The 123615-nt window shown below is 49.8% G+C and overlaps 1 protein-coding gene across 1 annotated transcript; it reads left to right on the forward strand.

Annotated features, from left to right (window-relative positions):
* The first annotated feature begins 46529 nt into the window (after positions 1-46529).
* On the forward strand, positions 46530-95752 carry LOC142262028 (uncharacterized). Its single transcript, XM_075332151.1, has 7 exons — positions 46530-46554; positions 56394-56475; positions 87177-87353; positions 87436-87559; positions 87641-87708; positions 87910-88012; positions 93559-95752. Exons 2-7 carry the CDS (start codon positions 56398-56400, stop codon positions 94491-94493), a joined length of 1485 nt encoding a protein of 494 aa, XP_075188266.1. The 5' UTR covers positions 46530-46554; positions 56394-56397; the 3' UTR covers positions 94494-95752.
* Positions 95753-123615: the final 27863 nt, after the last annotated feature.

The following is a 123615-nucleotide window of genomic DNA, read 5'->3' on the forward strand; positions in this document are numbered from 1 at the left end:
TGTGTAGTGCGGGGTCTGTCGCTCTCTCTCCCTCATGTGTAGTGCGGGATCTGTCGCTCTCTCTCCCCCATGTGTAGTGCGGGGTCTGTCGCTCTCTCTCCCCCATGTGTAGTGCGGGGTCTGTCGCTCTCTCTCCCCATGTGTAGTGCGGGGTCTGTCGCTCTCTCTCCCTCATGTGTAGTGCGGGGTCTGTCGCTCTCTCTCCCTCATGTGTAGTGCGGGGTCTGTCGCTCTCTCTCCCTCATGTGTAGTGCGGGGTCTGTCGCTCTCTCCCTCATGTGTAGTGCGGGGTCTGTCGCTTCTCTCCCTCATGTGTAGTGCGGGGTCTGTCGCTCTCTCTCCCTCATGTGTAGTGCGGGGTCTGTCGCTCTCTCTCCCTCATGTGTAGTGCGGGGTCTGTCGCTCTCTCTCCCCCATGTGTAGTGCGGGGCCTGTCGCTCTCTCTCCCCATGTGTAGTGCGGGGTCTGTCGCTCTCTCTCCCCCATGTGTAGTGCGGGGTCTGTCGCTCTCTCTCCCCCATGTGTAGTGCGGGATCTGTCGCTCTCTCTCCCCCATGTGTAGTGCGGGGTCTGTCGCTCTCTCTCCCCCATGTGTAGTGCGGGGTCTGTCGCTCTCTCTCCCTCATGTGTAGTGCGGGGTCTGTCGCTCTCTCTCCCCATGTGTAGTGTGGCGTCTGTCGCTCTCTCCCCCACATGTGTAGTGCGGGGTCTGTCGCTCTCTCTCTCCCCATGTGTAGTGCGGGGTCTGTCGCTCTCTCTCCCTCATGTGTAGTGCGGGGTCTGTCGCTCTCTCTCCCTCATGTGTAGTGCGGGGTCTGTCGCTCTCTCCCCCCATGTGTAGTGCGGGGTCTGTCGCTCTCTCTCCCTCATGTGTAGTGCGGGGTCTGTCGCTCTCTCTCTCCCTCATGTGTAGTGCGGGGTCTGTCGCTCTCTCTCCCTCATGTGTAGTGCGGGGTCTGTCGCTCTCTCTCCCCATGGGCGGGTCTGTGCCTCTCTCCCCCACCCCATGTGTAGTGCGGGGTCTGTCGCTCTCTCTCCCCATGGGCTCTCTCCCATGTGTAGTGCGGGGTCTGTCGCTCTCTCTCCCCATGTGTAGTGCGGGGTCTGTCGCTCTCTCTCCCCTCATGTGTAGTGCGGGGTCTGTCGCTCTCTCTCCCCCATGTGTAGTGCGGGGTCTGTCGCTCTCTCTCCCCTCATGTGTAGTGCGGGGTCTGTCGCTCTCTCTCCCCTCATGTGTAGTGCGGGGTCTGTCGCTCTCTCTCCCCTCATGTGTAGTGCGGGGTCTGTCGCTCTCTCTCCCCTCATGTGTAGTGCGGGGTCTGTCGCTCTCTCTCCCCCATGTGTAGTGCGGGGTCTGTCGCTCTCTCTCCCCTCATGTGTAGTGCGGGGTCTGTCGCTCTCTCTCCCTCATGTGTAGTGCGGGGTCTGTCGCTCTCTCTCCCTCATGTGTAGTGCGGGGTCTGTCGCTCTCTCTCCCCCATGTGTAGTGCGGGGTCTGTCGCTCTCTCTCCCCTCATGTGTAGTGCGGGGTCTGTCGCTCTCTCTCCCTCATGTGTAGTGCGGGGTCTGTCGGTCTCTCTCCTCCATGTGTAGTGCGGGGTCTGTCGCTCTCTCCCTCATGTGTAGTGCGGGGTCTGTCGCTCTCTCTCCCCTCATGTGTAGTGCGGGGTCTGTCACTCTCTCTCCCTCATGTGTAGTGCGGGGTCTGTCGGTCTCTCTCCTCCATGTGTAGTGCGGGGTCTGTCGCTCTCTCTCCCCCATGTGTAGTGCGGGGTCTGTCGCTCTCTCTCCCCTCATGTGTAGTGCGGGGTCTGTCGCTCTCTCTCCCCCATGTGTAGTGCGGGGTCTGTCGCTCTCTCTCCCCTCATGTGTAGTGCGGGGTCTGTCGCTCTCTCTCCCCCTCATGTGTAGTGCGGGGTCTGTCGCTCTCTCTCCCTCATGTGTAGTGCGGGGGTCTGTCGCTCTCTCTCTCCCCCATGTGTAGTGCAGGGTCTGTCGCTCTCTCTCCCTCATGTGTAGTGCGGGGTCTGTCGCTCTCTCTCCCCCATGTGTAGTGCGGGGTCTGTCGCTCTCTCTCCCCCATGTGTAGTGCGGGGTCTGTCGCTCTCTCTCCCCTCATGTGTAGTGCGGGGTCTGTCGCTCTCTCTCCCCCTCATGTGTAGTGCGGGGTCTGTCGCTCTCTCTCCCCCATGTGTAGTGCGGGGTCTGTCGCTCTCTCTCCCCTCATGTGTAGTGCGGGGTCTGTCGCTCTCTCTCCCCCTCATGTGTAGTGCGGGGTCTGTCGCTCTCTCTCCCCTCATGTGTAGTGCGGGGTCTGTCGCTCTCTCTCCCCTCATGTGTAGTGCGGGGTCTGTCGCTCTCTCTCCCCATGTGTAGTGCGGGGTCTGTCGCTCTCTCTCCCTCATGTGTAGTGCGGGGTCTGTCGCTCTCTCTCCCTCATGTGTAGTGCGGGGTCTGTCGCTCTCTCTCCTCCATGTGTAGTGCGGGGTCTGTCGCTCTCTCTCTCCCTCATGTGTAGTGCAGGGTCTGTCGCTCTCTCTCTCCCCATGTGTAGTGCGGGGTCTGTGGCTCTCTCTCCCTCATGTGTAGTGCGGGTCTGTCGCTCTCTCTCTCCCCATGTGTAGTGCGGGGTCTGTGGCTCTCTCTCCCTCATGTGTAGTGCAGGGTCTGTCGCTCTCTCTCCCCCTCATGTGTAGTGCGGGATCTGTGGCTCTCTCTCCCTCATGTGTAGTGCAGGGTCTGTCGCTCTCTCTCCCCCTCATGTGTAGTGCAGGGTCTGTCGCTCTCTCTCTCCCTCATGTGTAGTGCAGGGTCTGTCGCTCTCTCTCCCCCTCATGTGTAGTGCGGGATCTGTCGCTCTCTCTCCCCCTCATGTGTAGTGCGGGATCTGTCGCTCTCTCTCCCTTATGTGTAGTGCGGGGTCTGTCGCTCTCTCTCTCCCTCATGTGTAGTGCGGGGTCTGTCGCTCTCTCTCTCCCCCATGTGTAGTGCGGGGTCTGTGGCTCTCTCTCCCTCATGTGTAGTGCGGGGTCTGTCTCTCTCTCTCCCTCATGTGTAGTGCGAGGTCTGTCGCTCTCTCCCCCTCATGTGTAGTGCGGGGTCTGTCTCTCTCTCTCCCTCATGTGTAGTGCGGGGTCTGTCGCTCTCTCCCTCATGTGTAGTGCGGGGTCTGTCGCTCTCTCTCCCTCATGTGTAGTGTGGGTCTGTCGCTCTCTCCCTCATGTATAGTGCGGGGTCTGTCTCTCTCTCCCCCTCATGTGTAGTGCGGGGTCTGTCGCTCTCTCCCTCATGTGTAGTGCGGGGTCTGTCGCTCTCTCTCCCTCATGTGTAGTGCGGGGTCTGTCGCTCTCTCTCCCTCATGTGTAGTGCGGGGTCTGTCGCTCTCTCTCCTCATGTGTAGTGCGGGTCTGTCGCTCTCTCTCCTCATGTGTAGTGCGGGGTCTGTCGCTCTCTCCCTCATGTGTAGTGCGGGGTCTGTCGCTCTCTCCCTCATGTGTAGTGCGGGGTCTGTCTCTCTCTCTCCCTCATGTGTAGTGCGGGGTCTGTCGCTCTCTCCCTCATGTGTAGTGCGGGGTCTGTCTCTCTCTCCCCCTCATGTGTAGTGCGGGGTCTGTCGCTCTCTCCCTCATGTGTAGTGCGGGGTCTGTCGCTCTCTCTCCCTCATGTGTAGTGCGGGGGTCTGTCGCTCTCTCTCCCTCATGTGTAGTGCGGGGTCTGTCGCTCTCTCCCTCATGTGTAGTGCGGGGTCTGTCGCTTTCTCTCCCTCATGTGTAGTGCGGGGTCTGTCGCTCTCTCTCCCTCATGTGTAGTGCGGGGTCTGTCGCTCTCTCTCCCTCATGTGTAGTGCGGGGTCTGTCGCTCTCTCTCCCCCATGTGTAGTGCGGGGCCTGTCGCTCTCTCTCCCCCATGTGTAGTGCGGGGTCTGTCGCTCTCTCTCCCCCATGTGTAGTGCGGGGTCTGTCGCTCTCTCTCCCCCATGTGTAGTGCGGGGTCTGTCGCTCTCTCTCCCTCATGTGTAGTGCGGGATCTGTCGCTCTCTCTCCCCCATGTGTAGTGCGGGGTCTGTCGCTCTCTCTCCCCCATGTGTAGTGCGGGGTCTGTCGCTCTCTCTCCCTCATGTGTAGTGCGGGGTCTGTCGCTCTCTCTCCCTCATGTGTAGTGCGGGTCTGTCGCTCTCTCTCCCTCATGTGTAGTGCGGGGTCTGTCGCTCTCTCTCCCTCATGTGTAGTGCAGGGTCTGTCGCTCTCTCTCCCCCTCATGTGTAGTGCGGGATCTGTGGCTCTCTCTCCCTCATGTGTAGTGCAGGGTCTGTCGCTCTCTCTCCCCCTCATGTGTAGTGCAGGGTCTGTCGCTCTCTCTCTCCCTCATGTGTAGTGCAGGGTCTGTCGCTCTCTCTCCCCCTCATGTGTAGTGCGGGATCTGTCGCTCTCTCTCCCCCTCATGTGTAGTGCGGGATCTGTCGCTCTCTCTCCCTTATGTGTAGTGCGGGGTCTGTCGCTCTCTCTCTCCCTCATGTGTAGTGCGGGGTCTGTCGCTCTCTCTCTCCCCATGTGTAGTGCGGGGTCTGTGGCTCTCTCTCCCTCATGTGTAGTGCGGGGTCTGTCTCTCTCTCTCCCTCATGTGTAGTGCGAGGTCTGTCGCTCTCGTCCCCCTCATGTGTAGTGCGGGGTCTGTCTCTCTCTCTCCCTCATGTGTAGTGCGGGGTCTGTCGCTCTCTCCCTCATGTGTAGTGCGGGGTCTGTCGCTCTCTCTCCCTCATGTGTAGTGTGGGGTCTGTCGCTCTCTCCCTCATGTATAGTGCGGGGTCTGTCTCTCTCTCCCCCTCATGTGTAGTGCGGGGTCTGTCGCTCTCTCCCTCATGTGTAGTGCGGGGTCTGTCGCTCTCTCTCCCTCATGTGTAGTGCGGGGTCTGTCGCTCTCTCTCCCTCATGTGTAGTGCGGGGTCTGTCGCTCTCTCTCCCTCATGTGTAGTGCGGGGTCTGTCGCTCTCTCTCCCTCATGTGTAGTGCGGGGTCTGTCGCTCTCTCCCTCATGTGTAGTGCGGGGTCTGTCGCTCTCTCCCTCATGTGTAGTGCGGGGTCTGTCTCTCTCTCTCCCTCATGTGTAGTGCGGGGTCTGTCGCTCTCTCCCTCATGTGTAGTGCGGGGTCTGTCTCTCTCTCCCCCTCATGTGTAGTGCGGGGTCTGTCGCTCTCTCCCTCATGTGTAGTGCGGGGTCTGTCGCTCTCTCTCCCTCATGTGTAGTGCGGGGTCTGTCGCTCTCTCTCCTCATGTGTAGTGCGGGGTCTGTCGCTCTCTCCCTCATGTGTAGTGCGGGGTCTGTCGCTTTCTCTCCCTCATGTGTAGTGCGGGGTCTGTCGCTCTCTCTCCCTCATGTGTAGTGCGGGGTCTGTCGCTCTCTCTCCCTCATGTGTAGTGCGGGGTCTGTCGCTCTCTCTCCCCCATGTGTAGTGCGGGGCCTGTCGCTCTCTCTCCCCCATGTGTAGTGCGGGGTCTGTCGCTCTCTCTCCCCATGTGTAGTGCGGGGTCTGTCGCTCTCTCTCCCCCATGTGTAGTGCGGGGTCTGTCGCTCTCTCTCCCTCATGTGTAGTGCGGGGATCTGTCGCTCTCTCTCCCCCATGTGTAGTGCGGGGTCTGTCGCTCTCTCTCCCCCATGTGTAGTGCGGGGTCTGTCGCTCTCTCTCCCTCATGTGTAGTGCGGGGTCTGTCGCTCTCTCTCCCTCATGTGTAGTGCGGGGTCTGTCGCTCTCTCTCCCTCATGTGTAGTGCGGGGTCTGTCGCTCTCTCTCCCTCATGTGTAGTGCGGGGTCTGTCGCTCTCTCTCCCTCATGTGTAGTGCGGGGTCTGTCGCTCTCTCTCCCTCATGTGTAGTGCGGGGTCTGTCGCTCTCTCTCCCTCATGTGTAGTGCGGGGTCTGTCGCTCTCTCTCCCTCATGTGTAGTGCGGGGTCTGTCGCTCTCTCTCCCTCATGTGTAGTGCGGGGTCTGTCGCTCTCTCTCCCTCATGTGTAGTGCGGGGTCTGTCGCTCTCTCCCTCATGTGTAGTGCGGGGTCTGTCGCTTTCTCTCCCTCATGTGTAGTGCGGGGTCTGTCGCTCTCTCCCTCATGTGTAGTGCGGGGTCTGTCGCTCTCTCTCCTCATGTGTAGTGCGGGGTCTGTCGCTCTCTCTCCCCCATGTGTAGTGCGGGGCCTGTCGCTCTCTCTCCCCATGTGTAGTGCGGGGCCTGTCGCTCTCTCTCCCCCATGTGTAGTGCGGGGTCTGTCGCTCTCTCTCCCCCATGTGTAGTGCGGGGTCTGTCGCTCTCTCTCCCCCATGTGTAGTGCGGGATCTGTCGCTCTCTCTCCCCCATGTGTAGTGCGGGGTCTGTCGCTCTCTCTCCCCCATGTGTAGTGCGGGGTCTGTCGCTCTCTCTCCCTCATGTGTAGTGCGGGGTCTGTCGCTCTCTCTCCCCCATGTGTAGTGTGGCGTCTGTCGCTCTCTCCCCACATGTGTAGTGCGGGGTCTGTCGCTCTCTCTCTCCCCCATGTTTAGTGTGGGGTCTGTCGCTCTCTCTCCCTCATGTGTAGTGCGGGGTCTGTCGCTCTCTCTCCCTCATGTGTAGTGCGGGGTCTGTCGCTCTCTCCCCCCCATGTGTAGTGCGGGGTCTGTCGCTCTCTCTCCCTCATGTGTAGTGCGGGGTCTGTCGCTCTCTCTCTCCTCATGTGTAGTGCGGGGTCTGTCGCTCTCTCTCCCTCATGTGTAGTGCGGGGTCTGTCGCTCTCTCTCCCTCATGTGTAGTGCGGGGTCTGTGGCTCTCTCTCCCTCATGTGTAGTGCGGGGTCTGTGGCTCTCTCTCCTCATGTGTAGTGTGGGGTCTGTCGCTCTCTCTCTCCCTCATGTGTAGTGCGGGGTCTGTCGCTCTCTCTCCCCCATGTGTAGTGCGGGGTCTGTCGCTCTCTCTCCTCCATGTGTAGTGCGGGGTCTGTCGCTCTCTCTCCCTCATGTGTAGTGCGGGGTCTGTCGCTCTCTCCCCCATGTGTAGTGCGGGGTCTGTCGCTCTCTCTCCCTCATGTGTAGTGCGGGTCTGTGGCTCTCTCTCCCTCATGTGTAGTGCGGGGTCTGTGGCTCTCTCTCCCTCATGTGTAGTGCGGGGTCTGTCGCTCTCTCTCCCTCATGTGTAGTGCGGGGTCTGTGGCTCTCTCTCCCTCATGTGTAGTGTGGGGTCTGTCGCTCTCTCTCTCCCTCATGTGTAGTGCGGGGTCTGTCGCTCTCTCTCCCCCATGTGTAGTGCGGGGCCTGTCGCTCTCTCTCCCCCATGTGTAGTGCGGGGTCTGTCGCTCTCTCTCCCCCATGTGTAGTGCGGGGTCTGTCGCTCTCTCTCCCTCATGTGTAGTGCGGGGTCTGTCGCTCTCTCTCCCCCATGTGTAGTGCGGGGTCTGTCGCTCTCTCTCCCCCATGTGTAGTGCGGGGTCTGTCGCTCTCTCTCCCTCATGTGTAGTGCGGGGTCTGTCGCTCTCTCTCCCTCATGTGTAGTGCGGGGTCTGTCGCTCTCTCTCCCTCATGTGTAGTGCGGGGTCTGTCGCTCTCTCTCCCTCATGTGTAGTGCGGGGTCTGTCGCTCTCTCTCCCTCATGTGTAGTGCGGGGTCTGTCGCTCTCTCTCCCTCATGTGTAGTGTGGGGTCTGTCGCTCTCTCCCTCATGTGTAGTGCGGGGTCTGTCGCTTTCTCTCCCTCATGTGTAGTGCGGGGTCTGTCGCTCTCTCTCCCTCATGTGTAGTACGGGGTCTGTCGCTCTCTCTCCCTCATGTGTAGTGCGGGGTCTGTCGCTCTCTCTCCCTCATGTGTAGTGCGGGGTCTGTCGCTCTCTCTCCTCCATGTGTAGTGCGGGGTCTGTCGCTCTCTCTCCCTCATGTGTAGTGCGGGGTCTGTCGCTCTCTCTCCCCCATGTGTAGTGCGGGGTCTGTCGCTCTCTCTCCCTCATGTGTAGTGCGGGGTCTGTCGCTCTCTCTCCCTCATGTGTAGTGCGGGGTCTGTCGCTCTCTCTCCCTCATGTGTAGTGCGGGGTCTGTGGCTCTCTCTCCCTCATGTGTAGTGTGGGGTCTGTCGCTCTCTCTCTCCCCATGTGTAGTGCGGGGTCTGTCGCTCTCTCTCCCCCATGTGTAGTGCGGGGTCTGTCGCTCTCTCTCCCTCATGTGTAGTGCGGGGTCTGTCGCTCTCTCTCCTTCATGTGTAGTGCGGGGTCTGTCGCTCTCTCTCCCCCATGTGTAGTGCGGGGTCTGTCGCTCTCTCTCCCTCATGTGTAGTGCGGGGTCTGTCGCTCTCTCTCCCTCATGTGTAGTGCGGGGTCTGTCGCTCTCTCTCCTTCATGTGTAGTGCGGGGTCTGTCGCTCTCTCTCCCTCATGTGTAGTGCGGGGTCTGTCGCTCTCTCTCCCTCATGTGTAGTGCGGGGTCTGTCGCTCTCTCTCCCTCATGTGTAGTGCGGGGTCTGTCGCTCTCTCTCCTTCATGTGTAGTGCGGGGTCTGTCGCTCTCTCTCCCCCATGTGTAGTGCGGGGTCTGTCGCTCTCTCTCCCTCATGTGTAGTGCGGGGTCTGTCGCTCTCTCTCCCTCATGTGTAGTGCGGGGTCTGTCGCTCTCTCTCCCTCATGTGTAGTGCGGGGTCTGTCGCTCTCTCTCCTTCATGTGTAGTGCGGGGTCTGTCGCTCTCTCTCCCTCATGTGTAGTGCGGGGTCTGTCGCTCTCTCTCCTCCATGTGTAGTGCGGGGTCTGTCGCTCTCTCTCCCTCATGTGTAGTGCGGGGTCTGTCGCTCTCTCTCTCCCTCATGTGTAGTGCGGGGTCTGTCGCTCTCTCTCCCTCATGTGTAGTGCGGGGTCTGTCGCTCTCTCTCCCTCATGTGTAGTGCGGGGTCTGTCGCTCTCTCTCCCTCATGTGTAGTGCGGGGTCTGTCGGTCTCTCTCCTCCATGTGTAGTGCGGGGTCTGTCGCTCTCTCTCCCTCATGTGTAGTGCGGGGTCTGTCGCTCTCTCTCCCCTCATGTGTAGTGCGGGGTCTGTCGCTCTCTCTCCCTCATGTGTAGTGCGGGGTCTGTCGGTCTCTCTCCTCCATGTGTAGTGCGGGGTCTGTCGCTCTCTCTCCCCCATGTGTAGTGCGGGGTCTGTCGCTCTCTCTCCCCTCATGTGTAGTGCGGGGTCTGTCGCTCTCTCTCCCTCATGTGTAGTGCGGGGTCTGTCGGTCTCTCTCCTCCATGTGTAGTGCGGGGTCTGTCGCTCTCTCTCCCTCATGTGTAGTGCGGGGTCTGTCGCTCTCTCTCCCTCATGTGTAGTGCGGGGTCTGTCGCTCTCTCTCCCTCATGTGTAGTGCGGGGTCTGTCGCTCTCTCTCCCCCATGTGTAGTGCGGGGTCTGTCGCTCTCTCTCCCCTCATGTGTAGTGCGGGGTCTGTCGCTCTCTCTCCCTCATGTGTAGTGCGGGGTCTGTCGGTCTCTCTCCTCCATGTGTAGTGCGGGGTCTGTCGCTCTCTCCCTCATGTGTAGTGCGGGGTCTGTCGCTCTCTCTCCCCTCATGTGTAGTGCGGGGTCTGTCACTCTCTCTCCCTCATGTGTAGTGCGGGGTCTGTCGGTCTCTCTCCTCCATGTGTAGTGCGGGGTCTGTCGCTCTCTCTCCCCCATGTGTAGTGCGGGGTCTGTCGCTCTCTCTCCCCCATGTGTAGTGCGGGGTCTGTCGCTCTCTCTCCCCCATGTGTAGTGCGGGGTCTGTCGCTCTCTCTCCCCTCATGTGTAGTGCGGGGTCTGTCGCTCTCTCTCCCCCTCATGTGTAGTGCGGGGTCTGTCGCTCTCTCTCCCTCATGTGTAGTGCGGGGTCTGTCGCTCTCTCTCTCCCCCATGTGTAGTGCGGGGTCTGTCGCTCTCTCTCCCTCATGTGTAGTGCGGGATCTGTCGCTCTCTCTCCCCCATGTGTAGTGCGGGATCTGTCGCTCTCTCTCCCCCATGTGTAGTGCGGGGTCTGTCGCTCTCTCTCCCTCATGTGTAGTGCGGGGTCTGTCGCTCTCTCTCCCTCATGTGTAGTGCGGGGTCTGTCGCTCTCTCTCCCTCATGTGTAGTGCGGGGTCTGTCGCTCTCTCTCCCTCATGTGTAGTGCGGGGTCTGTCGCTCTCTCTCCCTCATGTGTAGTGCGGGGTCTGTCGCTCTCTCTCCCTCATGTGTAGTGCGGGGTCTGTCGCTCTCTCTCCCTCATGTGTAGTGCGGGGTCTGTCGCTCTCTCTCCCTCATGTGTAGTGCGGGGTCTGTCGCTCTCTCTCCCTCATGTGTAGTGCGGGGTCTGTCGCTCTCTCTCTCCCCCATGTGTAGTGCAGGGTCTGTCGCTCTCTCTCCCTCATGTGTAGTGCGGGGTCTGTCGCTCTCTCTCCCCCATGTGTAGTGCGGGGTCTGTCGCTCTCTCTCCCCCATGTGTAGTGCGGGGTCTGTCGCTCTCTCTCCCCCATGTGTAGTGCGGGGTCTGTCGCTCTCTCTCCTCCATGTGTAGTGCGGGGTCTGTCGCTCTCTCTCCTCCATGTGTAGTGCGGGGTCTGTCGCTCTCTCTCTCCCTCATGTGTAGTGCGGGGTCTGTCGCTCTCTCTCTCCCTCATGTGTAGTGCGGGGTCTGTCGCTCTCTCTCCCTCATGTGTAGTGCGGGGTCTGTCGCTCTCTCTCTCCCTCATGTGTAGTGCGGGGTCTGTCGCTCTCTCTCTCCCTCATGTGTAGTGCGGGGTCTGTCGCTCTCTCTCTCCCTCATGTGTAGTGCGGGGTCTGTCGCTCTCTCTCCTCATGTGTAGTGCAGGGTCTGTCGCTCTCTCTCCCTCATGTGTAGTGCGGGGTCTGTCGCTCTCTCTCCCTCATGTGTAGTGCGGGGTCTGTCGCTCTCTCTCCCTCATGTGTAGTGCGGGGTCTGTCGCTCTCTCTCTCCCCCATGTGTAGTGCAGGGTCTGTCGCTCTCTCTCCCTCATGTGTAGTGCGGGGTCTGTCGCTCTCTCTCCCCCATGTGTAGTGCGGGGTCTGTCGCTCTCTCTCCCCCATGTGTAGTGCGGGGTCTGTCGCTCTCTCTCCCCCATGTGTAGTGCGGGGTCTGTCGCTCTCTCTCCCTCATGTGTAGTGCGGGGTCTGTCGCTCTCTCTCCTCCATGTGTAGTACGGGGTCTGTCGCTCTCTCTCTCCCTCATGTGTAGTGCGGGGTCTGTCGCTCTCTCTCTCCCTCATGTGTAGTGCGGGGTCTGTCGCTCTCTCTCCCTCATGTGTAGTGCGGGGTCTGTCGCTCTCTCTCTCCCTCATGTGTAGTGCGGGGTCTGTCGCTCTCTCTCTCCCTCATGTGTAGTGCGGGGTCTGTCGCTCTCTCTCTCCCTCATGTGTAGTGCGGGGTCTGTCGCTCTCTCTCTCCCTCATGTGTAGTGCGGGGTTTCTTCCTCTCACCTTCTCCGAGTCCTCAGAGCATGTGTCTCCTTGTAGCGTCTGGAGCTGATTTCCTGAGGGGGATGACGTCACCGGAAGGGGCTGTGCAGAGCTGTGGGCGGGGCAGGGCTCGGGCTGTGCAGAGCTGTGGGCGGGGCAGGGCTAAGGGCGGGGCGGAGCTGTGGGCGGGGGCAGAGCTGTGGGCGGGGCGGAGCTGTGGGCGGGGCGGAGCTGTGGGCGGGGCAGAGCGGACGGATCCTGACCCTGAGGTGGAGAAGATTCAGCGGCTCCTCATTAGTTCTAGAACTTTCCTCTCAGACTGGATTTTGCCTCCGGTCATTTCTTGGGGCTGCAGCTCGTGTATATCTCACAGGGAATGGCCTGAAGCTGCAGCACGGGGCTGTGGGGGCTTCTATAAGGAGGGGGATATGGGGGCTACACAGGGCAGGGGGAGGCTGTGGGGGCTTCTATAAGGAGGGGGATATGGGGGGCTACGCAGGGGAGGGGCTGTGGGGGCTTCTATAAGGAGGGGATATGGGGGCTACACAGGGCAGAGGGAGGGGCTGTGGAGGCTTCTATAAGGAGGAGGATATGGGGGGCTACACAGGGCAGGGGGAGGGGCTGTGGAGGCTTCTATAAGGAGGGGGATATGGGGCTACACAGGGCAGGGGGAGAGGCTGTGGAGGCTTCTATAAGGAGGGGGATATGGGGGGCTACACAGGGCAGAGGGAGGGGCTGTGGAGGCTTCTATAAGGAGGGGGATATGGGGGGGCTACACAGGGGAGGGGCTGTGGGGGCTTCTTTAAGGAGGGGATATGGGGGGCTACACAGGGCAGGGGGAGAGGCTGTGGAGGCTTCTATAAGGAGGGGGATATGGGGGGCTACACAGGGCAGGGGGAGAGGCTGTGGAGGCTTCTATAAGGAGGGGGATATGGGGGGCTACACAGGGCAGGGGGAGGGGCTGTGGAGGCTTCTATAAGGAAGGGGAATATGGGGGGCTACACAGGGCAGGGGGAGGGGCTGTGGAGGCTTCTATAAGGAGGGGATATGGGGGGCTACACAGGGCAGGGGGAGAGGCTGTGGAGGCTTCTATAAGGAGGGGATATGGGGGGCTACACAGGGCAGGGGGAGGGGCTGTGGAGGCTTCTATAAGGAGGGGATATGGGGGGCTACACAGGGCAGGAGGAGGGGCTGTGGGGGCTTCTATAAGGAGGGGATATGGGGGCTACACAGGGCAGGGGGAGGCTTCTATAAGGAGGGGATATGGGGGCTACACAGGGCAGGGGGAGGGGCTGTGGAGGCTTCTATAAGGAGGGGATATGGGGGGCTACACAGGGCAGGGGGAGGGGCTGTGGAGGCTTCTATAAGGAGGGGATATGGGGGCTACACAGGGCAGGGGGAGGGGCTGTGGAGGCTTCTATAAGGAGGGGGATATGGGGGGCTACACAGGGCAGGGGAGAGGCTGTGGAGGCTTCTATAAGGAGGGGATATGGGGGCTACACAGGGGAGGGGCTGTGGAGGCTTCTATAAGGAGGGGGATATGGGGGGCTACACAGGGCAGGGGGAGGGGCTGTGGAGGCTTCTATAAGGAGGGGATATGGGGGGCTACACAGGGCAGGGGGAGGGGCTGTGGAGGCTTCTATAAGGAGGGGATATGGGGGCTACACAGGGCAGGGGGAGGGGCTGTGGAGGCTTCTATAAGGAGGGGGATATGGGGGGCTACACAGGGCAGGGGAGAGGCTGTGGAGGCTTCTATAAGGAGGGGATATGGGGGCTACACAGGGGAGGGGCTGTGGAGGCTTCTATAAGGAGGGGATATGGGGGCTACACAGGGCAGGGGGAGGGGCTGTGGAGGCTTCTATAAGGAGGGGGATATGGGGGGGCTACACAGGGCAGGGGAGAGGCTGTGGATGCTTCTATAAGGAGGGGATATGGGGGGCTACACAGGGCAGGGGGAGGGGCTGTGGGGGCTTCTATAAGGAGGGGGATATGGGGGCTACACGGCAGGGGGAGGGGCTGTGGAGGCTTCTATAAGGAGGGGGATATGGGGGGCTACACAGGGCAGGGGGAGAGGCTGTGGAGGCTTCTATAAGGAGGGGGATATGGGGGGCTACACAGGGCAGGGGGAGAGGCTGTGGAGGCTTCTATAAGGAGGGGGATATGGGGGGCTACACAGGGCAGGGGGAGAGGCTGTGGAGGCTTCTATAAGGAGGGGGATATGGGGGGGCTACACAGGGCAGGGGGAGGGGCTGTGGAGGCTACTATAAGGAGGGGGTGTATGGGGGACTACACAGGGCATTGGAGAGGCTGTGGAGGCTACTCTAAGGAGGAGGGATATGGGGGCTACACAGGGCAGGGGGAGGGGCTGTGGAGGCTTCTATAAGGAGGGGGATATGGGGGGGCTACGCAGGGGGAGGGGCTGTGGAGGCTTCTATAAGGAGAGGGATGTGGGGGGCTACACAGGGGGAGGGGCTGTAGAGGCTTCTATAAGGAGGAGGATATGGGGGGCTACACAGGACAGGGGTAGAGGCTGTGGAGGCTCCTATAAGAAGGGTGTATATGGGGGGGCTACACAGGGCAGGGGGAGAGGCTGTAGAGGCTTCTATAAGGAGGGGGATATGGGGGGCTATACAGGACAGGGGTGGAGGCTCCTATAAGGAGGGGGGATATGGGGGGCTACACAGGGCAGGGGGACGGGCTGTGATAGGCTTCTATAAGGAAGGGGGATATGGGGGGCTACACAGGACAGGGGTAGAGGCTGTGGAGGCTCCTATAAGAAGGGGGGATATGGGGGGGCTACACAGGGCAGGGGAAGAAGCTGTAGAGGCTTCTATAAGGAGGGGGATATGGGGGGCTACACAGGACAGGGGTAGAGGCTGTGGAGGCTCCTATAAGAAGGGGGGATATGGGGGGGCTACATAGGGCAGGGTGAGAGGCTGTGGAGGCTTCTATAAGGAGGGGGATATGGGGGGCTACACAGGGCAGGGGGAGAGGCTATGGAGGCTTCTATAAGGAGGGGGATATGGGGGGCTATACAGGACAGGGGGAGGGGCTGTGGAGGCTCCTATAAGGAGGGGGGATATGGGGGGCTACACAGGGCAGGGGGAGGGGCTGTGATAGGCTTCTATAAGGAAGGGGGATATGGGGGGCTACACAGGGCAGGGGGAGAGGCTGTGGAGGCTTCGATAAGGAGGGGGATATGGGGGGCTACACAGGGCAGGGGGAGGGGCTGTGGGGGCTTCTATAAGGAGGGGGATATGGGGGCTATACAGGACAGGGGGAAGGGCTGTGGAGGCTCCTATAAGGAGGGGGATATGGGGGGCTATACAGGACAGGGGGAGGGGCTGTGGAGGCTTCTATAAGGAGGGGGGATATGGGGGGCTACACAGGGCAGGGGGAGAGGCTGTGGAGGCTTCTATAAGGAGGGGGATATGGGGGGCTACACAGGGCAGGGGGAGAGGCTGTGGAGGCTTCTATAAGGAGGGGGATATGGGGGGGGATACACAGGGCGGGGGAGAGGCTGTGGAGGCTTCTATAAGGAGGGGGATATGGGGGGCTACACAGGGCAGGGGGAGAGGCTGTGATAGGCTTCTATAAGGAAGGGGGATATGGGGGGCTACACAGGGCAGGGGGAGAGGCTGTGGAGGCTTCTATAAGGAGGGGGATATGGGGGGCTACACAGGGCAGGGGGAGAGGCTGTGGAGGCTTCTATAAGGAGGGGGATATGGGGGGGGGATACACAGGGCGGGGGAGAGGCTGTGGAGGCTTCTATAAGGAGGGGGATATGGGGGGCTACACAGGGCAGGGGGAGAGGCTGTGGATGCTTCTATAAGGAGGGGGATATGGGGGGGGGATACACAGGGCGGGGGAGAGGCTGTGGAGGCTTCTATAAGGAGGGGGATATGGGGGGGGGATACACAGGGCAGGGGGAGAGGCTGTGGAGGCTTCTATAAGGAGGGGGATATGGGGGGGGGATACACAGGGCGGGGGAGAGGCTGTGGAGGCTTCTATAAGGAGGGGGATATGGGGGGCTACACAGGGCAGGGGGAGAGGCTGTGGATGCTTCTATAAGGAGGGGGATATGGGGGGGGGATACACAGGGCGGGGGAGAGGCTGTGGAGGCTTCTATAAGGAGGGGGATATGGGGGGGGGATACACAGGGCAGGGGGAGAGGCTGTGGAGGCTTCTATAAGGAGGGGGATATGGGGGGGGGATACACAGGGCGGGGGAGAGGCTGTGGAGGCTTCTATAAGGAGGGGGATATGGGGGGCTACACAGGGCAGGGGGAGAGGCTGTGGATGCTTCTATAAGGAAAGGGGATATGTGGGGCTACACAGGGCGGGGGAGAGGCTGTGGAGGCTTCTATAAGGAGGGGGATATGGGGGGCTACACAGGGCAGGGGGAGAGGCTGTGGATGCTTCTATAAGGAAAGGGGATATGTGGGGCTACACAGGGCAGGAGGAGAGGCTGTGGAGGTTTCTATAAGGAGGGGGAATATGGGGGGCTACACAGGGCAGGGGCAGCGGCGGACTGGAGTACCTGGGGCCCACCAGGAAAAATCAATCTTGGGGCCCACCAGCTCCATGCAGTTACCGCACTGTATATAGGAATAACATACGTCCATAAACTCTTTCAAAATGAATCAACTTTATTAACCAATATATCACCAATAAAATAAGTCAAAACCAGGAGTAGAACAATCGGAGTAAGTACAATAGAAACCCGGGCACCACTTCTGTATTTATCACTCACTCCTGGTTTTGGCTACAAATACCGAGGTAAAAACTCGCCAAATATGCAACCCGTGAACGTGGCCAAAGAAGCAGTAAATGAACCAAGCCTAGTACACAGATTTGGCACCAAAACCAAGCTTAGGCTATATTCATACTCAGCGTGTTCTTTTTCTCTGCAGCCAAAACCTGCTTTCTTGGCAGTAAAAATTTCCATTTTCCGGTATTTTTGTGGCATTTTTTGGGTGTGGATTACGTGTGTGCTTTTTCTACAGTACATGTGTGATAAAGGTAGTTTTATTCACCAAAACACTTCAAAAACACTGGGGAAAAAAGCTATTGCAGTTTTTTTTTACTTTTTTTTGTTGCTTTCTATGAGTGTAAAAATGCTGTAGGAAGTGATGTGCTGCAGATTTAAAAAAAAAAAAAGCTGCAATTCACAAATTCAGTGAGGAAATAACCAAAAATGTGCATGAGATTTCTGAAATCTCACAGCTTTTGCTTGTACTGTTAAAAGCATCATGGAATTTGTATTAAAAAACACTGCAAAAAATGCCGCATGTGAACAAAGCCTTAGGCTAAGTTCACATTTCCGCTATTTTCCCAATGTCACAATCCGTCTATTAAGGTTAATTGTGTACAAACACATGTAGCGTTGAACGGGTACCGTTTTTTTTCATTTTTTTCTGAAAGGTTTATTTTAACCTTTTAGGAAGAGGGGAGGGGGAGAGAGCGAGAGACAGAAACAGAGTGAGAGAGAGCGAGAGAGAGAGGTAGAGACAGACACAGTGCGTTGCTTGTGATGCACCGAAAAACGTTGCATGCAGCGTTCCTCCCCACCGGCGGTCAGTCGATCTGCCGCGCGGCGGATACAGCGCAAGGCCATCCGTCACAATCCGCCGCTCATACAAGTCTATGGGAAGCAACGGAAGCCGCCAAAGCATTTTTGGCTGTTCCAGTTGTTTCTCAAAGCGGCGGATTGTGACGCCCGGGAAATAGCGGAAATGTGAACTTACCCTTAGGGTATGTGTACATAACATCTTTTTCAGGTGGCTTCTGCCTGGAATCCAACTGAAAATGAGCAGTAAAAGAAGTTAGAAGTGATACACTCAATTTTTGCTGAAGCTACTCTCCATTAGGACAGAGTCACACTTGCGTATGACTCGCCCAAGTGCAGGGAGAAAATTTGGCATTGCACTCGGCCCCCATGTAAGACAATGCTGCAGCTCTGACCTGTGAGTTTTCCCTCAGCCCGAAACTGACTGAGGAAAAAATGGCAGCATGCTGCATTTGTCTGCGAGAGCCTTGTCACTCGCACCCATACAAGCGAAAACACATCAGCCTGCACTCGGATGTTATCAAAGTACAGTGTAATATATGCACAGGCTGACAATGGAGGAGATGGGGAGATTAACCCCTCACTGTCCTCCGCAGTGCCCGACCTCTCCTCCGCAGCTGTGACCCGATCTCAGGAACAGATCACAGTCACATGACACTCCGCTTACACTCGCAGCAGATCCTGAGCTGAGGGTCATTAGCAGATCACATCAAATGCTCTCGCATCACATGCCATACGCAAGTGTGACTCTGCCCTTATAAGAGTAAAATGAGTAAAGATGCTGGCGGATGACCCGCAGAAAACGATGGCAAAGCCACCAGTGAGGACAATGCAGGAAAAAGACCTGGTGTAAAGGTCGTCACACAAGTGCTACATTTGAAAACCACACCCATTCTGTAACCACACCCATTATGTTAGCCACACCCATTTTCACGCAATTTCCTCAACCAAAAAATACAAGTAATTTAAAGTAAAATCTCCTTCCCCTCCTATACCTTCACTCTCCTGTCCAGCACCAGTTGTTCCCGTCACTGTCAGTCATATTGTATTAAATGATTTTTCTTCAGTTTTTAAAAAATATTACTAAAGGAGCCCTGCTAAAATTGGAATGGACGACCTTCCCCATACAGATCTCATCCCATTATGGCCTCTTTTCCCTGCAGATCCCATCCCATTATGGCGTCTTTCCCCTGCAGATCCCATCCCATTATGGCCTCTTTCCCCTACAGATCCCATCCCATTATGGCCACTTTTCCCCTGCAGATCTCATCCCATTATGGCCTCTTTCCCCTGCAGATCCCATCCCATTATGGCTTCTTTTCCCCTGCAGATCACATCCCATTATAGCCTCTTTTCCCAGCAGATCACATCCCATGGGCTCCTTTTCCCATATAGCTCCCATCTTATGTGGCCCCTCTCCCCATATAACTGCCATCTTAATGCGGCTCCTCTCCCCATATAGCCACATATAGCTGCCATCTTATGTGGCCCCTCTCCCCATATAGCCACATATAGCTCCCATCTTATGTGGCCTCTCCCCATATAGTCACCTGGGGTGAACACATTTAATAAGGAGCTGAGAATGAGCTGAAAGATCCGGCTCTTTTTGGTGAACGGAGCCATAGGAACCAGATCACCAAAAAGAGCCAGACTGCCTATCACTAGCTGCCAGCAGCTGCACAGGAAGGAAGCAGTCATCATTCTGAGACTGCCTCCTCATGCAGTGTCGCTGGCTGCGCAGATGAGTCAGAGCCGCTTGCCGCTGCAGATGTAATGGGATTGTCACCAATCATATCGGCAATCTGCCGATATGATTAGTGAAATTACCGGCCGGGGGGGGCTCTCACACATATCCATAGGAGCCCAGGGGGGTAGGGGGCGGGGCCTAGGGGGTGTGGCCATCAATAGCAGGGGCCCACCAGGGGTTCTCCCGACCTCCTGGTGGGCCAGTCCGCCCCTGGGCATGGGGACATGTTGCACATTGGGGGGATCACACAGGAAACTCTGTGTATTATTAATCTTTGTTTCTCATACACAGCTTGTGACTATCGGCACTGGGTGTAATTGCTCCTCGTCGTCCCACCTTAGAGATGGAGAGAACAGTGCGGTGTAATCCACATCATCCTCCGGTGTCCTCCAATGTATTCAATGAGAGAGGAATTAATGGTAAACGCAGAAATACAATTTTTACACCAAAAACGCAGGAGACTCGGATACAAGAGATTTTACTTTTATTGTCTCCAATGTCCAACATGGCCTAATTCTACGTATTGATTTGTAAAGTTGATTGTTATATACAGTGGACCCTTGGATACGAGCATAATCTGTTCTGTGAGGAAGCGGTGACTAGGACCGGGGCAGAACGGCAGATTGTGGCCAGCCTCCTGTACCCCACTGTGGGATCCCCTGAAGAACCCCGGCGGGATTCTGAACCAGGGGGAAATGCGTCGGGTAAGCGGTGTGATGTCGCTGTGACGCCGAACATCTCTCCCACTCCAGGAAGAGGATGTTCGCCGCCCTCAGCGACATCGCACGGGAGGTAAGTACGTGTGATGGGGGGTTAACGACGACTTTGTGCGCCACGGGCAAACAATTGCCCGTGACGCACAAAAGACGGGGGCGGGTACAATCAATCGTGAAATCGCACGATCGATGCAGCCTTAAGGCCTCCTTTGATCATATAGCACTATTGCACTTTATGACCCATAACTTCTTTGGTGGACTGACTGTCCCTTAAAGGCATTATCTTTATTATAAAGATTGGATACCACATGAGCCTGTTTTTGTGTAGGGTCACACCTCTTATTGAATGTCAAAATTATCAATAGGCTATATTCCTGACATTTTTTGACTTGTATTTTTTGACTATAACTGCAGTGCAGTGACTATCATCTTTGCACCCCTATACTCCCAGACTAGCTGCACTTTAATCTAGTGCAGGGAGAGGAGGGCGAGCCGATGTTGAGCGGGGGCGCCATTGCGTTCCCCTAGGGTGCCAACCTCCGCGGCAAGGTAGGGATAAGTTGAGGGTATCTGACCAATCCCGCTCAGCACTGCAGCACTTTTTCTGTGTATTTTTGTGTGTGATTTGTTTGTATGTGGGATATCTAATTTTAATCTAAATTAAATAAAGGTATTTTAAGGTTTTTTTTCACGGTATTCTGACTCCGATACAAGAGATTTTTTCTTTCATTGTCTCCAATGTCCAACATGGCGTAATTCTATGTATTGATTTGTAAAGTTGATTGTTATATACAGTGGACCTTGGATACGAGCATAATCCGTTCTGTGGGTCCTCGTAAACAAAGTTACTCGCATAGCAAAGGAATTTTTCCCATAGGAAATAATTGTAACTCAGACAATTTGCTCCACAACTTCTAGCAATGTCCCATCCTGGTCCCCTATTGTGGCATTGTGTATACACACACACACACACACACCAAAAACAATTATTCTCACCTATCCTCCGTTTCCTCAGCGGCCACTTCCCTGGTTCTTGCAGTCCGCAGGCATGTGGACCCGGTAATGATCGCGGCTGATGTCTGGCTGCCGCTGTCAGTGGTTCAGCTGTTGACCTCATACGCATGGGCTGCTTGCCTGTGATTGGCCAGCGCGCTGCCTTTGGGAATACAGTGCAGAGAGAGCTGACACTGCTCTGAAATGAAGCAAAGACAGCAGCAGCCCCTGCATCGGCTGCGATCGTTACCGGATCCACGTGCCTGCAGGCCACAAGAAGCAGCCAGAGTGGGTCACAGCGCGGTGAATGTACGGAACCGGAAGTGTGTGAGGTGAGTATTTGCTTGTATAGCAAATCATTGCTTGTAAACCTGCAAATACTTGCAAACCGGGTTACTCGTAATCCGATGTTAGGGTGAACTCTTAACCAGAGATCACTAGTTGCCTACTGCCTGGCCGAATTGATATGGGCCAAGTGCATGCGTAAAGAACTCACACCAGACACAGTCGGATATGAAGTCTCTTCTTGACTCAGTAAAAATGGCACCGAACAGGCAGAGGAGACTCATGCGTCCTCTTGATATAGGCTAGGGGCGTACACAAGTTCAGATATGCACATTTAGTGGGACAGTTCATGAGCTAGCCAATGGGAGATCCGTGTTGCTGTTGATGGGTGCATCTGACTTCAGCGGATGAAACCATGGTCATGGGAGGGACGTCATCTGGTGCCTCCATGCTGATGGTTTGGTCCGGGATGTCTTCTAGCTTGACCACCTTATATGGTATCTTCTTACACCTGGACATTCCTTGCATTCCAGGCAAGGTGTGGAGAAACAGGCAATAACAGCCATCTTTATATCTGTGTCATGTATATGATCTGAAACCTGAATTATGTAAGGCAAATCGACATATTTCCCACAATCCCTTGTCAAGAAGTTAATTAAGTATTTCATCTTATGGCTCTCCTCAACAGTCCCCCCTAAATACTTTATTAACCTTCTGACCCTACTGTGGTCCTCTAATGCTTTAACTGCAACCTTTTTTCGTTTTGCTATCCGCTATACAAGCAATACTAAGCCTTTTCCCCCACTGGTACAGAGTGCTGATCAGAGAGTTGATCACATCCCGCTCACACAGTTCACAGAGGCACAGGTAACTAGAACAGATTTATTTAATGCCGAAGAGCTTACTCAGAATTTGAGATTAATCGATTAGAAAAAGTAAGGCAATTGTAAGAATAAGCTTCTTACTGTTATGCTGCAGCTTTTAGCATTACTGTTTCTGAAAGGCTGATTCTCAGTCAATATCCGAGTGCTGTCCGCGTTTTCGAGACTTTTTTTACCCGAATACACCTGATTGTATCACAACTCTAATGAATCTCTTCTTGTCTCGGGTCCATAATCTATCACCAGGAGGCCTTTAACAAGATTTCCCTTACGCATGGATCCGATTACTTTCAGTAAGGGTACCTTCACACTTAGCGATGCAGCAGCGATCCGACCAGCGATCTGACCTGGTCAGGATCGCTGCTGCATCGCTACATGGTCGCTGGTGAGCTGTCAAACAGGCAGATCTCACCAGCGACCAGTGAACAGCCCCCAGCCAGCAGCGACGTGCAAGCGACGCTGCGCTTGCACGGAGCCGCCGTCTGGAAGCTGCGGAGACTGGTAACTAAGGTAAACATCGGGTATGGTTACCCGATGTTTACATTAGTTACCAGTGTGAGCAGGGAGCAGGGAGCCGCGCACACTGAGCGCTGGCTCCTTGCTCTCCTAGCTACAGCACACATCGGGTTAATTAACCCGATGTGTAATGCAGCTACATGTGCAGAGAGCAGGGAGCCGCGCACACTGCTTAGCGCTGGCTCCTTGCTCTCCTAGCTGCTGTACACATCGGGTTAATTAACCCGATGTGTACAGCAGCTACATGTGCAGAGAGCCGGAGCCGGCAGCACAGCGTGAGAGCTGCAGAGGCTGGTAACTAAGGTAAATATCGGGTAACCACCTTGGTTACCCGATGTTTATCTTGGATACAGCTTACCTCAGCTGTCAGACGCCGGCTCCTGCTCCCTGCTCGCTTCATTTGTCGCTCTCTTGCTGTCACACACAGCGATCTGTGTGTCACAGCAGGAGAGCGGCTTTGAAGAAAACGAACCAGGGCTGTGTGTAACGAGCAGCGATCTCGCAGCAGGGGCCAGATCGCTGCTCAGTGTCACACACAGCGAGATCGCTAATGAGGTCACTGCTGCGTCACAAAAAGCGTGACTCAGCAGCGATCTCGGCAGCGAGCTCGCTGTGTGTGAAGCACCCCTAACACAGAGTAGCACTTTTACGGCTTCAAATACCAACAAATAAAACAATACCAGTTACCTATAAGTGTATGTTATCCTTAAGTCACTTAAACCCTTAAAATAATTGATTGGTTCAGGTCAGATAATGTTTTTCCCACCATGAGCCCTTATTTGTGTAATGTTCCTGTACCCATTGTTCCCTTATTATGGTTATTTCCCATGTATCATCCCCAATCTAGAAATTCTCCATAAGGTTCTATGTGAGATAATCCAGCACTATGTGTGTTGTGACCCTCATTCTGCTGGTATGATGACTCTTTACAGCGGCTGCTGTCTCCAGATGTGTTTTCCCTCAAGCTTCATGGAAGTTGCTGTGGTTGGGAAAAGCAGGATCAGTCCACCTGATTCTGACTCAGGGATCATTCTGACTTGTCTTTTTAGGATCACCCGGTCTCCTGGCTGGAGACCACGTGCTCCTGACACTGATTTAGGATCTGGAATTGGAGGATACACATATTTAACACACTATACAGGCAGTTGTATACGGCTCATACATCACTGGTCAGGATATCACACTGTATCTGCAGTATCTGTGAGAAATATAATCCCATTGTAGGTACTAAACCAAAAATACCTTATATAAAGATCTAATTATTAAAGGAAAACGAACATTTGTTACATAATTTGCAGCGTTCACCATTATCTTGTGGATTGTTACATGTTTATGTTATAATCATTAAAATTCCAAACAACATCCACCCATGTGAGTATAGACACAATTAGATATTCCAATAAAGGAGGGGGCAGGGATTGGGGCAATAGCCCTAAACTCTCCCTACCTCGCAGCGGAGGTCGGCACCCTATAAGGCGAATTGGCGCCCCCGCTCACCGACGGCTCGCCCTCCCTATCCCTACACTGCTAAGCTAATACGTGCTGCTAATGTCAGTGAGGGAATATAGAAACCGTGAGATACCGGGATAAAGAGGCATCAATATGCAATTATATATATCCAATTCATTCCCAAAGATTACATATTCACACACTGTATTTACATAGCTGTTTGGTAGCTTAAATCAATATGATACAGCAAATTCAAGGACCAAACCCTAAAATAAATTAAATATCTCACATGTATAACATGTACCCACTGTATAAATATAATAATAAGGCCAGGTAAAGTCATGAGGAGATCTCGTCCAATCACAGGCCCTCCACTGTACAATTCACACTCAGGCTAATAAAATAAACACATATTTGTCACACACTCAGCATGAAAGACCCAACACGTTTCTCCCCTCTTCACAATGGCAGACAGGGGTTCATCAGGGGCATCCCCAAGTACTGATCTCTATAGTGACCTCTGCTATAGAATATGTACTTTTACCGCTTTTTAGGAACTCCATCTTTACATACCACCAGCATCATGAGTTTTTCAGCAGTAACGTTTTCCATACTGGATATGTTTCAGAGCAGACCTGAAAAGAAACTCACACAACACGCACAAAACGCATATAAACCTACTCATGGTAGATGTATATGACTAATCTGCAATCACCGTAGCAGTAGAGCGGATGACGGGGGTGTTTCTACGAGGTCTTTACAGTTTTTCTACCTTAATAGGCACACGTCTTACAAAACTGGATGTGTCTGGCCACCTGGGTACTGAGCAGTGGTGCTGCCCATATCTTGTCCATCCCAACACCCTTGTCACATGGGTTACCTTGGCCATTATTGAGTAGAGCGCTCATGGCAGAGAAAGCTTACCGCCCTTTATCCACAGACCTTCCTCAGTCACTAGCTCCCTGCGTCTCACACTCCGTTCCTTGCTGAATCGCTTGTTCCTGTAGGGATTTAAAAACACAAGGAGTGACCAATGTCATGGACGACGTGACAGGAGCCACCGAGGTACTGGTCTGCATTGGTAAAGGACTCTCAACTCTAGGCCCATTCACTGCTTCTTTGTTGCCTGCTCCATCAGTCACCGGCTCTTTTGATAACAGGAGAGCGCCTCCACCTGGGCTCATATACACTCTCTACGGTCTTTATAGATTTATCACGTCAAACTCCACATTTTCCTATCTTACCCCCCTCCGCTCTACAAACCACAGTGATCGCAAATCTTCATCTCGTTCTCCTATTACGATGGGAGAGGAGTGGTTTGATTTATAATACCTCATGTTGCGTAACCTCAGCATATCCAGTGCAGAATCAACCAGCATCTTGGTATCTGGATCCATCTACGGAAAAACTCAAAATCTGCATTAGCAATGGGCTCATCTGAGACATGTTCAAAACCTGACGATTCTTGTTACATCAGAGCAATCATGAGATATGTCTGTCTGCTGTATCCTCCTTACAGATAAAAATATAAAGACAACCTAATAGAAAAACTCAATCGATGAACAAATTAAAACCTTAAATAATACGTGTGATTTTCCACACCATATTTCCCCCCTTTTTGAATCTATTATCCAAAGCATAATTAGATTCAAAAAGTGTGTGTCACCGGAGCTCTACATTTAGGCATAAAAGTCACATTGTGTAGATTGTACCTAATCGGGAACACCAGAAATATTGTTTTTATCTGTAACTTAATAATGGAAAACCCTTTCAATGGCTTTTATAACCTTTGCTTGGGCCACAGAAATCTGCACTGCAATCATTCTTTCTATAAAAAGAAAGCAGATTATTCAATACATTAAATATAAAACACAGAATTCCATAAATAATCCACATTCCTTAAATCAAATTATTGTAATTATTAATAAATATATTAATAAATGATGATATTATTATTATTATTATTAATATTATTATTATTATTATTAATAATAACTATAATAATGTAGCACAACCTTTGGATATTGGATGTAGGGGCGTTCATTTTTGAATCATTGAGGACATTAGCATCTCTGTGATACTGTCCTATAACTTGAAGGGATAAAAGAATCTAGAACAAATAAACTGGCCATGTGGGAAAACAAAATGTTGATTTGCCATAGAAAAATTATCTAACAGACTTCTATGCTTGAAAAGCTATCAATGAATCTAAACATGTCCACAGTTGACTTTTATTTCTTTGGGATAAAATTAGTAAAATAAAACTATTGTCAATGACCTTTTTCCAATATAATTTGCAATGAATTAAATGCAGGAAGCCCCCTTTTATTTTTTTTTCTTGGGCTGCTCTCACAATAGATCGAAGGTGAGATGAAAAGCCTGCCCTACAGGTTTTTTTTTTCTAAAAGTTGCTACTTCCCCCAAAAGCACACTGTTCATTTTCCCTGGACACGAAGGATTGTTGGATTTTCTTATTATTATTTATTTTCCTTTCTGCAAGACATGGATATCCCATGGATATATTTATCTATTTATTTTTTTAAAACATTCAACTCTCAGGATCATTCGCCACATTCGTAATTGGAATATGTATTATTTATCATGACATCTGCCGCAAAGGTACGTTTATTTTAAGGTTTTTCTCTTATTCTTTTATTGCTTATTAATTAATAAGATATTGCTCCTTGTGACTGTCCTGACTCAATCCAACCTGCACACTGGATCTATATTAAGTGTCTTCCACAACTACCCAATCATACAATATTCCATCTTTTAGTGCTATAAACATTTACTAACACTTCATGTTATTCAGTGGCTGAAGTTTTGTCAGCTCCACTGAGGCCTGTAGAAAATGGCCCCACAGCACGTGATTTCCTTCTCTTTGTTGGGATTGCAACATCATGTGGGGGGAGGGGAAGGTAAACTGATTTTTTTTATTCTCAACTATTTCCCCCTATATTCTATAGTCTGGATTTTATACATACACACCACACATACATTTATATATCTCATATACACACATTCAGATGTCTATAGTCCTGATCCAACTACAGTTAAAAGCACTCATGTTTCTGTCTAAGTATATAGTACTCCATCCAGTCTTTGTTCAAACATTTACAGAGCACATGGTCTTCACACATCCCCCCCTCACTTCCTGTCTTTGTTTCAATCATGCCTCAGCCATGTGCTTCGTCCACCATTTTAAAATCTGACCTAAAATGGCTGCAACCAAAAATAGCACATGGTTTCCGAATTTTTTCCGACTACAACTACACACAACTTCATCAATTTCTCCATCTTTCTCTCAAGATAAACAACACCAAACAAGCAATCTTTCTCTATGCATACCAAGATAAGAATAAGAGACAAACAAAGAGACGGGGAGATGACACAACTGAAACACTAAAGAAAGCCTAGGGTTTGCAGCATACACTTCCAAATCCTTCCTTACTCTGTCATGTGGTCCCTGTCTGATTTCTGCGTTCTGTCATTCACAAAGACACCAATGGTGTCACCCCTGGCTACAAGGTGTCTATACCGGCCGATTCACCTCTCTTGGAGGACTTATAACTAGCCTAATAAAAAACCACCTAGTATCACCCCTGACTACAAGGTGTCTATACCGGCCGATTCGCCTCTCTTGGAGGACTTACAACTAGCCTAATAAAAAACCACCTAGTATCACCCCTGACTACAAGGTGTCTATACCGGCCGATTCGCCTCTCTTGGAGGACTTACAACTAGCCTAATAAAAAAACACCTAGTATCACCCCTGACTACAAGGTGTCTATACTGGCCGATTTGCCTCTCTTGGAGGACTTACAACTAGCCTAATAAAAATCCACCTAGTATCACCCAAGGTTGCGCTAAGCCCCAATGGTATCCGTACCAGCCATTTCACGTCCAGCTTTAGGCCCCAAGACTACCACGTACCAGCCACAATGCGCAACTTAAACGCTATGCCCCAATGGTATCCGTACCAGCCATTCCACGCTACACTGCGCTAGGCCCCAAGATTACCATGTACCAGCAGTCCCACGTATTTCCTCACAGAGCCATAAACTGTACCACAGGCGACAACCGTATACTATACCACAGACAATATCCTTTACCATATCAACAAATTTGAGAGCCCGTGAAAAACATGTGCCTAACCTGACCAATTAAAACCTGCCCTATATCTCTAGGTCTTGTACCAAACCGTATTAACTACTTAAGTTTCCACTAGAACCACAAACCATATCACAGGCGACAACTAACAGAACTCATAAACCCACATGCTCTCTTCACAAATACACAACAGGCAACTGAATATGTGACGGTTCTTCCGAGATTAATATGGCCAATAGCCGTGAGACCCGTCTGCCCGTCAACAGATACCCCAACAAACCGGACACAGTCAGGCAATCAGTGCCACACACCCCACCGAGACCACGGGAAGACTACAGATTATGAAAAATCATCAGACCTACCGTACTCTCGTTCGGAAGTGATCAATTTCCTGGGGTGTCCAGCATGTCATGCCATTCCAGTTGCCGGTTCATCAGGATTTCAGGTGTCTCCGTCTATTGGCCCCACGTTGGACGCCAATAATGTTAGGGTGAACTCTTAACCAGAGATCACTAGTTGCCTACTGCCTGGCCGAATTGATATGGGCCAAGTGCATGCGTAAAGAACTCACACCAGACACAGTCGGATATGAAGTCTCTTCTTGACTCAGTAAAAATGGCACCGAACAGGCAGAGGAGACTCATGCGTCCTCTTGATATAGGCTAGGGGCGTACACAAGTTCAGATATGCACATTTAGTGGGACAGTTCATGAGCTAGCCAATGGGGAGATCCGTGTTGCTGTTGATGGGTGCGTCTGACTTCAGCGGATGAAACCATGGTGATGGGAGGGACGTCATCTGGTGCATCCATGCTGATGGTTTGGTCCGGGATGTCTTCTAGCTTGACCACCTTATATGGTATCTTCTTACACCTGGACATTCCTTGCATTCCAGGCAAGGTGTGGAGAAACAGGCAATAGCAGCCATCTTTATATCTGTGTCATGTATATGATCTGAAACCTGAATTACGTAAGGAAAATCGACATATTTCCCACAATCCCTTGTCAAGAAGTTAATTAAGTATTTCATCTTATGGCTCTCCTCAACACCGAGGTTCCACTGTATTTGTATCCCCAACCCACTGTCTCCTCCCCATTACCCTGTAGACTGTGAGCCCCCGAGGGCAGGGTCCGCTCCCCTCTGTACCCGTCTGTCAGTGTTATATATTTGCATCCCTGACCTACTGTCTCCTCCCCATTACCCTGTAGACTGTGAGCCCCCGAGGGCAGGGTCCGCTCCCCTCTGTACCCGTCTGTCAGTGTTATATATTTGTATCCCTGACCTGCTGTCTCCTCCCCATTACCCTGCAGGGTCCGCTCCCCTCTGTACCCATCTGTCAGTGTTATATATTTGTATCCCCGACCTACTGTCTCCTCCGCATTACCCTGTAGACTGTGAGCCCCCGAGGGCAGGGTCCGCTCCCCTCTGTACCCGTCTGTCAGTGTTATATATTTGTATCCCCGACCTACTGTCTCCTCCGCATTACCCTGTAGACTGTGAGCCCCCGAGGGCAGGGTCCGCTCCCCTCTGTACCCGTCTGTCAGTGTTATATATTTGTATCCCCGACCTACTGTCTCCTCCCCATTACCCTGTAGACTGTGAGCCCCCGAGGGCAGGGTCCGCTCCCCTCTGTACCCGTCTGTCAGGATTGGTTTATTCACTGTAATTTATATCTGTATTTTGTGTGTAGCTCATTCCCATGGGAATGGAATCAATGGCTCTCTGTAATAAAAAAATAATTAAAATGCAGAAATGTTTCTTCCTTTTTTTTTTTTTTTGTATTATTGATACTTGTGTTAATAAACCTGATTTAGAGGTAGGGGATGAATGTTCATTTCTATAGTTATATAGCTCGGTGTGGCATTAGTGATCAGTCACTGCCGGCTGGATCTGTATCGGGCTGCGGTCACACATTGCTGTAGGTAGTTTCCTCTACAGCTCGCACAGTCCTCACATGTAGACCCCACTATATCGTTCAGATCGCACTGATAATTTATTTTCTGTCTTCAGCAGCCCCCTGATCTTCTTTATGCCCCCCAGTTATTAGGTCTGGGGGCCCGTTCATTTGACAGCTAATATTGGCACCTGCTCTTTATGGTGGGTGCATTGGTCCCATTTAGGGATATTTCCCTCATACGCTGACCTCTTTATGCACTCAGCACTTTGCTATAGAAGATTGAGTCCAGTATATGCAGTCACTTTATATGGGACAATGGTTTTCTTTTGCTTAGCCCCTTCACGACCAATGACAGATATATCCGTCATGGATCGTGTGAGGTTAATCCCCGTCCCCTGCTGTGGGCAGGTCGCGGCGATCCCCGCACATATCAGCTGTTTTCAACAGCTAACATGTGTGCCTGCATGTTACGAGTGGAATCACATTCCACCCGCAACATTTAACATCTGCCAAAGTCTGGCAGCGAGATGTATATGCTCGCGGCCATTACTTTTACTTACCGCCGCCCCCCCCGGAAGTCACATGAGTGATCACGTGACTTTCGGTGGTTGCCATGGTAGCACAGGGTCATGTGATGACGCCTGTAGCTAACATGAGTCACTTCCTCTCAGTGCCAGCATAGTGCTAGCACGGAGAGTAAAGAAGAGTATCTGCAGATCTCGGCTCTGTAGCTGAGATCTACAGATAGGGCAGAGCGATCGGATTGTTGATCTATATAGCCCCCTAGGGGGACTGGTAAAATAAAAAAAAAAGTTTTAAATAAAAAAAAAAAATAAAAGTTCAAATCCCCCCCCTTTCGCCCCATTGAAAGTTATTGGGTTAAAAAAATAAAAAATATATACACATTTGGTATTGCCGCGTTCAGAAACGCCTGATCTATCAAACTGTAAAATCAACTAATCTGATCAGTAAACGACGTAGCGGCAAAAAAATTCCAAACACCAAAATTACGTTTTTTGGTCGCCGCAAGTTTTGCACAAAATGCAATAACAGGCGATCAAAACGTAGCATCTGTGCAAAAATGAAAAATGGTACCATTGGAAACGTCAGCTCGAGACGCAAAAGCAGCGATCAGCGCACATATCACCTGATTTATACAGCTTTCATGTGTACCTGGCAGGAATGAACGCATCGCTATCCGCCCGTTCTTTTTAACCCCTTAAATGGCGCTGTCAAGAAGTGACAGTGCCATTATAATCGCGATGGAACTTTACTCACAGCCCGATACTGGAAGTCACATGACGTGATTACGTGGATCCGTTGTTCGTCATGGTAGCACAGGGTCATGTGATGACGTCTGCACTCACATGACTAAGGTCCTGTAAGAACCAGCCGAGTACTGTCTCTAACAAGAGATGAGCATTTCTCCCGATCTGACAGCTGATCCATATAGCCCCCTAGGGGGACTAGTAAAATTAAAAAATAAACAGTTTAGAAAAATAAAAAAAAAACAAAACCAAATTTTAAATCACCACCCATTCGCCCCATTTAAAATTAAAGGGTTAAAAAAAAATAAATATATACACGTTTGGTATCGCCGCGTTCAGAAATGCCCGATCTATCAAAATATAAAATCAATTAATCTGATCGGCAAACGGCGTAGCAGCAAAAAAATTCCAAACACAATAAGTACGTTTTTTGGTCCCCACAAATTTTGCGCAAAATGCAATATTAGGCGATGAAAATGTAGCATCTGAGCAAAAATGATACCATTAAAAACGTCAAGTCGAGATGCAAGAAATAAACAGTCACTGAGCCACAGATCCCAAAAAATGAAAACGCTACGGCTCGTGGAAAATGGTGCAAAACGTACGCCACTTTTTTCGGACAAACTTCTGAAAATCTTTTAACCCCTTAGATACAAGTAAACCTATTCATGTTTGGTGTCTACAAACTCGCACCGACCTCAGGCATCACACTGATACATCAGTTTTACCATATAGTGAACACAGTGAATAACACATCCCAAAAACAATAGTGCAATTGCTCTTTTTTTGCAATTTTTACACATTTGGATTTTTTCTTTTTTGCAGTTTTTCCAGTACACTATATGGTAAAACTTATAGTTTCATTTAAAAGTACAACTCGTCCCACAAAAAACAAGCCCTCACATGACCATATTGACTGAAAAATAAAAATTTACATCTCTCGAAAAAAGAATGGTGAAAAGAAAGCGCAAAATCGGCTGGTCGTGAAGGGGTTAATATGTGATAAATTATACAGTATATATGTTTATGAGAGACAATTGTCTTAGTCATACGTGTCCATCTGTATCTCTGGGTTTGGGAATTACTCCATTATACACAATTATATATGGTGACATGTATGACTATACCCTCCATATACATCTCGTCACTGTCTTGTATCCAGTGTGCGCTGTGTCTTTTCTGGGGTCCCCCCCCCCTGTGTGGTTTACATTTGATTTTACATGTGAGTTCACCAACCCCCCCCCCCCTTTTTTTTTTTTTTTTTTTTCTTTTTCATTTGCTAAATAAAATATCAACACATTTGAGCAGCTTTTTCTCCTGTTTTCGTGTTGATAATATGGAGTTTGTGTTTGCGGTAGAGGGACCCCTTTGTGGCCTCATCTGCAATTATGGCTGATAGGGTTATATGGCGATTTGATTGTTTAGCCACATCCAATTGTTGTCTGATCCTGGTGACTTTAACCCTATGTGTATGGGAACATTCATGTCATCTGTATAAGGGCTAAGGGGTGCTTCACACACAGCGAGATCGCTACTGAGATTGCTGCTGAGTCACGGTTTTTGTGACGCAGCAGTGACCTCATTAGCGATCTGGCTGTGTGTGACACTGAGCAGCGATCTGGCCCCTGCTGTGAGATCGCTGCTCGTTACACACAGCCCTGGTTCGTTTTTTTATTGTTGCTCTCCCGCTGATAAGCACACATCGCTGTGTGTGACAGCGAGAGAGCAACAATCCTGAATGTGAAGGGAGCAGGAGCCGGCGTCTGACAGCCTGCGGTAAGCTGTAACCAAGGTAAACATCGGGTAACCAAGGTGGTTACCCGATATTTACCTTCGTTACCAGCCTCCGCAGCTCTCACGCTGCCAGTGCCGGCTCCTGCTCCCTGCACACGCTAAGCTAAGCGGTGTGCGCTGGTAACTAAGGTAAACATCGGGTAACCATACCCGATGTTTACCTTAGTTACCAGTGTCTGCAGCTTCCAGACGCCGGCTCCGTGCAAGCAAAGCGTCGCTTGCACGTCGCTGCTGGCTGGGGGCTGGTCACTGGTGAGATCTGCCTGTTTGACAGCTCACCAGCGACCATGTAGCGAAGCAGCAGCGATCCTGACCAGGTCAGATCGCTGGTGGGATCGCTGCTGCGTCGCTAAAGTGTGACAGTACCCTAAGGCCTCTTTCACACATCCGTTTTTTGGCATCAGTCCAGTCACATTCCGTTGCCTTTTGAAAAAAACAGATCCAGCGCTGGATCCGTTTTATTCTCATTGACCTGTATTGGAGACGGATTGCTACGGATGGCCTCATGTCTCATCCGTCGGTTGACGGATCCGTTGAAAAATGGTTGTCTGTCGGACGGACACGAAGTCCACAGTAACTGAAAAGAAAGGTGGTGTGTAAGAACAAGGGATACACCTGTAAAAGTGTACAAGGGGTCTTTATTAAACATCAGACAATAAAGTGGACACAAACAGGTTAAAAACACTTAGAGGCTTTTTTTGTATGCCTTTTTATGAGCTTTGTTTAACCCCTGTAAGGGATGAAACATCCCCCTGGTTATATATATGGTCACAGAAACCAGGCTATCCTTAAAGGGCTGCATACACTGTGAGAGGGATCCTAGAGGGGTAACATGGTTAATGGCATATTAAATAAGCAGCAGTGTCCATTTGCAAACAAGCATAACAATTGCCAAATCCATATAACCTCAGCACAGATATCAGATAACAATATTGGTAGCAGCAATAGTAGTATATATGGATCCCTAAGATAGCAGAGTTACCAGCCCATGCTGGATTTACCAATAACCAAGATCCATGTGGTAGCCAGGGTGGGATAAGAGGTTCCCCACGCGTATCGCTGTCACCTGGGACAGCTTCGTCAGGGGTAGGATGTGCCCCCATAGAAAGCTAGGGTTTGTATAACCCAACAATTACCTTAACAGCTGTTGCAGAACATCTTGATAGTCAAAATCGCCGCGTTTAGCATGTCCCCGGCGTCCCGGAAGTCACATGCACGCTAGCGTTCAATCAGAGAAAGGAAAGGGATTTCTGGGTATTTTTTGGGTACCGCGCATGCGCGGATCTCCAAAAAGATGGCGGCTGAAATGCAAGGAGACAAAAGAACTTATAGGTTCCGTTTTTTAAAAGAAGTAATTTATATAGAGGATACATAAAATCGGATGTACAAGGAGTGGAAACACCTTAAAGCAAGGAATATGTATGGTTTGAAATGGTGTACATATCTTTTCATTCTTTTTCTTTTCTTTCATCTGGGCCCATGTAATCCAAGAAGCATGGGTAGTACAAGGAATATCTATATATAGTAGAATATACCTATCTCTAAAGAAACGGATAAATGGGCATCCCCTATAAGGGGAAAAGAATACCCATATATACATTTAGTTTTATATGCAAAAATAAATTCTTTTAAGGCCTCGATAGAAGAAAAAACATATGGTTATGATTGTAAAAATGGGAGCACATATAAAATTTACAGACACTCCCAACACCACCCCAAAACACCCCAGAGTCCAAAAGGAGGGGACACATCACCTCTGTTTATAAAACCCCGTAAATAAAAGGTCCTCGTTTATGCCAAAAGGGGCAAGACAGTTTAGTTGGAAAATCCAGGCCGATTCACGTCTAAGAAGATCCAGGGTGGTATTACCACCTCTGATGTTGGTTTGGATTCTTTCCAGTCCAAGAATCCTAATATTGGATGTCCTCCCGCCATGCTCCTTCAAGAAATGCATTGCCACTGATGATATCGGTTTTCCTTTTTCCAGGTCCGTTTTTGCTGTTCCAATAGTAGATAAATGCTGCTGGGTCCGTTTTCTGAGCTCTTGTCCCGTCTGTCCGACATATATTTTAGGGCATCCGCAAATGAGTGCATAGACCAAATTCTTAGTCCTACAATTGAAAAAAACCCTGAGGTCTCTGTAGGGATGGAAACAGAGTACAGAAAATTAGATCCCTAGCCAACATAAGAGGGCAAATACTGCAATTTCCACAGGGATAGGAGCCTTCAACCAAAGAACCCCCATCTGTTCTTTTTGTGGGTCTGCAAAAATGACTAGCTGTAAGAGAGTCTTTGAGATTTCTTGCCCTCCTAGCCACCATGCCCGGCACGTCAGAAATATGCTTGGACAAAGCTGGTTCACTTTGCAAGATTCCCCAGTTTTTCTGTAATATAGGGCGCAAATCTGACCATTGATTATTATAAACAGTAATGACACTGGTCTTGTATTCTGCTCTGTTTTGACGGTCTTGTTTAGCTAGTACATCTCTCCTTTCCCTGGACACAGAATGTTGAAAGGCCTGAGAAATTACCTTACACATTACCGATCACATTACACACACGGCTCCGCTCCCATTACACACGCGGCTCCGCTCACATTACACACGCGGCTCCGCTCCCATTACACACGCGGCTCCGCTCCCATTACACACGCGGCTCCGCTCACATTACACACGCGGCTCCGCTCCCATTACACACGCGGCTCCGCTCCCATTACACACACGGCTCCGATCACATTACACACACGGCTCCGCTCACATTACACACACGGCTCCGATCACATTACACACACGGCTCCGCTCACATTACACACACTGCTCCACTCACATTACACACACGGCTCCGATCACATTACACACACGGCTCCGCTCACATTACACACACTGCTCCACTCACATTACACACACTGCTCCACTCACATTACACACACGGCTCCGATCACATTACACACACGGCTCCGCTCCCATTACACACACGGCTCCGCTCACATTACACACACTGCTCCACTCACATTACACACGCGGCTCCGCTCACATTACACACACGGCTCCGCTCCTCATAACACACACTGCTCCGCTCCCATTACACACACGGCTCCGCTCCCATTACACACACGGCTCCGCTCCCATTACACACGCGGCTCCGCTCACATTACACACGGCTCCGCTCCCATTACACACGCGGCTCCGCTCCCATTACACACGCAGCTCCGCTCCCATTACACACGCGGCTCCGCTCCCATTACACACGCGGCTCCGCTCCCATTACACACGCGGCTCCGCTCCCATTACACACGCGGCTCCGCTCCCATTACACACGCGGCTCCGCTCCCATTACATACGCGGCTCCGCTCCCATTACACACACAGCTCCGCTCACATTACACACACTGCTCCGCTCACATTACACACACGGCTCCGCTCCCATTACACACACGGGTCCGATCACATTACACACACGGCTCCGCTCCCATTACACACACGGCTCCGCTCACATTACACACACGGCTCCGCTCCCATTACACACACGGCTCCGCTCTCATTACACACACGGCTCCGCTCCCATTACACACACAGCTCCGCTCCCATTACACACACGGCTCCGCTCACATTACACACACGGCTCCGCTCCCATTACACACACGGCTCCGCTCACATTACACACACGGCTCCGCTCCCATTACACACGCGGCTCCGCTCACATTACACACACGGCTCCGCTCACATTACACACGCGGCTCCGATCACATTACACACACGGCTCCGATCACATTACACACACGGCTCCGCTCCCATTACACACACGGCTCCGATCACATTACACACACGGCTCCGCTCACATTACACACACGGCTCCGATCACATTACACACACGGCTCCGCTCCCATTACACACACGGCTCCGATCCCATTACACACACGGCTCCGCTCCTCATAACACACACGGCTCCGCTCACATTACACACACGGCTCCGATCACATTACACACACGGCTCCGCTCCCATTACACACACGGCTCCGCTCCCATTACACACACGGCTCCGCTCCTCATAACACACACGGCTCCGCTCACATTACACACACGGCTCCGCTCCCATTACACACACGGCTCCGCTCCCATTACACACACGGCTCCGCTCCCATTACACACACGGCTCCGCTCACATTACACACACGGCTCCGCTCACATTACACACACGGCTCCGATCCCATAACACACGCGGCTCCGCTCACATTACACACACGGGTCCGCTCACATTACACACACGGCTCCGCTCCCATTACACACACGGCTCCGCTCACATTACACACACGGCTCCGCTCACATTACACACGCGGCTCCGCTCACATTACACACGCGGCTCCGATCACATTACACACACGGCTCCGCTCACATTACACACACGGCTCCGCTCCCATTACACACACGGCTCCGCTCCCATTACACACACGGCTCCGCTCCCATTACACACACGGCTCCGCTCCCATTACACACACGGCTCCGCTCCCATTACACACACGGCTCCGATCACATTACACACACGGCTCCGCTCCTCATAACACACACGGCTCCGCTCCCATTACACACACGGCTCCGCTCCCATTACACACACGGCTCCGCTCCCATTACACACACGGCTCCGCTCACATTACACACACGGCTCCGCTCACATTACACACACGGCTCCGATCACATTACACACACGGCTCCGATCACATTACACACACGGCTCCGCTCACATTACACACACGGCTCCGATCACATTACACACACGGCTCCGATCACATTACACACACGGCTCCAATCACATTACACACGGCTCCGCTCACATTACACACACGGCTCCGCTCACATTACACACACGGCTCCGATCACATTACACACACGGCTCCGCTCACATTACACACACGGCTCCGCTCCCATTACACACACGGCTCCAATCACATTACACACACGGCTCCGCTCACATTACACACACGGCTCCGCTCACATTACACACGCGGCTCCGCTCACATTACACACGCGGCTCCGCTCACATTACACACGCGGCTCCGCTCACATTACACACGCGGCTCCGCTCACATTACACACGCGGCTCCGATCACATTACACACACGGCTCCGATCACATTACACACACGGCTCCGCTCACATTACACACACGGCTCCGCTCACATTACACACGCGGCTCCGATCACATTACACACACGGCTCCGATCACATTACACACACGGCTCCGCTCCCATTACACACACGGCTCCGATCCCATTACACACACGGCTCCGCTCCTCATAACACACACGGCTCCGCTCACATTACACACACGGCTCCGATCACATTACACACACGGCTCCGCTCCCATTACACACACGGCTCCGCTCCCATTACACACACGGCTCCGCTCCTCATAACACACACGGCTCCGCTCACATTACACACACGGCTCCGCTCCCATTACACACACGGCTCCGCTCCCATTACACACACGGCTCCGCTCCCATTACACACACGGCTCCGCTCACATTACACACACGGCTCCGCTCACATTACACACACGGCTCCGATCCCATAACACACGCGGCTCCGCTCACATTACACACACGGGTCCGCTCACATTACACACACGGCTCCGCTCCCATTACACACACGGCTCCGCTCACATTACACACACGGCTCCGCTCCCATTACACACACGGCTCCGCTCACATTACACACACGGCTCCGCTCCCATTACACACACGGCTCCGCTCCCATTACACACACGGCTCCGCTCCCATTACACACACGGCTCCGCTCCCATTACACACACGGCTCCGATCACATTACACACACGGCTCCGCTCACATTACACACGCGGCTCCGCTCACATTACACACGCGGCTCCGATCACATTACACACACGGCTCCGCTCACATTACACACACGGCTCCGCTCACATTACACACGCGGCTCCGCTCACATTACACACGCGGCTCCGCTTACATTACACACGCGGCTCCGCTCCCATTACACACGCGGCTCCGCTCCCATTACACACGCGGCTCCGCTCACATTACACACACGGCTCCGCTCCCATTACACACACGGCTCCGCTCACATTACACACACGGCTCCGCTCCCATTACACACACGGCTCCGCTCACATTACACACACGGCTCCGCTCCCATTACACACACGGCTCCGCTCCCATTACACACACGGCTCCGCTCCCATTACACACACGGCTCCGCTCCCATTACACACACGGCTCCGATCACATTACACACGCGGCTCCGCTCACATTACACACGCGGCTCCGCTCACATTACACACGCGGCTCCGATCACATTACACACACGGCTCCGCTCACATTACACACACGGCTCCGCTCACATTACACACACGGCTCCGCTCACATTACACACGCGGCTCCGCTCACATTACACACGCGGCTCCGCTCCCATTACACACACGGCTCCGCTCACATTACACACGCGGCTCCGATCACATTACACACACGGCTCCGCTCCCATTACACACACGGCTCCGCTCACATTACACACACGGCTCCGCTCCCATTACACACACGGCTCCGATCACATTACACACACGGCTCCGCTCACATTACACACGCGGCTCCGCTCACATTACACACGCGGCTCCGATCACATTACACACACGGCTCCGCTCACATTACACACGCGGCTCCGCTCACATTACACACGCGGCTCCGCTCACATTACACACGCGGCTCCGCTCCCATTACACACGCGGCTCCGCTCACATTACACACGCGGCTCCGATCACATTACACACACGGCTCCGCTCCCATTACACACACGGCTCCGCTCACATTACACACGCGGCTCCGCTCCCATTACACACACGGCTCCGCTCACATTACACACGCGGCTCCGATCACATTACACACGCGGCTCCGCTCCCATTACACACGCGGCTCCGCTCACATTACACACGCGGCTCCGATCACATTACACACACGGCTCCGATCACATTACACACACGGGTCCGCTCACATTACACACACGGCTCCGCTCACATTACACACACGGCTCCAATCACATTACACACGCGGCTCCAATCACATTACACACACGGCTCCGCTCCCATTACACACACGGCTCCGCTCACATTACACACGCGGCTCCAATCACATTACACACGCGGCTCCAATCACATTACACACACGGCTCCGCTCCCATTACACACACGGCTCCGCTCACATTACACACGCGGCTCCGATCACATTACACACGCGGCTCCGATCACATTACACACACGGCTCCGCTCCCATTACACACACGGCTCCGCTCCCATTACACACACGGCTCCGATCACATTACACACACGGCTCCGATCACATTACACACACGGCTCCGATCACATTACACACACGGCTCCGCTCACATTACACACACGGCTCCGCTCCCATTACACACACGGCTCCAATCACATTACACACGCGGCTCCAATCACATTACACACGCGGCTCCGATCACATTACACACGCGGCTCCGCTCCCATTACACACGCGGCTCCGCTCACATTACACACGCGGCTCCGATCACATTACACACACGGCTCCGATCACATTACACACGCGGCTCCAATCACATTACACACACGGCTCCGCTCCCATTACACACACGGCTCCGCTCACATTACACACACGGCTCCGCTCACATTACACACACGGCTCCGCTCACATTACACACACGGCTCCAATCACATTACACACGCGGCTCCAATCACATTACACACGCGGCTCCGATCACATTACACACACGGCTCCGATCACATTACACACGCGGCTCCAATCACATTACACACGCGGCTCCGCTCACATTACACACACGGCTCCAATCACATTACACACACGGCTCCGCTCACATTACACACACGGCTCCGCTCCCATTACACACACGGCTCCGCTCCCATTACACACACGGCTCCGATCACATTACACACACGGCTCCGATCACATTACACACACGGCTCCGATCACATTACACACACGGCTCCCCTCACATTACACACACGGCTCCGCTCCCATTACACACACGGCTCCGATCACATTACACACGCGGCTCCGATCACATTACACACACGGCTCCGCTCCCATTACACACACGGCTCCGATCACATTACACACGCGGCTCCAATCACATTACACACGCGGCTCCAATCACATTACACACACGGCTCCGCTCACATTACACACGCGCCTCCGCTCACATTACACACACGGCTCCGATCACATTACACACACGGCTCCAATCACATTACACACACGGCTCCGCTCCCATTACACACACGGCTCCGCTCACATTACACACACGGCTCCGCTCACATTACACACACGGCTCCGCTCACATTACACACACGGCTCCAATCACATTACACACGCGGCTCCAATCACATTACACACGCGGCTCCGATCACATTACACACACGGCTCCGATCACATTACACACGCGGCTCCAATCACATTACACACGCGGCTCCGCTCACATTACACACACGGCTCCAATCACATTACACACACGGCTCCGCTCACATTACACACACGGCTCCGCTCCCATTACACACACGGCTCCGCTCCCATTACACACACGGCTCCGATCACATTACACACACGGCTCCGATCACATTACACACACGGCTCCGATCACATTACACACACGGCTCCCCTCACATTACACACACGGCTCCGCTCCCATTACACACACGGCTCCGATCACATTACACACGCGGCTCCGATCCCATTACACACACGGCTCCGCTCCTCATAACACACACGGCTCCGCTCACATTACACACACGGCTCCGATCACATTACACACACGGCTCCGCTCCCATTACACACACGGCTCCGCTCCCATTACACACACGGCTCCGCTCCTCATAACACACACGGCTCCGCTCACATTACACACACGGCTCCGCTCCCATTACACACACGGCTCCGCTCCCATTACACACACGGCTCCGCTCCCATTACACACACGGCTCCGCTCACATTACACACACGGCTCCGCTCACATTACACACACGGCTCCGATCCCATAACACACGCGGCTCCGCTCACATTACACACACGGGTCCGCTCACATTACACACACGGCTCCGCTCCCATTACACACACGGCTCCGCTCACATTACACACACGGCTCCGCTCCCATTACACACACGGCTCCGCTCACATTACACACACGGCTCCGCTCCCATTACACACACGGCTCCGCTCCCATTACACACACGGCTCCGCTCCCATTACACACACGGCTCCGCTCCCATTACACACACGGCTCCGATCACATTACACACACGGCTCCGCTCACATTACACACGCGGCTCCGCTCACATTACACACGCGGCTCCGATCACATTACACACACGGCTCCGCTCACATTACACACACGGCTCCGCTCACATTACACACGCGGCTCCGCTCACATTACACACGCGGCTCCGCTTACATTACACACGCGGCTCCGCTCCCATTACACACGCGGCTCCGCTCCCATTACACACGCGGCTCCGCTCACATTACACACACGGCTCCGCTCCCATTACACACACGGCTCCGCTCACATTACACACACGGCTCCGCTCCCATTACACACACGGCTCCGCTCACATTACACACACGGCTCCGCTCCCATTACACACACGGCTCCGCTCCCATTACACACACGGCTCCGCTCCCATTACACACACGGCTCCGCTCCCATTACACACACGGCTCCGATCACATTACACACGCGGCTCCGCTCACATTACACACGCGGCTCCGCTCACATTACACACGCGGCTCCGATCACATTACACACACGGCTCCGCTCACATTACACACACGGCTCCGCTCACATTACACACACGGCTCCGCTCACATTACACACGCGGCTCCGCTCACATTACACACGCGGCTCCGCTCCCATTACACACACGGCTCCGCTCACATTACACACGCGGCTCCGATCACATTACACACACGGCTCCGCTCCCATTACACACACGGCTCCGCTCACATTACACACACGGCTCCGCTCCCATTACACACACGGCTCCGATCACATTACACACACGGCTCCGCTCACATTACACACGCGGCTCCGCTCACATTACACACGCGGCTCCGATCACATTACACACACGGCTCCGCTCACATTACACACGCGGCTCCGCTCACATTACACACGCGGCTCCGCTCACATTACACACGCGGCTCCGCTCCCATTACACACGCGGCTCCGCTCACATTACACACGCGGCTCCGATCACATTACACACACGGCTCCGCTCCCATTACACACACGGCTCCGCTCACATTACACACGCGGCTCCGCTCCCATTACACACACGGCTCCGCTCACATTACACACGCGGCTCCGATCACATTACACACGCGGCTCCGCTCCCATTACACACGCGGCTCCGCTCACATTACACACGCGGCTCCGATCACATTACACACACGGCTCCGATCACATTACACACACGGGTCCGCTCACATTACACACACGGCTCCGCTCACATTACACACACGGCTCCAATCACATTACACACGCGGCTCCAATCACATTACACACACGGCTCCGCTCCCATTACACACACGGCTCCGCTCACATTACACACGCGGCTCCAATCACATTACACACGCGGCTCCAATCACATTACACACACGGCTCCGCTCCCATTACACACACGGCTCCGCTCACATTACACACGCGGCTCCGATCACATTACACACGCGGCTCCGATCACATTACACACACGGCTCCGCTCCCATTACACACACGGCTCCGCTCCCATTACACACACGGCTCCGATCACATTACACACACGGCTCCGATCACATTACACACACGGCTCCGATCACATTACACACACGGCTCCGCTCACATTACACACACGGCTCCGCTCCCATTACACACACGGCTCCAATCACATTACACACGCGGCTCCAATCACATTACACACGCGGCTCCGATCACATTACACACGCGGCTCCGCTCCCATTACACACGCGGCTCCGCTCACATTACACACGCGGCTCCGATCACATTACACACACGGCTCCGATCACATTACACACGCGGCTCCAATCACATTACACACACGGCTCCGCTCCCATTACACACACGGCTCCGCTCACATTACACACACGGCTCCGCTCACATTACACACACGGCTCCGCTCACATTACACACACGGCTCCAATCACATTACACACGCGGCTCCAATCACATTACACACGCGGCTCCGATCACATTACACACACGGCTCCGATCACATTACACACGCGGCTCCAATCACATTACACACGCGGCTCCGCTCACATTACACACACGGCTCCAATCACATTACACACACGGCTCCGCTCACATTACACACACGGCTCCGCTCCCATTACACACACGGCTCCGCTCCCATTACACACACGGCTCCGATCACATTACACACACGGCTCCGATCACATTACACACACGGCTCCGATCACATTACACACACGGCTCCCCTCACATTACACACACGGCTCCGCTCCCATTACACACACGGCTCCGATCACATTACACACGCGGCTCCGATCACATTACACACACGGCTCCGCTCCCATTACACACACGGCTCCGATCACATTACACACGCGGCTCCAATCACATTACACACGCGGCTCCAATCACATTACACACACGGCTCCGCTCACATTACACACGCGCCTCCGCTCACATTACACACACGGCTCCGATCACATTACACACACGGCTCCAATCACATTACACACACGGCTCCGCTCCCATTACACACACGGCTCCGCTCACATTACACACACGGCTCCGCTCACATTACACACACGGCTCCGCTCACATTACACACACGGCTCCAATCACATTACACACGCGGCTCCAATCACATTACACACGCGGCTCCGATCACATTACACACACGGCTCCGATCACATTACACACGCGGCTCCAATCACATTACACACGCGGCTCCGCTCACATTACACACACGGCTCCAATCACATTACACACACGGCTCCGCTCACATTACACACACGGCTCCGCTCCCATTACACACACGGCTCCGCTCCCATTACACACACGGCTCCGATCACATTACACACACGGCTCCGATCACATTACACACACGGCTCCGATCACATTACACACACGGCTCCCCTCACATTACACACACGGCTCCGCTCCCATTACACACACGGCTCCGATCACATTACACACGCGGCTCCGATCACATTACACACACGGCTCCGCTCCCATTACACACACGGCTCCGATCACATTACACACGCGGCTCCAATCACATTACACACGCGGCTCCAATCACATTACACACACGGCTCCGCTCACATTACACACGCGGCTCCAATCACATTACACACACGGCTCCAATCACATTACACACGCGGCTCCGCTCACATTACACACACGGCTCCAATCACATTACACACACGGCTCCGCTCCCATTACACACACGGCTCCGATCACATTACACACGCGGCTCCGATCACATTACACACACGGCTCCGCTCCCATTACACACACGGCTCCGATCACATTACACACGCGGCTCCAATCACATTACACACGCGGCTCCAATCACATTACACACACGGCTCCGCTCACATTACACACGCGGCTCCAATCACATTACACACACGGCTCCAATCACATTACACACGCGGCTCCGCTCACATTACACACACGGCTCCGCTCACATTACACACACGCGGCTCCGCTCACATTACACACACGGCTCCGATCACATTACACACACGGCTCCGATCACATTACACACACGGCTCCGCTCCCATTACACACACGGCTCCGATCACATTACACACGCGGCTCCGCTCACATTACACACACGCCTCCGCTCCCATTACACACACGGCTCCGCTCACATTACACACACGGCTCCGCTCACATTACACACACGCGGCTCCGCTCACATTACACACACGGCTCCGATCACATTACACACACGGCTCCGATCACATTACACACACGGCTCCGCTCCCATTACACACACGGCTCCGATCACATTACACACGCGGCTCCGCTCACATTACACACACACGGCTCCAATCACATTACACACACGGCTCCAATCACATTACACACACGGCTCCAATCACATTACACACACGGCTCCGCTCACATTACACACACGGCTCCGCTCACATTACACACACGGCTCCGCTCACATTACACACACGGCTCCGCTCACATTACACACACGGCTCCGCTCACATTACACACACGGCTCCGATCCCATAACACACGCGGCTCCGCTCACATTACACACACGGCTCCGATCACATTACACACACGGCTCCGCTCACATTACACACACGGCTCCAATCACATTACACACGCGGCTCCAATCACATTACACACGCGGCTCCAATCACATTACACACGCGGCTCCAATCACATTACACACGCGGCTCCAATCACATTACACACGCGGCTCCAATCACATTACACACACGGCTCCAATCACATTACACACGCGGCTCCAATCACATTACACACACGGCTCCGCTCACATTACACACACGGCTCCGATCCCATAACACACGCGGCTCCGCTCACATTACACACACGGCTCCGATCACATTACACACACGGCTCCGCTCACATTACACACACGGCTCCAATCACATTACACACGCGGCTCCAATCACATTACACACGCGGCTCCAATCACATTACACACGCGGCTCCAATCACATTACACACACGGCTCCAATCACATTACACACGCGGCTCCGCTCCTCATAACACCTACCGCTCTGCTCCATCCTCCCACACACACTGAGCATAGCCTCTGATCATGTGACTGATCACATGACGGTGACATCACACAGGTCCTGTGAGCACAGGCAGTATCGGCTCTGAGGTGGAGGTCAGTGCATGTTCTCCTCACCCCGAACTACAGGAGAGCGACAGACCCCGCACTACACATGGGGGAGAGAGAGCGACAGACCCCGCACTACACATGAGGGAGAGAGAGCGACAGACCCCGCACTACACATGGAAGAGAGAGCGACAGACCCCGCACTACACATGAGGGAGAGAGAGCGACAGACCCCGCACTACACATGAGGAGAGAGAGAGACAGACCCCGCACTACACATGGGGGAGAGAGCGACAGACCCCGCACTACACATGAGGGAGAGAGAGCGACAGACCCCGCACTACACATGAGGGAGAGAGAGAGACAGACCCCGCACTACACATGGGGGAGAGAGCGACAGACCCTGCACTACACATGAGGGAGAGAGAGCGACAGACCCCGCACTACACATGAGGGAGAGAGAGAGACAGACCCCGCACTACACATGGGGGAGAGAGCGACAGACCCTGCACTACACATGAGGGAGAGAGAGCGACAGACCCCGCACTACACATGAGGGAGAGAGAGCGACAGACCCCGCACTACACATGAGGGAGAGAGAGCGACAGACCCCGCACTACACATGAGGGAGAGAGAGCGACAGACCCCGCACTACACATGAGGGAGAGAGAGCGACAGACCCCGCACTACACATGGGGGAGAGAGAGCGACAGACCCCGCACTACACATGAGGGAGAGAGAGCGACAGACCCCGCACTACACATGAGGGAGAGAGAGAGACAGACCCCGCACTACACATGAGGGGGAGAGAGTGCGACAGACCCCGCACTATACATGAGGGAGAGAGCGACAGACCCCGCACTACACATGGGGGAGAGAGAGCGACAGACCCCGCATTACACATGAGGGAGAGAGAGCGACAGACCCCGCACTACACATGAGGGAGAGAGAGCGACAGACCCCGCACTACACATGGAGGAGAGAGAGCGACAGACCCCGCACTACACATGAGGGAGAGAGAGAGACAGACCCCGCACTACACATGAGGGAGAGAGAGCGACAGACCCCGCACTACACATGGGGGAGAGAGCGACAGACCCCGCACTACACATGGGGGAGAGAGCGACAGACCCCGCACTACACATGGGGGAGAGAGCGACAGACCCCGCACTACACATGAGGGAGAGAGAGCGACAGACCCCGCACTACACATGAGGGAGAGAGAGCGACAGACCCCGCACTACACATGAGGGAGAGAGAGCGACAGACCCCGCACTACACATGGGGGAGAGAGCGACAGACCCCGCACTACACATGGGGGAGAGAGCGACAGACCCCGCACTACACATGGGGGAGAGAGAGCGACAGACCCCGGACTACACATGAGGGAGAGAGACAGACCCCGCACTACACATGAGGGGGAGAGAGCGACAGACCCCGCACTACACATGGGGGAGAGAGCGACAGACCCCGCACTACACATGAGGGAGAGAGCGACAGACCCCGCACTACACATGGGGGAGAGAGAGCGACAGACCCCGCACTACACATGAGGGAGAGAGAGCGACAGACCCCGCACTACACATCGGGGGGGAGAGAGCGACAGACCCCGCACTACACATGAGGGAGAGAGAGAGCGACAGACCCCGCACTACACATGAGGGAGAGAGAGAGAGACCCCAGACTACACATGAGGGAGAGAGAGCGACAGACCCCGCACTACACATGGGGGAGAGAGCGACAGACCCCGCACTACACATGAGGGAGAGAGAGCGACAGACCCCGCACTACACATGAGGGAGAGAGAGCGACAGACCCCGCACTACACATGAGGGAGAGAGAGCGACAGACCCCGCACTACACATGAGGAAGAGAGAGAATGACAGACCCCGCACTACTCATGAGGGAGAGAGAGCGACAGACCCCGCACTACACATGAGGGAGAGAGCGACAGACCCCGCACTACACATGGGGGAGAGAGAGCGACAGACCCCGCACTACACATGAGGGAGAGAGAGAGCGACAGACCCCGCACTACACATGAGGGGGAGAGAGCGACAGACCCCGCACTACACATGAGGGAGAGAGAGCGACAGACCCTGCACTACACATGAGGGAGAGAGAGCGACAGACCCCGCACTACACATGAGGGAGAGAGCGACAGACCCCGCACTACACATGAGGGAGAGAGAGTGACAGACCCCGCACTACACATGAGGGAGAGAGCGACAGACCCCGCACTACACATGAGGGAGAGAGAGCGACAGCCCCCGCACTACACATGAGGGAGAGAGAGTGACAGACCCCGCACTACACATGAGGGAGAGAGAGCGAAAGACCCCGCACTACACATGAGGGAGAGAGAGCGACAGACCCCGCACTACACATGAGGAGAGAGAGCGACAGACCCCGCACTACACATGAGGGAGAGAGAGCGACAGACCCCGCACTACACATGAGGGAGAGAGAGTGACAGACCCCGCACTACACATGGGAGAGAGAGCGACAGACCCCGCACTACACATGAGGGAGAGAGCGACAGACCCCGCACTACACATGGGAGAGAGAGAGCGACAGACCCCGCACTACACATGAGGGAGAGAGCGACAGACCCCGCACTACACATGGGGGAGAGAGAGCGACAGACCCCGCACTACACATGGAGGAGAGAGAGCGACAGACCCCGCACTACACATGAGGGAGAGAGAGCGACAGACCCCGCACTACACATGGGGGAGAGAGAGTGACAGACCCCGCACTACACATGGAGGAGAGAGAGAGCGACAGACCCCGCACTACACATGGGGGAGAGAGAGAGCGACAGACCCGCACTACACATGGAGGAGAGAGAGACAGACCCCGCACTACACATGGGGAGAGAGCGCGACAGACCCCGCACTACACATGAGGGAGAGAGAGCGACAGACCCCGCACTACACATGAGGGAGAGAGAGAGACAGACCCCGCACTACACATGGGGGAGAGAGCGACAGACCCCGCACTACACATGAGGGAGAGAGAGCGACAGACCCCGCACTACACATGAGGGAGAGAGAGAGACAGACCCCGCACTACACATGGGGGAGAGAGCGACAGACCCTGCACTACACATGAGGGAGAGAGAGCGACAGACCCCGCACTACACATGAGGGAGAGAGAGAGACAGACCCCGCACTACACATGGGGGAGAGAGCGACAGACCCTGCACTACACATGAGGGAGAGAGAGCGACAGACCCCGCACTACACATGAGGGAGAGAGAGCGACAGACCCCGCACTACACATGAGGGAGAGAGAGCGACAGACCCCGCACTACACATGAGGGAGAGAGAGCGACAGACCCCGCACTACACATGAGGGAGAGAGAGCGACAGACCCCGCACTACACATGGGGGAGAGAGAGCGACAGACCCCGCACTACACATGAGGGAGAGAGAGCGACAGACCCCGCACTACACATGAGGGAGAGAGAGAGACAGACCCCGCACTACACATGAGGGGGAGAGAGTGCGACAGACCCCGCACTATACATGAGGGAGAGAGCGACAGACCCCGCACTACACATGGGGGAGAGAGAGCGACAGACCCCGCATTACACATGAGGGAGAGAGAGCGACAGACCCCGCACTACACATGAGGGAGAGAGAGCGACAGACCCCGCACTACACATGGAGGAGAGAGAGCGACAGACCCCGCACTACACATGAGGGAGAGAGAGAGACAGACCCCGCACTACACATGAGGGAGAGAGAGCGACAGACCCCGCACTACACATGGGGGAGAGAGCGACAGACCCCGCACTACACATGGGGGAGAGAGCGACAGACCCCGCACTACACATGGGGGAGAGAGCGACAGACCCCGCACTACACATGAGGGAGAGAGAGCGACAGACCCCGCACTACACATGAGGGAGAGAGAGCGACAGACCCCGCACTACACATGAGGGAGAGAGAGCGACAGACCCCGCACTACACATGGGGGAGAGAGCGACAGACCCCGCACTACACATGGGGGAGAGAGCGACAGACCCCGCACTACACATGGGGGAGAGAGAGCGACAGACCCCGGACTACACATGAGGGAGAGAGACAGACCCCGCACTACACATGAGGGGGAGAGAGCGACAGACCCCGCACTACACATGGGGGAGAGAGCGACAGACCCCGCACTACACATGAGGGAGAGAGCGACAGACCCCGCACTACACATGGGGGAGAGAGAGCGACAGACCCCGCACTACACATGAGGGAGAGAGAGCGACAGACCCCGCACTACACATGGGGGGGAGAGAGCGACAGACCCCGCACTACACATGAGGGAGAGAGAGAGCGACAGACCCCGCACTACACATGAGGGAGAGAGAGAGAGACCCCAGACTACACATGAGGGAGAGAGAGCGACAGACCCCGCACTACACATGGGGGAGAGAGCGACAGACCCCGCACTACACATGAGGGAGAGAGAGCGACAGACCCCGCACTACACATGAGGGAGAGAGAGCGACAGACCCCGCACTACACATGAGGGAGAGAGAGCGACAGACCCCGCACTACACATGAGGAAGAGAGAGAATGACAGACCCCGCACTACTCATGAGGGAGAGAGAGCGACAGACCCCGCACTACACATGAGGGAGAGAGCGACAGACCCCGCACTACACATGGGGGAGAGAGAGCGACAGACCCCGCACTACACATGAGGGAGAGAGAGAGCGACAGACCCCGCACTACACATGAGGGGGAGAGAGCGACAGACCCCGCACTACACATGAGGGAGAGAGAGCGACAGACCCTGCACTACACATGAGGGAGAGAGAGCGACAGACCCCGCACTACACATGAGGGAGAGAGCGACAGACCCCGCACTACACATGAGGGAGAGAGAGTGACAGACCCCGCACTACACATGAGGGAGAGAGCGACAGACCCCGCACTACACATGAGGGAGAGAGAGCGACAGCCCCCGCACTACACATGAGGGAGAGAGAGTGACAGACCCCGCACTACACATGAGGGAGAGAGAGCGAAAGACCCCGCACTACACATGAGGGAGAGAGAGCGACAGACCCCGCACTACACATGAGGGAGAGAGAGCGACAGACCCCGCACTACACATGAGGGAGAGAGAGCGACAGACCCCGCACTACACATGAGGGAGAGAGAGTGACAGACCCCGCACTACACATGGGAGAGAGAGCGACAGACCCCGCACTACACATGAGGGAGAGAGCGACAGACCCCGCACTACACATGGGAGAGAGAGAGCGACAGACCCCGCACTACACATGAGGGAGAGAGCGACAGACCCCGCACTACACATGGGGGAGAGAGAGCGACAGACCCCGCACTACACATGGAGGAGAGAGAGCGACAGACCCCGCACTACACATGAGGGAGAGAGAGCGACAGACCCCGCACTACACATGGGGGAGAGAGAGTGACAGACCCCGCACTACACATGGAGGAGAGAGAGAGCGACAGACCCCGCACTACACATGGGGGAGAGAGAGAGCGACAGACCCCGCACTACACATGGAGGAGAGAGAGACAGACCCCGCACTACACATGGGGGAGAGAGAGCGACAGACCCCGCACTACACATGAGGGAGAGAGAGAGCGACAGACCCCGCACTACACATGAGGGAGAGAGAGCGACAGACCCCGCACTACACATGAGGGAGAGAGAGCGACAGACCCCGCACTACACATGAGGGAGAGAGAGCGACAGACCCCGCACTACACATGAGGGAGAGAGAGAGCGACAGACCCCGCACTACACATGGGGGAGAGAGAGCGACAGACCCCGCACTACACATGAGGGAAAGAGAGCGACAGACCCCGCACTACACATCGGGGAGAGAGAGCGACAGACCCCGCACTACACATGAGGGAGAGAGAGAGCGACAGACCCCGCACTACACATGAGGGAGAGAGAGCGACAGACCCCGCACTACACATGAGGGAGAGAGAGCGACAGACCCCGCACTACACATGGGGGAGTGAGAGCGACAGACCCCACACTACAGATGAGGGAGAGAGAGCGACAGACCCCGCACTACACATGAGGGAGAGAGAGCGACAGACCCCGCACTACACATGAGGGAGAGAGAGCGACAGACCCCGCACTACACATGAGGGAGAAAGAGCGACAGACCCCGCACTACACATGGGGGAGAGAGAGCGACAGACCCCACACTACACATGGAGGAGAGAGAGCGACAGACCCCGCACTACACATGGAGGAGAGAGAGCGACAGACCCCACACTACACATGGAGGAGAGAGAGCGACAGACGCCGCACTACACATGAGGGAGGGAGAGCGACAGACCCCACACTACACATGGAGGAGAGAGAGCGACAGACCCCACACTACACATGTAGGAGAGAGAGCGACAGACCCCACACTACACATGGAGGAGAGAGAGCGACAGACCCCACACTACACATGGAGGAGAGAGAGCGACAGACCCCGCACTACACATGAGGGAGAGAGAGCGACAGACCCCGCACTACACATGAGGGAGAGAGAGCGACAGACCCCGCACTACACATGGGGGAGAGAGAGCGACAGACCACGCACTACACATGAGGGAGAAAGAGCGACAGACCCCGCACTACACATGAGGGAGAGAGAGCGACAGACCCTGCACTACACATGAGGGAGAGAGAGCGACAAACCCCGCACTACACATGAGGGAGAGAGAGCGACAGACCCCGCACTACACATGGGGGAGAGAGAGCGACAGACCCCGCACTACACATGAGGGAGAGAGAGCGACAGACCCTGCACTACACATGGGGGAGAGAGAGAGTGACAGACCCCGCACTACACATGAGGGAGAGAGAGCGACAGACCCCGCACTACACATGAGGGAGAGAGAGCGACAGACCCCGCACTACACATGGGGGGGAGAATGAGCGACCAGACCCCGCACTACACATGGGGGAGAGAGAGCGACAGACCCCGCACTACACATGGGGGAGAGAGAGAGCGACAGATCCCGCACTACACATGGTGGAGAGAGAGCGACAGACCCCGCACTACACATGGGGGGGAGAGAGCGACAGGCCCCACACTACACATGGGGGGGAGAGAGCGACAGACCCCGCACTACACATGAGGGAGAGAGAGAGCGACAGACCCCGCACTACACATGAGGGAGAGAGAGAGCGACAGACCCCGCACTACACATGAGGGAGAGAGAGCGACAGACCCCGCACTACACATGAGGGAGAGAGAGCGACAGACCCCGCACTACACATGGGGGAGAGAGAGCGACAGACCCCACACTACACATGAGGGAGAGAGATCGACAGACCCCACACTACACATGAGGGAGAGAGAGCGACAGACCCCGCACTACACATGAGGGAGAAAGAGCGACAGACCCCGCACTACACATGGGGGAGAGAGAGAGCGACAGACCCCGCACTACACATGAGGGAGAGAGAGCGACAGACCCCGCACTACACATGAGGGAGAGAGAGCGACAGACCCCGCACTACACATGAGGGAGAGAGAGCGACAGACCCCGCACTACACATGAGGGAGAGAGAGCGACAGACCCCGCACTACACATGAGGGAGAGAGAGCGACAGACCCCGCACTACACATGAGGGAGAAAGAGCGACAGACCCCGCACTACACATGGGGGAGAGAGAGCGACAGACCCCGCACTACACATGGGGGAGAGAGAGCGACAGACCCCACACTACACATGGAGGAGAGAGAGCGACAGACCCCGCACTACACATGGAGGAGAGAGAGCGACAGACCCCACACTACACATGGAGGAGAGAGAGCGACAGACCCCGCACTACACATGAGGGAGGGAGAGCGACAGACCCCACACTACACATGGAGGAGAGAGAGCGACAGACCCCACACTACACATGTAGGAGAGAGAGCGACAGACCCCGCACTACACATGAGGGAGAGAGAGCGACAGACCCCGCACTACACATGAGGGAGAGAGAGCGACAGACCCCGCACTACACATGGAGGAGAGAGAGCGACAGACCACGCACTACACATGAGGGAGAAAGAGCGACAGACCCCGCACTACACATGAGGGAGAGAGAGCGACAAACCCCGCACTACACATGAGGGAGAGAGAGCGACAGACCCTGCACTACACATGGGGGAGAGAGAGCGACAGACCCCGCACTACACATGAGGGAGAGAGAGCGACAGACCCTGCACTACACATGGGGGAGAGAGAGAGTGACAGACCCCGCACTACACATGAGGGAGAGAGAGCGACAGACCCCGCACTACACATGAGGGAGAGAGAGCGACAGACCCCGCACTACACATGGGGGAGAGAGAGCGACAGACCCCGCACTACACATGGGGGAGAGAGAGATTGACAGATCCCGCACTACACATGGTGGAGAGAGAGCGACAGACCCCGCACTACACATGGGGGGGAGAGAGCGACAGGCCCCGCACTACACATGGGGGGGGAGAGAGCGACAGACCCCGCACTACACATGAGGGAGAGAGAGAGCGACAGACCCCGCACTACACATGGGGGCGAGAGAGAGCAACAGACCCCGCACTACACATGAGGGAGAGAGAGCGACAGAAACCGCACTACACATGAGGGAGAGAGAGCGACAGACCCCGCACTACACATGGGGGAGAGAGAGCGACAGACCCCGCACTACACATGGGGGAGAGAGAGTGACAGACCCTGCACTACACATGGGGGAGAGAGCGACAGACCCCGCACTACACATGAGGAGAGAGAGCGACAGACCCCGCACTACACATGGAGAAGAGCGAGAGTGACAGACCCTGCACTACACATGAGGGAGAGAGAGCGACAGACCCCGCACTACACATGGGGGGGAGAATGAGCGACCAGACCCCGCACTACACATGGGGGAGAGAGAGCGACAGACCCCGCACTACACATGGGGGAGAGAGAGATTGACAGATCCCGCACTACACATGGTGGAGAGAGAGCGACAGACCCCGCACTACACATGGGGGGGAGAGAGCGACAGGCCCCGCACTACACATGGGGGGGAGAGAGCGACAGACCCCGCACTACACATGAGGGAGAGAGAGAGCGACAGACCCCGCACTACACATGGGGGCGAGAGAGAGCAACAGACCCCGCACTACACATGAGGGAGAGAGAGCGACAGAAACCGCACTACACATGAGGGAGAGAGAGCGACAGACCCCGCACTACACATGAGGGAGAGAGAGCGACAGACCCAGCACTACACATGGGGGAGAGAGAGCGACAGACCCCGCACTACACATGGGGGAGAGAGAGTGACAGACCCTGCACTACACATGGGGGAGAGAGCGACAGACCCCGCACTACACATGAGGAGAGAGAGCGCCAGACCCCGCACTACACATGGAGAAGAGCGAGAGTGACAGACCCTGCACTACACATGAGGGAGAGAGAGCGACAGACCCCGCACTACACATGAGGGAGAGAGAGCGACAGACCCCGCACTACACATGGAGGAGAGAGAGAGAGCGACAGACCCCGCACTACACATGAGGGAGAGAGAGCGACAGACCCCGCACTACACATGAGGGAGAGAGAGCGACAGACCCCGCACTACACATGGGGGAGAGAGAGCGACAGACCCCGCACTACACATGAGGGAGAGAGAGCGACAGACCCCGCACTACATATGGGAGAGAGAGAGCGACAGACCCCGCACTACACATGGGGGAGAGAGAGTGACAGACCCTGCACTACACATGGGGGAGAGAGAGAGCGACAGACCCCGCACTACACATGGGGGAGAGAGAGCGACAGACCCTGCCTTTTGTTGATTTTCTCATCATCTCATCCTCTTTACAATAAAGGATCTTCTGTCGTTTTCTTTTGATTTTTCCTGTTTGACCCAAGAAAGATGAATAAGGACAAAGACCAAATTATGGAGAAGATATTAAACCTGAGTCTGGAGATAATCTTCCATCTTACTGGAGAGGTGAGAGGTTCTGATGTCATTATATTACATCATTATCTATGGGGATAACAGAGGATATGACCGGGGAGGTGAGAGGTTCTGATGTCATCACATTACATCATTATCTATGGGGATAACAGAGGATATGACCGGGGAGGTGAGAGGCTCTGATGTCATCACATTACATCATTATCTATGGGAATAACAGAGGATATGACCGGGGAGGTGAGAGGCTCTGATGTCATCACATTACATCATTATCTATGGGAATAACAGAGGATATGAACGGGGAGGTGAGAGGTTCTGATGTCATCACATTACATCATTATCTATGGGAATAACAGAGGATATGACCGGGGAGGTGAGAGGCTCTGATGTCATCACATTATATCATTATCTATGGGAATAACAGAGTATATAACCGGGGAGGTGAGAGGCTCTGATGTCATCACATTACATCATTATCTATGGGAATAACAGAGGATATGAACGGGGAGGTGAGAGGTTCTGATGTCATCACATTACATCATTATCTATGGGAATAACAGAGGATATGACCGGGGAGGTGAGAGGCTCTGATGTCATCACATTACATCATTATCTATGGGAATAACAGAGGATATGAACGGGGAGGTGAGAGGCTCTGATGTCATCACATTACATCATTATCTATGGGAATAACAGAGGATATGAACGGGGAGGTGAGAGGCTCTGATGTCATCACATTACATCATTATCTATGGGGATAACAGAGGATATGACCGGGGAGGTGAGAGGCTCTGATGTCATCACATTACATCATTATCTATGGGAATAACAGAGGATATGACCGGGGAGGTGAGAGCCTCTGATGTCACCACATAACATCATTATCTATGGGAATAACAGAGGATATGACCGAAGAGGCGAAAGGTTCTGATGTCATCACATTACATCATTATCTATGGGAATAACAGAGGATATGACCAGGGAAGTGAGAGGCTCTGATGTCATCACATTACATCATTATCTATGGGAATAACATGATATGACCGGGGAGGTGAGAGGCTCTGATGTCATCACATTACATCATTATCTATGGGAATAACAGAGGATATGACCGGGGAGGTGAGAGGTTCTGATGTCATCACATTACATCATTATCTATGGGAATAACAGAGGATATGACCGGGGAGGTGAGGGGTTCTGATGTCATCACATTACCTTATTATCTATGGGAATAACAGAGGATATGACCGGGGAGGTGAGAGGTTCTGATGTCATCACATTACATCATTATCTATGGGAATAACAGAGGATATGACCGGGGAGGTGAGAGGTTCTGATGTCATCACATTACATCATTATCTATGGGAATAACAGAGGATATGACCGGGGAGGTGAGAGGTTCTGATGTGATCACATTACATCATTATTAGGGATGAACGAATATATTCGCCACTATTCGGTATTCGACGGATAATGGGGTATTAAAGGTATTCGGTATCCGACGCCTAATATGGTATTTCCTCCAATACTTTCATTTTCGTTTCTGCACTTAATGGCGCCTTTTTCCAGCCAATGAACACATCTGACATTGCTTGCCCTCACAGTAACGCCGCAGCCATCTTTGTTGTGGTGTTACTGTGATTGGCTTGGCTGCACAGTGTCATGTACTGTGTGCGGTACAGCATTTTTCCAGCCAACTAATACTAGTCCTTCTAAGGGCTGAAGATATTTAGCATTAGCTGTTAGCGACTGTGTAAATCATAGAAACAGGTATAGGGACAGTTCAGGTTATTGTATGAGATAGTGTTCCTGCTGCACAATCCAAAATAGTCCTTTTTAAGGGCTGAAGACAGTGTCCACTATGTGCTAGCTGCTGTGTAAATCATAGAACTGCTGCAAAAGAAAAAAAATCCTTTTCTTAGTGCTGCATACGGTCTGTTCCTGCAGTGTGTGATATAGGGACAGCTTACTCACAGGCAGGGAGAGATTTAAAGCTATCCTGACATCTGCTATCTCTGTGTCTGTTTTACTAGCAATAGGTATTACAACTTACAAAAAAAGGGCCCAAAATTGTAAAAACAACGGGTTCAGGTGTAGTGTAGTGCCTGTCAGCCACCATCTCAATTCACATTCTGAGTGTTACCAAATTTTTAGTAATACTAGGTGTCAGTGGCACAACTTCTGCCTCATGGCCAGTACCTTCCTACAAGCAAGCTAGCATACTTTTGGGGGCTCCATATCTTACAGAACCTACCTAGTGGCTTTCTGCAACTAACACACAGTCTCAGTGTTACCCAATTTTTATTATTACTCTGTGTCAGGGTCACAACTTTTGCTTCAAGTCCAGTACCTTCCTAGCAACAAGCTAGCATATTTTGAGGGGCTTCATATCTCACAGAACCTACCTAGTGGCTTGCTGCAACTAACACACAGTGTCAGTGTTATCCAATTTTTATTAATTCTTGGTGTCAGGTGCACAAATTCTTCCTCAACTCCAGTACTTTCCAATCAGCCACCTAGTGTAATTTTGGGGGTTTCATATCTTACAGAACCTACATAGTGGCTTGCTCTTACTAAAACACAGTCTGAGTTCCAAAAACCAATACTAAAATAAAAGTATTGTTGTCAGGAAAAGGGGGAGGAAGTGGAAGTTACACCCCCCTTTCCACCCGATAGAGCATGTGACTCGCTCTCTAGCGCCCCTCTTATAGTCAGGAGAATTATGGAATTGCCCGACAATACGCAAGGAGGCCGCTATTTTACTATGCCAATGATTGAAGGGTTCCCGGTGAGTGTGGGGTATATATTCCCCCGACTCCTGTGAGCGGAATATATCTAATCCTCCCCTGATCTCACTGAATACCCCACAATGATCCTTGGCATAAACTCACTGCCACCAATTACGATAACTATTACGCCGAGCCCACAGACGTGGAATTCAGGATCGAGATAACAGAACAGCCCAAGATTAAATTATATATATTTTAATCGCCTTACGGGCACACGAGATACTACAATATATACAATATGAGAAAAACACTGTGGAAAGAAAGCGCAATAGGGTCTTACCCCAGAAAATTGGGGAAAATCAAGGAGGGTGGTCTTACTCACCTATAGGGGTTGTGAAAGTCACAACGCCTATAACAGCATATAAAAGTATCCAAGCCACGGCAGCGGACCCAAGAGTAGCAGATAACAGAAAGTAGTAGATAGGGATGTTAAACCGCGCCACTGACTCAGCCGATCCAGGAGATTAATGGATAGGTGTTGCTTTAATTCATTACACAGATCAGGTCAACGCGTTTCGGGAGTCGCAGCTCCCTTCATCAGGACAGTCTGGCAAGCAAAACACATCTGCTGTACAGGGAATACTTCCAGCAATATATACCTTACTGATGACGTCATGGTCCGCCCACTTCTGAAAAAAATCGGCGGGAATCCATATATAGAAAAAAATGTGTATGTTTCATCTCTATTACATTCAGCCTTTCTTATAGTACGTCACTTTGCCCTTGTCATATCTGTCCTGACGACTCAGAGGTTTAAAATAAAAATGAATTACAAAGAAAATAAAAACATATGTTTGTGCAAAATCTATATGCGTCTCTCTCTTTTTCATATGGTGTCAAAAAAAGTTCATGGGGAACCCATGTAAATGTGCACCTCAACCATCGCAACATTACCTAGAACCTGCTTAGGAAGGTATCAATTTAATCAAAGCGGCCGGAATGTGATCGTATAGTCCGCCCGTACCATATGGGAGGTGACCGTCGGGATGTGTTCAAAAAACGGGAATCATTATAAGGAGTACTACAGGGAAAAAAATATATATATATATAATGAAAAAAGGCGTAGCTAAGAGGATCAATTATCCCATAAATGAAAAAATATACATATATATATATATCTACATTATGTGATATTCACTGGATAGAAAAAAATTTTTTTATATATATAAATTGGATTAATAAGAAGAAGGGGATCACAATAATATACCTTAAAGAACGGTGCCATTGTCTGAGACCCAAAAACCTAATTAAGCCTAAGCTCCATGGCGGGAACATAAAGCAAACCAAGGACGCTATAGTATCTTGTGTGTAAGTGCAGGTTTAAAAACCCTATCCCTATGATTGTTAAATGCCTCGACCAACCCGCTAGTGCGGGTCAAGCTAAGGGAAAGAACACCATCAATGTTTTTTAATCGGAAACCAGCATTACATCACCATGTAATCTAGATTAATTTTATTACCGATCTGTGGAATAGTAAAAAAATTTTTTTATATTTATTATTATTTACTTGACTATACCCGGTTACTAAGTGTAGGAAAAAATACAAACAACTATTTGGTGAAGGTATGGAAATAGTATAAAAAGACTGAATTATGCCGTGAGGGTGAATAAGTACAACATGGGAGGAAAAAATCAGGTGCACATGTCAAGATAACCTCTTTCGAGGAATGTGCGCAGACCTCTGCTGAGTGAAGGTAAGGAGCTAGTGTAAAATTGAGGTTGAATAAAGTTCAAACCCGTGGGAAAAATTCCAGTGCGCATGTCAAGTCAACCCTCTCTCGAGGAAAATGTCCAGATCTCTGTTCAGTAGAAATATGGAGCTAGTATGAGAGGAGCTATACCGTGCGGGTGAAAGAAGTACAAAATCGTGGGAACAATTCCAGTGCGCATGTCAAGGAGATCCCTCTTGAGAAATCCGTTTCTCTGAAGCTATGTGTGGTCTGTAGTGTGTCACAAAAACCTTACAACTGTTATATCTCTAGCTATTATTAAGAATAAATATATGTACATATGAAGAAAGTAATTGTGTATAAAAGTGTATAAAATTATGTTAAAACCTGAAGCTATGACCTGATCAAATTATTACAATAAATTCTTAAAATTATTAAAATAATGACTACCTGACAGGATGTAATTCCTCTAAAAAAATATATATATAAAAAACTAAAACATCATAAAAATACATAAAAATACATGAAAAATACATAAAAATTAGATTAGTGAAAACTACATAGGAACTCATAGTCCATGATATTCTCTAATCAGGGAAGATCCATTGCTTGTTAGACGGCGGCCCTGAGCAATACTATCCTTGGGGACATCATTGTCATTTCTCTTACAACACAGGTATATCATTATTAAAGGGACTTTCTTTCGGGAAAAACTAGTGAACTAATAAAATAGATCCGTTACTTCATTGAGCCCAAATGGTTTTAATGTGTTAAGTTTATAGATCCAATAGGTCTCTTTCCTCTTTAGAGCATCAATACGATTGTGTGAAAGAGGGGTTATCTGTTCGATCGGGGTGATCCTGATCTTTGCTCTCCCATTATGCTCCATAGTGATGTGTCTCGACAGACCATGTAACATGAATCCTATTTTAATGTTGTGTCTGTGCGAGTTTAACCTCTTATGCAGTGCCTGTATTGTTCTCCCAATATATTGTCTATCGCATTCACATTCAATCAGGTATATCACAAAGTCAGACTGACAATTTAAACGTGATTTGATGGAAAACACTTCCCCCCCCGTTTTAGAGCAAAAATTGACTCTTTGATGTTGAATTGACCTACAGCATAGACAATTCTTAGAGAAACATTTGAACGATCCCTTAGTATTATCCATGGCTTCCATGGGTTTATTTTCTCTGAGCCGGCTAGGAGCTAACTGGTTTTTTAATGTCGAGGCTCTTCGATAGGTGATCCCAGGCACCTCTGGGATAGCATCCTTCAGAAAGGGGTCATTCCGAAGAATACCCCAGTGTTTACGGATAATACTCTTGATCAAATCCCCATCGTTACTGTAAGTCGTCACAAAATTGGACGAAAAATTTTCACTCGTGTCCTTCATCCCGTGACTGTTTGAACTTACTAAATCTTTCTGTGTAAGTTTTTTGTTGATCTGGTATGCCTTCTTAATTAATGGTATAGGATAGTCTTTCTCCAAAAACCTTTCTCTCAGGATATTGGCTTGTAGTTCAAAATCCCTATCTAAAGAACAATTCTTTCGGATTCTTTGGAACTGATTCTTTGGGATATTTTGTAACCATTTATTGTAATGGCTGCTAGTAAAATGAATATAGCCATTGCTATCAACTTTTTTGAAGAAAGTTTTCGTATGGATAGCTCCTTCATTATGTGATATAGTCAAGTCTAGGAAATCAATGCTATCCTTATTTATAATAGGGGAGAAAATGAGACCCCAATTATTATTGCATATTTGTCCTAGGAATTCATTCACATTATTTTGTGAATTGTCCCAAATCAGGAACAGGTCGTCGATGTACCTTTTATAGACAATCACATGCTTGAATAATACCGACCCAAAAATGTATAATAACTCAAACATACCCATGAACAGATTTGCGTATGTAGGTGCGACTTTGGACCCCATCGCAGTCCCATAGCATTGGTGGTACAGTGTGTCTCGGAAAGTGAAGTAGTTATTACATAGTATAAACCTCATTCCTTCAAGGAGGAAGTTTTTTTGTCCTTCCGGCAGACGTTCATCCACTAATAGAAATTGTCTGAAGCACTCTATTCCCAATCGGTGGGAGATGTTAGTATACAGGGCTGAGATATCCAGGGTTACAAAAACAAACGTATCTTTCCACTCAATATTCTTAATTATATTAATGAGCTCTGTGGAGTCACGGAGATAGCTCCTCAAGTTGGTGACATGACTTCTCATAATGCGGTCAATATAAGCTGCCAGATTTGCAGTCAATGAATCTATACCTGAAATGATAGGTCTCCCAGGGGGATTCTCCAGATCCTTATGGATCTTCGGTAGGTGATAGTAAAAGGCTAGTTTCGGATCTTTAATATTGAGAAACTTAGCCTCATCCTTATTTAATATTCCTTCTTTGACCGCTTTATTAATCAAAGTATGGTACTCAATAATAGCTTGATTATAAATGGCCATGTCCACAGTCTCATAATGGAGAGGGTTCGATAGGTTCCTAAGTGCCTCCTGTATGTAAGTTACTTTATTTTGTACTACGACCCCACCTCCTTTGTCAGCGCATCTAATCACTAGGTCAGGATTATTTTTTAAAGAGAGTAAAGCTCTTCTCTCCTCCATATTTAAATTAGTTCTTATTGAATTCCTATAGCATGAGAGTTTTTTAAATTCTTCCAAAACTAAATCACTGAACGTCTGTAGATGGTGACCCTTGCTGCGTATAGGGTAAAAATTGGATTTTGATTTCAAATCCGTATGATAAAAATTATTATCAGGACTCTCCAGGTCCATATTAGGGCGAGTCTTATGTATCTCAAAATGTCTTGTTAGAGTCAGTTTCCTCACATACTTCTGAAAGTCCAAATACAACTCGAAGTCATTGGCATTAGTGGCAGGACAGAAGGATAAGCCTTTCCTGAGAACTTTAAGCTCCCCTTTGGATAGCGGGTGATCAGATAGATTGAAAATCCCTATATTAGTGTCTCGTGTAGTGGATCTCTTCTCTCTTTTTTGTTTGACCCTAATTCCAGCCCTGGATCCTCTGTAGTGCTTTTTCTCTTTCCTATTCTTGGTGTCAGAAAGTGGGTTATGTGGCTCTGTGACTTTTTGGCTAGGGCTAAAAAAGGAACACAAGTATTACCTTTTTGGGAGTTATCAATGGTGATCGTGTTAATTTTAGGGCTTATATTAGGGGGGGCCCTAGGAGATAGGATAGTCATCGGTTCATTAACATTGGGTATCTCTGGTAGGGGAATGAACTCCTCATGTGTCGATAGTTCAAGGAGATCTATGAAATCCTTGTCAGGTTCATCTAGGGGGATCAAATTATTGAACTCTTTTTCTAAGGCTATATCTCTTTCCTTACGGATTCTTTCAATCTGAATCCTTAAAGATTCGAGTTGTCTTTTAGTACTCTCAAAATCTCTCACTTTGCCATCATTTTTAGGAACGTCTGTCAAAATCTCATTGGACGGTTCACTAGGAACCACTTCCTTAGGTGCCATGTTTAAATTTCCCCCTGGAGGTTCAATGGAGACTATTTTGAATTGTGATCCCCTTGCATCAGAATTTATGGGAGTCTGATGAATAGGGGTCGTCTCAGAGTTCAAGGGAATAGGGCCCACCATCTCATTCCTAGATGAGGATAAAGATCCTTTTCTGCTCTTATGGAACTTGCTGTTAAAAAAGCTTTTGCTATTGAAGCTATTAATCCTGAGCCTGCGATTAACCGGTTCTCTGGACGAATCACGAGGGATAGGAACCTGGGATTTTGAGGGAATCATGTCCTGCCTGTCTCTCTGTAATTTTTTCGACTTTCTGAAAATCGTATCTTGTTCCATTTGTGTGAGTTTAGTGTTAATATCGGAATTGGCTATTTTATATTCAGGGTGCAATTCAAAATGACTGAGTTCTTTATACAGATCCTCAATTTTAGCAGTGGCCTCATTGGCAATCATAGTTCTTTTCTTATATAAACATTGTAGCATATTCCTCATACAATCATTAAGGATCCCCTCCCATTCCAGTGAAAAAACCGGATCAGAGGGGAAAGGAGAGTCATGTTTAATCCTTAAGCCCCTAGGGCACAACTTCTCTTCCATATAGATGGTCAGAAAACGGGCATCCAACCCAAAGCGGAGTTCTTCTTTCAAAAGATCCTCCAATCGTACAAACAGTCTTTTCATGCTCAAAGTATCCTCCTCTGAATAGACATTAGGTAGATCCAAATCACAGTCAGTATTGATCAATTCACGGGTACCTACTGTTTGTAGGATTAGTTTTTCCCTAGAGGACAACCGGTTGTTGAAATAATCCATTATATAGTCAAACGACCCTCTGCAGCTATATCCACCAAGGGAGCTGGTCACACCAGATCCGAAACAGTCAGAGAAAAACACTGTGGAAAGAAAGCGCAATAGGGTCTTACCCCAGAAAATTGGGGAAAATCAAGGAGGGTGGTCTTACTCACCTATAGGGGTTGTGAAAGTCACAACGCCTATAACAGCATATAAAAGTATCCAAGCCACGGCAGCGGACCCAAGAGTAGCAGATAACAGAAAGTAGTAGATAGGGATGTTAAACCGCGCCACTGACTCAGCCGATCCAGGAGATTAATGGATAGGTGTTGCTTTAATTCATTACACAGATCAGGTCAACGCGTTTCGGGAGTCGCAGCTCCCTTCATCAGGACAGTCTGGCAAGCAAAACACATCTGCTGTACAGGGAATACTTCCAGCAATATATACCTTACTGATGACGTCATGGTCCGCCCACTTCTGAAAAAAATCGGCGGGAATCCATATATAGAAAAAAATGTGTATGTTTCATCTCTATTACATTCAGCCTTTCTTATAGTACGTCACTTTGCCCTTGTCATATCTGTCCTGACGACTCAGAGGTTTAAAATAAAAATGAATTACAAAGAAAATAAAAACATATGTTTGTGCAAAATCTATATGCGTCTCTCTCTTTTTCATATGGTGTCAAAAAAAGTTCATGGGGAACCCATGTAAATGTGCACCTCAACCATCGCAACATTACCTAGAACCTGCTTAGGAAGGTATCAATTTAATCAAAGCGGCCGGAATGTGATCGTATAGTCCGCCCGTACCATATGGGAGGTGACCGTCGGGATGTGTTCAAAAAACGGGAATCATTATAAGGAGTACTACAGGGAAAAAAAAATATATATATATAATGAAAAAAGGCGTAGCTAAGAGGATCAATTATCCCATAAATGAAAAAATATACATATATATATATATCTACATTATGTGATATTCACTGGATAGAAAAAATTTTTTTTATATATATAAATTGGATTAATAAGAAGAAGGGGATCACAATAATATACCTTAAAGAACGGTGCCATTGTCTGAGACCCAAAAACCTAATTAAGCCTAAGCTCCATGGCGGGAACATAAAGCAAACCAAGGACGCTATAGTATCTTGTGTGTAAGTGCAGGTTTAAAAACCCTATCCCTATGATTGTTAAATGCCTCGACCAACCCGCTAGTGCGGGTCAAGCTAAGGGAAAGAACACCATCAATGTTTTTTAATCGGGAACCAGCATTACATCACCATGTAATCTAGATTAATTTTATTACCGATCTGTGGAATAGTAAAAAAATTTTTTTATATTTATTATTATTTACTTGACTATACCCGGTTACTAAGTGTAGGAAAAAATACAAACAACTATTTGGTGAAGGTATGGAAATAGTATAAAAAGACTGAATTATGCCGTGAGGGTGAATAAGTACAACATGGTATTTTTCAAGCATGTGATTGTCTATAAAAGGTACATCGACGACCTGTTCCTGATTTGGGACAATTCACAAAATAATGTGAATGAATTCCTAGGACAAATATGCAATAATAATTGGGGTCTCATTTTCTCCCCTATTATAAATAAGGATAGCATTGATTTCCTAGACTTGACTATATCACATAATGAAGGAGCTATCCATACGAAAACTTTCTTCAAAAAAGTTGATAGCAATGGCTATATTCATTTTACTAGCAGCCATTACAATAAATGGTTACAAAATATCCCAAAGAATCAGTTCCAAAGAATCCGAAAGAATTGTTCTTTAGATAGGGATTTTGAACTACAAGCCAATATCCTGAGAGAAAGGTTTTTGGAGAAAGACTATCCTATACCATTAATTAAGAAGGCATACCAGATCAACAAAAAACTTACACAGAAAGATTTAGTAAGTTCAAACAGTCACGGGATGAAGGACACGAGTGAAAATTTTTCGTCCAATTTTGTGACGACTTACAGTAACGATGGGGATTTGATCAAGAGTATTATCCGTAAACACTGGGGTATTCTTCGGAATGACCCCTTTCTGAAGGATGCTATCCCAGAGGTGCCTGGGATCACCTATCGAAGAGCCTCGACATTAAAAAACCAGTTAGCTCCTAGCCGGCTCAGAGAAAATAAACCCATGGAAGCCATGGATAATACTAAGGGATCGTTCAAATGTTTCTCTAAGAATTGTCTATGCTGTAGGTCAATTCAACATCAAAGAGTCAATTTTTGCTCTAAAACGGGGGGGGAAGTGTTTTCCATCAAATCACGTTTAAATTGTCAGTCTGACTTTGTGATATACCTGATTGAATGTGAATGCGATAGACAATATATTGGGAGAACAATACAGGCACTGCATAAGAGGTTAAACTCGCACAGACACAACATTAAAATAGGATTCATGTTACATGGTCTGTCGAGACACATCACTATGGAGCATAATGGGAGAGCAAAGATCAGGATCACCCCGATCGAACAGATAACCCCTCTTTCACACAATCGTATTGATGCTCTAAAGAGGAAAGAGACCTATTGGATCTATAAACTTAACACATTAAAACCATTTGGGCTCAATGAAGTAACGGATCTATTTTATTAGTTCACTAGTTTTTCCCGAAAGAAAGTCCCTTTAATAATGATATACCTGTGTTGTAAGAGAAATGACAATGATGTCCCCAAGGATAGTATTGCTCAGGGCCGCCGTCTAACAAGCAATGGATCTTCCCTGATTAGAGAATATCATGGACTATGAGTTCCTATGTAGTTTTCACTAATCTAATTTTTATGTATTTTTCATGTATTTTTATGTATTTTTATGATGTTTTAGTTTTTTATATATATATTTTTTTAGAGGAATTACATCCTGTCAGGTAGTCATTATTTTAATAATTTTAAGAATTTATTGTAATAATTTGATCAGGTCATAGCTTCAGGTTTTAACATAATTTTATACACTTTTATACACAATTACTTTCTTCATATGTACATATATTTATTCTTAATAATAGCTAGAGATATAACAGTTGTAAGGTTTTTGTGACACACTACAGACCACACATAGCTTCAGAGAAACGGATTTCTCAAGAGGGATCTCCTTGACATGCGCACTGGAATTGTTCCCACGATTTTGTACTTCTTTCACCCGCACGGTATAGCTCCTCTCATACTAGCTCCATATTTCTACTGAACAGAGATCTGGACATTTTCCTCGAGAGAGGGTTGACTTGACATGCGCACTGGAATTTTTCCCACGGGTTTGAACTTTATTCAACCTCAATTTTACACTAGCTCCTTACCTTCACTCAGCAGAGGTCTGCGCACATTCCTCGAAAGAGGTTATCTTGACATGTGCACCTGATTTTTTCCTCCCATGTTGTACTTATTCACCCTCACGGCATAATTCAGTCTTTTTATACTATTTCCATACCTTCACCAAATAGTTGTTTGTATTTTTTCCTACACTTAGTAACCGGGTATAGTCAAGTAAATAATAATAAATATAAAAAAATTTTTTTACTATTCCACAGATCGGTAATAAAATTAATCTAGATTACATGGTGATGTAATGCTGGTTTCCGATTAAAAAACATTGATGGTGTTCTTTCCCTTAGCTTGACCCGCACTAGCGGGTTGGTCGAGGCATTTAACAATCATAGGGATAGGGTTTTTAAACCTGCACTTACACACAAGATACTATAGCGTCCTTGGTTTGCTTTATGTTCCCGCCATGGAGCTTAGGCTTAATTAGGTTTTTGGGTCTCAGACAATGGCACCGTTCTTTAAGGTATATTATTGTGATCCCCTTCTTCTTATTAATCCAATTTATATATATAAAAAAATTTTTTTCTATCCAGTGAATATCACATAATGTAGATATATATATATATGTATATTTTTTCATTTATGGGATAATTGATCCTCTTAGCTACGCCTTTTTTCATTATATATATATATATTTTTTTCCCTGTAGTACTCCTTATAATGATTCCCGTTTTTTGAACACATCCCGACGGTCACCTCCCATATGGTACGGGCGGACTATACGATCACATTCCGGCCGCTTTGATTAAATTGATACCTTCCTAAGCAGGTTCTAGGTAATGTTGCGATGGTTGAGGTGCACATTTACATGGGTTCCCCATGAACTTTTTTTGACACCATATGAAAAAGAGAGAGACGCATATAGATTTTGCACAAACATATGTTTTTATTTTCTTTGTAATTCATTTTTATTTTAAACCTCTGAGTCGTCAGGACAGATATGACAAGGGCAAAGTGACGTACTATAAGAAAGGCTGAATGTAATAGAGATGAAACATACACATTTTTTTCTATATATGGATTCCCGCCGATTTTTTTCAGAAGTGGGCGGACCATGACGTCATCAGTAAGGTATATATTGCTGGAAGTATTCCCTGTACAGCAGATGTGTTTTGCTTGCCAGACTGTCCTGATGAAGGGAGCTGCGACTCCCGAAACGCGTTGACCTGATCTGTGTAATGAATTAAAGCAACACCTATCCATTAATCTCCTGGATCGGCTGAGTCAGTGGCGCGGTTTAACATCCCTATCTACTACTTTCTGTTATCTTAATATATACAATATGGAATTTACAGAATATATATAGATATGTCAGAGTACATTTACAAATAAGACGTGGTCACAAACAGTCAGTTCAAGCAGTTACCTTATGCGTCTGGCCACGGGGGGCGCTGTAGGACCAGGGTTTCATGAACTTCCTCCCATGTGTGTAGTACGCATGACCCCCGAGTGAAGACGATGCGCAGATCCCTGTGCCTACCTTTTATCTGTTCTGTCTTGGGCTCATACGGCCCCCCTTGTGACATCATCCTGGCTGGGAATTCCCTCCCCCTGCTGCTAGCTGAGAATAACGTTATATTTCCCAGCCTAGCTCTGCCCCTGGGCTTCTCACACAGAAGATATGACTCTCATTTTTGTTGTTGTGAATTGATTTCCATTTTGATAGGAAATATGAGAGTCCTGCAGGCTTCCTGTGGCCAGTTATTAATTATGGAGGGCTACACACATCATACAGTTTTGCCGAAATATGTGTTACGTGCGCCTGGCCCTAAGGAGTATGAAAATATGCCTGTCTTGTTTGTGGGGGCGATGTACCCCCAATATCGAAACTCTTCTGACAGTTCCGACTCGCCTGGAGGAGACGTTTGAAGTAAAGGCCCCGTCACACTAAGCAACATCGCTAGCAACATCGCTGCTAACGAACAACTTTTGTGACGTAGCAGCGATGTTGCTTAGTGTGACATCCAGCAACAACCTGGCCCCTGCTGTGAGGTCGTTGGTTGTTGCTGAATGGCCTGGGCCATTTTTTAGTTGTTACTGTCCCGCTGTGAAGCACAGATCGCTGTGTGTGACAGCGAGACAGCAACAACTAAATGTGCAGGCAGCAGGAGCCGGCTTCTGCGGAAACTGGTAACCACGGTAAACATCGGGTAACCAAGAAGCCCTGGCCTTGGTTACCCGATATTTACCTTTGTTACCAGCCTCCGCCGCTCTCACTGTCCGTGCCGGCTCCTGCTCTTTGCACGTGTAGCAGAGTACACATCGGGTAATTAACCCGATGTGTACTGTAGCTAGGAGAGCAGGGAGCCAGCGCTAAGCAGTGTGCGCGGCTCCCTGCTCTCTGCACATGTAGCTGCAGCACACATCGGGTAATTAACCCGATGTGTACTGTAGCTAGGAGAGCAGGGAGCCAGCGCTAAGCGGTGTGCGCTGCTCCCTGCTCTCTGCACGTGTAGCTGCGTGCGCTGGTAACCAAGGTAAATATCGGGTTGGTTACCCGATATTTACCTTAGTTACCAAGCGCAGCATCGCTTCAGTGCGTCGCTGCTGGCTGGGGGCTGGTCACTGGTTGCTGGTGAGAGCTCACCAGCAACCCGTGTAGCGATGCTCCAACGATCCCTGCCAGGTCAGGTTGCTGGTGGGATCGCTGGAGCGTCTGACTGTGTGACCTCTCACCAGCAACCTCCTAGCAACTTACCAGCGATCCCTATCAGGTTGTATCGTTGTTGGGATCGCTGGTAAGTTGTTGTGTGTGAGGGTACCTTTAGGTTATAAACCTGGAGCTCCCCTCCCACCTCCTGTGTAGGGCAATTCACTCCACAGGGGGTGTGCTGGTTCAAGAGCTATCCTAATTGGATTTTGACACCTTCCTAGTTGCAGATTTCTGGCAGAGCAGGATTTGTTTTCTTCTGGCTGAGGTGCAAAGGGGGGTAAGTTGGGGATATGTACAGTGACAGCTAACTGACCTCTGTCATAACTCTCATGATATATTTCAGCATAATCCTCACACCTCCCCCCTTTAGAGGGCGCTAGGGATAGCACATTCCTGTGGTACCCCGTTCGCCCATTTGTAATTTCCCCTGGATCCCACAGGACCCTTTCCCTTTCGGAAACATTCACCTCTGTGGGGTCACCCAGCGCCTCAAGACTGACACCTTCTGTTAAAGCAGTCTGCAACCCCTGGCACGATGTAGCCAGAAGAGGCGTTAAAGACCCACCTTCACAGGGACCCTCCGGACCCTGGTCTGGGTCAGCACCTGGTTCTGTTATCCCTCTGGTGGATGAGGGCTCAGAAGGCAGTGCGTTGCCTGCATTCTCAGCGCTCAGCCTGCGGGTGACAGCAGCTAGGCACGCTGTCTCCCCGGGGAATAACAACCCCTCCTCATCAGCCTGACTGACTGGGGACCACACTTTCCTCTCATTTTGACAGGCGGGGAATACCACTTTGCCACTACCCTGACAACTTGTGGGCAACACCGGTCCCTCAACTTGGCAGGCTGCGGGAAACACGTCCTCTGCATCCTGACAGGTGATGGGTACCGTGGTCCCACCCCCCTGATAGACAGAGTGTCCAGCTTTCCCCTCCGGACAGGCTTGGGTACAACTTCCCCATCACCCTGACCATCCGTGGGAAGCTGTTCCTCACTGCCCTGACAAGTGATGGGGACCATCTTTCCATCCCCCTGACAAGCAGTGAGCACGCCCTTCCCCTCCTCTGGACAGGTTATGGGTTCAACTCTCCCATCACGCTGACCAGCCGTGGGAAGCCGTTCCTCACTGCCTTGACAAAGGATGGGGACCGTTTTCCCATCCCCCTGACAAGCAGTGAGTACACCCTTCCCCTCCTCTGGACAGGTTATGGGTGTAACTTTCCCATCACCCTAACCAGCCGTGGGAAGCTGTTCCGCACTATCTGGAGGGTCACTGGGTACCGCTAACTGCCGGACCCAGGGCCATGCCTCTTGTGGACCCTGCAGGACCGAGACCCGGTACAGCTGCCCTCGATTCCAGACCATCTGCTCCGGGTCTGAGTCCGAGGTGGGCTGTGCCGCCTGCTCCTCCAGCGCTTTCAGGCTGTTGTTAGCTTCTAACGCTGCCTGAAACCCCTGACTAGATGTGGCCAGAATCGACGAGACTGCCACATCTTTGGTCAGTAGCTCGGGACCTGTGTCCTGGCCTCTGCCTGACTCGGCTGCCACTTGGCCAGATGGGGAAAAGCTGTCGGACCTCCCGGAGGCCCCTTGACTTCCAGCACTCCCACTGCAGGATACAGCAGCCACGGCCGTTGTTATCGTGGGTCGTGCCTGCTTCTCCGTTCCTGACCAAGTCGCCGGTTCAGACCGACCTACCTGGCATCCTGACACCCCAGTTGTGGGGGAACCCCGCAAAGAGATCTTACCTGGGAGCACTTCCTCTCTTGGGGCAGCCCCACTCTCAACTGCCTGTTCCCTCCCTGCAGCCGTAGCCGAACCCTGCTGTAAGGCCTTTTCCCGGGCCCCGCATTTGCTGTGGTAGCCCCCACCTCATGCACTGGCTCCCTCCCTGCAGCGGTAGCCGAACCCTGCCGTGAGGCCTGTTCCCTGGGCCCCACATTTGCTGTGGTAGCCCCCACCTCACGCACTGGCTCTCTCCCTGCAGTATCCTACTCTCTGCTTATCCCCGCAGAGGGCAGGAGGTCCCAGCACACTGGCTGTTCACCTGTAAAAGCATTGTCACGCCTTTCTCTGACCCCTTCCCCTGTCACAGCTGCAGCTGTGTGTGTCTGTGATGTCAGTGAAAGCAGAAGACTCAGAGCTAACTCCCTCCTCCCTTACAGCAGGTACAGATAACACATTAACATCACCAGGGGGTAGGTCAGCACTGGCTGAAAGATCAGCCCTTGGGGTTTCAGTGGCCACATACTGAGACACTAGCTGCCCCAAATCTGTCCCAAGCAACACCTTGGCGGGAATATTATCTGTTATTCCCACCTCCCTCACCCCTTGTCCCGCGCCACAATCCAAATAAACCTTGGCGTTGGGAAGCGCCGGTTCAATGCCTCCAATCCCAGAGACAGCAAGGGTTTTTCCGGGTACCAAGTCTTGGGGGGACACCATCTCAGGCCATACCAGGGTCATCTCAGCGGCAGTGTCCCTCAGTCCCATGACCCTGGCCTTGCCTATGGTGACGGGTTGGAAATTGTCCAGGGACCTACCACCAACCCCACCTACACACATCACCGTGGACGGTCTTTGGGGAAGGGACGGGGTCTTATGGCGCTGGGGACACGTAGCTTTGAAGTGTCCGACTTCATTGCAAAGGTGGCTCCTTCCGGGTTCTGCCACGGGCCTGGAGAGGGGAGTCAAGGGGGACACCCCCTGCAGTCTAGGGGCAGGGGAGGCAGTTGCAGGATTTATCTTACCCCCTCTCCAGGTGCTGCTGGCGGCCACTCTTTTGGCCTCAGGGGCCCGATTGTTGGTGTAGTCATCCGCCAGGGCAGCCGTAGCAGTGGACCCCTTTGGCTTCTGGTCTCGGATGAACTGGCGGAGATCCTCAGGGCAGTTCCACAAGAGTTGTTCCGTGATGAACAAATCCAGGATCTCTGGTCCGGTGGTAAGCTGCAGGCCTTGGGTCTAGTCGTCGGCAGCAATGGCAAGGGCCCGCCGGTGGTCAGCCCAGGTGTCCTTTGGCTCCTTCTGCAGGCTCCGGAACTTCTTGCGGTAGGACTCCGGAGTAAGGTTGTACTGTTGGATCAGGGCCCACTTGATGGTGTCATAGCCCTGATCCGCCTAAGTAGGCAAGTCCCCAAGGATATCCAGGGCCTTACCCCTTAAACGGGGGGTCAGGTACTTGGCCTACTGGTCCTTGTCCAGATGGTGCTGCAAGCAAGTTCGTTCGAAGGCCGTCAGAAAAGAGTCCAAGTCTCCATCCTTCTCCAGCACTGGGAAGTTCTCAAGATGGACCTTTGGAGGCTTGGTGTCTCGATTGTCCCGGGTGGATGATGAGAGCTGGAGCTGAGCTAGCTGCAGCCGGTGGTCACGCTCTGCCTGTCGCTCTGCAGCCTCACGCTCTGCCTGTCGATCTCGCTCAGCAGCCTCACGCTCTGCCAGTCGATATCGCTCAGCAGCATCACGCTCTGCCAGACACTGCCCTGCGCTCTGCCATGAGTTCCTGGTAGTCTTCCCGGTCTCCAGCCTGGAGTAGGGCCATAGCCATTTGGAGAAGGGCATCCGAGCCTGCCGGGCTTGGTGGATTGGCAAGTGGGGAACTGCGGCACGCTTCAGAGCCAGGTGATGAGCGACCCGCTGCACAACCGGGTGCTGCGCTGTCCACTGCAGGGTGGAGGACTGGCATCTGGCTCCCTGAGGACCCTTGGGTGGGCTCCTCCTCGTCTTGTCTATAATTGTCAGGTTGTGCGCTGTCCTCTGCAGAGTGGTTCTCTGGCGTCGGGCTCCTGGAGGATTCATTGATAAGCTCCTCATTGCTGCCCACAGCACCGTCTTCCACCTCTTCGGCTCCGGCCATAGCCTTGGCTAGTTGCATAGTTTAGCTCCTGGTGCTCTCAGCCATTTTTGCAGACTTTGGTCACTGACACAGAACTGCAACCTGATGCACCCACACACCTTACAGTATCTGCACTCTGACACTCTAGTGTTGAGCTAGTCTTAAGACCCCAGCAGCCACAGCTGATACTGGCAGTCTTTAGTGTCTGGGAGTATGGGTCTCACACTCACGCACACTATTATCTCGATCCCACCGCTGCCACCAATATGTCAGGAAAAGGGGAGGAAGTGGAAGTTACACCCCCCTTTCCACCCGACACAGCACGTGACTCGTTCTCTAGCGCCCCTCTTATAGTCAGGCCAATTTAGAATTTCCCGACAATAAGCAAGGAGGCCACTATTCTATTATGCCGATGATTGAAGGGTTCACGGTGAGAGTAGGGTATATATTCCACCGACTCCTGCAGCGGAATATATCTAATCCTCCCCTGATCTCACTGAATACCCCACAATGATCCTTGGCATTAACTCGCTGCCATCAATCAATTAGGATAACTATTACGCCGAGCCCACAGACGTGGAATTCAGGATCGAGATAACAGAATAGCCCAAGATTAAATTATATATATTTTAATCGCCTTAAGGGCACACTAGATATTACAATATATACAATATGGAATTTACAGAATATATATAGATATGTCAGAGTACATTTACAAACGTGGTCACAAACAGAGTCAGTTCAAGCAGTTACCTTATGTGTCTGGCCACAGCGGGGGCGCTGTAGGACCAGGGTTTCATGGACTTCCTCCCATGTGTGTAGTACGCATGACCCCCAAGTGAAGACAATGCGCAGATCCCTGTGCCTACCTTTTATCTGTTCTGTCTTGGGCTCATACGGCCCCCCCTCGTGACATCATCGTGGCTGGGAATTCCCTCCCCCTGCTGCTAGCTGAGAATAATCTAACCTTATATTTCCCAGCCTAGCTCTGCCCCTGAGCTTCTCACACAGAAGATATGACCCTCATTTTTGTTGTTGTGAATTGATCTCCGTTTTGATAGGAAATATGAGAGTCCTGCAGGCTTCCTGTGGCCAGTTATTAATTATGGAGGGCTACGCACATCATACAGTTTTGCCGAAATATGTGTTACGTGCGCCTGGCCCTAAGGAATATGAAAATATGCCTGTCTTGTTTGTGGGTGCGATGTACCCCCAATATCAAAACTCTTCTGACGGTTCCGACTTGCCTGGAGGAGACGTTTGAAGTTAGGTTATAAACCTGGAGCTCCCCTCCCACCTCCTGTGTAGGGCAATTCACTCTGCAGGGGGTGTGCTGGTTCAAGAGCTATCCTAATTGGATTTTGACACCTTCCTAGTTGCTGATTTCTGGCAGAGCAGGGTGTTTGTTCTTCTGGCTGAGATGCAAGGGGGGTAAGTTGGGGATATGTACAGTGACAGCTAACTGACCTCTGTCATAACTCTCATGATATATTTCAGCATAATCCTCACAGTTGTCAAACCCTGTTTTCGTTTGGGGTTGAAAAACATTCACATCATCTTTGTCGACTCCTCCAAGTGGTAGTTTGTCCAATAAAGGTACCTTTTGGTTTTTAGACTTACAGAAGCAGCTATCGTGAGAAACTATTAACACAAGTTTATTAACACAACAACCCGGCATAAGTGTTGTTCCATTGCTTACAGAAAAGGTCACGTTACAGTATTCGCCTTCAAATAATCAAACCAAAAAAATAGGAAAAAGAGGGGGTAAGGGCCGTTGGCGAGGTGGTAGTGACAGTGGTGATCGCCCAAGCAGTGTGATCGAGCAAAAGAAAAAGGTTCCTGCTTTATCTACCTCTGCCTTCCTATCCCAATTTTCTTGTCCATGTGGGAAAGCACTCTTGCACCCTGAACAGTGCGAACAGGTAACGAGTTGGATCGTAGGAAATGCCTCCAGTTACTTGTCGAGTAGCAAATCACAAGGGTCCACACATACAGACTTGAGTAGCCTAGAGGTTGGCCTAGTGAATCCTCAGCCTGGTCCTCCTTCCTCACAACATGAGAATTCATAGAAACATATGACACCATCAGTCAGTAGAAACATATGACACCAAAGTAGGTTACTCTGAGGAACTGTTTACGGGACCCTCTGACCTTCCTTGCCTCTCACTGCACAACACCACCAATGCAGGTGAGGCCGTGGTGTGCAGTGATGCACAGATCTTTGAGCACCCACGGCCAGAAGAAAGCCATGATGTTGTCCGTGACATACTGGGTAATCAGGTGGAAGTGTTGGAGGATGATGAGACACAGTTGCCCTCCGGTCAGCCTGAAACTTCCATTCCCGAAGATATTGACCTTCAGGAATTTGAAGACTACATGGTCGATGATGATCCAACATGGACGGGTGGCATGGATTGCGAGAGCAGCAGGGCAGAGGAGCATGTGCCCATAGTCTGCAAAAAGGCTGTAAGATATGGGGTTTAGACCACTGCCAGAGGTCAATCGACTGTGCATATGACACCACCACCTGTGCCATCTCAGAGTCCAAGGGTCTGAGAACCACCTCAGCCATCTCAGAGTCCAAGGGTCCGTGGTACGATTGTGTGGGAGTTTTTTTCCAAGAGTCCTTCGGACCAAACAGTTGCCATTTGTCAAATCTGTCAGACCAAGCTTAGCAGAGGCAAAAATACTTCCAGCTTGGGCACCTCCAGCATGAGAAACCATATGTTAGCCAAGCACACCACTAGGTGGTTGACAGCTCTAGGTGAAAAACACGATTTCCAGACTCAAAACTCTGCCACTTCACCTGGGCTGCCTGCTTCCCAAACTGGTGTGCAAGAAGGTGGCGCTGATGCCTCCTTCTCCCAACCTGATGTTGGCCAAACTCAATCATCAGTGACCACATCCGCTTCGGTGTCTCAGCGTTCTGTTCAGTTGTCCATTCCACAGACCTTTGAAAAGAAGCGAAAATACCCCGTTACGCACCCAAGGGCAGAAATCATAACTGCATACATTGCACAATTGATAGCCCTTGAGATGTTGCCGTATCGGCTTGTGGGAACAGAGGTTTTCCTCGACCTTTTGGCGGTGTTAGAACATTGGTACTCTGTGCCTAGCTGCCACTATATTTCATGTTATGCCGTCTCCGCACTCCACAATCATGTGTCTGTAAACATCAAATGGGCTCTCACCAACGCCATAACAGGGAAGGTCCACTTAACCACAGACACGTGGACAAGCGGAAGTGGACAGGGACGTTACATCTCAATGACGGCACACTGGGTGAACCTGGTGGCGGCTAGTACAGAGTCTGAGCCGGCAACATCCCATATAATTCCCACACCCAGAATAGCGGGACCCACTTCAATCACAGTTTCAGTAGCCTCCTACACAGCAACAACTCCCTCCTCCTCTTACTCTTCATCTGGCTCCTGTGCATCCTCCTCAACATCCACCAGTATCCAACCGTCGACATCATTCCCCAACTGGGATTTCTGCGGCACTGTCTCGGCTAAGCGGCAACACGCTCTACTGAAGCTCATCTGTATCGGTGACAAATCTCACACGGCACCTGAGCTTTTGAAAGCAATAACTGAGCAAACAGATGAGTGGCTTGAGCCTTTGGATCTCCTTCCAGGAATGGTAGTGTGCGTTAATGGTCATAATCTGGTGGCGGCTTTCTTTCTGAAGAAATACCCTCGGATACCAGACCTACTTACTAAGGTACGACGCTTTAGCGCACATTTCTGCAAGTCATCTCACTCTTTTGCTGGCCTGGCAGTGCTGCAGCAGCGCTTACACTTGCCTCGTCACAGACTAATATGTGACCTCCCTACAAGATGGAATTCAACCTATCATATGTTGGCCAGGATCCATTAGCAGCAGAGGGCAGTATCCCATTTCCAGCTGGAACACGCCCGTCAGACGCAGCTACCAGACATAAGTACTGCCGAGTGGTGTGGATTCCAGACATTTGTCAGGTCTTGGAGAATTTTGATTACTGTACCAACATTGTGAGGATGCTGTTATCAGCATTACCATTCCACTGATTTGTTTATTGAAACGCTCTCTGGATGGTCTGACTGACCAAAGTGTTCATGCACCCAAGTTGTCTGTGGATCCAGACTTCCCAATGGTTGCTAGTAATCCACACAACCTCGGCCAACAAGCTCAGGTCACCTTTGCTCAGCATCATGAGGATGAGGATGAGGAGGATGATGAAGAACAGGAATGCTTTCAAGTTGGTAACCAAGGGATTGACAACCCAAGCTTCAGGGCTGTCCAGCATGGATGGCCTGAGGAGGAGCAGGAGGAGGAGAGAGAGACTGAGGAGAGGAGGTTTAGGGAGACAAAATGTATTCTTAGCAGTGACACACTAAGGTTTCATGTCCGGAGTCTGGGACACATGGCACTGTTTATGTCACACTGCCTTTCTCATGACTGTCGGCTAGTCCACATTTTGGCAGACAACAAAAACTGGTTATGTACTTTCCTTGACCCATGCTACAAAGACAAATTTGCTTCGCTTCTTGTGGAGGCAAATAAGGATTGTACTACGGAAACATTCAAGAGGGCTGTAGTGGAGCAGTTGATGAAACGATTACCCTCAGATCATGCTGGCATCAGAGGTAGCGTGTCATCTCACGCAACAGGATTACAAGAGAGTGCTACGCATAGTAGGAGCAACACAGGCGGGGGACTAATGTGCCAAAACTGGTCCATTTTCTACAAATCGTCAACTGTGAATCAGATACCGTTTGGGGAAACGATGACAAGGAGGGAACAGTTAAGTAAGATGGTAAAGGACTACATAGGTGACTGTATCAGCGTGCTTTCCGAGTCTATGGTACCCTTTTAACTATTGGGTTTCCAAGCTCAACACTTGGCCAGACCTTGCGTTATACGCTTTGGAAGTGCTAGCTTGCCCTACTGCGAGTGTGTTGTCTGAGCGTGTTTTCAGCTCAGCGGGGTCAATAATAACAGATAGTCGCACACGACTATCCACGGAAAGTGCAGACAGTTTGACGATGATCAAAATGAACCATAAATGGATTGCTCCATAGTATCTCAGGCCGCCTGTTAACAAGACTCAATAATAAGTGTAGCCCCAAAATTTGGATTTCGTAAGTTCAAATAGGTTCCATTGTTTCTCATTCAAGACTATTTTGTCTTCTATCATCTAATGACACTGCATGACTAATGTAACTTGTTATGCTGCTGCCATGTAATTGTTTGACCCAATCACCCAGAGCAATATTTTTCAAGTCTTTGTACATTATGCACTGGCACAAGCACAGTCGAGGCTACACTGTCTAGAACAATTGGTCAGGCAGTCTCTATTTGTTTTCTTTATTGGTGCTGTGCTCCACGGTGTGTTACACATGGCCCTCTGCCAAATTAGATTTTTTTTTAGCTCCTTTGCATGTTATGCCATGTTGCTTATGCTACCGTTTTTTAATAAAAAGCTGTTGGGAGTACCTACTGATGCTGTGCTCCATAGTGTCTGAACCATTATCCCCTGTGGAAACTGAATGTATTAAACTTCTTGGCATGTTATGCTCTGTTCCTTATCCTACCAATTTTTTTTAAAATAAGCTGTTAGGAGCTCTTGGGAGTACCTTGGGATGCTTAGCTACATGGTGTCTGAACCACTAGACCCTAGGGGAAATGAATGTATTAAACTCCTTGGCATGTTATGTTCTGTTCCTTATGCGAACATTTTTTTAAAAAAAAAAGCTGTTGGGAGTACCTACTGATGCAGTTGTGAAGCCCCGCATTAACTTCTGATGCCGGACGCCGCAGGGACTCCACGGTCTTGGTGTTTTTTTGGTCACAGGTAGGTAACCTTCGATGGGGATTCGTGACGCTACTCTCGGTATTGCGGTCAGGGGACCGCCACTGCAGGTTAGGGGACGCCTGGGGCTGATGTTGGGTGCAGTTAGATGTAGTGGCCTCCCAAGAGTGAGGCTGGCCCCAGGGCCCAGGTGTGGGAGTGTAGTACCACAGGTCGCAGAGAAACTCACACGCACAGCAGGAATGTATTTCAAGGTTTTTACTCACGCTTGCTGGTAACAGTGAGCCAACCCAGGCGATGCGGTGATGAACCAGGAGAGGAACCAGGCTCCTTCAGGCTGACTTAGGGGGTGGCTACTGACTCGCCTTCCTAGCCCTCTTGTGTTTGTGATGACCCAGACTTGTAGTCCTACGTGGTCACCCAGGGAAGTTGCTTCCACCTGTTCTCCCCTTTTCGGCCCGTTTGCTTGTAGCCTGGACCAGGACCTCCGGCTGCTTGCCTCTTGTAACCTATGAACCCTCTCGTTACTACATGGCTGCGGACTCTGTGGTGTTTTGGTGGAGGGTATGATGTACCCCCACCTGCAGGTTGAGCAGGCCAACTGAATGGGCCCCTGCTCTGGGGAGCTGTAACCCCGTGCGGGCCTGGCTCACCTGGCAGTCCCTGTACTCAGCCACCCCTTTGCACTGCAGCCTTGGGTGGTTTTCGAGCGGCACTGCGAGGCGACCGTTCTCCCCCACCAGTAACCACTGCACCTGCGGTGTCTGACTAGCGACAGCCTGCAGGGTCCCTCCTTGCAACTGCTCTCCCTGAGCTTCACTAACTGACTGGCTCGCTACTCCCTCCCCTCTGTGCCTGCCTCAACAACTTAGCAACCAGCCTCTCTATCACACCCCTTGAGTGGAGATGGAGGCCACGTCCCCTCCTGGATTCCCCGGGGGTCCCTTCAAAGGTCAGTGTGGGAGACCTGGTTACTATGTGCCTGTGTGTCCACACCCCTGTCAGCCTTCTGGATTACCTGTGCTGTACTGACCCAGCATTGGTGCAGTACTCGGTGGTGCCTGACCAGGTCAGGGGCGCGCCACATTCCCCCTTAGTTATCAACAGCACGTCCTCGGGCTGCAAAGACAAACATTTTAAAATGCATAAAACATTAAAACATTATAAAAGCATCATAAAACACTATAAAACCACCAGGTACCATACATCACCACCCTCCACGCACAAGTCCGTTACCCACCCAAAACACTCTCAGAAGGCAGGTCAACGGTCCTTCTGGTAACCAGGTCTGGGCCATCTGTTTCCCCAGACCTTTCCTCCAATCTTCCTCTCCTGGGGCTGGTGGTTGAAGGCAAGCCCCTTCTCCCATCGAGCCACGCCTTCGGCCTCTTCTGGCAAGATGTAGAGGAGGCTTTCTCAGTCGGTGTTGTTACCGGGTAACCCTCTGTTGTGGAGCCGCGCCTTCGGCCTCTTCTGGCAGGAATGTAGAGGCGGCATCCACAGTCGATACAGACAGGGTACCTTATTTGTGGTGGTGAGCCAGGCCCATAAAGAGGCATGCTCTCTGGTCACAGACGAGCCAGACCCATAAACGGGCATGGCCAAGTGGTTGTACCTCTGGGGTAACTAATTACACTGCGAGAGTTTGTGGCTATAGCCAGTTAATAGCCTATGGTCCTTTTAAACTGCACAAACCAGGTGCAAAGCAAACGTAAGGAGTTCTCACATTAGTTCATGTGGGCGCATATCTCTTGAACTTTTTCAAATGTTACAAACTTTAAACTGGTCAACTTGTACTTTTTGGGCTTACATAGATTCTTCACCAGTGCTTTGGCCTGTAGGGCTGTGGCACCTGACACTTCTTGTATCTCTGTCGTCGTCTGTGTTGTATGTCTATGGTTCCTTATCCTCTTTTTTTGTCTTGGCTTACTTGCTTTGGGGGTTGGGTAGGGACTGTTGCACTGCTGTAAGAATTCCTGGGGCATGGTGTGACATCTAGCGCATACCATCCACACTCTCCTTCATGCTTAGTGAACTCCACCAGGTCTCCCATATGCAGGTTTCGTCCTGGATGTCCTCTTGGCAAGTGGGCTCTTACATCTCTCCTACTAACAAATATTCCTTCTTTCATACCAGGCGCGACAATAAACCCGTATCCAGATTTTAAACTGAATTCTTCCACGACTCCGCGGTAAAGGGGACCTCTTTCCTGGTGGCGGGCTTTTCTGAGCGTCTGCTTTTCTTCTAAGTCCTGGGTTGTAACGTCTTCCTTCTTCTCTGGGAACTGTTGTGCCGGAAGTAACCTGGCTCTGCTGCGGCGCCGTGCTCTGCTGGTTGGGTTCTTTTTGGCGGCCGCCTCACTGCCTGCGGGCTCCCAAGCAACATACATGCCCAGCATCATTATGGTCAGCGTTTTGTCTTCAGCAGGGGGTGTCAGGCTCTCCTCCCATCAGGAGTAAGGTAGCATCTTGGGCTCTGGGCCTCCCTCAACTAGACAGGGTGCTGAATCCTCCTCTGATGGTTCTGGGGTCGACTCTTCAGCCTCCAGGCCTCCCCTCCCCCTTAGTGCTCCAGAGCACTCCTCCGGCTGCAGCGCTGGGGATGGATCTTTGTCAGCAGGCCAGGGCGGGGGGCTCTTAGCCACAGAAGTTACTGGGGCTGCTCCGGGTGAGCGCCTGGGGACGATGTATCGGTCCACCAGGGTCTTGGGGTAGCGGGCGCTCAGCTCCTCCTTGAGCCTCAGGTACTCTGGGTCTTCTCCCGGCGGGGATGCAAGACCTGGTTTCTTAGGTGTTGGCTGGGGCGCGGTGGCCGTCTTTGCTGTGCAGGCTGGACTAGACGGCGTTGCGGCCTGGTCTGGTCTGGCCGGGCGGGACGCTGTTGCGGCCTGGTCTGGCCTGGCAGGATGCAGTTGTGGCCTGGTCTGGTTGGGCCGGACTGGGCGTCGCTGTGCTGGGCATCTCCGCGGGGACCGCAAGCTTCACAGCAGGGACTGTGGCAGGCGTCTCTTCTGGGATCGCAGCCGAGATCTTCGCGGGAGTCACCTCCGGGATCATAATGGGGATCACAGCGGGCGTGGCAGCATGGTGCTCCTTGGGCATCGCAGCGGCCTCTGGGTGCGGAAGCACCGGCGGGATCAGTACACTCGAGCGGGCAGGGGCAACACCACACTCACCCATAGGTAGCATCATCGGGGTCTGGGTGGTCGCTGCCCGGCGTGTCACTTGTCGCGCGGTCCACCTCTCATAGGCCCGTACCGCTGCAGCCATCTCCCAGAGCTCTGTGCATCCCTCTCGGATCTGCTGCATGACCCTTGCTTCCAGCCAGTCACAGAACTGAGCGATCTCCCAGTCCCACCAGGCAGCGGAGCCTGGCTCTGGGTCTCTGCGTTCAGACGCCATGCTTCCTGTGTCACTGCTCACCAAGTCTGCTCTGCCTCTGCTAAGTTTCTTTCTTCTTGCAGCCTAGTCACTTCCCGCCATCTCTGGACAACTCCACCCCCATCGTTTGCGAGGTCAAGATGCTGCAGGGGCTCTCTGGGTAGCCACACCTCTTCGTGGGCGGCTACTTCTTTCTTCGCGGGCTGCTGTTGTTTCTTGGCGCGCTTTTCATGGTGGCAATATGGCGGTGCTTCAAACTTTTCGAATGGACCGCCAAGGCACATGGTCACCTGTCTTAACAGGTCTACTCCTTATCCTGTTCGTCACGCCAGAAAAGATGTGAAGCCCCACATTACCTTCTGATGCCGGACGCCGCAGGGACTCCACGGTCTTGGTGGTTTTCTGGTCACAGGTAGGTAACCTTCGATGGGGATTCATGACGGCACTCTCGGTATTGCGGTCAGGGGACCACCACTGCAGGTTAGGGGACGCCTGGGGCTGATGTTGGGTGCAGTTATATGTAGTGGCCTACTGAGAGTGAGGCTGGCCCCAGGGCCCAGGTGTAGGAGTGTAGTACCACACCTGTAGCACCAGTAGCACAGCAGGAATGTCTTTCAGGGTTTTTACTCACGCTTGCTGGTAACAGTGAGCCAACCCAGGCGATGCGATGATGAACCAGGAGAGGAACCAGGCTCCTTCAGGCTGACTTAGGGGGTGGCTACTGACTCACCTTCCTAGCTCTCTTGTGTTTGTGGTGACCCAGACTTGTAGTCCTACGGGGTCACTCAGGGAAGTTGCTTCCGCCTGTTCTCCCCTTTTTGGCCCGTTTGCTTGTAGCTTGGACTAGAACCTCCGGCTGCTTGCCTCTTGTAACCTATGGACCCTCTCGTTCCTACGTGGCTGCGGACTCTCTGGTGTTTTGGTGGAGGGTATGAAGTACCCCCACCTGCAGGTTGAGCAGGCCAACGGAATGGGCCCCTGCTCTGGGGACCTGTAATCCCGTGCGGGCCTGGCTCACCTGGCAGTCCCCGTACTCGGCCACCCCTTTGCACTCCGGCCTTGTGTGGTTTTCGAGCGGCACTGCGAGGCGACCGTTCTCCCCCGCCAGTAACCACTGCACCTGCGGTGTCTGACTAGTGACAGCCTGCAGGGTCCCTCCTTGCGACTGCTCTCCCTGAGCTTCACTAACTGACTGGCTCACTACTCCCTCCCCTCTGTGCCTGCCTCCGCAACTTAGTAACCAGCCTCTCTACCACACCCCTTGAGTGGAGATGGAGGCCACGTCCCCTCCTGAATTCCCCAGGGGTCCCTTCAAAGGTCAATGTGGGAAACCTGGTTGCTATGTGCCTGTGTGTCCACACCCCGGTCAGCCTTCTGGATTACCTGTGATGTACTGACCCAGCATTGGTGCAGTATTCAGTGGTGCCTGACCAGGTCAGGGGCGCCACACAGTGCTCCATAGTGTCTGAACCACTACACCCTAGGGGAACTGAATGTATTAAACTCCTTGGCATGTTATGCCCTGTTGCTTATCCTACCATTTTTTTTAAAATAAGCTGTTGGGAGCTGTTGGAAGTAACTTCTGATGCTGTGCTACATGGTATTTGAACCATTCCCCCCTGGGGAAACGGAATTTTTTTAAATCCTCGGTGTTAGCTAGTGGAATAAAGCCTGAGTTCCAGAGTGAAACAACTGCCACTTCCACGGTGCTGCATGCTTCACAAACTGCGGTCTAGGAAGCAGGCGATGATGCCTCCTGCTCCCAACCTGCTTTTGGTCAGATGCAATCATCATCAACAACATCAGCTTCGATGTCCCAGCGTGGCGTTCATTTGTCCATAAAACATACATTTCTGAATCATTTGAATATAATTTGAATAGAGGGCCACTGGAGCCGGTGGTGTTGGTGGAGGAGGAGGAAGAGGGCAAGGCCATCATCCAAATGGTCACATTGGCAATAGCACTGTAAAGTGTTAAGGAGTACGTATTCCAACTTTCACACTAATGATATAGGGGACGCAGAAAACTACAAATGACTGCCATCCCTCCCCAATGTATGTTACAGGGCCCACCTGAGATCCCTACGAAATCTGAGATTTGAGGACAACCAGTGGCCCTTTCTGCATTTGAATAGAGGGCCACTGGAGCCGGTGGTGCTGGTGGAGGAGTAGGAGGAGGGCAAAGTCAACATCCCAACGGGCACATTGTAGCTGACCCTTTAAAGTGCTGTCAAATTTGTCCCAAAAAAGGAGGTGTGAGACAGACACCAATATGATGTATAAGTTACAGTCCTTTCTAATCGAAAAAGAAGGAAAAATGTAAAAAACGAAACGTGTGAACATATGCTAAAGTGTTTTTTTGAGAGGGCGGGGCGTGATTTGACATTTTATTACAGTTATTAGGCACTAGAAACTGTTTCTTAGCAATTGCCCCTCTTTTACTTTGGTTTGAGAGCTGTTCTGGCGACTACGTAAACGCCACGTGCTGCTCTGACCACGTTATTCAAAGACACCAGAAATGCAGTCAGGCACCTTTTAAAGGCTGTGCCAATACTGTTTCAGCCTTTTCCCATCCATTTCAGCCTTTTCCTCAGTTACCACAGGTCACCGACAGGTCCGACGTAAAATTATTCTGGTTTTCCATAGACTTACATTGGGGGTCGACTATTCGTGAATACTCAAAAAGCGGTGAGGTATTCGCCGGACATCCGTCGAAGAGAATAATAGGGTATTCGATCATCCCTAATCATTATCTATGGGAATAACAGAGGATATGACCGGGGAGGAGAGAGGTTCTGATGTCATTACATCATTATCTATGGGAATAACAGAGGATATGACTGGAGAGGTGAGGTTTCTAATGTCATCACATTACATTATTATATATGGGAATAACAGAGGATATGACCAGGGAAGGTGATGGACTCTGGAAATGTCTGTAGTGATATTATTTATGTCATCACACTCAGGATTACACAGTAGTGAAGGCCTCTAGTGATCGCTGTCAGGCCCCTGTGTCTGAAGGACGGGGAGGAACCCTGAGCCCAATCCCGGGGTCTCCACCTCACCCCCGGATACATGAGGACATCAATGACCAGAAGGTCCTGGAACTCACCAACAAGATGCTTGAGCTGCTGACTGGAGAGGTGACACTGCCGGGAATGCTGGGACATTATACAGGACGGCACTGGAGGATTCTGGGTGATGACGGTATCATTGTGTTGTCAGGTTCCTATAAGGTGTCAGGACGTCACCGTCTATTTATCCATGGAGGAGTGGGAGTATCTAGAAGGACACAAGGAGCGGTACAAGGAGGTGGTGATGGAGGAGCTCCAGCCCCGCACATCACCAGGTAATAGACAGGACTGAACACACCCGGCCTATAATTATCTGTATGTAATAATGATGTCCGTCCTGTCTGTGTCTCCTGCAGGTCTCTCCAGTACGAGGACGACCCCAGAGAGATGTCCCGCTCCTCCTCCTCCTCCACAGGATCCTCAGGTAGATGGAGATCTCCCCTATGAGGTGTAGACGGCTGTGACCTCCTTGTGTTCAGTCTTGTTTTCTCCTCCAGTATTAGATGTTTTATACTTGTGTAATGAGAGCGGTGGAGACGGCAGGATCACAGCTGACCACAGACCTCACATGTCCGGATCTTATCTCCATTATTCCCGGGGACTTTTACAATACTTTGTTTTGCAGCTTTTAGATCTGGATAAAGATCTGAACAATATTAATTCTCCAGAGAGAAATGTGAGGGGCGATCAGCGGAGTAAAGAGGAGATTCCTACAGATCACCACCCCGGTGAGTACAGACCACCCAATAACGCACACAAGTCACACATTCCTATATTTCTGCTCTTTGTTGTCAGTTTTTCCAGCGGCATATTAACCCTTCATGTAAAAGACACATGAAATGTGAATGGATCTGTGATCCCGGTGCAGGTCATAACACGGGATGTGCAGTTATGTTATAGAGGAGAAATACAGCTGGACATGAATTCTGCCGATGTGAGCGAGGACGAGCTCCAGCTCTTTCCTATTATCCACTGTCAGGGCTAATGAGGGGTTTGTCCACTTTAAGGACTAAAGGCCACTTTACACACAGAGATAAATCTTTGGCAGATCTGTGGTTGCAGGGAAATTGTGGACAATCAGTGCCAGGTTTGTGGCTATGTACAAATGGAACAATATGTCCATAATTTCACTGCAACCACAGATCTGCCAAAGATTTATTTCTGTGTGTAAAGTGGCCTTAAGAATTAGAGATTTGCAAACCTGTTCGATAAAGGTTTGCCAATTTCATATTCTGTACGAGATTAGCTTGTTTGGGCTCGGTAACTCCGAGCACTTTCCTCAAAAGTCGATATTGTTCGTTTTTGTTCGGTTTCTGCCCCGAGCGATATTTTATAATAGGGACGTGCAGTGTAAGGAAAGGTGTGTGTCTGTCTGTCTCAAATCGGCACATTTCATGATAGAAAGAGGGATTGTTGCTTGTAATGCCTGCTAAAGAGTTGCCAGTGAAGCATGTAAATAGGTATTGCTTCATATTCCTGCCTGTTCAAAAGTATGCAAACTTATTTATGGTTATTGCTAGTTAGCAGTGCCTGGCCTAAAAAGTTGCTATGTAAGTATGTAAAGTGTTTCTTGGCAATTGTAATTACCTGCTAAAATACTGCAAACACAGTTATAGGAATTGTTACTTGTTAGTGCCTGGCCTAAAAAAGTTGCTAGGGAAGTATCTAGGATGTAGTTTTTTTGGTAATTTTAATTGCCTGCTGAAAAATATGCAAACACATTTATAGGTATTTCTAGTTAGCCATGCGTGGCCTAAAATTTTTCTAGAGAAGTATCTAAAAAGTGGTTGTTGGCAATTTTAAATGCCTGCTGAAATATACGCAAACACATTTATAGGTATTGCTTGTTAGCCGTGGGTGGCCTAAAAAGTTGCTAGGGAAGTATATAAAAAGTGGTTTTTGCCAATTTTAATTGCCTTCTTCAAATTATGAACCAAAAATAGCAAAAATCTCTAAAACAATAGACCTTTATTAGATAAATATGTAAGATCCCAGGCAAACAACACAAAGTGGTGTGCACAATCTACACCAGGGTAACTTATAGGCAGGAAACAGCAGGGGTAAAAATAAGTGATGACCTCTACAGGTCAGGGCATAGTATTCCAGTAGTGTGTTTACAGAAATCGGCCTTGCCCTACATTCAGCACTGCCTAACGACAAAGCTAATACCACCCTAATTTACATGATGCCCCGTTCCTCGGTGGCTCTCCCTATTACTACCTACTCTGCCACTAGATATGTACCCTCCACCAAAAACCCCATTAAAGTGGAAGTGCAGACACAAAACCATGTATCACATTCATAAGTAAAGGCAGTGTTGAATGTAGGGCAAGGCCAATTTCCGTAATAACACTACTGGAATACATATGCCCTGACCTGTAGAGGTCATCACTTATTTTTACCACTGCTATTTCCTGCCTATACGTTACCGTGGTGTAGATTGTACACACCACTTTGTGTTGTTTGCCTGGGATTTTACATATTTATCTAATAAAGGTCTATTTTTTTTTTTAGAGGTTTTTGCTATTTTTGGTCCATATGTTCACACCTCTATTCTTTATCTATCATTAGTTTACTAGCTGCTCCAACTAACGCAAACACATTTATAGGTATGGCATGTTAGCAGTCCCTGGCCTGCTGTAAATTTTTTAGGCAACTAGCTGAAAAGTTCTTCTTGGCAATTTTAATTCCCTCTCAAAATTATGCAGTGAAATACATTATAGGTTTTCTTATTCATGCCTGCTGAAAATTTGCTCTTGAACAAGCTGAAAGGGTCTTCTTGGCAATTTTCCGTGTCGGCTCCAAATTACTCAGTGAAAGGGATTTGTACGTAGTGGTACTTTTTATTGCTTTTTCAATATTGACTAAGTCTGGAAATAATTAATAATTTGTGTGAGGTGCCTGACAGGTGTGGGCATAGGGTTGTGAAACATTAGTTTGGAAGGGGAAGGGTACATCAACCATGAGTGGTAAATAACGGCGAGGTTGTTGTGGAAGGTGGAATAGGCGGGGTGTCGGAGATGTATGTGTGGGAAGTTCTGTTAGTCAAAGGTCTTGTGAGCAAACACCGCCTCATCCTATCCCAAGAGAAATGAGAATAACTTCCGTTACTGGACAGCCTACTCCACTAGATTTTTTTTGCAGCCGCATATCGCATCAACTTTGAAATGATGCTGATAAAGATGAGGCTGGAATAGATGGCGCTCTAATAATAAATAATAATAATAATTAATGAAAACCAGTTGGTGCTGGAGTGGATGTCAAGCGCTGGATCACCTCCACCCCCGGGTGGAGGTGATGATGATGACACTCAGATACCTGAGGCGCACACTTACTGTCCTCTGATATCAGGTCAGGAAGAGGAGTAGGTCAACATAGAGCCTGATGATGACGTTGTAGATCCCACTTGATGTGAACCCAGAGGCACGCAACTGTGTAGCTCAGCAGATAAGAAGGTTAGCTGAGGAAGTTATGTGGCAATTCCCAAATGGAGTCTTCATTCATCTGTGTATGCAAGGGCAGCAACATTGCCATACTAGGGTGCAAATGAGTCACTCCAAGTCTGATGATGTCGTTATAGTATACATGAAAAAGATACCCTTTCTTTCCACCTCACACACAGAGATTTTTGTCTGTAGTGCCAGTCTTCTGGGACACCAGTCGCTCAAGCATTTCTTAATTTTTAAAATTAAAATGCTGGGCCACAGCTTATGTGTTGCATGTGTGGCGCCCTGGACTAGCCAGGTGGTCACAGACATTACACTTTACACACCCCCACCCTCAGAGAGTAACATTAGCCAAACAAAAATCCTTGTTGCCTCCCTCCAGGGGCTGATGTCCACACCAGGTGGGGCGGAGCCAGGTGGTTGGCCCCGCCCATCGAGGAGTTCACAGTCCTGGAGGCGGGAAAAGGAGTGAAGTTCAGTTCAGACACAGATTGTGTCAGGCAGTGAAATTGGAAGGAGTAAACTCTGCAAGTGTCTGGGTTGGAGCCCAGGCACCTACAGCAAGGTTGGCAGGCGGTGGTGGCCGTCTGCAGGAGTGACAGATCTCCGCAGAACCGTAGGACCGGGGCTGGGCAGTGGCCCACCGGTACCGAACCGGGGACCGGAGTGAAGTTAGCACACAGGCAGGGCCATCGGACCCCGACCAGGCTTTGAGCCACCAGCAAAGGTCAAATACCGAGTGTGACCGGAACCCCAGGGGTTCCCTAACAACCCAAGTCCCGTTAGAAGGCAACCGTCCGCACCAGAGGATATACAGCCACCGCCACAGGCTAGAGGTCCAAGGGCCAGCGCCTGCGGGCAAACGGGCTCCTCCGGTATCTATACACCGGGGAGTGGACTACCATGTGGGAAGCCATCGGAGTCATTACAGTACACAAAGGTGCAGGGAAAGACAGCCACCATCAGCCGTCCGGGAAAAGCACAACATCAGCACTGCAGCCGGCTGCGTGACCCGTCCATCCGGCAGTTTGGTTTACCAGAGACTCTTGTCATTGATTTTCTGAGTGAGTACACCAGTGCCGTCCGGCAGCGCACTGTTTCTGCAACCCTGCACCTCACCAACCAAGCCTCCCCGTCACACCATCGGGCCCCGGGAGCACCAACCCCCCTACCCACGGAGGGGATAACATCCTCGCTGCCTCCTGTCATCTCTCCCGGGATCCCCGTCACCGGCAGCGGTGGTGCCATTGTCACCACGTACCGTGGGTGGCGTCACGGACAATCTCCCCAAACCAATTATCCCCCTTTTCACTCACGGGCGAGGAGCGCTGCTCGAGTCCCCGGATCCGGCCCACCGCTCAAGCCACCGAGCAGCAGCAGCGCCGGACCCGAGCGTTAGTGAGCGCAGCGCCCCGCCGCCCGCGACACATGGACCGTACCTCCCAGCTCTTTTAAGGCCCTATGTGGAGGGGAGAGGTTGATGCTACTGTACTGCGGTCTTCCTGAAAGTTTTTTAAATATCTATATTCTTAGTCAGTTTTCAACATTTTCTTTTGACTGCAGTTTCCATTGGTCTGGGATCAAGAAGCCTACGCCTGTCTGTTATCTTGCTGTCTCTGGTGTAGGTTGAAATGCTGGTTCAGGCCCTGTTCCAGGGCCGGTCCCACACAGCCATGTTGCTTAGTTGGAATATTTGTAGTCTGTGCCAATTATTGCCGCTTTTCCTGTTATCTGACCTTAATTTTTGGAAATGTGTAGACTTCAAGTAGGGTCTTTAAGTTGGCTTTTGCCAGTGCTTAAATTAATATGCATTGGAGAACACAGTAACACAGCTGCAGAATTGTGGTCAACTATCCAGGCCCAGTTTCATCAATAGCTGTCTCCACTAAACCTGGAGCCAGGGAAGGCCTTGTGCGATAACAGTGCAAATCTGATAGGTACACTACGCTTGGGCAACATTATATGTGTATTGCATGGCTCACGTGCTCAACCTGGTTGTACAGAAATTTCTAGGGAACTATTCCTGCCTGGATGCACTGATGCAGAAGGCACGGTCACTGTGTGCTCACTTTTTAAAATAGAAATGTCAGGCCACATCCTGTGTGTTGCATGGACCATAACTCCCTGCTGTGCAAAGACACTCTGGAGAAATGGGGGAGCATTTGATGCCACTGTCTTGCTGTCTGACTGAAATGTTTTTAAATCTCTAAACTCCAAGATGGGTGTCCAAGTTGTGTCTTGTCTGTACTAGCAGGGGTATGGGAGCACCAACCCTACACCTGTCTCTCATCCACCTCTATATTTTTTCTATCAATAGCCTAGGAAGCTAATGAGTGGGGCAAAACAGTGGTGCTACACTGTAAAATGTATTTTTGCTGTTTTGGAAGCTTTTCAACCCCCTAAAGGTGTTTTCTGTGCCTTAAGTTTGGCCTCTCATTGAATCCAATGGTGTTCGATAAAGGTTCGGAGTTCGGTTCAATAAAGGTTCGCGAACGCATCCCTTGTTTGGTTCGGCAAACCGAACCAGGGATCGTTCGTTCATCCCTACTAAAAATCCATTACACTCATGTCAGTGTGTGACAGATACAGAACATGGAGACATAAACCCAAATAACAGGAGCAAATGGAGATTACTGCTCTGGGGGTCGGTAATGCTGCTCACCAGGGAGGAGGAGGAAGAGACAGAGATGGCAGAGCGTTATTATCACATAACAAATCTCATGGTTACATGAAAGATGAGCATCACCTCTTATATATAACCCATTGTGTCCTGATAGGATAGGATACAGTGTTTAAAAATGACAAAATCTGTTTTATTCTTTTGACAGAAGATTGTGGAATTATACAGAATACATATGAAAAGCAAGTCATTATCCCAGAAAAACCCTCAGCCCTTTACACCCAAGATCCATCATCTGATGCTTCTGAACAATCTCCTGATTTACCACAGAATGTTAAGCAAAATAAAATCCAGAGTGATCAACAGCAACAGAGAGCTCACACAGGGGAGGAGCCATACTCTTGTTCAGAATGTGAGATAAGTTTTAATCAAAAATCACAGCTTGTTGTACATCTAAAAGCTCACACAGAGGAGAATCTATATTCATGTAATCAATGTGAAAAATGTTTTACCCAAAAGTGTGCTCTAATTTCACATAAAATAATTCACAAAGGAAAACCATTTTCTTGTCCAGAGTGTGTAAAATGTTTTACTTGGAAATCACAACTTATTCAACATCTAAAAACTCACACAGGGGAGAAGCTATTTTCGTGTTCAGAATGTGGGAAATGCTTTAGCCAAAAATCAGATGTTTTTAGACATCAAATAATTCACACTGGGGAGAAGCCATATTCATGTTCAGAATGTGGGAAATGCTTTACCCAGAAATCGGATGTTCTTAGACATCAAATAATTCACACAGGGGTAAAGCCATTTTCATGTTCAGAATGTGGGAAATGTTTTATTCGGAAATCACAGCTTGATTTTCATATAAAAATTCACACAGGGGTGAAGCCAATTTCATGTTCAGAATGTGGGAAATGTTTTATTCGGAAATCACAGCTTGACCTGCATATAAAAACTCACACTGGGGAGAAGCCATTTTCATGTCCAGAATGTGGGAAAGGTTTTATTCAGAAAGCACGTCTTGGTGCACATATAAAAACTCACACTGGGGAGAAGCCATTTTCATGTTCAGAATGTGGGAAATGTTTTATTCGGAAAGAACATCTTGTTGGACATATAAAAACTCACAGAAGGTAGAAAACATTTTTATGTTTATAGTGTGGGCAATATTCTAGCAGTAAATCTCTTGCTGAACATTTAAGAACCCACACAGGGGAGAAGCCATATTCATGTTCAGAATGTGGGAAATGTTTTACCCAGAAATCAGCTCTTCTCAGACCTCAACGAATTCACACAAAGGAGAAGCCATTTTTATGTTCTGTGTGTGGAAAGTGTTATCAGCAAAAGTCACATCTGATTACTCATCCAAAAACTCACACAGAAAAAAACATATACATAACAAATCTTTTTAGACATCATAGAACTCACACTCAAGAAAGCAGACATTTTTTCAAATGTTTCAGTCAAATCCACCGACAAGGAGTCTATAAGTTCTGCCTGTGTTTCCTCCAGTTTCCTGCAACACTCCAAAGACTGATCGGGAATGTAGATTGTGAGCCCCAATGGGGACATTGGTGACAATGTCTGTAAAGCTGCGGAATTAATGGTGCTATATGAGTGAGTGATATAAATAAATTGAGTTATATGCAGGGCTGTGGAGTCAGTAAGCTAAACCTCCAACTCCTCAAGTTCCCTGATTTCGACTCCAACTGTGACTCTGACTCTACGACTCCAACTCCCTCAGATATGACTCATGTTTGTGATAGATTTCCTGTATTTAAATGGTACCATCCGGCTTTTAGTCATTATTATGATGCATTATTCTACCTGTTTAGATAGAACATAAAATATGTTTATTGGATACAAGTTAGAACACAGAAAACTTTAATAAATTGTAAATATGCAATAAACTGTGCAGTAAGTGGTAAAAAAAAAAAACTGTTTTCAACAAAAATGTACGGAATAACATGTGCAGTCTATGAATTTTGTCTTAGAAATGGTATGGCCGCCATCAGCTCCTCCTTCATAGATGACCTCAAATCTGACCTAATCATTTTTAGGCTATTATGTTAAGGCTATTTTAGCACCAGAAGCATAATGGTGAGCTACATAACTTTACATTTTATGGTATAGAGAAAATGGATGCTCAGGTTAGAGGGGGAAATGTACGATGAAAACTTTTATTGAGAGAATTATATTGGATTATAAAATTGGACACAATATACCTAAGGGAATGACACATTGTATCTGTATTGATTCATTTGAAGAAATTCTTGGAGTGACTTGTGATTATGTAAATGATCTTCATATGTGTAATTATTGCTAACAGTTATCTATATGATCATTGGTTGTTGTATGTTGAGACTATAATTCAGCCATCATGATGTTTTAAAAATTTGCTGAATAAAGATGAAGATTTTAATTATGGGATTCGCCACTTTATCCTTTTTCACGATCACTTTTCAAATTTACACTCCTCATCTGATGAGGCTGAAGATATGGTATTCAAGTTCTCTTGCTCTTGGCAGTCCTGTAGTCCACTCATCCTAAAGGCCCCGTTACACGCTACGATGTATCGGGCGATATGTCGTCGGGGTCACGGATTCCGTGACGCACAGCCGGCATCGTTTGACATATCGTAGCATGTGACAGCTACGAGCGACTGTTAACGAGCAAAAATACTCACCTTATCGTTGCTCGTTGACACGTCGTTCATTTTCCAAATATCGGTCACATTCCTGGATGCAGGTTGTTCGTCGTTCCTGAGGCAGCACACATCGCTCCGTGTGACACCTCAGGAACGACGAATACAGCTTACCTGCGTCCCGCCGGCAATGAGGAAGGAAGGAGGTGGGCGGGATTTTACGTCCCGCTCATCTCCTCCCCTCCGCTTCTATTGGGCGGCCGCTGTGTGGCGTCGCTGTGACGCCGAACGTCCCTCCTTCTTCAGGAAGAGGATGTTCGCCACCCACAGTGACATCGTCCGGGAGGTAAGTGCGTGTGACCGGGGGTTAACAACTTTGTGCGACACAGGCAACTAATTGCCCGTGACGCACAAATGACCGGGGCGGGTACGATCGCTTGTGCAATCGTATGATAGATCGTACTGTGTGACGCCGGCCTAACTGCTACCTCTGTCAAAGCTTCTTTTCCTTTAATAAGCTGGTGATCATCTAACAATATACGATGACTTGGATCCACGTACATAGCTGCTAGAAGAATTTCATTTTCTAATAGCAGTGTCTCTCTCCCTTTCATTGAAGCAGCAATGCCATCTGCGATTAAACCTCCTTTTTGGGATGGGCAAAATAGCAAGTTCTCCCACTTCTTTATGAAAATGCCGGGCGCTAAATCGTCATCTTGTAATTTTATAGTCATTGTAAATGGGTGATGAAGCAATTCCTTCCTCCTCTGTCAATTGGTCTTCATTTAGTGATACCTGAGGGTTGGGCATGTCTATAAGAAAGGGTTTCAGCTCAAGCAATCGCTCAATCATTAAATAAGTGCTGCCTCACCGAGTGATTTGATCGACAATTACTCCTTTTCCGGCACGTCTCTTGAAGATGGAGTCAATTTTAGGGGTTCTGGTAGAAATAACCAATTTCCTCACTTTGCCAATCAGAGTTGCAGCATGTCCTTCTTGCAAACTATCTCTTATTTCCAGCTGCAGCGTGTGCACAACACAGCGCATGTGATAAATAGGAGAGAGATGTGAAGCTGCTTCGACAAGATCATCTCATTCTAAAGGATTATTTTGCTGTTCATTGAAAGTTTAGACTTGCTGTAGGAAGTACTTACCTTAATCCTACTTTCCTGTTCACTCTAGAGTCTCTAGCAGTTTGAGATGATTGGGCATTCTTTGTGTCTTTGTTTTTACCCTTATCTGTAGAAGAGGAGCTTCAATATGTACTTATATCATGTAGCAGAAGTGCAGCACAGATTCATCTCAACTAAAAACCTAGATTCTTTGGTCAGAAATAGAACAGACATTTATAGGACTTTTCATAACTTTCTCAAAAACTTATGAAAAAATATTCATCACATTCTGCATTGAACCGCTGTACTCAATTTATTATATATTTTAGGAGTCGGTCTATTTTATACTAAATGGATACAGCCGCACACTAAATGCCATCAATGTATAAGGGAACTCTGGTACTGCATTACTGCTATATGAAAAAATGAGATTTTTAGTTTATGAATTGGCCAATGCATGTAAGCCCGGAAACCAAACGGCAAGGTAAATCTCAATATTCCGGGTCCCTAACTAAAATGCCACTATCTAGGTTAAAACATTCATGTCTGGGCAGCTAGACTAAAAATCTAACTTGAAATGCCACTATCTGTACTAACCTCCAAGTCTGGGCAGCTAGGACTCCTGGTATAAGGATTGTGAACACAGCCTGGTTTATAGGGCGGAGTGCTCAGTCAGAAAAAAACTCACTGCAAATATTTCAATAGACTGACCTGCACATCCTACAAGTGTGTATAGGTGCCAGCTGAAAAAACCTAGCAAATACAAAATGGATACAGCCGCACACTAAATGCCATCAATGTATAAGGGAACTCTGGTACTGCATTACTGCTATATGAAAAAATGAGATTTTGTATTTGCTAGGTTTTTTCAGCTGGCACCTATACACACTTGTAGGATATGCAGGTCAGTCTTTTGAAATATTTGCAGTGAGTTTTTTTCTGACTGAGCACTCCGCCCTATACACCAGGCTGTGTTCACAATCCTTATACCAGGAGTCCTAGCTGCCCAGACATGGAGGTTAGTCCAGATAGTGGCATTTCAAGTTAGATTTTTAGTCTAGCTGCCCAGACATGGATGTTTTAACCTAGATAGTGGCATTTTAGTTAGGGACCCGGAATATTGAGATTTACCTTGCCGTTTGGTTTCCGGGCTTACATGCATTGGCCAATTCATAAACTAAAAATCTCATTTTTTCATATAGCAGTAATGCAGTACCAGAGTTCCCTTATACATTGATGGCATTTAGTGTGCGGCTGTATCCATTTTGTATTTGCTAGGTTTTTTCAGCTGGCACCTATACACACTTGTAGGATGTGCAGGTCAGTCTTTTGAAATATTTGCGGTCTATTTTATACTGACTGACTCCACCAAAATGGACGCTGAGTACAACTCCGACTCCACAGCTCTGGTTATATGCCTGAAGAAGGCTGGTTCCCAGCCGAAATGCATTGCATTGTATCTTCTTAGTTTTAATTATTTTTATTGAAATCTGGGATATTGATCTCCCTTAATCCACTACTACATTGCCATTGGAGACAGAGACGCTATTACCAATCTATTTTTCTGGAGCATTTCCTCTGTTTGGATCCCCACTGGAGGATTTTCCTGCAGCACATTGGAACTCCTGGAATGGCTTTTTGATTCACATGTATGTACTACTCCTAGGTGAGAGCAAAATTCTTCACTCTTCGCTATAAGTATACTAACTACCTACTACACTAAGATATAGCACCGCATTGTCTTTTTTTCAAGCGCCCATGACAGCACCACAAGAGAGGGGATCCACCCTTCAAAGACAGGAAACATAAAGGATAAAAAGGGTGATACCTCTCCCCACATCAGTTTGTTTCCTGTCCTTTAATTAGAAACCATTGGATGAAGAACGGTGGTTGAAATAGAAGTTGGAGCTTACTCAGCCCTGGTCGGTCAGGACAGGCAGCTCTTTTGGAAGTGCCACAGCGGGCTCAGGAGGCTTCTCTTGTGTGCGGGCATGTTCGTCGTCATCATCTTGTCTGGAAACCACCACCATGTGTCATCGGTCTGCGAATGCAGGGAGTATCCACCGGTGCTCCCTGATGATGCGGCATGACCAATAATGTCAGCACCCTTAAGCCTGGTGGACTGGGAGGCATGCTGAAGAGGACTGTCGAGCGCCCTGCATATATAAAAATGGGAGACTGCTGGATTGGTGGTATGCTCCAGTCTGACTCCTCCAGCAGGATGGATCAGGAGCAGCAGCATCCTATGTCTGAGCTACAGACCATCCCTCGCAGAAGTGGCAGAAGACCTTGCAGCAGCTTCAGCAACGTTGGGACAGCAGTGGCACTGGGTCTGGGGGGAAACGCTCTGGGAGGAGTGTCACCAGATCCACCCCGCAAAGCCATAGTTTTAGCAGACCCAATAGAAAACAAAACTCCAGGGGAGGCTTGTCAGGCGATATTATTCCTCCTCCTGATCTAGTACCCTCTCTTTACATCTGAATGGTAAGTGATCTTTGTGCAAGTTCACTTTGTGAAGAGGTCTTTGTGCTTCTTCTTGTCATTGTAGATACAGGCGAAACCTAGGAAGTGTACATCAAAATCCAAACACAAGGAGTGCGCTCTCTGTAGGCAGGAGCTAGCCAATTGCTGGCCAAAGACACTCTGCCAAGGATATATAGAGCAGACCCTGTGTGAGGAAACCCCCGGGTTTGCTTGTGACTTAAGATTTATTATTAGGGCAAAGGTTAGTGTTAGGGTGAACTCTTAATCAGAGATCACGTGTTGCCTACTGCCTGGCCTAATTGGTGTGGATCGAGTGCATGCTTGACAAATGACATCAGACACACAGTCGGATATTCATCTTTCCTCGGTCAGAGGTGGCTCAGAACTGCCTGATTTATTCAAGAGCATGCCTTTATATAACCTAGGACAGGGGCATGGTCGGCTCTACAGCGAGCACACTTGGATGTGTCCATTGGTCAGTGGGTTGAATAATGTGTTAGTCCATGAGCTGATTGGTGGGCGGGTCTATGACGTCATTGGATGGATCCATGGTGATGCTGATGGGAGGGTCTGTCATCATCTGGTGGATCAATGCTGATGGTAGTGTCTGTTATGTCATCGGTGGCCATCTTAGTTATATCTGAAAACCTGGCTTATGTATAGAAAATCGATTTCATTGAACACACTTCTCACAATCCTCTGCATACAAAGGTAAATTCAGTATTTGATCTAATGGCTCTCCTCAACACTAGGAGCTCCCTGAACTTCCTGTCACGCAGAGGAAAGGATAGTCTTAAAAGATCCAGGCATTCTTCCCCTATTCTGAGGAGTCAGACAAGTCGGAGGGCGAGTGTGCATTCTTGGATTCCTTTTCTTCCTTGACATCAGATAGTGACACAGGGGGACAACAGTGTTTTCCTATAGCAAATACAAGTAGGCTTGTAAAAGCTGTCAGGTCCACCATGGGCATTTCAGGAGCAAGCTCAGCGTTCTGCACAGGATGTTATTTTTGGGGGCCTGGAGCAAAAGAAGTGACGTGCTTTCCTCGTTATTGATAATGTGCAGACCCTGATTTCAAGTGACTTGAGTAAAATCTATAAGAGGGGCTCTATTCGCTCAGCGTTCAAAAGGAAATATCCATTTGAAGAAGCTGTTTTTTCATACTGGGACAAGGCCCCAAAACTATGTGCGTCAGCAGTGTAGGCATCTAAAATGTTTTCGTTGCCCTTTGAAGACACGAGATCTCTTAAAGATCCTCTAGCCAGAAAGGCCGACCATTTTCTCAAAAATTCCTGGGAATCCTCTCCGGGGCCTTAAGACCAGCAATAGCAGCAAGCTGCACTGCTAGATCCCTTGCAGTCTGGTTGGATCAGTAAGAGGACCAGCTTAAAGTAAAAGTACCTAGAGAGAACATCCTGTCCTCAATTCCTAAGGCTGGAGTCACACTTGCGTGTGACTTGTGTGAGTATCGGATCGCACTGCCCGGACCGGCCGGCTTCTCTTCTGCCAGGAGCGGCTCCGCTGTATGTATTTCTATGATGCTTACCCACTTCTGTCAGGAGAGCCGCAGCCGGTTTGGGCATAGCGATCCGACACTTTCATGAGTCACACGCAAGTGTGACCCCGGCCTTATGCATGAAGCAGCAACCTTTCTCTCTTATGCCTCTTGTGACTCAACAAGACTAGCAGCTATATCAGTGGCCTTATCTAATGCCGCCACAAGAGCCCTGTGGTTAAAGTGTTGGCCAGGTGACATGCAAGGAAAATCAAAGGTCTGCTCAATTCCGTCTCAAGGGGAATTTTTCTTTAGTTCTGGACGACATTTTGGAGAAGGCAGGCAACAGAAAGGGCTTTCCGGGTTGTTCTTTCCTACATTTAAAAGATCCTTTGAGAGAAGAGATATAGCCAGAAAGGTCCTCCTAGAGACCAGAGCAGTTGGTCTAACCAAAAGAAAGCTGGGATAGGTTTCATGCTCAGAGGCCCTTCCCAAGATAATAAGAAGTCCTCCCCTTCCAATGACGTATCCCACCAGGTAGGAGAAAGACTTTCCTTTTTCCTTCGTGCCTGGGAAAGGATCTCCTCAAACAGATTCTTGACCTCATAAGATCAGACCTGAGGCTACCATTTTGTAAGACACCCCTGCCCCCTGCACAGGTTTGTCCTTACACCTCGAAGAGCCTTACTAGGGAGCAGTTGGCTTTAGAGGCAGAAGTACAGAGTCTGGCACCGAAGACGGACCTCTTGGAAGTTCCTGCACAATAAGAGGGGGTTACTCCCCCCCCCCCTTTTTTGTTTTAAATGACAACACTTTCCGTACAATAATAAATCGAAACAGCATGAACAACTATTTACAGATGCAGACTTTCAAGATGTTGTCTATGAAATCACAGTAAAAGCTCTGTTCCTGAATTGTCACATGGCAGTTCTAAACTTAAAGGATGTACCCAAAGATGTGTGGTTTCAAAGTTTCCTCAGAGTAGCTCTGCTCATGAATGGGAGGATCAATCATTTTTAGTACAAAGCCCTTCCATTCGAGTTGGCGGTAGCACCAAGGGTTGTCACAAAAGTTATAATGGCAAACATTACCAAGAGAGAGTATGGCAGGACTTTGGCCTATTGACTCTGTTCCCATAGGAGTTTTCCTTGACAATCGAGGATTTGTAACTCCATCTGGATAGAAGAGGCTAAGAAGATGGTGATATTTACTGTTTCACTTATAGTGACTTTAACATTTTTTTTGTGTGTTCTGTTTACCTTTTATTTCCCTCCTTTACAGGTTTTATTTTTTCTCCAGGATGCTCTTTGTTTCAGAGACTGCTATGTTTCATATGTTTGCATTCAGTATTTTTGTTAACCTGACTTATCCTTTTTGTTGACGACACTCAGCGCAGATTCATGCTTTAGAAATATCTAACTGAAAGTAAATTGGACGTCATAGGTGTTCAGGAAACCAAATTTAAAAGAGATACTATCCCTAGATTTGAGAATAAACATTTTCCCCATAAATTCTTTTCATATGGCAAAAAGAAAAAGGCGGGAGTTGTCCTATTGGTTAGAGACTCGGTGTCCTTTGAACTTATAGATAAGCATGAGGATGGTTCTGGTCGATATATTATTCTGGTATGTAAAATTAATAACGTTCTTTACACTCTTGTTACTCTTTATGCACCTAATACTGGCCAGATCCCTTTTCTAAACAGACTCATGCCAGTTGTAAAAGAAAAAACCCAAATAAGTTAGTTGACTCCAGTTCTACTACTAGACTTAGATTCCAGACTTCATATTCTTGGCTGGCAACGGAGGAGTTATTGGATGTTTTCCGCTGCCTGAATACAACGTCTAGGGAGTACACATTTTATTCTCATTCACACCAATCTTTTGCAGAATTGATTTAATTCAAAAGGGGGCTTTACACGCAACGACATCGCTAACGAGATGTCGTTGGGGTCACGGAATTCGTGACGCTCATCCAGCCTCGTTAGCAATATTGTTGCGTGTGACACTTACGAGCAACCGCTAACTATGTAAAATACTCACCAAATCGTTGATCGTTGACACGTCGTACATTTCCGAAATATCGTTCCTTGTTCTGGACGCAGGTTGTTCGTTGTTCCTGAGGCAGCACACATCGCTACGTGTGACACTCCACGAACGATGAACAACACCGTACCTGCGTCCTCCGGCAACGAGGGGGGCGTGACTTTCCTGCGGCTGCTCTTTGCCCCTCTGCTTCAATTGGACGCCTGCCGTGTGATGTCGCTGTGACGCCACATGAACCGCCCCCTTAGAAAGGAGGCTGTTCGCCTGGCACAGCGACATCGTTAGGAAGGTAAGTATGTGTGACGGGTAGCAGTGAGTTTGTCCGCCATGGGCAACGATTTGCCCGTGACGCACAAACGATGGGGGAGGGTGCGAACGCTAGCGACATCCCATTGCATACTCCCATTGCTGTTTTGAATGTTAGTTATGTTTTGGCTGCTTGGAGGCTCCCTCTGGTGGCCAGGAATGGTTTGGACTTGGACCAGGTGTGTTGTGCTATGGGCGTTTCCTTTGCTAACTCTCTGCTTATTTAAATCCTAGTCTGATTGCAGGCGGTGCCGGATGTCATTTGTTCTTTGTATCACCAGCTTGCTTCATCCTGCTCCACACCACATCTACCCCAGATAAGTGCTTGCTCTTTATTTATTGTCTGGTTCTTTTGCTTATCTGGGTTTGTCATTTGCTGTAGTTGTTTTCAGTTTTTTTGCATGCAGGAATTTTTCCCCTTAAGGTACCGTCACACTAAGCAACATCGCTAGCAACATCGCTGCTGATGCACAACTTGCTAGCGATGTTGCTTGGTGTTACATCCAGCAACAACCTGGCCCCTGCTGTGCGGTCGATGGTTGTTGTTGAATGTCCTGGGCCATTTTTTAGTTGTTGCTCTCCCGCTGTGAAGCACACATCGCTGTGTGTGACAGCGACAGAGCAACAACTAAATGTGCAGGCAGCAGGAGCCGGCTTCTGCGGACGCTGGTAACCACGGTAAACATCGGGTAACCAAGAAGCCCTTACCTTGGTTACCCGATATTTACCTTCGTTACCAGCGTCCGCCGCTCTCAGCTATCAGTGCCGGCTCCCTGCTCTCTGCACACGTAGCTGCAGTACACATCGGGTAATTAACCCCATGTGTACTGTAGCTAGGAGAGCAGGGAGCCAGCACTAAGCAGTGTGCGCGGCTCCCTGCTCTCTGCACAAGTAGCTGGCTAGCTGCAGTACACATTGGGTAATTAACCCCATGTGTACTGTAGCTAGGTGTGCAGGGAGCCAGCGCTAAGCGGTGTGCGCTGGTTACCAAGGTAAATATCGGGTTGGTTACCTGATATTTACCTTAGTTACCAAGCGCAGCATGCTTCCACGACGCTCCAGCGATCCCTGCCAGGTCAGGTTGCTGGTGGGATCGCTGGAGCGTCGCTTAGTGTGACATCTCACCAGCGACCTCCTAGCAACTTACCAGCGATCCCTATCAGGTTGTATCATTGTTGGAATCGCTGGTAAGTTGTTTAGTGTGACTGGGCCTTTAGTCTTTGCTGGGGAACTCCCTGCAGTTCTGTGTGGAGTATAGCTCCTTTGGGTCCATGTGTTTGTGGCTTGTTGAATTTGTTATGATTCTTGTTTTCTGTTCATTGGTATGACAAGGGCACCTGGTATAGGACGGAGTTCAGATCGTGCGATCTGAAGGCCTTTTTGTACTATCAGGAAGTTGGTATTTTGCAGGGTTTTTCTCTGGCCACCATCAGTCCCTTTCCTGTCCTTTCCTATTTTAGTCAGTGGGGGCCTCACCTTTTGCTAATCCTGTCATCTATCTGTGTATTGTGTTTTTCCTATATCACCGCAGTCTTTTATTGTGGGGGGCTTGCTATTCTTGTCTATTTTCTGAGGCAGAGAGTTATTCATCTTTCCTACCTTTAGGATAGTTAGTTCTCCGGCTGGGTTCGCGGTGCACAGGATGTTAGTTCACCCCTCGGCTACTTCTAGTTGTGATGGTTAGTAAGGGGATGGCGGCCAGATTAGTTGCCAATGCTCTTGTCACCTTCTACCAATGATTTGTGGTGGTCTTCCATGGTTCCAGATCATAACACATTGCCTAGCCCAGTCATGGCGAACCTTTTACAGGCCGAGTGCCCAAACTGTAGCCCTAAACCCAATATTTTTTCCGAAGTGCCAACCAATCCTATTATGTAAATAATTGATTGTAACCTTACCTTTGCAGTCTTCTCTTCTCTTCAGCAGGGGGCATCACGCTCATGCATGCTTACCACACATTGAAGCTGAGCCCTTTCCAGACACAGCAGTTGGATTGATCTTTCTGGAAAAAATTGCAGCATATTAGAGATTTTAGCCTGGAATGCAATCAGATGTCACCCTGTAATCCACATCTAGATTTCAAAGTCTGAACATCTTGAAATCCCATAAAGACGTACGAGTTGCTACCCTCCCCTTCATTGTGTGGTTATGTCCCCCTCCCTGGGCCACTTCCTGGTAAACATGTCCCCCATCCTGATATATATTTCCTATATTCTGGTATATTTGTCCCTATCATGGCCCCATCCTGGTACATATACCTGATCCTGGTAAATGTCCTCCATCCTGGTAAATGTCCTCCATCCTGGTAAATGTACCCCATCCTGGGATGTACCCCATTCCTGGTAAATGTTCCCAATCCTGGTTAATTTACCCCCATCCAGGTAAATGTACCCCCATCCAGCTAAATGTCCCCCTTCCTAGCATGCTCCCCTTCCTGGTAAATGTTCCCCTTCCTGGTAAATGTACCCTATCGTGGCATGTTTCCTCCATCCTGGCATGCATGTTTTCCCCATCCTGGTATGCATGTTTCCTCATCCTGGCATGCATGTTTCCTCCATCCTGGCATGCATTGTTCCCCATTCTGGCATGCATGTTTTCCCCATCCTGTCGTGCATGTTTTCCTCATCCTGGCATGCATGTTTTCCTCATCTTGGCATGCATGTTTCCTCCATCCTGCCATGTATGTTTTCCCCATCCTGGCATGCATGTTTTCTCCATTCTGGCATGCATGTTTTCCTCATCCTGGCATGCATGTTTCCTCATCTTTGCATGCATGTTTCCTCATCTTGGCATGCATGTTTCCTCCATCCTGCCATGCATGTTTTCCCCATCCTGGCATGCATGTTTTCTCCATCCTGGCATGCATGTTTCCTCCATCCTGGCATGCATGTTTTCCCCATCCTGGCATGCATGTTTTCCCCATCCTGGCATGCATGTTTTCCCCATCCTGGCATGCATGTTTTTCCCATCCTGGCATGCATGTTTTCCCCATCCTGGCACGCATGTTTCCTCCATCCTGGCATGCATTGTTCCCCATTCTGGCATGCATGTTTCCTCCATCCTGGCTTGCATGTTTTCCCCATCCTGGCATGCATGTTTTCCCCATCCTGGTATGCATTTTTCCTCCATCCTGGCATGCATGTTTCCTCCATCTTGGCGTGCATGTTTCCCCATCCTGGCATGCATGCCCCCCCATCATGGCATGCATGTCATCCCCCCCCATGCTGGCATGTGTGTTTCTCCCCCACCCCATGCTGGCGTGTGCGTTCCCCCACCCCCACCCCATGCTGGTGTGTGCGTTCCTCCACCCCCACTTCATGCTGGCATGTGCGTTCCCCCATCCCATGCTGGCATGTGCGTTCCCCCAACCCCACCCCATGCTGGCATGTGCATTCTCCCCCACCCCATGCTGGCATGTGCGTTCTCCCCCACCCCACGCTGGCATGTGCGTTCCCCCACCTCCACCCCATGCTGGCATGTGCGTTCTCCCCCACCCCACGCTGGCATGTGCGTTCCCCCACCCCCACCCCCACCCCACGCTGGCATGTGTGTTCTCCCCCACCCCCACCCCATGCTGGCATGTGCGTTCTCCCCCACCCCACACAGGCATGTGCGTTCTCCCACCCCATGCTGGCATGTGCGTTCCCCCACCCCCACCCCACGCTGGCATGTGCGTTCCCCCACCCCCACCCCACGCTGGCATGTGCGTTCTCCCCCACCCCCACCCCACGCTGGCATGTGCGTTCTCCCCCACCCCACCCCATGCTGGCATGTGCGTTCTCCTCCACCCCACGCTGGCATGTGCGTTCTCCCCCACCCCACGCTGGCATGTGCGTTCCCCCACCCCCACCCCACGCTGGCATGTGCGTTCCCCCACCCCCACCCCACGCTGGCATGTGCGTTTCCCCACTCCCACCCCGGCATGTGCGTTCTCCCACCCCACGCTGGCATGTGCTTTCTCCCCCACCCCCACCCCACGCTGGCATGTGCGTTCCCCCACCCCCACCCCATGCTGGCATGTGCGTTCCCCCACCCCATGCTAGCATCTGCGTTCCCCCACCCCCACCCTGGCATGTGCATCCTCCCCTACCCCACCCTGGCATGTGCGTTCTCCCCACCCCACGCTGGCATGTGTGTTCTCTCCCACACCATGCTGCCCCCCCCCACCTTGGCACAGCCGCACACGAGTTATATAAAAAAAAAATAAAAAAAAAAAGCAACACACAACTTACCTTCCTGCACACACTCCCCCGCTGCGCGCCGCTGGGTCCTCAGTTCCCACGTGGCCAGAAGACGTCATTACGCCGGCGCCGCTCACTGACGCTCCTCCGTCTCCTAGGCAACACACCTGCAGCCGGGGGAGGAGGAGTGTCAGAGCAAGGAGAAATGTCTCCTCCACTGAAACACAGCTTTGTTCTGCCGACGCGACTGCACCAGCAGATCAAACCTGCAGGATCAGGCGACAGCACGTGTGCCAGCAGAATGGGCTCTGCGTGCCCCTGGTGGCACGCGTGCCATAGGTTCGCCATCACTGGCCTAGCCTATCACCTCACTGCCCTGATCTAATCTAGTCCCTTTCTGCCCTTCAAAAAATTTACTTCCAGTTCTTGTCCCCTGTACCTGTATAAATTCTCACCGACGGGTTCATGCAGCTGGTTTTGAATACCCTATTAAATCGATGGCTGGACCATATATGACAAGCTTTTGTCCCCCCCCATTCACATTTTGTGTTTCCCCTATTTCCTCATAGACTGTAGCTTACGAGCAGGGCCCTCACTCCTCCTGGTATCTTAATTTTGTTATTTTGTATTGTCTCATATTGTCTGTACATGTCCCCTCTTAATTGTAAAGCGCTGCGGAATATGTTGGCACTATTGAAATAAAACTTAATAATAATATTATTATTATTATTATTGCCAATATTAATTTTTTTACATCCATGCAAATAGGCTTGAGAACCTGGTCGGATCGTTCCCCAATAATTTTTGAAGTTAATGAATCTTCGCTAATAATTGTCCGAGAATTTGGAGATGCAACAGCTATCTATTACAAAATAAGAAATATAGGAAAGACATCGAGACAGCTCTGTTTCAGTTCTTCAAAGATAATGACACAGGTAGTGTCCAACCTCACCTGTTATGGAACGCGCATAAGGCATTTATCAGAGGGATTTTAATTGAACTTAACAAAAGGAACCGTAAAAAAAATCAGAAAAAAATCAAAGCTTTAAGTAAGGAAATAGCACAAGTAGAGAGTCTCCAGATTCTACGACCAACCCAAAGGTTTCACTCACAACTAATGGAGCTGCGGTTACAATTGAGATCTTGCTTGGCTGGAGAGCTCAGTCAGGTGCAACTAGCTAGTAAGACACGTTTTTATCACTCTATTAATAAACCGAGTAAATTGATGTTGCAGAGGCTGAAACAAGATAGACAAAAAACGAGAATTCTGGCGATTAACAACAAGTCGGGTTCACTATGCAAACATCCTGGTGACATTGCTGAGGCTTTTGCAGCTACTACTTGGATTTATATAATCTGAAAGACATTCCCAATCAATTTCAGCTTACTTCACAGTGGATTAGTTGATTAACACCTTTTTAGAAAAATTACATCTTCCTGTTATTGATAAGTTGGATTTGGACATTATTAATCAGCCTGCCACTAAACAGGAGGTATTGACTGTTAAAGAGTAGAAGATTGATCCAGCTCAGCTGTGGCAAGATCCGGCATGCAAGGATACACTCTGAAGGTGCAGGAATGCCGTTGAAGAAGAAAAAATCCAGCTTCTGGAATATAATAAAATCTCGTACAAACTTTATTGTGGAAAATTGTAAAAAATTATTTTCATTACAAAAATGGAGAGGATGAGGAGCCCAGGTGCGGCAATGCGTTTCGAACGCTACCTGCGTTCTTTGTCAAGCCTAAGTGAGTAAACATTACCCATAAGCTTTTAAACCCACCCCACCAATGGGAGGAGTGGGTGTAATTAATGAAACACATGTGCTGTCACAGGGTAGATAATATGCAAAAAAAGGAAAAAAAAGCAAAAACACATACAAACCAAAACATCAAATACAATGAACAATAAAAACCATATACAAACATGTGAAGTGTATATATATGTAAAAAAAACAAATAAAAACTCTCAATAGGCGAAAAATACATGCAAACATTATCTACCATAATTTAATAATAATAATAAACATGACATCTCGTCTCAGATTAAGACCATTGGGTATTCTGGTTCCCAAATTAAATATCCAAAAGGCCTCACGTGTGAGAACCTGATGTTGGATATCACCACCACGAGGAGAAACCTTCACTATTTCTAGACCAAAAACACGCAAGGAATCAGTATTGCAGTTATGATGTAAAACAAAATGTTTGGATGCAGCTGAAAGGTGTCTGGTAGTAATGACAGTACCTTGTGAATTACAGATATCTCTAATATGTTTATTAAACCGCACTTTAAGTTTCCTCACCATACAACCCATATAAAGTAAATTGCAACTGGTGCATTTAATGCAATAAACATCCATCCACAGCCATCGGGGGCCGCACAAAATTATCAACTTGAAAATTACGCGGCTATATTTGGTCAAACATTTGATTAACTCACCTCTACTGTGGTGGCTGGAGCTGCTTCTCTTTGGTGCGGTTGTGATGTTAGGTGATATTGATCATTTTGTTTCTCACAATTGCTTTTCCAGGTTTGTCTCAGTCTGGAGAGGCTGGGGGCATGTACACATCACAGGAGAGGCTGGAGGCATGTACACATCACAGGAGACGCTCAGGCACATAAATTACAGGAGAGACTGGGAGTACACATCACAGGAGAGACTGGGAGCATATACATCACAGGAGGGGCTGGGGCATATACATCACAGGAGAGGCTGAGGGCATACACATCACAGGAGAGACTGGGGCATACACATCACAGGAGAGGCTGGGGCATACACATCACAGGAGAGGCTAGGGCATACACAGCACAGGAGAGGCTGGGGCATGTACATCACAGGAGGGGCTGGGGCATACACATCATAGGAGAGGCTACAAGAGAGGCTGGGGCATGTACATCACAGGAGAGGCTGGGGGTGTATACATCACAGGAAATGCTGGGGCACAGAAATCAGCAGGGGGGGTATGGACAGCACTGGTGGCGGCACGAACAGCACTGATGGAGGTACCGACAGCACTGGCAGTAGCACGAACAGCACTAGGTGGCAGCACTAGGGAGGCACAGACTGGACTGGGGGAGCATAGACATCATCAGGAGGGCACGGACTGCACTGGGGGGCATAGACAGGAGTGGGAGGGTACAGACAGCAGTGGCAAGTACAGAGCACTGGGGGGTGCACAGTATTGATGAGTGGCACACAGCTCTGGGGAGCACGGACTGTATAAGGGGGAATGGACAGCACTGACGTTAGCATGGACTGCATTAGGTGGCACTGGTGGCAGTAGGGACAGCATTAGGTGGTGTAGACAGCACTGGGGGAGCATAGACACCAGGGAGCATGGACAGCAGTGGCGGGTTACACAACGCCGAGGGGGTACACAGCACTGGGGGGTACACACAGTATTAGAGGGTGCACAGCATGAGGGGGGATAAACACAGTACTAGGGGGTACACACAGTACTAGGGGGAACAGAGCATGAGGGGGGTACACACACTAGGGAGTATACAGCACTGGGGGGTACACCGCTGTGACGATTTTGCTGAGATATGATGAGAGTTATGACTGTGTAGAGGTTATGGAATAGGGCCAGAAATTGTCCCATTCATGGTTCCTTCCTTAATTAGCCCTCACCCTTTTGTTCCATGGAAGAACTCTTTCATCCTGCTCCCACATGTAAAAAGCATTCTCCTGTTCCCACTTTCATCCTGCTCTCACGTGTGAACAGCTATCTCCCCTTCCCGTTTAACACAGGCCCTAGTAGGGTGACAGATTCCATTATACCCAGAGGATCCTATGACAGACCCCCAGGAGCTGTTAGAGACGGTTAGTCTGAGAAGTCATAGAGGAATTATGAAAAAATGCTGCACACCTTACGACCACAATGTTTATATTAATGACTTCAGAACCAAAAGGCGTACGCCACGCATATTTCATATTAATCTTGCGATGTGTGGAACAGCCAGAATGAATAACTGGCCACAGGAAGCCGCAGAAATCTCATATTTCCTATCAAAAAGGAGAGCAATTATCAACAATAAAAATGATGGTCATATCTTCCAGGTGAGACGCTCAGAAGCGGAGTAATGCTGGGAAATATAACAGATTATTCTCAGCCAGTAGCGGGGAAGGGAATTCCCAGCCATGATCATGTCACGAGGGGGGGCCGTATGAGCCCAAGACAGAAAAGATAAAAGTTAGGTGCAGGGGTCTGTGCTTTGTATTTCTTCTGGTGGTCACATGCTTCATTCATGTAGTGGAGGATACCTGAAACGTCCCTGGCCCCACACAGTACCCCCCTGCATGGGCCAAATCCTCAACCCCAAGGTAATTGATACATCTGTGTGCCTGCTTGTGAGCCATAACTTACCTGTAAATGTACTGACATATATATATATATATATATATATATATATATATATATATATGTGTTGCGGGCGAGGGCTGCTGCCACTTCTGGGGCCGCTCGGATCCGGGTTCGCTGCTGCGGCTCGAGTGGTGACCAGACCCGGGCTCGCACAGCCATCCGTCCTCACAACCGTCGGAAGGGGATTTTTACAGGGGATTGATGTGTTGGTGACGCCACTCGTGGGTTGAGGTGAGGGATGGTGACACCGCTGCTGCCTGGTGATGGGGCGCCCGGGGCTGATGGAGCGGGGCAGCAAGATGGGATCCCCTCCACGGGTAGGGGAGGTGTAGTCCCGGGGCCCTTTTTGGTACAAAGGAGTAATGGCTGCTGGAGGTGGCATGCCGGGTTGGACTGGGGATCAATAGTGTACTCACAGTTCAGTATTCACACACAAGTCAAGTGGTAAACCAAGTTGCCAGTGACTGGTCACCTTTGGTAGGTGTATTTGGGTCCCACACCCGGGTGTAGCAAACAGGGGTCCCTTCCTCCTGCACTCTGTGTTTGTGTCTTCTGTGGGACGACTCCACATGGAACGGGGAAGTCCACTCCTGGTACTGTGTATGTTTGGGAGCTGTGGCCCGCGAAATCTGAACCTTGAGATTTCTGTGGGTTCTGACGGACACCCTATCCCCCGCGTTGGGCTTCCGTTTCGCTCTCTGGGCTTCTGGAGAATAAGGCCTGAAATCTCATCCTCTGCTGGTTGATTAACAAGGGGGCATGCAACCTTCCTCATTCTAGGGTCCAAGAATCCCGTCTTTGCACGGCCTCCGGACCGGATTCCCGCTGTCGGGCTACAACCCCGCCCCGGTCCACTTAAGGTCTCCCGCGACCGGATCTATCGCCTGTGGCCCTGTTTACTGTCTGCCACCTAGCCAGGTAGTCCAGGGGCCCCTACCCCTGACTCCACTTCACTGTCAGACTTCAACTTTCACTCTCCTTCAACTGTCAGCTTAAACTACTGCTCAAACTTGTCTCTACTTCAAAACTGTCGTGTTCCCGCCCCTGACACCTCAGGACCCCTAGGTGGGCATTCTCATCTGCCTCATCCCGCCCACTGGTTTGTCCTTATTATCATGAGGGGGTGGCTAGGCTTTAATGGCTATGTATTGTACCTGGGTGTGGGTTTTTGGTGGTATCAAGGAGGGTACTTCTGTGACTACCTGGTTTTGCCAGGGCACCACACTCCCCCTTGGTTGAATACAGCCCGTCCTCGGGCTGTCCGGCCATTGACGTTTATTTTTCAGCTTCTGCAATTAGAAAATGTAACAAGCATAAACATTGGAAAAACATTTTAAAACTTTTCGTCCAATAAGGGAGGCACATCACTTAAACGTTGCAAGGAACAAGAAAAACATCATCTCCTTCTTTCCTTTCACCCGCCACCCAAAACACCTGCACCCTACCTCAGTGCTACCGCTAGTCACAGGTGTCACACCGTCCCGAGTTCCTGTGGGAGTCCAGAATGTCCGGGTAAAAGTCCCTTACCCGTCAGTCCACCCCAAGAGTTCCACGGTCCGGAACCCCTGACCAGGAGGTTAGCCACCAGTTTTGCTGGTAACTGGGCCTCGGCCGACTCTCCACCGCAGGCGCTTCCTCCAACCAACCTCTCCAGAGGCGTTACAGTCCTAGTGGTGGAGTAACAAGAAGGTAGATGCGGGTTATTTACAAGGCCCAAGAAAGCGACAGACCCCGCACTACACATAACGGAGAGTGACAGACCCCTCACTACACATTCGGGAAAGGAAGCGAAAGACCCCACCTTACACATGAGGGAGAGAGAGCGACAGACCCCGCACTACACATGGGGGAGAGAGAGCGACAGACCCCGCACTACCCATGAGGGAGAGAGAGCGACAGACCCCACACTACACATAAGGGAGAGCGAGTGACAGACCCCGCACTACACATGGGGGAGAGTGACAGACCCCGCACTACACATAAGGGAGAGAGAGTGACAGACCCCGCACTACGCATGGGGGAGAGAGAGTGACAGACCCCTCACTACACATGGGGGAGAGAGAGCGACAGACCCCGCACTACACATGGGGGAAAGAGAGTGACAGACCCCACACTACACATGGGGGCGAGAGAGCGGCAGACCCCTCACTACACATGGGGGAAAGAGAGCGACAGACCCCGCACTACACATGAAGGAGAGAGAGCGACAGACCCCGCACTACACATGGGGGCGAGAGAGCGACAGACCCCGCACTACACATAAGGGAGAGAGAGCAACAGACCCCACACTACACATGGGGGCGAGAGAGCGGCAGACCCCTCACTACATATGGGGGAAAGAGAGCGACAGACCCCGCACTACACATGAAGGAGAGAGAGCGACAGATCCCGCACTACACATGGTGAAGAGAGAGCGACAGACCCCGCACTACATATGGGGGAGAGAGAGCAATAGACCCTGCACTACACATGGGGGAGAGAGAGAGCGACAGACCCCGCACTACACATGGGGAAGAGAGAGCGACAGACCCCGCACTAAACATGGGGGAGAGAGAGATCGACAGACCCCGCACTACACATGGGGGACAGAGTGACAGACCCCGCACTACACATGGGAGAGAGAGAGAGCGACAGACCCCGCACTACACATGGGAGAGAGAGAGAGAGTGACAGACCCTGCAGTACACATGGGGGAGAGAGAGTGACAGACCCCGCACTACACATGGAGGAGAGAGAGCGACAGACCCCGCACTACACATGGGGGAAAGAGAGTGACAGACCCCACATTACACATGGAGGAGAGAGAGCGACAGACCCCACACTACACATGGGGGAGAGAGAGCGACAGACCCCGCACTACACATGGGGGAGAGAGAGTGACAGACTCCGCACTACACATGGGGGCGAGAGAGCGACAGACCCTGCACTACACATGGGGGTGAGAGAGCGACAGACCCCTCACTACACATGGGGGAAAGAGAGCGACAGACCCCACACTACACATCAGGGAGAGAGAGCGACAGACCCCACACTACACATGGGGGCGAGAGAGCGACAGACCCCGCACTACACATGAGGGAGAGAGAGCGACAGACCCCGCACTACACTTGGGGGCGAGAGAGAGACAGACCCCGCACTACACATGAGGGGGAGAGAGAGCGATAGACCCTGCACTACACATGTGGGAGAGAGAGCGACAGACCCCACACTACACATGGGGGAGAGAGCGACAGACCCCGCACTACACATGAGGGAGAGAGTGACAGACCCCGCACTACACATGGGGGAGAGAGAGCGACAGACCCCACACTACACATAAGGGAGAGAGAGCGACAGACCCCACACTACACATGAGGGAGAGAGAGCGACAGACCCCGCACTACACTTGGGGGCGAGAGAGAGACAGACCCCTCACTACACATGGGGGAAAGAGAGCGACAGACCCCACACTACACATGAGGGAGAGAGAGGGAGAGATCCTGCACTACACATGGGGAGAGAGAGCGACAGACCCCGCACTACACATGGGGGAGAGAGAGCGATAGACCCCACACTACACATGAGGGAGAGAGAGCGACAGACCCCGCACTAAACATGGAGGAGAGAGAGATCGACAGACCCGCACTAAACATGTGGGAGGGAGAGATCGACAGACCCCGCACTACAAATGAGGGAGAGAGTGACAGACCCCGCACTACACATGGGGGAGAGAGAGCGACAGACCCCGCACTACACATGGGGGAGAGAGAGAGTGACAGACCCTGCAGTACACATGGGGGAGAGAGAGCGACAGACCCCGCACTACACATGGGGGCAAGAAAACGACAGACCCTGCACTACACATGGGGGAGAGCGACAGACCCCGCACTACACATGAGGGAGAGAGAGCGACAGACCCCGCACTACACATGAGGGAGAGAGAGCGACAGACCCCGCACTACACATGGGGGAAAGAGAGCGACAGACCCCACACTACATATAAGGGAGAGAGAGCGACAGACCCCGCACTACACATGAGGGAGAGAGCGACAGACCCCGCACTACACATGAGGGAGAGAGAGTGACTGACCCCGCACTACACATGGGGGAGAGAGAGCGACAGACCCCGCACTACTCATGGGAGAGAGAGCGACAGACCCCGCACTACACATGAGGGAGAGAGCGACAGACCCCGCACTTCACATGGGGGAGAGAGAGTGACTGACCCCGCACTACACATGGGGGAGAGAGAGCGACAGACCCCGCACTACTCATGGGGGAGAGAGAGCGACAGACCCCGCACTACACATGGGGGGAGAGAGAGCGACAGACCGCGCACTACATATAAGGGAGAGAGAGCGACAGACTACACACTACACATGGGGGAGAGAGAACGACAGACCCCTCACTACACATGAGGGAAAGAGAGCGACAGTCCCCGCACTACACATGAGGGAGAAAGCGACAGACCCCGCACTACACATGGGGGCGAGAGAGCGACAGATCCCACACTACACATGGGGGTGAGAGAGCGACAGACCCCTCACTACACATGGGGGAAAGAGAGCGACAGACCCCGCACTACACATGAGGGAGAGAGAGCGACAGACCCCGCACTACACATGGGGGCAAGAGAGCGACAGACCCCGCACTACACATGAGTGAGAGAGAGCGACAGACCCCGCACTAAACATGGGGGCAAGAGAGCGACAGACCCCGCACTACACATAAGGGAGAGAGAGCGACAGACCCCGCACTACACATGAGGGAGAAACAGCGACAGACCCCGCACTACACATAAGGGAGAGAGAGCGACAGACCCCGCACTACACATGAGGGAGAAACAGCGACAGACCCCGCTCTACACATGGGGGCGAGAGAGAGACAGACCCCTCACTACACATGGGGGAAAGAGAGCTACAAACCCCACACTACACATAAGGGAGAGAGCGACAGCCCCCGCACTGCACATGGGGGCGAAAGAGCGACAGACCCCGCACTACACATAAGGGAGAGAGAGGGACAGATCCCGCACTACATATGGGGAGAGAGAGCGATAGACCCCGCACTACACATGGGGGAGAGAGAGCGATAGACCCCACACTACACATGGGGTAGAGAGAGCGATAGACCCTGCACTACACATGTGGGAGAGAGAGAGAGCGACAGACCCCGCACTAAACATGGAGGAGAGAGAGATCGACAGACTCACACTAAACATGTGGGAGAGAGAGATCGACAGACCCCGCACTACACATGAGGGAGAGAGTGACAGACCCCGCACTACACATGGGGGAGAGAGAGAGTGACAGACCCTGCACTACACATGGGGGAGAGAGAGCGACAGACCCCGCACTACACATGGGGGAGAGAGAGCGACAGACCCCGCACTACACATGGAGGAGAGAGAACGACAGAACCCACACTACACATGGGGAAAAAGAGCGACAGACCCCACACTACATATAAGGGAGAGAGAGGGACAGACCCCGCACTACACATGGGGGAGAGAGAGTGACAGACCCCGCACTACACATGGGGGAGAGAGAGCGACAGACCGCGCACTACACATGGGGGAGAGAGAGCGACAGACCCCGCACTACACATGGGGGGAGAGAGAGCGACAGACCCCGCACTACATATAAGGGAGAGAGAGCGACAGACTACACACTACACATGGGGGAGAGAGAACGACAGACCCCGCACTACACATGAGGGAAAGAGAGCGACAGACCCCGCACTACACATGGAGGAGAGAGAGTGACAGACCCCGCACTACACATGGGGGAGAGAGAGCGACAGACGCCGCACTACATATGAGGGAGAAAGCAACAGACCCCGCACTACACATGAAGGAGAGAGAGCGACAGACCCCGCACTACACATGGGGGAGAGAGAGCGACAGACCCCGCACTACACATGGGGGGAGAGAGAGTGACAGACCCCGCACTACACATGATAGAGAGAGCGACAGACCCTGCACTATACATGGGGGGGAGAGAGCGACAGACCCCACACTACACATGGGGGAGAGAGAGCGACAGTCCCCGCACTACACATGGAGAAGAGAGAGCGACATACCCTGCACTACACATGGGGGGAGAGATAGCGACAAACCCCGCACTACACATGGAGGAGAGACAGAGCGACAGACCCCGCACTACACATGGGGGAGAGAGTGCGACAGACCCCGCACTACACATGGAGAAGAGAGAGCGACAGACCCCGCACTACACATGAGGGAGAGAGAGCAACAGCCTTCGCACTACACATGGGGGAGAGAGCGAAAGACTTCTCACTACACATGAAGTAGAGAGAGCGACAGACCCCGCACTACACATGGAGGAGAGAGAGCGACAGACCCCGCACTACACATGGGAGAGAGAAAGTGACAGACTCCGCACTACACATGGGGGAGTGAGAGTGACAGACTCCGCACTACACATGGGGGGTAGAGAGCGACAGACCCCACACTACACATGAGGGAGAGAGAACGACAGACCCCGCACTACACATGAGGGAGAGAGAGCGACAGAGCCCACACTACACATGAGGGAGCGAGAGCGACAGACCCCGCACTACACATGAGGGAGAGAGAGTGACAGACCCCGCACTACACATGGGGGGGGAGCAACAGACCTCGCACTACACATGGGGGAGAGAGAGCGACAGACCCCGCACTACACATGGAGGAGAGAAAGCGACAGACCCCGCAATACATATGGAGGAGAGAGCGACAGACCCCGCACTACGCATGGGGTAGAGAGAGCGACAGACCCTGCACTACACATGGAGGAGAGAGAGCGACAAACCCCGCACTACAAATGGGGAAAGACAGCGACAGACCATGCACTACACATGGGGGAGAGAGAGAGAGCGACAGACCCTGCACTACACATGGGAGAGATAGAGCGACAGACCCCACACTACACATGGAGGAGAGACAGCGACAGACCCCGCACTACACATGAGGGAGAGAGAGCGACAGACCCCGCACTACAGATGGGGGAGAGAGAGCGACATCCTGCACTACACATGGGGGGGAGAATGCGACAGTCCCCGCACTACACATAAGGGAGAAAGAGTGACAGACCCCGCACTACACATGGGGGAGAGAGTGACAGACCCCACACTACATATGAGGGAGAAAGCGACAGACCCTGCACTATACATGGGAGAGAGAGAGCGACAGACCCCGCACTACACATAAGAAAGAGAGAACGACAGACCCCAAACTACACATAAAGGAGAGAGAGTGACAGATCCCGCACTACACATGGGGGAGAGAGAGCGACAGACCCTTCACCACACATGAGGGAAAGAGCGCAAGTGACCCCGCACTACACATGAGGAGAGAGAGCGACAGACCCCGCACTACACATGGGGGAGAGAGCGACAGACCCCGCACTACACATGGAGGATAGAGAGCGACAGATCCCGCACTACACATGGGGGAGAGAGAGCGACAGACCTCGCACTACATATGGAGGAGAGAGAGCGACAGACCCCGCACTACACATGGAGGAGAGAGAGCTACAGACCCCGCAATACACATGGAGGAGAGAGCGACAGACCCTGCACTACACATGGGGAATGGTTGCCAGAATTCAGTTACAGAAAGGAAAAATAATATACTTCATTAGCTTACGTAAAAGAGATTCAATTAATCCATATTAATCAATAGAAATCTTCATTCTTCTTTCTTGAGTTCTTGAATGGGCTCATGCTGGAGGCCTGACAGCATATGTCTTGCTTCGTTGGAGCCTGGATGGATGGAGGAATGGATCCAACTTCCAGCAGGCTCGACATGTGTTAGTGTGAGAGAGAGACCGAGCCCCTCTCTCCGTGTCATATTTATACAGCTGTCCAAATCCATATAGGGAAATTACTGCTGAATGCATGTTACACATGACGCAATCCCCTTGCTGGAAAGATCCAGAAAGATAAATATACCCATACTATGTCAGCATTTATGTATATTCAATACGGATACCTTAATATTTATTCCTTATAAGAACTGTTATCAATAAGCTATGCCCTCCAACATAAACAGAACTGTGAACATATATAATATGTCCGATTATAAAATGTTTGATAACTAGATGTATTAATTTTAATGTTTTAACAATTCCCCCTTGAGGCGGGTAAGTTATTATTATTATTATTATTATTATTAATGAAACCCTGAAAATTAATTAATACATCATTAAAATAACAGATCTTTTTTCCTTATTTGGCGATAGTGGATTAATATCAATAATAATGATGAATAATAATCAATTTGCATTATTCATGTTGTATGTTCAACAATATAATAATGTGGATTCATGCTATGGTAGGCCATGACTGATAATCATATAAAATACATAACTATACTTTCCTAAACCTAAAAAGATGTAAACAGATCCAGTCACCATCTGATGTCCTCTGGGATGATGTCTTCTAATCTTTGATGTAATCTGGCATAAACACAGTCTTTTGAAATAGATCCTTTTATAAAAGATGAATGGTTATCGATTTGATACAGTCCCATATTGTTTATCATTGTTGGATCAGATCCATAAACTTAATTCTTTATTGCAGAGTCCATATATTTAATTAAAGTCCATAATCAATGTTGATAAACCACAGTTTATAAGTGTAGAAGAATATGATATTTGTGCAGTGTAATTTACATTAGTCACCTTTATCCTCTGTGCTGCCTGATGTCAACAGGTGATGAGACGTTCTTGGTCAGCATGACAGGGGTTGACGTTAACACTTTATTGCTCTCCTTGGTAACTGTGGTGAGGTCTTAATGCACAGACCATGTGTCAGGGCTGTAACATTGTCCATCCTGGCACCATAAGATTACTATCCTCGCTGAAGTTCAGAAGCGGTAACTGTTTTGTATTTAACAAAGTCTTATTTGAGACGTTACCTTTTGGACTTTTGGATATCAGCTTTTGCAACTTTTTTGTAGAAATCTTTAGAAGAAATAATAAAAGTCTTTTATCTTTGTAATCTTGATTGAAGACTTCATTCCCTAATCTAGATACCAAATATGGCAATGAAACTACCACTAATAAATGTCACAGCGTATCATAACTCTAATACTATAATACCATGTCATTATTATTATCGTAGAAGTATTAATATAATTGATACTTAGAATGATGAAATAATACTGCATAATGGTATAGACGATAATATTTAATGTAATAACCTTTTTTGTCATTGGTGTAATTACCTTTCCAAACCCATAGGTGGCAATGTGTTTGAATGTAACCAAATGTGATATAAAATAATGTAATATGTACCTATAACATGTACCATATTATAAATATGAAAGGCAACAATGTGGCTTATTTAGTTAGATCATTTGTAAATTATAAACCAAAGCAAATAACCTTTTAGAAAAGACTGGATGATTCCATCAAAATACAATATTACTCATTATAAATGATTATTATTGATTAAAAAATATAATATAATATATATGAAGGTAAACCTAGATGTACCTCGATCTTCCATCTTTATTACTCTAATTTAATTTATTTGATTTGTCTATTATCTATTAAATAACCTACTATATAAGAAAATGTGCAACTATAACCAATATTTCATTCTTATTGTGTTAACATACTAATATAAGAATAATGTATTGCTAGGTAAGTAAATAATTGAATATATTGGTGAATGAAGTGTTCTTTTCTTCCAAAAATTGGAACTTTCCCTTTTAATATGATTCATATTTAATAAAGTAATATTCTTATATTAGATATTACTTATCTAAATATTAAAGTGTTTCCTCAATTGAGATATTAAAAATTAGGAAAATAAAAATTGTAAAATTTAAAATTTTGATTAAAAATTTGAATATTGAATAAAAATAATCAAAATAAAAATAAGAATAAAAAGGAAAACTGAAAATCGGAATAAAAATCTGAATAAAAATAAGGCCTTCTATGTATATGACACTTATGTCCTTAATAACACATAACCTTAGTATTACCAATATCTTATAGGATTTCCATACCTATCATATCAGTAACCTATAAAAATAATTATGTCATGTAACCTTGCTGATAATACTCTTCTTTAGTGTATAAATGCATTGTGATTACCATACTTCAATTATTTTTTTTTCCAATTTTTCCTTTGTACCTGATTAATATTGAGTATTAAAGTATTCTGTAGACACATATTAATCAAATATAAATATGTAATTAAAACCCAACTTTTTCCTTTTTAATATGAAATATGATGTTATAAAAATTAATGTCAAGATTAAATTAAATTAAAATTTATGTTGTATATCTTCAAAACCATATTATAAATATTTCTTTCATATCTGAAAAGAAAATTATTACCAATCTGTGAATCAGTAAAATAAAATAAGTAACACAAACCTGTATACAATTAAAGACATTAAAAATGCTTATTCTATAATGTGATTCTTCAGAGTAAACCTGTGATATGGACACATCTACATTAAAGAAATATGTCTATGAATAAAATATATTCTGTATAAATTCCTTAATTATTTAATAGTTATAACTTATTTATTATAATAATATATATATATATATACATATACATATATATATATATATATATATATATATATATATATATATATATATATATATATATATATACCTTACTTTGAAGTTAAAAAAAAAAATGTTTCCCTTTTTTTTCTTTGGAGGCTTCAAAGACCCCTGGATAGAATTTCAGTCGACAGCTGTTCTGTCAATTAGACTGCCTCACTGTATATACAAACCTATCCACATACGAGACATTGACAAAACACATATCCCCTTTCTGATTTTTCAATTTTTCTATGCGCATTTCAAAAATATGATAATTTAATTTGAAGTACTTCTTGAAAAAAATACGAATAATTTAGTACATATACTCATGAGTATCAGGTACCTTTGATAGTCACATACTGTACATTTGACCATAGGACAGACAGACACTTATTAGCTCAGTAATTCAAGTGTCACATGCTCTGGTTACGTGCAAGGAACACCATTCCAACAAAGCAAGCAAGCTTAAGCATTCCACTCCAAAAACTCAGATTACACTTCAAATAGCACCAAGGAAAACATATGTATATTCATAAAAGAAATGTTAAAACTAATGGTCCTCTGGTGATTGGTACCTGAGAAAATAATAATTATTAAGCATGCTTTCGCGATTAGCCTTTACGCAAATATAAGATATATGTTACCTGATTGAGGATACGAACAAATTTATAAAAAAAAATGTAATACTTCATGAATTTGCTTTACTGAGAAATTCTGAGGGAAATAAAAGAATAAAATTATTATCATATTTATGATAAAAATGAAACACTTAAAATAAGTTACTTTCTCTTATTATTAAATATTAAATATTATTTATATACAGAGATCAAATTATTAATTTATAAAATTTAACTATAATTTCTTAAACAATGAAAATATAACTCTGATTTTACTATCACTAATTTTAAATATACTATATAGATAAATCTATAGAAAGTATGTATTACATGGATACACTGTATATGAATAATAATAAATATCAAATAACAAAATTAAATTATCCAGAAATCCTCTTTATCCAGCTAAAAGCCAAACCTAAATTTTTCTTCAAAGATTCGATCTATTATGGTCAAT

This window comes from Anomaloglossus baeobatrachus, unplaced genomic scaffold, assembly GCF_048569485.1.
Source record: "Anomaloglossus baeobatrachus isolate aAnoBae1 unplaced genomic scaffold, aAnoBae1.hap1 Scaffold_2424, whole genome shotgun sequence".
Lineage (NCBI taxonomy): Eukaryota > Metazoa > Chordata > Amphibia > Anura > Aromobatidae > Anomaloglossus > Anomaloglossus baeobatrachus.

Bases quoted from the DNA above. Each gene is read 5' to 3' on its own strand.
- LOC142262028 (XM_075332151.1), top strand. From the start codon at position 56,398: ATGAATAAGGACAAAGACCAAATTATGGAGAAGATATTAAACCTGAGT. The intron at 87,560-87,640 runs GTAATAGACAGG...TGTCTCCTGCAG, and splicing joins CCAGCCCCGCACATCACCAG to GTCTCTCCAGTACGAGGACG. The intron at 87,709-87,909 runs GTAGATGGAGAT...TTTGTTTTGCAG, and splicing joins CTCCTCCACAGGATCCTCAG to CTTTTAGATCTGGATAAAGA.